A 129,370-nucleotide genomic window follows, 5' to 3' on the forward strand; every position below is an offset into this window, starting at 1 on the left:
GCAGTTGTGCATTTAATATTGTGTCCTCAAGAAATTGCCAGCTTTCCTGAATTACTTTATCCTGTAGATTTTCTTCCCATGGGACCTTACCTACCCATTCTCTGAGTTTGTTAAAGTCTGCTTTTTTTGATGTCTATCATCCTTTTTCTGCAGTGCTCTCTCTCATTCCTTTGCTTAGAATCAAGAAATCTATCATTTCATGTTTACTGTCATCCAAATTGCCTTCCTCCTGCAGATTCACAACCAATTTCTCCCTGTTGTTCAGAATCAAATCTAAACTGGTTTTCCCCCTGGCTACTTCATCCACTCTCAGAAGAAAAAAATTGTCCCCAATACATTCCAAGAACTTATTGGAAAAGTTGTGTTTTGCTGTACTTTTCCAACTGATGTCAGGGTATTTAAAGTCCTCCGTTAGTACCAGGCAACGTGGTTTGGATAGTTCTGTTATTTGTTCTAGAAATGCCTCATCCGTCTTCTCTTCCTGATTTGGCGGTCCATGGGAGACCCTTGATAACAGCCCTATAATTTGTTTCCCTTCCCATAGATACACCTGATGGCGACCACAGAACGGGGAAATCAAACATCCATCTCAGACATCATCCTCCTCGGATTTGGAAATCTTCCAGAACTGCAGATCTGTCTTTTCCTGCTCTTTCTAGTGATCTACATGGTGACCATGGCTGGGAACATCGTCATCGTTATGCTAGTTGTGGCTGATCCGCGCCTTCACACTCCCATGTACTTCTTCCTGGGGAACTTGTCCTGCTTGGAGACCTGCTACTCCTCTGCCATCCTGCCCAGGATGCTGGCCAGTCTTCTGACTGGGGACAGGACCATCTCATTCAGAATGTGCATCATACAATATTATTTCTTTGCTTTTCTGGTTAGTGTTGAGTGTTACCTCTTGTCTGTGATGTCTTACGACCGGTATTTAGCGATATGCAAACCACTGCATTATGCAGCCCTCATAAACGGCAGGTTCTGCTTTCAACTAGCAGCTGGCTCTTGGATCAGCGGGCTTCTGGCTAGTAGCACAATGACGTCCTTGATATCACAGTTATCTTTTTGTGGCCCCAACAAAGTTGACCATTTTTTGTGTGACGTCACCCCAGTAAAAAAGCTGTCCTGCAGTGACACCAGCCTAGTGGACACTGTGACTTTCATTCTGGCTTCAATATTTACCTTGCCCCCATTTCTATTAACGCTGGTGTCCTATGTGTGCATCATTGCCACCATCCTCAGAGTCCCGTCCACCAGTGGGAGGCAGAAAGCATTTTCCACCTGCTCCTCTCACCTCATCGTGGTGACCCTTTTCTATGGGGCCCTGATCATTGTCTACGTGCTGCCAGACACCGACACACTGAGGGTCCTTAACAAAGTGTTCTCTGTCTTCTACACCATTCTCACTCCCATGGTCAACCCCCTCATCTACAGCCTGAGGAACAGAGAGGTCAAGGAGGCCCTAAGAAGAGTTGTCAACTCATTGCTAATTTTCACAAGATTGAGACAGTTCAAACTAAGGGCTTGTGCACCTGGGGAAAAGCCCAGCGTAGTTAGTGCAAATAGTATTAGTGTGCAATGGGGCAATCAGAGCAGAATAGCAATTGCATTTTAAATTCACACCCGAGCTATTTCCTTCTAACTTCCGTGTGAAAAGCCATTTTTGAGCTACTTTCTCACATATTTTAATTCCTTTCCCCAGTGATAAATTGTGAAAAAATCTTTTTATTTTAATATAGTTCTATCTTTCTTTGAAACATGAAAAAGCAAAAGAAAATTTGAAAGTGAGAGAAAATTATACTTTCTACATCCTTCCCCTCTCTGCCTTTAAAAGAACAAGAACTGAAAACTAAGAGAAAGTGTGTGAGAGGGGGAAAGAGGGAGGGATAATTTCCAAAAATTGGGAAAATTAGAATGTGAGAAAGGGGAGAGGAAAGAGGAATTTCTCCAAATTAAAAAAATTTTAAAATGTTTATTTGATCCTAGTCAAAATTTCAGACAAAGTGAGAGCTGGTTGTTTTCTTTTGACAACGATTCACAGGAATTTTCACATTGTTTTTAATATTCTGGTGGCTTCTGTTAAACTTTTAATAGGAAGGAGGCAAAGGTTAAGTGATTTCTGAGACTATGTTGGCAGAAAAAGCACATTCCGAAACCATTCTATGTGTCTTAAACAGCCTACAAAAACTTAAGTGAATTTTCACTACTTCGACTAGCGCTGTCATCTTAAAATATTTTTATTGCAAATTTGATTTAAAATTAAAATAAAAGAATGGTAATTACATTAATATCTATGCTAATTTTTGGTAGATCTGGTCAAAAATGGTCCAGGAAGGTTTGGAAGATTTGTTTTCTTCAAATGTAGATTTTACTGAAAATTTTGTGCCACAAAAATTCAATTTTCAATGAAAGCAATGTGCTCCCAAGCGCCCCAAAACTGCTAAATAGGAAAAGAAGAGTTGACGGGGGTTGAGGGGAGCAAGGGAAAATTCACCTTAAAAGTACTCAGTGTCAGTATGACCAACGCATTTCCCAGCTTTAAGCTGGATCAATTATTGAGCACTCAGCTTTCAACACCTTGGGCCTGATATGTCCGAAACACTGAGCACATGAAGCTCCTGTCAACTTCAATGAGATCATCCTTAGGTACCATTAGTATACTCTCTCATATCTATATGTCTGTCTGTCTGTCTATCTATCTGATGTTGAGGCCATGCAGGTTGGCTTATCATTGAAGGAGAAACTATGAATATTTTCTTCTGCAATTTGTTTGTTTACACTCTATACACCAGTCCTGGAACAGAGGTGGTCACAAATGACACACAGGCAATCCCCCTCTGTTAGAAATCTCAGCCCACACTCCAGTAACTCCACTTCAAGAATTGCCTCTAGTTAAAGAGATTAAAGCAAAGAGCAAACCCTCTTGCTATTTGCAACAGCTCCTTCCAAAAGAACGGCATCATCAAACTAACAACAATAGAGCATTTCTTCAAAGGCTGAACAGTTGCTCACATGTTAAGAAAAAGATCTTGTAAGACTATGAATAATGGTGCCATCTGTTGACTCTAGCCATCACAATGTATTAGAAAAAATGTATTTTGTACGAAGAAAATCAATTCCTGTAAATCTGAAGCAGAATAGATGTTAAAGTTATGAGGCTGAGTGGAATAAATATTTAAGGTGTCCTTGAATTATATATCTATTTGGAGGGTTTTTCCTGCAGAATAATCCTTTCAAAGTGTTCCCAAAATAATCAGTAATACATTACTTCTATTGAAAAGTAGTTACTAATATGTGTGACACTCTGCGTCTGAAAACAACACCTCAGAAACTCCATATGACTCACCAATCTCATGTAATTTTAATATGTTCTGTACAAAGTATGCCTTGTGTGGTATTTTAAACGTCTTGATCTGCTAAACATTCATAGCCTGTTGGATTGTACCTGCTGCTGTAGTACGGGAAGTTATAAAATAATGTTATAAATGCTGTTAGAACATGGCGTGAGATGGGAACCACGTATCCCAGCTTTTTAGATACAACAGTGAAGTGACCAGACTTGCTAAAGACCCATCCAGGAAAGAGTCCACTACCGGGGATTGCTTACAGTAAGGCTTTGCCATAGGTCGCATGTTCACAATGGGATTGCTTGAGCAATGGGAAGCAGCCGCTGCCTCACATGCGTGGACTGTGCTAGCAAACTGCAATGGACTATAAAAGGGGGCGTGAGACATCATGGCTGGGCTCCACTCCCATTCCACTCAACACCTGACGGGTCGTCTGGAAGACAAAAGGACTTTGAAAGGGAGGATGGGAATCCCAGGCAAAGAAGGTTGCCCACCCTACCTTTAAGAAACAGTTTGTACCAGCTAACCAGTGTGAGACATTGCTATGGGCTAGACTACACCTAAAAGAGAGCTTGTGTGGCTGCGTTATGTCAACGTGTAGAGCTCTCCTGCCGACATAATAAAACCACTTCAACGAGTGGTGACAGCCATGTCATCAGGAAAGCATCTCCTGCCAAACAAGCACTGTCCCCTCTAGCGCTTATGACGGCAAAACTTGTGTCGCTCAGGGTGTTTTTTTCACACCCCTGAGCTACAAAGGTTTTGCCAGCATAAGTGCTAGTGTAGACAAGGCCTGAGTTTGTTAGTGTTTATAAGCCCTGGTCTACACTTACCTGGCAATTCGGCGGCATTCGACGGGAGTTACGCAAACTACGCAGAGTAGCCTGCGTAACTCCCGTCGACTGCTGTGCTTCCGTTCTGCACGGTGTCTTTACTGCACTGCACCGATGCAAACTGCGTTCCCACTACGCCACTTCAGGAGGTGGTTTAACTAGATCGATTTCTGGATCGATTGAGTGGGTCTTCACTGACCCCGCTCAATCGATCCAGAAAGGTCGATCTGACTGTAGCGACTTTGCCACCATCGGTATAGACATAACCTGACTTAAACTGAGATTTTATGTTTGTTTCATTTGGTAAATTCTTTTAATCTCTTTACACTTGCCACTGATAATCACTGAACATCTAGTTTTCTATAGTTAATAAACTTGTTTAATGTTTTATCTTCAACCAGTGTGTCTTTGAGTAAAGGGTTTAGCCAAACTACTCAGTAAGAGAAACTGGTGCATATCTTTTCCACTTTGAGAGAAGGGCAGACTGGCTAACAATCTCCACTAGTCAGGCTTTTTGACCAGGCTTGATAGTGTGGTCCTGGGCTCCTGGGCTCTTGATCCAGCTGGAGTTTCTCTGTCCTTGGCTCATGAGCAGCTGGAAAGCATTCATTGAACTGAGCTGGGTGTGGTCCCTGCTTTTGGATGGCTATATAAGTGCAATGCCTGCCAGAGGTTTGTGGTTTTTCACAGCATCACAGTGTGAGAGGGAGCCCAAACTGGTCAGAGGGAGGGCTCAGTGGTACCCCAGCTCCCAGGCAGTAACCCCGGGTTTCTGCATGCTGTCATAACATGTAACAAATTACATTTGATATTATTATTATTAATAATAATTTTATACGAAGCCAGTGCATAGGGTTCCCAGTCATAGATCCAAAAACCGATGTCAAAAACACATAACAAAGCTGCAGTCCCTTCCCCAAAGACCGTACAATCAAAGTGTAAGACACAAGACAGGTGGATACAGAAAACAAAGACAACAATGAGACAGGGCAAGTCATTATGACAAGAACTGAGCAGCACCCACCAGAAGGGCTGGTTGACAAATTTCCTTCCGGTTTTCAACTGAAAATTGCCTTTGTGACTTTTTTTCCCTTTTCTTTTTTTTTTTGTGAAAAGCTTTTCATGGAAAACTTGTTTTTTCATTGAAAATCCCAAAGCAGAACTATTTGGGTTCATAAATTCCTCGGCAGAGCCTCATGGGAGTTGTAGCTCAGAGACCCTCATTGTAGGAGAGCACCATCATCGGCATTTATGGCATATTCTGGGGAAGACCTGTCCCAGTCACACTACTTTGGGTAAAATAATGAATTGTTCACTGGCACAGAGGCTGGAACTTGACTCTGCTATAGTGCAGGGAACTACCCTAACAATAGGGTGACCAGATGGCAAGTGTGAAAAATTGGTACCGGGGTTGGGGGTAACAGGCACTTATATAAGACAAAGCCCCAAATATCAGGACTGTCCCAATAAAATTGGGACATCTGGTCACCCTACCGACCAACCAGGCTATAGCATCACTCTCTTTTTCTTTCGTGTTTAAGTGGCTCATTCTAAGTGGAACAGCTTCAAAAGGAGAGATTCAGACAACTACACCACAGAGCAGCAAATAGCCCATCTCTCAAGCAGATTGGGGATTTGACTCCCGGTCTCCCACATCCCAGGGGCGTGCTCTTACCTCTGAACTATGGGGTGAAAGGGTGACTCTGCCTCCAGCTGTGCTTTGCTCCGGGCCTGACCTGCCAGGCATGCTCTAAGGTGGCCTTAGATGTTTTTGAAAATCCCACTTGGCACCTAAATAGTTTTTAAAATCAGACCCTTGCTGACCCTGTGTTTAGAATTCTAAGCAATTCCAGTCCAAAGAATGAAGGGACCATGAAGACTGAATTCCAGTCTCCATCCCCGAGGATTGAGATTGAGAGTCAGTGGATATTACTGGAGCACCCACCAATTCTGTGCCTGCTTTGTGGATAGACATCTCCAGTCCCCAGGGTCCAAGTGCAGTATGTGTTCTCTAACAGTAATTTAGAGATAACAAACAAGACAAGAAAATTATCTCACTGCTTAGTGATATCCTTAGGGGAAGGGCCAGCTTCTCTCTTTTGCCCATTGGATCTCCAGTGGGTATAAGAAGATTTTAAAAGCTTGCTGATGGTCTTGAAATTTTGAGTGGCAAGTTGAGGGTTTCCACCAAGGATCCATACGTCCATGCTGGTACCAAATTCACTCCCTGCAAATGAGCAGAAAGTTGGAATCAGTGTAATGTTTTGTGATAAGACTTTGGTTTGTCGTACTGTGAGTCAAAAATTCTTGCTATGTTTTATTACCTGCCCATATTTTAAACAAATCCATTGTAACTTTGATAACTGTGTAAAGACCTGGGAACTAGATTATGGGTCTGCAAAGCCTGGGGTGGCTGATAGTCCCACAGTGCCCCCCGAAGGCTATGCAGAGGCACCTCCAAGGAGCACCATGGATAAAAGGTGCTACAGGAAGTACCACCCATGAGATCCTGAGTGACAGTACATTGCAGCCCTCTAATTGGCCAAGTTGCTCCAAGAATTATCTGGGCAACCACACACACCTTGGCCTGCTTCAGTACTAGACTTTACCCGATCTTCAGATCTCCGATCCCAGCCTGACTCCAACCCTGACTCTTGGTTACAGAACCTGACTTTGCGATTCCTCCAACTCTGGTCTGGTGACTCCTGTCCCTGGTGGGCAGACATGAGCCCAGCCGTGACTCCTATGCAAGACCACCTGTGCTCTGGGCTCTTACGCACTGCTGCATATATTTTTTATCTTTTGTAATTTCTTATTGATCTTGAACTTCTACTTAGATTAAATAAAACCTAAACACTTTAAAGAAATTTGGATTGTGTACTTTAAGCTCTCACTGTAAAGGAAATCCGTTAAACACGTGCTTAACTTTAAACTCAGGCTTAATCATAGAATCATAGAAGATTAGGGTTGGAAGAGACCTCAGGAGGACATCTAGTGGACCAACCCCAACTAAACAGGACCAACCTCAACTAAATTATCCCAGCCAATTTAAGTCCCTTTCAGGTTTACATATGTACCCAAGTGCCTGAAGGAGGGTCCAGCTAAGCAACAACAACATTCAAAATTATATGAATAATATTGTATTTCTCCTAATCCTCCCAGGATCTATCTATCCTATCTACTTCAAATATAGTGTCAGATCCTGAGGCTTTTCTGAGTGCTTAATGTACTATCGGGAAGTGCTCAAATACTAAAGTGATGAGTACGGTATAAGAATATATATAGACTACACTTGACTAGTGTTGAATAGGTGCTTATCAAATCCAGGATTGGGTCCCTGGTGTCAAAATACAGATTTCGCCAAGCTACCTTACACTAAGATACATATTTCCTTTTAGGTAACTGATTAAAAGTGAAGGGACAAAAATTACTAAAGAGTTGAATTTAAAATTCATATGTTCATAAGTGTGATACACTAAAAGCTGCATTTAAAAAATAGGTTTCATTTTGGCTGACATTTGAGTTTGGATAACATTTCAGATTCAAATGGAGCTGTCCAGAAAATAAGAGAAGGAAAGAAAGAAAGAAAGAAAGAAAGAATTTACATTATCAGAATATATGCTTTCATTACACGTTTGCTTTATTAAAGTTACGTCACACTGTAAGCTGATGGCACGGTCCGGTGGGGGTGTTGTGACCCTTCCTCGGGTCCAGGCTCTGAGGAAGGCCACAGCACCTTCCTTTAGCAGAATAAACAGTGCCCGTTTACAAGTCTTTAGCCCCGGCTCCCAACAGGGCGGGCTAACAAGTGGACTGGTGCCCCCGGCCCTCAGGCACGGCAGGGCAGGCAAGCAGTTTGCAGTCCCTGGCCCACAAGCCAGGCAGGGCTGATTGGGCAGTCAATAGCCCCCAGCCTTTCCACAGGCGGGGCTAGCAAAGCAGTCTGGAGCCCCCGGCCCTGCAGGAAGGCGGGGCCAGCAGCGCTCAATATCCTCAGTAATGCAAGCTCCGAGGGCATCGGGCACTCCCGGGGTGGCTAGGGAATGCGGGAGGGGGACACAGGCCCACCCGTCTCCACTGCGTCCCAGCCCAGGGCCCTATCAGTGGCAAAGCCATTTGCCAATGAGTCAGTGGGGCTCCAGCCGCAACACGCTGACGGGGTTTAGCCCCTGACTCAGCCACTTGCTAATTGGCTGTCCCTGGGCCACTTCCTCCCACCCTGTCCCCGGGTACCTGCAGGGAGCAGTCTCCTTCCGGGTCGCTGGGATAGAAGGTGAGTGGCAGTCCTACAAGTCCCTCACCCTCGACCGGTGGCAGGTCCGGGAACTCCTCTGTGTCATCAGCGGAGGGCAGCTCCTCCAGTTCCCAGGGCCCCAGGGGTTCCTCTGGTCCACAGGGTTCAGTCAGCTCCCGGGGGCCCCCGGCATCAGACAGCTCCTCCAGGTCAGGGCCGGCCTCAGGGGGTATTTCCCACCCAGGAGTCTTGGGTGGCTCGTTCTAGCTACTAGGGCCTGGCGGCCCCACCCAATCACTAGGGCTCAGCTGCTCTGTCTAATCACTAGGGCCCGGCGGCCCTGTCCAATCACTAGGGCCCGGCAATCCGGGCAGGTTTTGGATGCTCTGCTCAGTGGGGCGGTTGCTGCGAACAGCTGCCAGGTCTGGGTCAGGCCTAGGCCGCAGCCTCTGGAAAAACACGTCTGCCTCCGGCAGCAGCTTCCGCCCTACTAAGCTGCTAGGCTGACCTTTTATAGTTCCCCTTACTGCCTTGGCTCCGCCCCTCTGTTGCCAGGCAGTTTGGCCTGTAGGGCCCTGTTCTGCCCAGAAGGGGCGTTGTGACCCTTCTTTGGGCCCAGGCTCCGAGGAAGGCCACAGCGCCTTGCTACACACACTTTATATTTACAAGAAAGCAAGATGTGGAATAATGTGAACCCTATGTTAGGGCTTCCCTGCCCTGTTCCCTCTCAGTTCCCAGACATAGTTCGCCGGAAAGCAACAGTCCAGAGTCCAATTTGCAAGCACTCCACGACAGATTTATTGGGGTTACACTGACAAGCTTAAAACCAAGAATGTACCTGCAAGCCCTTCACACCAGTCAGGCTTATTTCTCTATACGCCGATAGAGTTCTCTTCCTCCCCAGTTCTAGTTGTATAGGCCCATAGAACTCCCGTTTTCCCTGACCATGGTTTTGCACGCCGACGAAACCCCCTCTCCTCCTCCTCCTTCTTGATAGCCTTAATTATACCTGTAGGCCTCCCGGTACCACCCCTTCCAATATATGGTCATGTTCCATTTTGGGAGGTCTGGGGGCTTTGATATAATCTATTTTGTACCCCATGGGAAGGGTCACATCTTGGCCATGCTCAGTTTATGGCTCCATGTTTATGTTTCTTTTTAACACCTCCCTTTACCTCCATTGTTGTCCCAGTTAGTTGCTTGACCATGCTCTGGTGTTTTTCTTGAAGAGGAGCCAGCACTTTCCCTCATTTGTGCATTCATATATAGCACCTTCACTGTGCCTTGAAACATTTGAACTGCATCCCTTATCTTTTCCACAGTAATAAAGACAACCCATCTAAATGCAGGAAGGCAAAAGGAATACACTATGTCTTTGCTCTTGGCTAACACGTGTATCTCAGATACTTTAGCTTTCAGGCAGGCATACAGGCCCCAAAAGCAGGCCCAGAATACCCTCTCAGGCATAGGCCTAAATATTTATATAAACTTACATTATATACTTTTACCCTAACCCCCTACGTTAAAACATTGCTTTGGTTCTGATATTTCCCTCAAGATGATATTTTTTCCCTCCACTTCTTAAAATATACATAATGGAGTTCAACATGAAAATCAAGCTATATCTTGAGGAATATGAAATGTATCTTTCTGAATATGTCTGAATGAATCTTTTCAGGATGCCAGGTTGTCTAGAATGTGTTTCGAGCAATCTGCAACATAATAATCAATAATACATCCGGTGGACTCTCCAAAGTGTCTAGAATAGATCTTCAGAAATCTAGAACTTCTCTTGAGGAACCAGAAACATATCCTGTGGTTCTGCATTGCCTTTAGAGGAATCTAGAACATTATTTGAGGAATACATAGTAGATTTTGTGGAATCATTTTCTACCGACTAATTTCCATAGGGCAGTTTTCATTTCCTCGTTCCTCAGACTATATATGAAGGGGTTGAACATAGGAGTCACGATGGTGTAAAACAGCGAGAGCAGTTTGTCAGTGTCCATGGAGTCCCTTGACTTGGGTCTCAAATACACAACCATGCCAGACCCATAGAATAGAGCCACCACAGTGAGGTGGGAGGAGCAGGTGGAGAAGGCTTTGCGTCTGCCCTGGACTGACGGCATCTTCAAAATCGTGCGGGCAATTTTAATGTAAGAAATAACTACATATAGAAAGGGGGTCATCATGAAAACCAGGGCTGCTATGAAGATGACTATTTTATTCCTGTAGGTGTCCACGCAGGACAGCTCCAGGAGAGGGGGGATGTCACAGAATAAATGGTTAATTTCATGAGACCCACAGAAGGGCAAAGAAAACACCAAATACGTCTGCCCAAAGTGTACAGGGATGTTGACAAGCCAAGACCCAGCTACCATCTTAACACAGACCTCCCTGGTCATGGTGAGTGTGTAATGCAGTGGGTTACATATGGCTACATAACGGTCATAGGCCATGGCCACCAGAAGGAAACACTCTGTGCCACCTAGTAAAAGGAAGAAATACATCTGGGCGGCACAGCCGGTGAATGAGATATTTTCATCCTCTGCCAGGCAATTGGCCAGCATCTTGGGCAGGGTGACGGAGGTGTAGCAGATCTCCACAAAGGACAGGTTCCTGAGGAAGAAATACATGGGGGTGTGCAGGGCAGAGTCCAGCATCGTGACAAAGACGATGACACCGTTCCCTAGCAGGATCACCATGTAGATGATCAAGAAGATCATGAAGAACAAAACCTGCTGGTTTGTGAGGTTGGAGAATCCTAAGAGGATGAATCCAGGTGTTGTGGTTTGATTTCCACTCGCCATTGGATGGGTACATTGACTCTGCAGAGACAATAAAGGCAGAAGACATGGGTGTATCAGTTACTTAGCATGTTGGCACATAACTTTCTCATGCATCTCATCTGTCAGCTATAGAAACCTGCATAGATTTCCACACCCTTACAACTGGGATAGTCGTATATTCTGGCTAATATGTGTATGGGAGCATGGCAAAATCGCTGTCTGCTCCTGGCTTGTTGTGGCATGGCAGAAACCTTTGCCTCAGTTTCCCCCATTTTCCTTTGGCTTACTCCAGCCCTTAGAGTGTCCTGGCACATCTGGCCAGGCCACTTGGCACAGCAAAGTCCAGCAGAAATGTATTCTAATCAAATATTTATCCAACTGGGCTCAACTGGCAGCCACCTTGTCACAGGTGAGTCTCTGTTGTTCTAGTGTGTCCTCATGTGTAACACAGCCCACGGCTCAAAGCTCCAAAAACTGGAGTCTGGGATTTTGGGCAGAAAGACTGGGATTTTATCTAGGACTGGCTGAAACAACTTTCTTTCAACCAGAATTTGAAATATGGGCTATTCACCAAAAATTCAATGGGAAGAGTTGACATTTTTTTTGTTAAAGTTGAGAGGAAAAAATGTTTCTTGCGAAAACTCTGGGCCTCCCACTGGAAAAGTGTGAAAACCCTTCAAAAAGTAAGAAAAAAGTGTTGCTTTCGCTCCCAATTAAAACCTGAAACAAACTCTGCCCCCTATTTGATGTTGGGTGGAAAACGGTAAATAAAAACAAGAAAGCAAGAGAGCTTTCCCCTTTTTCTCTCGTTTTTCTTCCACTGGGAAAATGTGATTGTTTAAAAACATTGAGTGCCAGAAATTAAAGAGAGGAACATTAGCAGCAAATCCTGGATCACATTTTATGCCTGATGCTCAAGTAATCCCTTTTGGTCTGGTTTGTTAAAGAGATAAAAACTGGCTCAGCCACAACATTTAAACCTGGCTCCAGAACTGTCCAGGACTATCTTCTGACAAGCCCTCAGTCCTTGCACGGCCCTCCCTGCTTCTCTTTACTAACTCCCTGACAGGGGCCATGTTTCCGAAGATTACCCCAACATCAACTGCACCCAACTCCTTCTAACGTGGGGCGAAGGAAATCGAGTACCGTAATGTTGGGAATGAACAAGACAGGAGTAGTTTATTTGATTGAATGGACCTGCTCATGGGAATACCCTGGTGATAAGCATCTGTGGAATCAGGACTTGAAGAGCAGAACTGGATTTTCAAGGGGTCAGATAAGCAACACCTAGTGAAATTCAATTGAATTTGGGAGCCTAACTCCCTTAGAATCTTTTTAAAATCCGAACCCGGATTCTGCCATGCATTCCTACAATGAGTAGCACCTAACTCCAAGAGAAATTCCATTGAACTCAGAGATTAAGATGCTATTCCATGAGTGGGGGAAAGGCAGATTCTGCCCTTGATTAATTTAGAGCAGAAGAGTCTTTACACAAATTAATTAATTGAAGCTGAAAATAAGAGTGAGTTTGAGAAATAAAAATTAAAACGTTATTTAAGTGCTCCAGACAAGCTGGAAATCAGAAAGCAAAGAGATTGCACCCTCAGCAAGTTTGCAGATGACACTAAGGTGGGGGGAGTGGTAGATAGGATGGAGGGTAGGGATAAAATACAGAGTGATTTAGACAAATTGGGCCAAAAGAAATCTGATGATGTTCAACAAGGACAAGTGCAGAGTCCTGCACTTAGGAAGGAAGAATCCCGTGCACTGATACAGACGGGGGACTGACTGGCTAGGCAGCAGTTCTGCAAAAAAGAACCTGGAGGCTACAGTGCACAAGAAGCTTGATACGAGTCAACAGTGTGCCCTTATTGCCCAGAAGATTAGCAGCATATTGGGCTGCATTAATAGGAGCATTGCCAGCAGATCGAGGGAAGTGATTATTCCCATCTATTCTCCACTGATGAGGCCATATTTGGAGTATTGTGCCCAATTTTGGGTCCCCCACTCCAGAAAGGAAGTGGACAAATTGGAGAGAGTCCAGTGGAGGGCAAAGAAAATGATGAGGGGGCTGGAGCACAACACTTATGAGGAGAGGCTGAGGGAACTGGGCTTGTTTAGTCTGCAGAAGAGAAGAATATGGGGGGATTTCATAACAGCCTTCAACTGCTTGAAGGGGGGTTCCAGGGAGGATGGAGCTAGGCTGTTCTCAGTGGTGGCAGATGACAGAACAAATAGCAATGGTCTTCAGGTTTCAGTGGGGAAGGTCTAAGTTGGATATTAAGAAAATCTTCTTCCCTAGGAGAGTGGTGAAGCAGTGGAATGGGTTACCTAGGGAGGTGGTGGAATCTCCATCCTTAGATATTTTTAAGGTGTGGCTTGACATATTCCTGGCTGGGATGATTTAGTTGGGGTTGGTCCTGCTTTGAGCAGGGGGTTGGACTAGATGACCTCCTGAAGTCCCTTCCAGCCCTAATCTTCTATGATTCTATGAGGATGACTGCTAAAGACAAATCCAAATAATGCAGCAAAATTCTGTTGGGAAAAAACAATGAAGGAAAACATAAGATATTTTAATAAATGAATTTTTTAATAGCATATACATTTTTTCTCAGAAATTTTGTAAAAGCATTTTGCTCTTTTTTTTCCCCTGGTTTATAGAATTGTTGATATTTTTAAAAAATGGGAAGTTTTTACCAATGAAGAAAAAAATGGAAGAAAAAAAAGTCCTAACAAATTTTTTCATTTTCACCAATTCCAGATTTTTTAAAAATTGAAGATCGGTTTGGGAAAACAATTTTTTTTTCTTAACACAGGCCCCGTCCAATCCCTGTTGACTCCTGAATTAACAATAACCGCTTGTTTTATAAATACTGGGAAAATGACAGGCTATTGAAATGTGACTTGATTGACTCAGTTATTCTGGTGTAAATCAAAGCTAGCTTCACTCAAAATCAGATTGTCTCATACACTGAATTGGGACAATTTCCATTCCTGGTTTTCTTGTTTCTCTATGTGTAAAATGGAGCCAATGCTCATTTTGGCTGATAGTTTCAAAAGCTCAGACACAAGTGCAGAAACACATTTCTGCACACGCACACACACACAAATATGCAACAGGCAGACATAATGGTACTTGCACAGACACAAAGTTATAAGCACAAATGTGTTTTTACTCCCACAGAAACAAAGCATACATGCTATTTATGAACTTTAAAAACATACATATGCCACAGGCCAGAGCCCACACACGCAAACACACACACACACACACATACACACACGAGAACAATACATAAACACAGTACATACTTCCTTAGAAATCCCTAATAAATATGCACAGACATTGGCACAAACACACAGTTAGAACCCCTGAAACACAATCACGGACACAAAATGCACACCGCTGCAAATGCAACTCTCATTTTTGTGAGCACATATTTGTTATATACTTACATGGGGACCTTTACAAACACACAACGAATATAACAAACACACAGAGTGATTACTGTGAAACACACTGATGGACTCCCCAACAGACACCTGCGCACAAACTCACAATTCAAACACATGCACTTGAAATTACTTTTGTAGAGGAATGTCTTTCATTTCTTTTGTTATAGTTTCTTTTTTTAATAACCTACAATAAAATAAATTATTTAGATGGCTGACCAAGACATTGCCTTGAATGTCCACCACAAACGAGAAATTAATCTGAGATTGCGCTACTCAAGCTAACGGGAAAATCTCCCAAGATTATCTGTTTTTTTTTAATAGCCCTGCCTCTTTTAAAAGTAACTTTTGAAAATTCCCCAAATTAAGAATCTCCATGCCTGCTGCTCTGTCTCTTGCCCCCTCTGTTATGCTAAATGGCAGGTAGGGTGTTGTTGTGCTCTGATAGTCATTCATCGGTTTCAATCCATACATTCCCAGAGGCTAGTGCAAGCTGCACAGGGGCAGAGTTAAGGTTAATTTGCAAGGGTTTAATTTAATTTAATTTAATTCTTGGTTCCCTGCTTTTCAAAGAAGTTCAGCCACTGTCCACATTCTGGAAGGGCGTGAGGCAGGGCTGGGCAACTTGATTCTGCATGAACAAAAGTTCGGGGCTAGGAACCAGGACTAAGGGAAGGGTCTTTGAGAGAATGAGGTGCTCACCGGTTCCCAATGATAGTCAATGGGAGTTGGGTGCCTAACTCCCCTAGGTACCATTTAAAATCCCATCCTAAGAAATAAGTGATAAATAAAGCTGGTCAGAAAATGGGCAAGAAAAAAAAACCTCATGAAATGTTGCACACTAACTTACTAACAAACTAACCAACCACCCCCCACCCCCCCATTTTCTGAGGGAATCTTCAAAAGTTTGTTAGGGATTTAGGAGCACTGTCTTTTCAATCAATTTATGTCCCTAATTCCCTTAGATGCTTTTGAAATTCTCACTCTTCCACAGTATGTTTTACAATTACATTTTCTGAGAGATTCTACTCAGTATTAATATTTTATTTTCATAGATAATATCAGATTTCCTATCTCTCTCTCTCTCTTGATCTCTCTTTCTCATAATCTTCGCTGATAGTAGGGCTGGGTGGCAAACAAGAATTGCATTTTGTGAAAAGTTTCATTGTTTCAAAATGTTGTTACAGGCTGCAATTTTGAAACCTTCCCAGCCATACTTTAGTCAATACTACTAGGTTCCACACAACATTTCCGTTTTGAGGAATTGGCTTTTTCAAACGAAAAAAATGTGCCACCAAAAAATTCCTGAGCACCTCTAGCCCAGGCTTATCCAGTGATCTTATATTTCATGTCCCGACTGCACGAGAAGACGTAACGTTGATATACATGTGTGACCCCATTCACATCAGCTCAACAGAGTCACTCAGATGAGTAAAGAGACTCATGGGCATTGGTTTTGTAGGCTCGGGCCAGAAGAGATGGCTCCTGAGGCTCGGTCAGATATGGCAGGCCCGATGAGTAAGTGCTCACCATATCTGTAGATTGACCGAGGCTGATAATATGCAAGAGACGTTACTGCCCATGCCCCTCAGGTCTTTCAACCTGTTCTTCTGAGACAGCCGGATTGATAGATATTTTTTCCCTTAGCCTAGTGGGGGAAAAGATCAGTGAAATATATGAGAGGGTTTTTACCTGCGTCAGGAGCAAAGATGCAAGAGTGAGGCCGCTTAGTCCACGATCCCAGCAAGAGACATGCTTTGGCTATCCTGCTTGTGCAGTTTTTGGAAGACACTTGACTATCCTCAGCTGAAGGACTTTCCACAAGTCTTTCCTCATGTGGCTATGTACTTGTAGCCAGCAATCTCGAGCGGAGAGGCAGGGCAGGGAGCGTTGGTTATATTGCTCATCACCCATTAGCGGTGTTAGAAACTGACTTGGGATGCTACCAGGGGAGCTGGTCCCATGAGCTGCATCCGAGCAGCATCAGAGACTGTTCCAGTGACGTCAGCGATACACGGGCCAAACTCAGAAGTGAGGAATCTGCGCCCACCACCAGCCCTGACCTCGATGTCCTGAAGGCTGTGCTGTTCATAAGGTTCCATAGGCGCTGATTTTTTGTTTGGCCTACTATACTTCCACTGCCCCACAGGGTTGCACAGGGGAGGAAGGTGGAAGGCTGTGGTGGGACACATGCCTCACCCAAGCAGTCCCGATCCGGCCCCCTGCTGCCTCCAGGACTGCAGAGGGGGGCAGGAGGTAGCAGGCTGAGGCTCGGGGGAGGGGGGGCAGTTTTGCAGCCAGAGGCCCCAAAACTCCCTGCCCCCTCCCCAGCCTTAGCCGAGCTGGGCTCCCTCTGGGACTTACCTGCTGCCTGGCAGCCTGAGGTCAGAGAGACCGTGGCTGGGAGGTGCAGGCACGCACACGCCGTCACTGAGGGAGACACAAATTAATACAGGTAGGGTGGTGGCAGGCGGGGTGGCTCCAGATCCCAGGTGAGCAGCAGGGGCTGGTGGCACCATGTTCTAGTGCCCAGCGCGGCATCCAGCCTAACCCTAATCCCTTAAAAAGTTTTTTTTTTTTTGTTACAGAGGGGAAGGCTTGGCGGGAGAGTCGGGCCCCTGCCTCCCTTCCTGGCTGGGTGCCACCCTGAGGCTACCAGAGGTTGGAACAGAGGCCCCAGCCCCCGGGATCCTAGGCTCAGAATGACTCAGCCCTGCCCTGCATCAGCAAGGAGGCACCGCCCCGGGGGGGGACAACAATTCACAGCTGATTGATTTACTTGACCTGATCAAATCAAACAGCTAATTAGTGGCCAGGCGGGTGGGACAAGACAGACTGCAGCCACAGTTTGTGGGTGAAGTAGCTGATCGGACGACTATGCAAAACAGCTAATCACCCAGACCGTCCCAGTGGGTGTTGAGCACCCACTATTTTTATTTCTGTGGGTGCTGGGCTCCCTAGGCCCCCCCAAAGTTGGCGCCTAAGTAAGGTTCAGACACTGGGTAGAAGGCAAGCGGTGGTTTCATGGAGTTGTGCATGACGGGAAATCTCCTGCCTGTCTGTCTGTGGGTGAGCAGTGGCGTCAGTCAATTCAAGGTAATTACAGGGCAGGTTACACTCATATGGAGGTTTTATGATCCCAATTCAACAAGACACTTAGGTATGAGCTGAACCTTGAGCACATGGATAGTCGCACTGACTTCCAAGAGACTAATACATGCTTAACGTAGGCATATGTTAAATTCTGTGATGAATCGGGGTTGTGAGACAGCAGGGCCCGACGGCAGAAGAAGAGTCATCCTATTTGTCTTCTTGGGGAGGGGGTTCAAAGAGTGAAGAGCCCCTGTGCCGAGTCAGCGCCTGGGGATCCACCCAGCCCCTCCAGTCATAGTCCAGGAGGTCTCCAACTGTGGTGACTTGTGCCAGGACCAACCTCCATCACACCGAGGGGGTCCTCTGCCACCTGCACACGGAGTTGGGGGTTTGTGTAGTAGGGGCTCTGCAAGGGTCGCCAAGAACCTGGAGTCCAAGATCAGTCTCCAGAGCAGGAGAATCCTCCTATTTGTGTTCCCGGAAAGTGGGCAGGTGTGATCCCGCCCACTGCTAAAGGCCCCTCCCCCAGCCTAAGGGGAGGAGTCATTGGACCTGGGACACAACTGATTTTGGGGACAACTAATGACAAAACAGTAATGGGCGTGGGGGTCAAAGGGTCAAACGGAGAGAACCTGAAGAGGACACCGAGCACAGAACTCCAGGCAGTGCCCACTGCTCCTCAAAATTTGTCAAGGAGTCAGTGGACGCGGCCCAGAGGAACTGTGCCCGGATACATGATTGGACAGAGGAATGGAAATAAGCCTCATAGTCTCAGCGCACCTCCTCGGCCAACATCCTCTCCCTGGTGTTGTAGATGGCCCTTGGCCAAGGTGAGGAGGAGGTTGACAAAGAGGTCCCGCAACTTTGTGGGGCCACGGACGGGGTGACCATAGATCAGAAGGTGTGGGGAGAAGTGCAGCCAGGATCAAACGGAGGGAACCGGAAGGGGACACCAATCAGAGAATCCCAGACAAAGCCCACTGCTCCCTAAAGATGTCTAGGGAGCCAGCGGACGCTGCTCAGAGGAACTCTGCCCGGATGCGTGAACGGACGGAGGAATGGAAATGAGCCCCACAGTCGCAGAGCGTCCCCCCAGCCAACCTCCTCTCCCCGGTATTATAGATGGCCACTTTGGCCAGGGTTAGGAGGAGGTTGACAAGGAGGTCCCACAGCTTTTTGGGGTCACAGATGGGGTGTGCATAGAGGAACAAGTGCGGGGAAAAGTGCAGCCAGAACCTCAGCAGGTTCTGGAGGAGCCGGAACAGGGTCTGCAGCCTAGCACACTCAAGGTAGATGTGCGCCAGGGTCTCCCCCACGTCACAGAAGGGGCAGATGTCAGGTCGAGGGGTGAGCCACACCAAGTACATGCCCGTGCTCATGGCTCCAAGAAAGAGCTGCCAGCTAATATCCACTGCAGGCCTTGGAACCAAAGTGGAATAGACACTGGCCCACCGGGGTTTCTCACCCTCGACAGGTGATAAAAGGTCACACCACTTAGTGTCAGGGCGGGAGCGAGGGTGAGGAGATGGAGAGCGCGGAACACCAGCGTCTACAGGTATGCCCGTGAAGTGGTACTATGATGACCCTCCACCGTTCCTTCCATGATAACTTTCTCAAGGTTATTTCCATCCCCACGCCTGATACACTAGTCTCCAATACTATTTCTAACATAGACATTCATATTTTCTTTTCCATCCAGGAAATACACAAGAGCCTTTGCCAGCACCAGCTTTCGAAAGCTTCATTTCTTAGCAGCAGCTTTTCAAAATTAGGCTCTTCACCAGTCACACCTTAGTACATTTCAAGATGCCAGGGGATATGATGCATATAGGATCAGTGCCTTCTTCTCATTAGTAACCACATGCTGCCCTTTGCTGCCACATTAGACAAAATAGCTCATTCTACTTATTCTTCCCAGGCTGTCCCCCTCCTTTTAAAAATCTATTACATTCTGTCTCCATCTAGTGGAAGCTATAGGTTAATACCACACATTTTCTGTTTCTGAACCTTTTCTTTGCTCATTTGGTTTTATCTTCTCTTGACATTACAGACACTATGTAAAACTGTTAGGATCACCCTTAGTTATGTTGCTGATATTTTTGTTTAAAAAAGAAAAGATCCCTGAGGGAGAAATTCTGGGTTAACATCTCCAAAACCAGGAAGAATTTACGTAAATACAGTTTCACCTTATAAAAGAAACAGTGTTTCCTGACTGACAGTTATTACACCTCTTGTCAGATGATCTTAACATTGGTGGCAAAGGGGGCATGACATGAAGAGGGAGTTGAAAGTTTTTGATTAGTAAGTTGCTTCATTGAAAAAGGTTCCATCTCTTTGAATCCCTTCCAAATGGTCAAATTCAAGCTCTTTTCTCCTCAACTTCAAGACTCTGCGCCTCCTTAAATGTCCACTCTTGTATCTTATCATATTTCATCACCATCTGCTTATAACTAGACTGGGAAGGGTTAGATTTTTTTCCAGTAAATGTCAGCAAACGTTGATTTCACCAAACATACACAAACGGTTGAAAACATATTTCCATCGATGATAATCGAAATTGACAGAGAGGCAAAGAAACAAAAATTCTGAATGAAAAGTCACTAGACTTTGACTGAAGTCTATTTACTTTCTATATTTTGATATGTGACATTGACAATTTGTGTTTTAACAGTTATGACACTTTAACTTTTTTGAATTTCGATGTCTGCTGTCATTAAATAATTATGGCCTGCTTGACCCCCCTCATAATTTCCTGTGTCTGTGACCATTTAAATGGTTAACAACCAGGAAAAAAAATTGCTTCAAACCCAAATTCTGTGCAACTGGGGAAAATTAAATAAACAAAAATAGAAAATAATGTTTAAAATAAACATTGATCTTTTCAACCAAAATTATAAAAGAATAAAAATCAAATTCTGCCAAACCTACTGAGATCTTTTACCCCAGTGTTTAGGGAACTCATTCGAAAGCTAGGACTATACAGTCATTCTCATGGTTTCTTTCTGGGTCAATGCATATTCATTGTTTATACACAGTGGAACAGGATCAATGGGAGACAGTGAAAGATGCCCACCTCTGAATAGCTCATTGTGGAAATGAACTACACCGATAGAAGTAACTTTACATCACTATAAGTGCATCCTGTCAGAGCAGATGTGCCTGGTGCCCCCTGGAGGCCTCAGGGCAGCCCCGAACGTAGCCCCTCACCTCAGTTTCCCTTCTTCATTGCCCAAATAAACTGCACACTGTTTTTTTCCAGTCCAGTAACAACAGTTCCCATTTCAATTTCATTAATTAATTTTAAGTTCAAAACTAAACCCAGAAGTCTCTAGCTGCAAACACCCCAAACTCCCCCATCTGGTCTGAGTCCTTCCTGCCTTAGCAGGCTACTCCCACCTCTTCCTAACAGGAGTAATTCCCTGGTCTCAGAGTTTTCCCTCGTTCACTCTCTGAAATCTCATTTCAGTCTCCTGAGCTTGCTCCTTTCTCTAGCTCTCTATGAGAAATTACCTGATTCCCCTCAGCTGCGTCTCCTTCTCTCATCAAGGCTGGCATGGCCCCGGACCTTCTGGTTCAAGGGCACGCGGCCTGGTCATAGTTCGGTATAGGCCGGTATAGTTAATGTAGTACAACTTCTATGTGTAGACAAGCCTTGACCCATTTAGTCCTCACACTGTATTCAAAGGGAATAATAGGAGGTATGACAATAAAGATGACAGAAAGAGAAGACTTAGTTTAGTTCTTTTATTGCACAATGCTTTGGTGACAGAGACAATTCTTAGGGTTTTCTAGAAAATGATAAAACACCAGAAGGAGCTGGTGGAAAACAGCCCCTGAGAGTGGAAGGAATTCTCAGGACATTGGTTTGGCTAGAAATGCCCAGGCTGGGTTTTCCTATAAAAGCCTGATGTTAGGCACCCAAATCCTATGGACAGTGAATGAGAGTTGGGCACCCAACACTCTTAGGCCCCATTGTCAATTACAAACAAGACATGGTGGAGTGGATAGTGCTCTGAACCAGGACTCTGGATGGTTGGTTTCTATGCCTGTCCCTGCCACTAGCCCATGGAGTGACTCTGGGCAGGTAACCTCACCTCTTTCTGCCTTAGTTCCCCCAGCTGTAACATGAGGATAAGGATGTTGGCCTATGGCTGGAGTCACAAAGCTTCCATTTTAGGCACCTGAATCCCAGAATACAGCCTGGGCTACGGGCCCCTGTGTTTCTGCCTCTGGCCCTGCCCTCTGAAGCCTCACACCTGGAAGCTGGGTGCTGAGGCCCCAGAGCAATGCACAAACCTGGGGAAGGGAGGCATTCCCCTACCTGACTTGCTCCTACATATCTTTAAAAAACTGGCCCTAAGTCACTTTTGAAAATGGGCAAGTAAGTGTCCTGCACTGGTGTGGCACCGGTTAGAGGGTTCTTGGTGCTTTTCCATTCTGTTAGAAAGAAGCCAGGAGATTAAATCAATCATGCATTCCATGCGGACGTTGCAATCTTCCATTTTTATCCATGTCGGTGTGGTGTGCATCTGGGTGTCTCTCTCGCCCTACAAGGACTGGAGGCTCAGCACGCCAACCGTGTCTGTTTCACCTGCCCTCTCTCCTTGAGCATCATCTCCCTTCGTTCTCTGTGTTTTGAGTAGCCACCAGTTCAAGTCTCCCACCGGCCCAGTAGTACCCACCTGTGGCGTCTGATATTAGTCCTAAAAAATGGGGTGACAGGTTTTTAAAATGTCTATGCACCTCCATTTCTCCCAGGGCTGTGACTGTAAAAGCAGGAGAGGAAGCCCGTTGAACTGAATGGAAAAGTGACCTTGTACTTTGCTAGGCTTTGATTCTGGCCCTATATCACCCCATGTTATCTATTTCATTTTAACTGCAGGAAACTGATCGGCTAGCATCGTCAAAATCTGCATGTCCTGCAAGCTTTCCTCAGGGCCTGCTTGACCTTTTTGTTTCTCAGGCTGTATACGAGGGGATTGACCAGGGGAGTCAGGACTGTGTAGAGGACAGAGATAACTTTCTTGAAGTCTCTCAGGGGTTTGGTTGTTGGGAACATGTAGGTAATTATTATAGTTCCATAAAAAATGCTCACCACAGTGAGGTGGGAGGAGCAGGTGGAAAAGGCCTTTTGCCTTCCGGTGGTGGAAGGGATTCTCAGGATGGTGGCAATGATGGACATGTAGGACATCACAGTCAGTAGGAATGGGACCAATGAGAAAATCAAGCAGAGTGTGAAAGCCAACGTTTCCATCAGCTGAGGATCATTGCAGGACAGTTTTACAATGGGGTAAAAATCGCAGAAGAAATGGTCAATAACATTGAGACCACAGAAAGTTAACTGTGATATCAACACTGTTGTTATGCTACTACCTAGGAAGCCACCTACCCAAGAGCCCACTGCCAGCTGGAGGCAGGACCTGCCTGTCATACGGGCTGCATAGTGAAGTGGTTTGACTATGGCTAAATACCGATCATAAGACATCACCGATAGGAGGAGGCATTCCGTTCCCGCCAGAGAACCAAAGAAATAATATTGTGTGATGCACGCATTGAATGAAATGGTCCAGTCCTCAGTGAGGAGACTGGCCAGCATCCTGGGCAGGATGGTGGTGGTGTAGCAGGTCTCCAGGCAAGACAAATTCCCCAGGAAGAAGTACATGGGGGTGTGAAGGTGCTGATCAGCCACTACTAGCACCACGATGAGAACATTCCCAGCCATGGTTATGATATATATGATGAAAAACAGCAGGAAAAGAAGGAGGTGCAGTTCTGGGAGAGTGCCAAATCCCCGGAGGACAAATTCTGTGATGGACGTTTGATTTCCCTGTTCTGGGTTCCCCATGGCATGTGTCTGCAAGAAAGAAATTCACTCTGTGATATACATAAACAACATGCACTCAATAAAATGTCAGCATTGGTTTCATTGTTTGCCTCTGCTGACTACCAGAAAAACAGCTGCTTGGAGAATGGAGGCTAGTGGAGGGGAAATGTCATCTCTCTTGATCCCTGGGACAAACTTCATATCTGAGTTGATGGCAGATTAAACAAAATGTTAGCCTCTCTGGAAACACGTGTGGTAACTTGCCAGAGGGCAACAAGCACTCAAATACTGTGGCGATGAGGCTCAGACACAGCAGTGAAGACACACAGAGAAGACAGATTTCATGGATATTGGTTCAAATAGTCACATCTGTCATTGCCTTGTGTCTACAAGCAGAACAATACAGGCTGGAGTTCCATGGCTGAAATGGGTCAAGGATTCATGGTTTAGGGAAAGCCACAACAAAGATAAAAAGCAAACAAATATGGCTAGGAATTACAAAGATGTGGGGGGCAGCCAACTCCTAGTAAATTGCAGGGGAAATGACTGCCTAGTTCTATTGGTGCCCTTTGAAAAATGTATCCTAAACCAACAGGTATGCCTGTCCTTCCTGATGATAATATTTCATAGTCCTGCAGTAGAACATCCCACATACAAAAACCCAGCCAGGTGACCATTTTATGCAGAATGGAATGACATTTGAAAATCCCTGCAGTGAGCATCCAATGGTGGAAATGTTACTACTGGTCACACAGTTACTCAATCTTTTAAAAAACCAAACCAGCGAGTGACCACCAAGTTAGCTAAAAAATTTTGCATGAATTATTTCTGATTGAAATTTGTGAGAAACATTAATTTCCACAATAGAGCAGAGGTAAACCTGAATTTCCATTTCATGGGCATCTCTATGATTTCAAATGTTGGTTTTCATGCCAATTTGGACTTTTTAGAAACCTATTCAGTATTAATTTTATTTCTAAATTATACAAAACCACAGAAGTATCATATTTGTATTATTTTACAATTATTTCAATTTCATAGTCTTTTAATTTTATTTAATTCACTTTATGAAACAATATACACCAAATTTTTTCCCTAAACAAAATGTTGTAGATATAAATTTGTTCTTATGGAACATTTTGATCTGGACAAAATGGCATTTTCTGACAGAAAAATATTCCATCAGTAATTTTTATCAGCTCTACATTTTATTCTATTCTTCTCTATATTTGGTTTAAAACATATTAATTAATCTCTGTTTGTGGCTGTCATATCTTTCATTACTGTCTCTCTTGTCATTATTGATCATTAGAGAGACAAGGTGGATGAGGTAATATCTTTTATTGGATGAATTTTCTACTCCTTATTACCTGCTAAGTAAGGACTTAATCCAGCTCAGAGTTCATTTTACATCCTTGGAACCTGAGCCTTCTCTCATGGATGTCAAAGATAAAATTTCCCTGACTTCAAGAACAGGGCCTTTGATTTCAATGGGGTTTGGAGAGCTAATGCCTGGAGCCTTCTTTGAAATTTAGAGCTCTTCTCTGCAGGATTAGATGTTGTCGGTAAACATCGATGTCCGCTGACACCAGCAACAGAATAGATCAGCAACAGTCAGCGTTAGTGCACCTCAGCCCGCGCCTGGCGCCCGCCGGGATGGTGTCACCGACCCCACGGCCATGCAGGACCCAGTGAGCAGGGCCAGGCTGCAGTCCTGGCGGGTCAGTGCCGAGACCCCTCTGCCTGGGCTGTGAGGAGGAGGATATTGCAAAAAGAAAATCGAATTCTGCCAAGGGTACTGTAGCCAATGTCTCCTCCCTGAGCATTGAACAGAGCAGCAAATGTCAGCTCTGCTGTACCCACAGCCTCTCGCTAACCATCTCAATGCCCCAGTAAGATCAGTGCCAGAACGAAAGTAAACTCTTGCGTGTAGCACAGAGGGAAGATTAAAGTGGAATAAAGGATGCTCCGGCGTTCTAAGAGTTCGCCTGGGAGATGTTGATTCAGTTCTGTCCTTTTTCACAAACTCCTTGTGTGACTTTCAGGCCAGATTATCAATGTTCTGTAGGTACCTAAAAATGTGGCTTGGGGCCAGAGTTGATGCAGTACCTAATGCCCATCGATTTTAAATCCTAGTAGGGCTATCTCTGTCTTTAGGTGCCAAAATGCCTCCCGAAATCTGTCCCTCTGTGTGCCAGGTACCCATCCAAAGCATAGGACTTGGTGGTGATGGGAGACTTCAGCTATGCAGACATCTGTTGGGAAAATAACACAGCAGGGCAGAGATTATCCAACAAGTTCTTGGGATGTATTGGAGGCAGCTTTTTATTTTTATTTAGAGGGTGGAGAAAGCTACTTGGGGAGAGGATGTTCTTGATTTGGTTTTGACAAATAGGGAGGGACTGGTTGAGAATTTGAAAGTGGAAGGCATCTTGGGTGAAAATGATAATGAAATGGTGGAGTTCATGATTTTAAGGAATGGTAGGAGGGAAGGCAGCACAACAAAGATAATGGATTTCAAGAAGGCAGACTTTGGCAAACTCAGGGAGTTGTTAGGTAAGATCCCACGGGAAGCAAGTCTAAGGGGAAAAACAGTTCAAGAGAGTTGGGAGTTTTTCAAAGAGACATTATTATGGGCACAAAAGCAAACTATCCCACTGCACAGGAAAAAATAGGAAGTATGGGAAGAGACCACTCTGGCTTAACCAGGAGATCCTCAATGATCTGAAACTCAAAAGAAGTCCTACAAAAAGTGGAAACTAGGTCACATTTCAAAGGATGAACATAAAAAAATAACACTGGCACATATGGACAAAATTAGAAAGGCCAAGGCAAAAAACAAGATTAAACTAGCTAGAGGCAGAAAGGGTAACAACAAAAAGTCTATAAATACATTAGAAGCAAGAGGAACACCAAGGACAGGGTAGGCTTGTTACTCAACAAGGGGGGAAAAACAGTAGCAGAAAATGTGGAAATGGCAGAAGTGCTAAATTACATTTTTGTTTCAGTTTTCACCAAAACAATTAGTAGCAATTGGACATCTAACATAGTGAATGCCAGTGAAAATGAGGTAGGATCAGAGGCTAAAATAGGGAAAGAACAAATTAAAAATTACTTAGACAAGTTAGATGTCTTCTGGTCACCAGGGCCTGATGAAATGCATCTTAGAATACTCAAGGACCTGACTGAGAAGATATCTGAGCCATTAGTGATTATCTTAAAAAAGTCATGGACGACAGAAGAGATTCCAGAGGCCTGGAAAAGGGCAAATATAGTGCCAAACTATAAAAGGGAAATAAGATCAACCTGGGGAATTACAGACCAGTCAGCTTAACTTCAGTACCTGGAGAGATACTGGAGCAAATAATGAAGCAACCGATTTGCAAACACCTAGAAGATAATAAGTAACAGTCAGCATGGATTTATCAAGAACAAATCATGTCAAACCAACCTAATAACTTTCTCTGACAGGGTGACAAGCTTTGTGGATAGCAGGGAAGCGACAGATGTGGCATATCTTGACTGGAGTCAAGCTCTAGATACTGTCTCGCATGGCCTTCTCATAAACAATCGAGGGAAATACAACCTAGATAGAGCTACTAAAAAGTGGGTGCATAACTTGTTGGAAAACAGTTCCCAGAGAGTAGTTATCAGTGGTTCACAGACAAGTTGGAAGGGCATATCGAGTGCGGTTTGGTTCTGTTTAATATCTTCATCAGTGATTTAGCTAATGGCATAGAGAGTACATTGATAAAGCTTGCGGATGATACCAAACTTGGAGGCGTTGCACGTGCTTTGGAGGATAGAATTAAAATTCAAAATGATCTGGACAAATTGGAGAAATGGTCTGAAGGAAATAGGATGAAATTCAATAATGACAAATGCAAAGTGCTCCACTTAGGAAGGAACCATCAGTTGCACACATACAAAGTGGGAAATGACTGCCTAGGAAAGAGTATTGCAAACAGGGATTTGGGGGTCATGGTGGATCTCAAGTTAATATGAGTCAACAGTGTAACATTGCTGCAAAAAAAGGCAACCTCATTCTGGGATGTATTAGCAGGAGTGTTATAAGCAAGACACAAGAAGTAATTCTTCTGCTCTACTCTGCACTGATATGGCGTCAACTGAAGTATTGTGTCCAGAGGAGAGCAACAAAAATGATTAAATGTCTAGAAAATGTGACCTAGGAGGGAAGATTGAAAAAATTGGGTTTGTTTAGTCTGGAGAAGAGAAGACAGAGGGGGGACATGATAACAATTTTCAAGTACAAAAGAGGTTATTACAAGGAGGAGGATGAAAAATTGTTCTCTTTAACCTCTGAGGAGAGAAAAAGAAGCAATGGGCTAAAATTGCCGCAAGGGAGGTTTAGGTTGGACATCAGGAAAAGGTTCATAACTGTCAGGGTGATTAAGCACTGGAATAAATTGCCTAGGGAGGTTGTGGAATCTCCGTCATTGGAGATTTTTAAGAACAGGTTAGACAAACACCTGTCAGGGTTGGTCTAGATATTACTTAGTCCTGCCATGAGTGCAGGGGACTGGACTAGATGACCTCTCGAGGTCCCTTCCAGTCCTACGATTCTACAATGCCATGATCTGTAAAGCTGGGATAATAGCTTCACACAGGGGTGGTGGTAGGACAGATCATTAAAGGCAGTGAAGTGCCCAAACACCATGGGGATGGGAGCCAGATCAGAAGCAAGGATAGATGTGACTTAAAAGGTCTTTACTTTTTTGAAATTCAGTCCTTTTGTTTTGGGTTGGGAGTTAGAGAGAGATCATCACCAAATTCCCTTTGGATTCCCTTGGGATTAGTTACCTTACAAAATTACATTGCTTCAGAAACCTCAAGCATCAAAGATTGATTTACCTCTAATGAAGGTTTATCACCAGCTGGAGTCTCTGTTCTCACCTCCTCACTCAGGATTTCAGGGACCAGGATCCATGTTATTCAGTCCATGTTCTCTCTCCACTGCGTTCATGTACTTCCATGGGCCCACGAAATAGAAAGTCATAACCCAGAACAGCTACCACTGCTCCCCTTCTCTGTCTTGTAGCGTGCTCTGTCTCCTACCCTCTGCTAAATGGGGAAAGTCTTTTCTCATTCATTATATATCTTTCTGTGGGAAGGTTCGGTCTCCCGAGTCCATCTGCTGAGAGGAATGCAACAGGCAAAGAAAAGTCGGTGTTTGGTTTATTTCTAGACAACATCAGCAGAGTCAATCTTATAATCTCAAAGGGAAAGTCATGGAGAGGGAAGAAATTTTAAATCCTAAAGCACATCTCTCTTTAGTGGGTGAATGCAGCGTGAGCAGTCAAGAAATAATGCATTAACTCTACCAATAAGGTTTACACAGCTGAGCTTTTCTGAGCTGATTAAGTGATTTGGACACTGAGTCCCCACCCAATTCCTTTGGCAGTTTTGAAAATCTCAGCATAGGTCGTTGAACATGCATTTTCTTTAGAAAAATCTCCTGTTGCCCTCTATAGCACGACATACAAGTCCCCTGTCCCTACCCAATAAGCTTCAGTTACATTTCAGGTCAGGTAATATTTTTTAAAGTGTCTAAGTGATTTCGGAGCCTAAATCCCATTTTCAAAATATCTTAGTTACTAAGGTTTAGAAGTCTAAGGCTCACTGAAAGTCAACAGGACTCAGGCTCCTAAGTCACTTTTGAAGTTCACTTAAGTGTTTTTGAAAATGCTACCTGATTTTTGCTCAAAGAAAATGCAAGGACAACAAGGTGGGTTTTTTGCACATTTAGATTGGGATTTTCTGGGGTGGGTGGCAATGTACACAATAAACACCTAACTCCCATGGCATTGCTATGAGAGTTTGGTTCCTAACTTCCTTAGGCTTCTTGGACGAGCCCAGCCCATGGAAGCATGAAGGTCAGAGACCCGAGATTATAAAAGTGCAAATAGTGTCTTCCCAAATCTCTGGAAAGTTTCAGGGTCACGTGGATCTTAAGGAGGATAGCTAATGGACTGGAGGCTAAAGACCAGTTTTTAAAAAAAGGCTTCAGTGGTGTTGCTGGCAATTACAGGCCGGTAAGCCTAACTTCAGCACCAGGCAAATTGGTTGAAACGATAGGAAAGAACAGAGTTATCAGATATATAGATGAACATGATTTGTTGGGGAGGAGTCAACATGGTTTCTGTAAAGGGAAATCACGCCTCACCAATCTATTAGAATTCTTTGAGGGGGTCAACAAGCACATGGATAAGGGTGATCCAGTGGATATAGTGTACTTGGACTTTCAGAAAGCCTTTGACAAGGTCTCTCACCAAAGGCTCTTAAGCAAAGTAAGATGCTTTGGGAAAAGAGGGAAGGTCGTCTCCTGGATCAGTAACTGCTTAAAAGATAGGAAACAAAAGGTAGGAATAAATTGTCAATTTTCAGAATGCAGACCTGGAAGGAGCCAGCCACTTCTTTGGCCAGAGCTGTCTAAGGCACCTGGGGCTGACTAGACAACTTGCACTGAAAACGACCTTCTCCAAGGCAGTTTCAACCACACTTATTGTAGCAGGTCCCTGCCTTTGAATGGCTCTCTGCAATTGGCAGCAGCTGACCTGCTTATGCCAGGTGTGGAGTCCCTTCTTGGTGACCATTTGACAGGCCCTGACCCCAGAACTAGACTTGGTTCTTCACGTGTGCATCTCCTAGCATCCTGCCAAACCCAGCTAGGTCAAGACCATCACTGTTGAGCTGGGCTTTGAGTCGGCTTCTTTGTGGTTGCCCAACCTCCCTGCACCCAGGGTCCTGGTGAACCTGGTGCTGTTAATTTGTCACAGCTGGTCACAGCTGAGCTTAGCCCAGGTCAGAGCCAGAAAGCTGTTCCTGGTGACGTGTCCAGAGGTCACTCCTGGTGCCCGGTTGTTTGCATCCAGCCCGTCTGTGAGTGCAATGGAGGTAGCTGGTTTGCAGGGGAGATATGGTGGAGATGTCAGCGGGCACAATTTCAGGGCTGGCAGGTTTTCCAAGCTTACGTCCCCAGACAGGCTGCAGCCACTATAGTTATTGTCCAGACATTTATTTTGATAAAAAATGGTCTTTTTCCAGAAATAAAGAATTGGCACTGCAGAGACTGACTCTGTTGGGTAATCTTTACTTGTGTCCATTATCCTGTTGCCTTCAATGGAACAATTGCACATGTAACTATGGCTAAGGCCCGCTGGATTGGGTGTCGAAGCCATACAATGTAACAAACATTCAGGAAGCTGGATGCAAAGTGAATTTAATGCCTAGTTTGCAGTTGAAAGATTTGGATGAAAGGAAATCTCTCTCTCTCTCTCTCTCTCTCACACACACACACACACAGACATACATGCAAACCCAATGGGAATGTTTTTCTTCCAAAGAACTTGGATGTGATTAGTAATTACTAATGATTAGATATTTATTTATTTAACAACCTTTTCTCCGTTCTGCTGAGCAGGAGTGGAATTCAGGGCCTTGCAAATTGGTTTCCCTTGAGAGAAGACTCCAATGAGGTGGAGTTTGAGTAATTTCTTTGTGTAACTGATATATTTACACTATGTGCACGAGTCCTGGAACAGAGATGGTCACAAAACCCATGCAGAGAATCCTTGTTTTTCAGGGATCTCAGCAACTATGCCAGGAGCAGGGCTGTCATGCAGCGACATTCCCTACATAATAATTTCAACCCGGGACAATGATGGAGCAAGTCCTCAAGGAATCCATTTTGAAGCACTTGGAAGAAAGGAAGGTGATCAGGAACAGTCAAAGTGGATTCACCGAGGGCAAGTCATGCCTGACCAACCTGATTGCCTTCTAAAATGAGGCAATGTGGATGTGGGGAAAGTGGTGGACATGATATATCTTGACTTTAGCAAAGCTTTTGATACGGTCTCCCACAGTATTCTTCCCAGAAAGTTAAAGACGTATTGGTTGGATGAATGGGCTATAAGGTGGATAGAAAGCTGGCTATATCATGCGGCTCAGTGGGTAGTGATCAATGGCTCAATATCTAGTTTGCAGGCAGTATCAAGCGGAGTGCCCCAGGGGTTGGTGGTGGGTCCCGTTTTAATCAACATCTTCACACCCTCAGCACCCTCAGTAAGTTTGCAGATGACACTAAGCTGTGGGGAGTGGTAGATATGCTGCAAGGTAGGGATAGGATACAGAGTGACCTAAACAAACTGGAAGATTGGGCCAAAATAAATCTGCTGAGGGTCAAGAAGGACAAATGCAGAGTCCTGCACTTAGGATGGAAGAATCCCATGCACAGCTACAGACTGGGGACCGACTGGCTAGGCAGCAGTTCTGCAGAGTAGGACCTAGGGTTTACAGCAGACAGGAAACTGCATAGGAATCAATGGTGTGCCTTTGTTGTCAAGAAGGCTGATAACACATTGGGCTGCATTAGCAGGAGCATTGCCAGCAGAACAAGGGGAGTGATTATTCCTCTCTATTCAGCACTGGTGAGTCTTCGTTTGGAGTATTGTGTCTAATTTTGGGCCTCTCAATACTGAAAGGATGTTAACAAATTGGAGAGAGTCCATCGGAGGGCAATGAAAGTTATTAGGGAGCTGGAGCACATGACTTATTAGGAAAGGAGGGAACTGGATTTGTTTAGTCTGCAGAAAAGAATCATAGGAGATTAGGATTGAAAGGAACCTCAGGAGGTCATCTAGTCCAACTCCCTGCTCAAAGCAAGACCAACCCCAACTAAATCATCCCAGCCAGGGCTTTGTCAAGCTGTACCTAAAAAATGACTAAGGATGGAGATTCCACCACCTCCCTAGGTAACCCATTCCACGGCTTCACCACTTTCCTGGTGATAAAGTTTTTCCTAATATCCAACCTAGACCTCCCTCACTGCATTTTAAACATCATGAAAGAGCATATTTGTGCCAGAGAATTTGAGAACCAGGGGAAAATGTTGACTGTTTTAAAAGGGTTCAGCGTACATTGGCTGCAAACTGTGATTTTGGGAATGCAAAAGATTAAAATATCAGAAACTGGCTGGTATTTGGGTTAATGGATAAAAACCTTCCACAGCAGCTAGAAGTGAAGACAGACTTAAGCCTAGGCACAGTTATACATAAAGCAAAAGCAGTCTGAACTTATCAAACAGCAACAAAAGGCAGGATCAATTTGAAAAACCTGAACATAGCTTAGAAACTTAAAGCAGGCGTTTGAATGCTGAACGTCACTATTATAAAACCCTTGAGGTAAGGAAAGAGAGCTCCCAGGCCAACAGGGATGAATTTCAGCCTACATGAACAAGGGGTGGAAAAAGTCATATCAAGAGTTGATGCGTCTCCAGCCAGAGGCGCACAGTGTAATAAATACATGAAATATGGACCTTTTGCAGCTGTTTGCCTCACCAAAGGAGTCAGGGAGCTGACTTGTATCACACATCATCACAAGCCATTGTTTCTGGGATCTGTCACCTGTGATGACGCCGAGTCTGCCTGGATACTGAAACTGAATATTCATGGTGAGACCATTGATTTTAAAACTGACTCAGGGGCTGGCATCACAGTCATCGCAGAAGGGACTTACAATCACCTTCAACCCCTCACAGAGCTCAGGTCACCTGACCCAACTCTGACTAGCCCTGGTGGTTTTCTGAACTGCATGGGCAAGTTCACCACAGACACAACTTATGAAGACAAAATCTGTGCCTTCTGAGTGTATATGATCAAATGAGCAAAGACCAACAACTTTCTCAGTTGCAGCGTGGCAGCATTGATGATCCCAGTGAGATACGTGGAAGAAGATCCAGTACAAATCAACTTATGAGACCATGCTGAACCATACAGTATACAACTACCTCTACCAGAGAGATCTTGGAATGAACTAACTGCAGCTTAATGTGTATTCAGAGGAAATCATTACCTGGTCATAGTGGACTATTTTTCCAGGTATATAGAAATAATGCACTTGAAAGATGTCACAAGCCACAGTGTTATCGAGAAACTAAAGTGCACATTTGCTCACTTCTGTATCCCAGAACGACAAGTGATGGACAATGGACTACAATTCACTGCTGCAGACTTTAAGTCGTTCTGAACAATATAGGATCATGATCATATTACTAGCAGCCCACATTACTCACAAGTGAATGGTGTGGAGGGAAAAGAAGATGGAGTCTCTGTTTCTTATGAGAACTGATCTATGAGAATGGCTGCAAAAGCCTGAGATGGAATGTGCCTTTCTAGCAGATGTTTAGTCTCAGAAACTTTAGCAGTAACAAGATAGTTATGAGGCCTGGGTGCTGGCAGGGACGGAATGCGGAGGAAGACATTGCAACTTAGACAGGGACAGTTGAAAAGTACTAGGCCAAAATATTCCTAGATAAGTAGTTTTTAGTATGTATTGCCATGGAAACTGTGACATGAATGGACTTGTTTGTGTAAGGCTATAAAAGCTTTTAGAAATGTATGTTTAAGGTCGCCCCTTGCATAAAGGGACCACCTTCTTTACGTAAAGAATAAACTCTTGGCTTTGCTAAACTGCTGTCTGGTTAATTTGGACCATCCGCTGGGCAACAGACGTGTGAGTAAGGACCCCTGAGTTTGGGTTCTTCGACAATGGGGAGGTTGAGAGAGCTGTACAGACAGCCAAGAAAATCCTACAGCAGAAAGCTTTGCTCTTCTGAGCTAGGGATCAGCACGAATAGTGGCTACTGGATATAGTCCAGCACAATTCATGATGGGAAGACAACTCAGGACTACTGTGCCAACTTTGGAAAATACTTTATTTTCAAAGTGGCCAGACATGAAGATGGTATCCAAATCAGATTTAAAAAAAAACAATAAAAGATCTTAAGAACACTTTTTCAGCAGACATCATTGTTGAGTCTAGAACCTGCTGACCTTGTTCATGTCACAGTGGAGAGTTCAGCAGAAGCCGTTGACATCGGCAGCCTGTCCTTCAGAAGGAACAATCAACAGGGCAAAAGGTACAGCTGGCAGAGGCGGAACAAGAAGAAAACTCAAGGATTCAAAACTAGCTACAGCCAGGTGTTGCAACTAACGGACAGCCAGATGACCAAGTTGTTACATGTTCGGGATGTGTATCAAGAAAACCAGTATGATTCAGAGACACTTAACAGATTGATATGTGCTGAACTCCAAAGAGAGCATGACAGCTTCCAGCTATTATCAGGCTGATGCTGGGCAATTCAGAGGAGGATCCTGGCTGGCCCGTGTTCAGCTCTCACTCACTGGGGATGACCGAGCGTTCACCATTAGTGTCCTGTGCTAAAATTATTGTGTGGGGGACCCTCCTTTCATGATAGTCCTGATCCTGGCATAGTGGCTGAGATCCCTGAAAGATGGGCATCCCCTGCCTGGTGTCTGTGACTATCTCTGCTCCAGGACTGGTGCACATAGTGTAAATAAACAAGTTACACCAAAAATTACACATATTCCATGTCACTCAATTCTCCTCTCATGGGCAAACCAATTTGCAAGGCCCTGATTTCAACTTCCACTCAGAAGAAGGGAGATAATGTTGTTAAATAAATGAATAATCATTAGTAATGTCGAATCACATTCAAGATCCGTGGGAGAAAAAATCATGTTGGGTTTGTGTGTAAGTTGGTGTGTGACAGAGAGGGATAAATAAATTTTCTTCCATCCAAATCATTCAGTTGCACACTACAGATTACAGTCACTTTGCATTCAGTTTCCTGAGTGTTTGTTAACCTGGAATGCTAAACTGTGTGGCTTCAACACACAATCTGGCAGGCCTGACTCTTCTTAGCTATTGTTATGCATGCAATCCTCCCATTGAAAGCAATGGGACGACTAACACAAGTAAGACTACCCAGCAGAGACAATCTGCTGTGTTACATTTCAGCCGTGCAGAGCAGTGATCGCACGCAGCAGGGAGCAGGAAGGCTATTCCTCTGGGCGTGGGAGGTTGGTAGCATCAGGACATTTGTTTGTACTGTCTACACAGAAAGTACAGCGCTAACTCCCCTGCCGCAGCCACTTCAGAGATGGACTCGAGGGAGACGCAGCCTTCTGTGGAGAAGTATACAAGTGTGAGGCGAGCTCTGCACTGTGTAAACAGAGCTGGGAGAGCATGTTCCCAGACAGATTGTGGCAGCTGCTCATGCATTCATGGAGGGGCAGGTCTCTGTACTCAGAAATTCCAGTTTCTGCCAAATGACGAGAGACAAGAAGTGGAACCTGCGTTCTGGCGGCCAAACTCTGAGACATAAGACCTCATCACATCAAGCTTGTCCTCTGCTTACAGGTGAGCTCCATTTTCCTCACATTTTCTATGCCACCTTCCCAACAGGTTTGGGAATGTGCTCACTGAATATCAGAGAGACAAGGTCGGGGAGGGAATAGCTTTTATTGGACCGATTTTGGGTGGGGAGAGAGACCAGCTTTTGGGCCACACAGAGATCTTCTTCAGGTCTGTTAACTCAAACACTTTGCGTCTCTGATATCTTAGGACCGACACAGCTAGATCAACATTGCTTCCAAGTGGAGCTATGGATCCTTGACACCGACTGGGGATCTGGCCCCGGGTGAGTCCCCCATGGGTGGGGGCGAGTGGTGATAACCAGCCCAGGTTACAGGGTAGCTCATTGCCAGATAATTTCTGAGTTGAGGGGTGGGATCTTTCTTCCCCAGTGCCCTTCTCCTTTCCGTGTTATCAGCCCACCATCGTTATGGGGTGCAGATGGTCACTCTGCATTAGGGGTGCCCTTCAGCCTGGCTCTGCCCTTTCCTAAAATCCACCCTGAAGAGAGCTCTATGTTATTATAGCTTCAATGCTGGCACAGGGAACTCAAGTCTGAAACAGAAAAGGGATTGCCCATCCCTCAACATGTCTTCTTCCTCCTCCTCCACATATTTATCATTAATACATGAACTAAGCAAGAACTGACTCCACTTTATAATTTGTGACATAAACTGATCTCTTGTGGGTGGGGGGAATAATTATTTCTTTTCCTATCAGACACTAAAATGCTCAATACATCAAGATCTATTCTTAGATTAACACCCATAAATTCCAAAGGAAGGTCGGTGCCTGAGGACACTAGACAGCATGGAAAACCTCAGTCCAAGATTTGAGTTACTGAGTTTTTTGATTTTGACTCCTTTGAAGGCATGCCTTGGTTGTGGCCATGGCCAGAAGGTAAAAGTTGAATGCTATCAGTGCTTTAAGTATGACTTGTTAAGCTCCAGTGTGTCACTAAATGGGTGTCACTAAACTTTCCTCTGGTGTCTACATTCAGCCTTAAAATTTCAGCTGGTAGCCAGGAGAGGAAGGAGAGTTCTTGGAATGAATTCATGACACTTGATTAACTTTTAACTCTATGTTCTTCCAGTTCACTTGCACAGTTTGTTTCCTTGTTCCTTCACTCAACCCATGGCAGACACAGACTGGGGAAACCAAACGGCCGTCATGGAATTCATCCTCCAGGGATTCGGGGATCTGCCTGACCTGAAAATTCTTCTCTTTGTGCTGTTTCTTGTGATTTACATCGCAACTGTGGCTGGGAACAGCCTCGTCATGGCGCTAATTGTGGCTGATCAGCACCTTCACACCCCCATGTACTTCTTCTTGGGCAACTTGTCCTGCCTGGAGATCTGCTACACCTCCACCATCCTGCCCAGGATGCTGGCCAGTCTCCTGACTGGGGACAGAACCATCTCAGTCAGTGGCTGCATCACACAAATGTATTTCTTTGGGTCTCTGGCAGCTACCGAATGCTATCTCCTAGCAGTCATGTCTTATGATCGGTATTTAGCGATATGTAAACCCCTGCACTATTCAACACTTATGAATACCAGGTTTTGTCTCCAGTTGGCTGCCGGGACATGGTTAAATGGTTGTTTGGCTGTTACCATGTTCATATTATTCATGTCCCAGTTCATATTCTGTGGCCCAAATGAAATTGACCATTTCTATTGTGATCCCGTCCCATTGTTAAAACTCTCCTGCGGGGACAAACGCCCGATCATGGTGTTTCATTTTTTGGTATCCTGCATATTCACTCTACCTCCATTCCTACTAACCCTGATGTCCTATGTGTATATCATTGGTAACATCCTGAGAATCCCTTCAGCCACCGGGAGGCAAAAGGCCTTTTCCACTTGCTCCTCTCACCTCATCGTGGTGACAATTTTCTACCTGACCCTAATGAGTGTCTCCATGCTACCAACACTCGATACACTGGGAGTGCTAAAGAAAGTACTCTCGCTTTGCTACACGGTCCTGACTCCCTTGGTTAACCCCCTCATCTACAGTCTGAGAAATAGAGAGGTCAAGGAAGCCTTGAGCAAAGCACTCAATCAATATGTGGCTGTGACACTAAGACAGAAAGGTCTAAGCCACTAGCAGGCTAAAGTTCCCAAGTTCAACCTTTGAAGTCATGTTAGAAAAATATTGTAATGGTAATAAAGCCATTCCTTGCAGATAATTAGCCAAACCAGAAGAGTAGACCCGAGTTTTTTAAATGTAGACTTACGTTGTTAAAGGATTCGAAGTAAATATGAATTACATTGATCTGAGTTAATCTATAATATTGCTCCTGTCGGTCACTATACTCTATTGATTCAGAGATCCAAAGGGGATATTAACCTTTAGATGTAACACATGGTATAATAATATCATTTTCTTTATTCCTCTTTGAAGTTTGTAGTCAACTATCTTTACATGAATAGTCACCTTATGCTAACCAATGCAGCTGGTTACCTGTGTCTGTATGAGATATGAGCGGTTTTACTACAAAGGACAACGTGCATTATCATTCTCCACCCATGGAAGACAAGTTGTCAGGAGGCCATCGATAAACCTGCCAGAGATCTCCCGAGACTAGCGCCCTGGTCCTGCATCTCAGATCTACTTAAACTTTGCTAGAGAAAGCTTGAATGGCAAGCCGGAGGTCCCAACTCCAGTCTGGATTTTTACCCTGCTATTTCTCATGGAAGAAGTTGGCAGACTCTACACATGAGCAGCCTCTTGGGTTATAACCTATGAACTGATTCTGGAAAGACCTTTTTGCAACTCAGCTGCTCACCATCTCTACTATGGAACTGACCTAAGAACTTTATTTATGTCCATATGTATAATGGTCTTTTCACCAATGCTTGTCTTTTCTTTTAATAAATCTTAGTATAGTTCAGAAGAATTGGCTGTAAATGTGTATCTGGTTAAGACCTGAAATATTCATTGAGCTGGTGGGTAATGTGTCTGGTCCTTTGTCGAACTTTATATATGATGAACAAGATTTTCGGTAATCCTCATCATATTGGACTTGGCTGTCTGGGTGGGAGCTCAGGGCTGGGTTGCTTTGAGGGAACAGTGTTTTTGTCTTCTGGGTAATTGGTAAGGTATATAGAAGTTGTTTTGTTGGTGGGTTGGGGAGTCTAAATATCAAAATAACCACCAGTTTTGGGGATCACGTGCCCCAGTCTTTGCAATTTGCCCGGTGGCTTTCACAAAAACAAGAAGAGAATCCCAGATCATTACCAAGGCTGAGATTTTCAAAGCTGCCTCAGTGATTTAAGCAAATAGCCCTCAGTGAAATTAAGTTGAAAATGGCCATTGAATTTGTCAGCACTGATATGAAAAAGACACGGAGATGACCTGCATGAGATACTGAGGCAGAGTGGATATGTTACCGCGCTGTGTCCTTGTCACACGGCACACTGGAATGTGGTGCTGGTGGCAGTTCAATCAAAGGCTCATATCCAGCGGTGCAGCACTGATACATGGGGGATGATGGTGTTTTTCTCCGTGGTGTTGGCTAAACATTCACCTTATGTGAGGAGGGTGCATCACATCTGATAATGCACGGAGCTGCTCCACTAAATATCAAAGCAAATCCCTGTGCACAGCCCCGTTGATCATTGTTTCTCTATTTTGGACAATAAAATCTGGTAATCAAATCCCGACAGCCTAATATAAATAAAGCAAAGTAGGTGAGTGTTACCTAGCAGCTCTGTGTTCTTGGGGAACCAGGGTGCAAAACCCCAATTGCTCACCTGAATACCCCCCCACCACCACCACCTGGCAGGCTGCTTGAACCAGAAATCAAAGACATTTTCAATATGAAAAGGCAGGAGACACAACTGAAACCCTCCCATCAAGGGTGAGACAACTCCCCATGCCTCATAAGCATCTCAGTTAACACATGAATGGAGAACAGAAGCTTCATCTACATCGAAGATGGAACACGCACGGAATTCTGGGATTGGTACAGCAAGGAACGCACTGAACTCTGGGATTGCTGAAGCAGGGAAGCACTGCATGTTGGGAAATCCCTGCTCTTGATGTAAATGAACTAACACCTGTACACATCCAGCTCCGCAGTTATCAGACCATTCTAGGTATTGATATGCAAAACACTATATCCTGGTTGCATTGTGAGCTCTTTCTGAAGGAAGGATGCCCTTCCAAGAATGATCAGCTCCTTTTGTCCAGACATTGTTTATCCATAAACAAACCTGGCATCTACAAATCCCCTATCAAAGCTCAAACCTCTGTTCTGATGCTGGGATCCAAACTCTGCATCAGTTCCACTGTAACCTGTCTTCTCTTCCTGACTGATCATGTTGGGGGCTCTGCCAGACTCAAAGCACTCCAGACCCTGAACTGACAAGCCTGTTCCTGGGAAACTCTGAACTGCATGGAGTGGTGAGATCAACCCCCTCTTCCTTCCCCCAACACAACTGATCTCGCTCTCTCTCTCTCTCTTAGTCCAGGTATAACTTTCTACTTTTGTAATCAAACCTGGGATAGCTTTCTCCAATACCCCAATTGTAATTGTGTAGTATTGTAAGTGTTTGATTGTTTTTCTCTCCTTGTATGGTATTACTATTAGTATCATAAGTTTTATATACCTAGCAATAAAATAACTGTTATAATCAAGCTGGTTGACACTTTCTCTCTCTCTCTCTCCAAACTTTATGTTCTTCCTTTGTGTCCTTGGTCCCTATCTTGCTCTGTAGCAACACTTCTCTTACCTAAGCCAAAGATCCCTGGAGTGCCCAAAAATCCTATGGGGTTTGCTCATCAAGGGGGTTATTGCTAGAACAATTGTGGTGTAAAGGGGCATATGAAGGGGACAGCCAGGAAGTGCTACTCTGCCTAGCCTATGGGGTCCAGGGGCAAATGAGGGTGCAGCTCAAGTGCTGTTTGACCCAGCCTGATTGATTCCAAGGGGCAATTAAGGGCACCTGCTCTATTCTGGTGTGTTGCACAGGGGCATCTAAGGGTAGCCACTGAGAGTGTGGTGTCACCCAGCCTGCTGAGTTCAGGGACATATAAGGGGTCAACTGAGAGTGCTGATAGCCCGGTCTGCTCAGACGCACTAAGTTGAACTGAACTGTGTATGTGTGTGTGTGCGTATCTGTGGGGGATTGTGCTGGAGGAACCCAGCCCTGAAAACCTTAGGTCCTGCAGGATACCTCCATTGGGAGGGGGCTTGTAGCCCTATGAACACACAAGTAACACAAGCAGTACATTAGTAGAATCACACCCCTAGAATCACACCCCCCTTCCAGGAAGGTAACCCTAATAAATGAGCATACCCCAAGGTGAAGGGCAAATCTGGTAACAGTGAGAGTATATTATGTTTATTGCGCCCAATCATTTTCTGTGCCCCCAGGGACACAACAGAGAATCCATCCAGAGCTCAGGTCAATGTTGTCCAAATAAGTGGAAGGACCCGGGAGTGAGTTGGCAATAACCATGTTCCCATCATGGAGCTTTTAATTAGCCACAGGTTGGTGCGGAGGCAACTTTTTCACCAATTTCTTTTTCCCATAAAAAGGTCAATTTTGATCAATCTATGCATTTTTGATCAATCTGTGCATTTCCTTTGGAAACAGACCCCACATCAGCAGCAATCTGCTGGAGTGATGGGAAACCCGGATTAATCTCTGTCATAGCTGCAGTTGTAGCCACCAATGTTGTGATCATGATGTTGTGTGATTTGGTTCCCAGTAGCTTTAATTTGGCACAGTGCACACCCAGCAGTGGGTAAGAAATGAGGAAAGATGCAATTGTGCTGTCTAGGGCCACTAGAGAGCAGAGAATGGGACAGGTGTGGGGGTGCTGCCCAATGGCCAATGGATAACTGCTGATACGTAAGAAAGGAGGAGTTATGCTTCCAAATGACCAACAGAGGGTGTGGAAAGGGAGGTGAGGCTGTGGAACAGTGTATACATGGTGAGGAAAGGACCCTGAAGAGAAAAGGACCGCTACACTATGTAATGAACTGTGGATAGCAGCAGCTGTTGAGGCAGGAGAAATGGGATGTTATACTGAATAATGGACTCCCGGTGGCACAAGCGAGTCAGGAATTGGAAAGAAGCAGCTCCAGCAAGAATCAGAAGAAGACTCCACTTGTGGAAAGCAGAGGGTAAAACGAGAGTCACAGGCCATCGTGCTGTGAAATCGACGCTAGAGTGTGGAGGAAATGAAAAGAAGTCTGCTACACTGAATAGTGATCAACGGCTTTCAGTAGCCAATAAAATATCAGGAAAAAGGTTGTGCTGCTGTAAAATGTTCACTAGGTGGCAGCATAGTGTAAGAATGAGATATGGGTAGCTATTTTCTGGCCACTAGGTGGTGGCTTATATTGACTCTTAATTGGGGGCAGTGCAAATACATTATAACAGACCATTCCATGGAACAGTTATCTCTCCAAAAATGTAAGCTGGTGTTTAATCATGATCTAAAATATTTTCCCCATACGATCATTAGACTTAACGAAAAAGATGCAATTATGTAAGGAGCACTGTATGCAAGTCCCGATGGGCATTGTCACCTCCAAAGCTTTGGAGACACAGAATTAACCAACTGGGAGAGAGGCTGAGGTGGGACGGTAGTAAAAAGCATGAAGCATCAGAGGATACAAAGATGAGGAAGCATTTACGCTTTGTAAGTCGAGGGGGAAGACTTTGTTGCAAAGTATGATCGCAATGGCTACTCATCCGTTCGGGTAGATAACAGGTCTCTTTGCTAAGAAAATCCAGAGTCTGCAAAAGCTGAAAGGCAAGAACGTCACTGGAACCTGAGTCCTGTCCCCCAAGCCCTGAGAAATAGGAGCTCATCAACTGAAGCTTGAGTTGTCCTGTGGCTAGAGGTAAGCATCCACTCCAAAACGGCAACTACTTTGCATTTATATACCAACTTCCAAAGAGGGGAATCAAAATGCTTTGGAAGTGCAGGTTTAGCACCTGAAGCCAAAAGGTAGCTAAGAGTTAAATACGGCAGGAACACAAAACCGGGGGGTATAGACAGAACTCGATGGCCTAGTCCTCAAAGGGAAAACTCCTAAAATCCTGTGTGTGGAAAGCCCCTCTGACAGTCTCTGGAGAAACCCAGGAGCCAGTGAAGTCGGAGTCAGGTGTCGTTCTCGAACACTCAGGGGACCTTTGGGCAAGAACTCTGATCTAAGGGACTCTGGAGTGGATAAACATCTCGTGGCTGAAAAGGTCAATGTGACGTCTGGATATATAAATAGGGTAATGAGCAGTGGTTCACAGCCCGTGGCCCATGGGCCAAAAGTGGCCAGCAGGGCCTTTCAAAGTGGCCTGCTGCTCCCCTCCCGCTGGCTGCATAAGGAGCCGCTGCCTAAGGACCGGGTGGAGCGTGGTGCTAAAAGACCGGTGCAGGCTCTTTGCTGCCGCCAAGGAGATGGGAGATCAGTGCTCACCTCCCCCCGCCTGTAGCAGGGAGCAAGGCAAAGTGCTCCACCTGGCTCCATAGGCGCTGGGGTCCCTGCCGGAGCCGGAGGGAGGGGAGCACTGATCTCTCATCCTCCTTGGCTGCAGAAGGGAGCCACTGCTTAGGACCCAGGTGGAATGCATGGGGGGACAGGACAGGTGGGGTTTCCCTATTTCAGCCAGGGGGACAGGTGATCAGTGAAGAGGGAGGCAGCCTCCTCATTGAACTCCTTCCATCTGGCTGCAGTGGGATGGGGGGCTGCTGGTGGAAAATGGTGGCCCTTCAGGTTTGTAAAAATGATCTCTGTGGCCCTCGAGCCAAAAAGTTTGGGGACCACTGGAATAGAGAGATTATTTTACCTCTCTATTTGGTGCTGGTGCAACCATTGCTGGAATCCTGTGTCCAGTTCTGGTGCCCACAGTTCATGAAGGACATCATAAATTGATGAGGGTTCAGTGAAAAGCCACGAGGTTGATTAAAGAATTAGAAACCATGCCTTATCATGTGAGACCCCAGGAGCTCAATCTATTTAGCTTAACAAGGAAAGGTTAAGGAGTGAATTGATCACTGGAGTACCTATGTGGGGAACAGAAATGTGCTAATGGAGGGCTCTTCAGTCTACCAGAGAAAGATCTAACAAGATCCAATGCCTGAAAGTTGAAGCTAGAGAAAGTGATACTGTAAATAAAGCACAGGTTTTTCTCAGTCAGGGTAATTAATCATTGGAACAATTTACCAAAGGGTAAGGATAGATGCTCCATCACTGGCAATTTTTAAATCAAGGTTTGATATTCTTTTCTAAAGGGTATGTTGTAATTCAAACAGGAATTAATACAGGGAGGTCTCATGGCCTTTGTTACACAGTGGTTCAGACTAGATCAGTGGTTCTTAACCTTTCCAAACTACTGTATCCCTGAAGCCTGAGTCCCACCCCCACGGGGCTGAGGCATGTAACTTAGTTTCATGGCGCCCCTGTGGCTCCAGGCAATTGCCTTTCTTGCCACCCACAATACCAGCTCTGCACTTGCGACCCCTCTAAAACCCCAGGTTGAGAAACACTGGACTAGATCATCACAGGGGCCCTTCCGGCCTTGGAATAAAAGGGGAGAGATTTTAACTGGGGTGTCAGAGTGTCCAAGAGATCATGATTGCATGGACAACCTGTCTCATTGTACTTGGGGAGTGCCTGGGCTAAGTGGAACCTGGTTAAACTGGAACTGAAAGGTCATTAGAGAGACAAGGTGGGTGAAGTAACCGACCTCTCTGTGGCTCAAAAGCTCGTCTCTCTCACTAACAGAAGCTGATCGAATAAAAGATATTATCTCACCCATCTTGTCTCTCCAATACCCTGTACCAACACAAATACCACTACTCTGCATACAATGAAAGTTTATATCTAGGTAGGATAATAGGCACATTGGATTTTATGGTTTTAACCCTGTTTCCCTCTGCTAGTTACACTTCTGTGGACCAATCAACCATAACATCTCAATATTGGTTGAGATTTACAAATTGCCTTAATGGATTTAGGAGCCTACTTGTCAAGAGGTGCCTAACTCCTTTAGAGTACTATTAAAGTTTCAGCGTCCACAGTCTAAGAATTCATGTTCCAGGCCGTGAATTCCCAGCACAGCTTTTATAGATTCATAGACTCATAGTCTTTAAGGTCAGAAGGGACCATTATGATCATCTAGTCTGACCTGCACAACACAAGCCACAGACCCTCACCCACCCACACCTTTAAAGCTTCCACAGCTTATATATTGAGAAGGGTTTTCAACACATGCATATTTGATAAAGGTGGTAAATATAACTATATCTGTTGGGAATATTTGATATTCTGGAATTGTGTAATTGTGTGAAAGAACCATAATTGTACGATTATAGATTTATAGATTGGAAGGCCTCCAAGACTAGATTTGTCGATTGATTGTTATGGCTTGTAAAAAAATATCAGTTTTTTCTCAGTAATATTAGCACACATTTGGACAAATTTTGTCAAGAGACGCGATGAGATGACAAAACTGAACTCTGTCTGTCTAAATGGCTCCAATTACAGTGGTCTCTCAGACCCTTAAACACGGTACCTGGACTGATTTGAGAGATGTTGACGTTTTGTTAAATCTGCTTCATAAAACATATCCATAATATATCTAAAGACTCAACATACAAGCCAGCTCTATTCCTTTAACTCCATTGTGGAACCGTGAGATTCCTTATCCCCAGATATATGGAATTCTTTGCCGGATTAGAACGTTAGTCTGTTTTCTCCAATCATCTGCAAGACGTATTTTTCTCATCTATGGCTTTTATTCTTCCTAGATACACTCCATGGCAAACAGAGATAGGGGAAATCAAACGTCCATCACAGAATTCATCCTCCTGGGATTCAGGACTCTCCCAGAGCTGGAAATCCTTCTCTTCCTGCTGTTTCTAGTGATCTACATTGTGACCCTGACCGGGAACATCCTCATCGTTGCGCTAGCTGTTGCTGATCGGCACCTTCACACCCCCATGTACTTCTTCCTGGGGAACTTGTCCTGCTTGGAGACCTGCTTCACCTCCACCATTCTGCCCAGGGTGCTGGCCAGTCTCCTGACGGGGGACAGAACCATTTCTATCAATGGTTGTATGACACAGTATTATTTTATTGGTTCCTTTGCCGGTGTAGAATGCTGTCTCCTAGCAACGATGTCTTATGATCGGTACTTGGCTATATGCAAACCTCTGCATTACGCAGTCCGCATGAATGGCAAGGTCTGCCTTCAGCTAGCAGCCGGGTCTTGGATAAGTGGATTTCTGGCTATGAGCATAGTAATTGTTCTTATGTTGCAATCACTTTTCTGTGGTCCCAATGAGATTGATCATTTCTACTGTGAATCCACAGACATACTAAATCTCAGCTGCAGTGACACCAACCAGGTAGATCTTGTCATCACCATCCTGGCTGGTGTATTCACTCTGCCCCCATTTGTGTTAACTGTTGCATCCTATGTGTGTATCATCATCACAATCTTGAGGATCCCTTCCAACACCGGGAGGCAAAAGGCCTTTTCCACCTGCTCCTCTCACCTCATCGTGGTGACGATTTTTTATGGGACCATAATGATTCTATACATGCTACCGAAAACCAACACACTGAGGGACCTGAACAAAGTATTCTCTGTCTTCTACATGTTTCTGACGCCTATGGTCAATCCCTTCATATACAGCCTGAGAAACAGAGAGGTGAAGGAGATTATAGGAAAAATGGTCCGTAAAAGTCTAGATTTTACAAGAAATCAGAAATCATAAGGTTTTTTTGTACTGTATTCAGAGAAAATGGTGATACACAGAGTTGATTCATTGTTTTATAGAGACAGATCCTGTATAGTCTGTCCTTCTGGCTCTTTGCAAATTTGCTGCTATAGTATTTTAGGATATTCAATGATCTGAAATGGTAGGATCAATGCCAGGATCTTTATTTTCAGAATAAAACTGAAGTGTATTTGATCTGTTTTGAATTAGGAATTCCATACACTGAGCCCAAGTAAGACTATAAGGGAAAAAAAGAATTTATGCTCGGACTTTCAAAGGATTCAAAGGATTAGGTGTCCAGCCTTCAGTGGAACTTTGTCAACTTATGTCCCTGAAGATCCCAGCTGAATGACAAAATATTTGAAAGCATGCATGAACTTTCCCAGCCTTTTTACATTGGAGCTCACAATACATACTAGTCACCACAGGCCCCCCAGTAGAGTATCTTGTAGTTCTGCAGCTAGCTCACTCTTCTAAGACCCGAGTTTGAATCAGGTAGAGGGTGAAATGAACATCAGTCTCCCACATCTCAGATGAGTTCCTTATCCATGGTGTGGAAAAGTGCCACAAAAAATACAACTCTTTGTTTTGGGTTGAATGAAATATCTGGTTGATTTTTAAATTTGCCTAAACGTTGGACAGAATTGCCAGTGTATTGAAAAATCAGCTATGCACCTATTTGTATTTATTACCCCTTTGTCCTTTCATGATGTTTCCTTTTGTCTTTCATTGTCACCCTCATTTCCTTCTTAATCTCATCCCTTCCTTTCCAGGAACAAATCATTGCTTATCCTTATCTGCTGTGCCCTGATTTTCTGTAACGTCCTACATGTCACAAGGGATGTGTATTAGTTTATGTACCCAGCCACTAGGTGGATGTCTCAGGCACGGATAACTCAAGCCCAAGCCAGTAAAGAGGGAAGAATACGGAGCCCAACACCCTTTTGGGATCAGGTTGGCCTCCGAAAGGCTACATTTTAATTTAGTCAAAACCTTTATTTTCCATTTTAAAAAGTCTTCAGCCTGTCCTAATCATGAATAAAATTATCTTTGTACTTCCTCCAGTTTTTGGTCAATGGCTTCTCTGGAATTTCTAATGATTTACATATTTGTAAAAGAGGAAACTCCAGCATTACACTTGGTTTGAGCCCAGGACCTGAGCTGGCAGAAATCATTGTAGCTTCATTGGAGTCAATAGTTCAGATCCCCAGATGGTCTAAATCCGCCAGAGCTCCCCTCGAGTCATTGGGCGTGAGGCCAGCTGGTGTCAATTAGTGTGGCTCCATTGAAGTGACTGAAGTGAGATCAACATGCACCAGCTGAAGATCTGAGTCAGAATATTCAAACATGCCTCTCCTACAACCTCCGCCCCCATCTTCGTCACTGATGGAAGAAGCAAAGAAAGCATATCTAGAGAAAGAGAGGGCGGGAAAGAGTCCCCTTCTCAAAATGGCATCATCACAGCAAACCAAACTGTTCTCAGATCCAGCAGTAACTCCATTTGCTTCAGTAATGAGGTGTGGTTGAGACCAAGTTTCCCTACCACTCTTAGGGCAAGATTGTAGCCCATCGACTCGCTGAATCAGGTGTTCCTGTGATGTAAATCAGGGTAGCCCCAGTTAAGTCAGTGTAAACATGTTGATTTCCACTAATGGTCTGGATCATTGGCGCTTAATGTGGAGTATGGGGCCAGCCATTCTGAACAGAGCCAGTTGGGGAATTTTTTTTTCCTGTGCTTAACTTTGACAAAACCAAAAAGTATTTGTTTTCAACATTTTTTTCAACAAATGTCCCCAAGGTCTTTGGCCAAAATGTATTGGTTTTTGGGCTTTACAGTTCTTTTTCTTCCCCCCCCCCAATCACTGAGAACAGATATTTTGCTCAGAAATTTCTATTTTAACTAAAAACCATTTTTCATCTGTAACCATTCTGCCAATTGGTGTCAGCTGCAACAAGGGTTGGTTTCAATATCTAGGGGTTCCTTGTCAACAATACAACAAAAATGGTCTTGAGCCCCCGCCCAATGACTTGAGACAATTACACATCACTCCTTGGGCACCTCTAGAGTCAATACTCCCCTCTCGCAAGTGCAAAGTCACCGCCGTCACCACCATCAGATTGATTTATCTGGATTGACTGAGTGGTCAGTGAAGATCCGCTCAGTCAATCCAGAAATCGACGCAGTTAAACTACCCCCGCAAGTGGCATAGCACTGCATTGATGGGAATGCGGTTCCCGTAGGCACAGTGCAGTGAAGATGGCACACAGAAGAGAAGCATAGAAGTCAACGGGAGTTACATAAGTTTTTTACATACTTTGCGTAACTCCTGTTGACTGCCGCTGAATCGCCAAGGTAAGTGTAGACCAAGCCTAAGTGTATCAAAGACACTTTGAATAAAAATGGGGAAAGTAACATGACATTAGCTTTGAAAACACTGCAAGTAGGATTCATGACATAAAACCATGAGCAAAACACCCAACCCAGAGTACACTGAACAGTGTCTTTTTTGCCTCAGGTTCTTAAGTCCAGCAATCACATTTCCTTCATTGTGCCCCTCCTTTTGCCGCACATCACTCACAGTTATTGTCCTGGGTCAGTGAAGACTCAGAGTTCAGAGGTGCATCTGCTGAATTCACCTCCCACCCTGGCAAGGAGCAGGGGCACACCTTGTTCGCTCCACCATCCGTTCTGCCAGCAGCTCGCCATGCCAGCCACTTGGGTCTATGCCCGCTGGGATGTTGTGAGCTCCCCCTACTTAACACAGCTCTCAGTGACTTCAGCTCTTACTGCGGGGAGGACCCCACTGCTTGTGCTGCCTGGGTAGTCTCTTGTATCAGAGACACTGTCGCAAAGCAGGTCTAATGTTTAGGCCTGGTTATCAGCGATACCAGCTCTATTAGCCTGCAACAACACTCTCAATTAAATCTTAATCAATTCTGTTATTACACAGCGGAGAGAGGAAGGGTCAAATGGTGTCTAGAACCTAATGGTAGGGCCCAGACAACCAGGTTCAAGTACCTGTCCCCACCCTCGCTCAACTCCACTGGGTGTTGGCACACCTGTCCCCTACTCATCTGAGGGTGAGTCTCTCAATCTGGTTATGCCAAGTTCTACTCCCCTTGATCCACACAAGGATAATGACCCTTTAGTACCCCTGCCCCCAGCAACAAAGGGACTTGTGTTCCAACAATAGCCAAAAATTATCATTTGGGCAAAGCCGATGCCTCATGCTGAGCACCTTGGCAGGGTGGGTGTGCCAATGCAAATAAGGTTGGCTCCTGAAGTTCTTTTACCCAGCTCATCACTGGATATCAGGGGAGAGCTCATTCAGACCCTGCTTACACATCTAGCAAAAGATCTCCACCAACTGTCAGTGCCAATAATGGTTGAAAAATGGCCAATACGGACCCCATCAGCTTTACACTCATCTACACTCATGGACTTTAAGGTCAGAAGGGACCATTATGATAATCTCGTCTGATCTCCTATACCACACAGGCCATAGAACCTCACCCACACCCTCCTGTAACAGACTCCTAACCTATGACTGAGTTACTGAAGTCCTCAAATAATGGTTTAAAAACTTCAAGGTACAGAGAATCTACCAGCAAGTGACCCCATGCCCCATGCTGCAGAAGAAAACAAAAAACCTCCATGGCCTCTGCCAATGTGCCCTGGGGGAAAGTTCCTTCCCGACCCCAAATACGGTGATCAGCTAAACTCTGAGAATGTGGGCAAGACTCATTTATTTTACTGGAATAACTCCTTATTTATTTCAGTGATGACAGAACCTGCCTGGTGCAATGTAGAGGCAAAATGAGTCCTCTCACTCTCTTTCCACAGGTGTGAGTGGCTGTATGAGGCACACTTTGCATGGACTGGGGTTGGAGGAAGTGACTCTGCATCTCCCACTTTGCCCATGTGGAAAGTGGAGATTCAGTTCAATATGCAAGATGGCTCCTGCCTCCAGAGGTCAAATGAATGCCTGGGTTACCTCATTCCCTATAAACCTCTCAGGTTTTGACTAGAAAAGCTATATGCCAGTTTCATGTGGTTTGCTACCTTTCTGGTGCTAAACAAGATAGATAGATAGATAGATTCCGCCTTCTTTATAACATACCAAGAAGCACACCCATGCCATTGTGTATTCTGTGCTTGGTTCATAGTTTGAAGTTGTGACAAGGTCCAAGTGGCCATGGAAGAGAATTTAAAAATGTTCTGTTCACTCACATGTAGCACAGAGAGAGATCCTGGAGCAAAGAACCTGGAGTAAGGCCTGAACCAAAGTCAGCAAAAGCTGTGCTATAAACCGTAACCCGGCTTATCATAAAGCAAACACCTGCTTACAGGTTCACTGCCTGGTACACGAACTTGGCAAGAACATAGCTGGCATTGCTAAAGCATGGCCTACGATTGCTTTGCTTTTTTGCTGACTAAACTTTGGCCTATACGTTCCAGCTAAATTAACACAAGACCGACAAGCCTGATGTTGCCTCTTTTGCTCAGATGAAGTCGTATTTTACTCTGTGAGTAGACCTATTGAATTCAGGGGGACTAGTCACAAGGTAAGATAATACTCCATGTGAGTAAGAAAGGAAGAACTGGGCCTTTAAATTCCCGGAGGCTGGAGTGCTTAATAAAGGCCGAACTGTGACTCCTTCACTCATATTGGTAAACAGTCACTGTCACTAATGGCTCCCTTGACTTCAGTGGGACTGTTTGAGTGTGTAACTGTTCACTAATGTGACCAAGAGGCTTGTAAACTGGCCCTCAGTTGGTACCCTGAACTGGTCACTAGCACCCAGAACTGGTCACTAGCACGCTAGGTGGCAGATTGTAACTGGCGTGACATGGACTTAAAACGCAATCTGCATCCCCATTCCCTGAGCCGAGCAGGACTTAATTGTTCTGACGGTTCTGCTAACAGCACGTGGACCAAATTTACCCATGGTGTAATCCCACTGCCTAGAGTGGAGTTACTCCCAGAACAAATCTGATGTTTACACAGAACTGGCTGGATTCCTCTTGATGCCCTTCGGAGCTAATAGCTGTTTTGTCTCTACTGAGGAAGCATAGCTTGGGCCACAAAAACATTTCCACCGCTTGCTACTCTGGGACCCAGTGGGAGTGTGCTTTGGGGATATTCCTCTCATGAGAATGAAGTCATCCATCAATTCAGCTACACATCATGGAATCAGAGTCTCAGCCGGTGAAAATCAACCGAGCTCCATTGACTTGCATGGGGCAATGTCAGTTTACACCAGCTGAGGATCTGGCCTGGCAAGTTTTGTTCCTCCTGTTTGGTCAATCCCATGAGATCTCATTTATCTGCTTTAATTTTACATTACTTGTATTTTAGCCTTAAGCATGACTGAGAAGTCTGTAAGCACCTCCTGCCTCTAGGCGTTTAGTGCAATGGGCCAGATTCATCCCAAATGTAACGTTGTACACTCCAGTGGTGCTATACCAATCAATGAATTTTAACAATGCCTTTTGAAACCTGGGTAGAGTTGGAACACTTTTTCATGATCATTGCAAAGAATTTTTAATAATGCTCAGTGGGACCAATTAATCTTAATGGCCTTTCACAGTTAGCTGATCAGCAGAGCTTAATTTTGAAGGGATAAATAGATAAAACTTACAGATCAATAATGTTGTTATAATAAAAGACCATATGGGCACTAGATCAGGTAGCTATAAAGGTGCTGATACCAACGTATTGGGCATCTGAGATACATCTAAAATGAATATATATGGATTTTTTTACCCAATATGTTGATGCCAGTTTCAAGCTGACTGAAAAGCTAAATTTGATATCTTAAATTCTTGTTTGCATTGTTATTGTAGCCATATTTTCCCCAAGATATAAGACAGACAAAATGGGTGAGGTAATATTTTGTGTTGTCCCATTGATTTTTCCTTGGCAAGATAGGTGGATTGGCTGGGGATGGGCAAGTCTGCCTTGAATGCCTCCGATTGGTACATAGCAAGGTGGTAGTTGCTGGAGAAAGAAAGAAAGAAAGAAAGAAGCTGCTTGGCTTTAGTTTTCAGACAGGTGCTCCTATGACAGAATGATAGAAATAAGAGGGCAGAAAAGCTACTGTAGGAAACAATCAGGAACTGGACTGGATTAGAGGACTGTCATGACCTCTCTGACCTTACAACCAAGAGATTTTCCTAGGACACAGTGAGTCCATGTTGGAGCCAGAAACTGAATCTCCCTTACATTTAATGTGAAAACCCAGGCAGAAGAAAGCGTTTGGTCATTTCACTTTATTTTTATAAAAAGTCCTTATTTGAAATGGACAGCCCCAAAGGTTTTAAATCATTCATGAAAACCTTTTCCTCCCCCTCAGTCTCCTAAGAGCAGCCTTCACCTCCTGGTTCCGCAGGCTGTAGATCACGGGGTTTAACGTAGGGGTGACGATGGTATAAAACAGGGCCATCACTCTGTCCACATTGCCAACGTGGCTGGACTTGGGCCGCAGGTACATGGCGCAGGCCGAGCCGTAGAACAAGATGACCACGGTGAGGTGGGAGGAGCAGGTGGAGAAAGCTTTGTGTCTTCCCTCGGCAGAAGTGGTCTTCAGGACGGTGGAGAGGATGCAGGCGTAGGACGCCAGCACCAGCGCGAAAGGGATGATGATGATGATCAAGCTGATAAGTAAAATGAAAACCTCGCTCCTGGAGGTGTCCCCACAGGCCAGCTTCAGCACGGGGTGGATGTCACAGAAGAAGTGGTTGATCTCGTTGGGCCCGCAGTAGGGCATGGAGAAGATCCAAATTACTTTGCCCATGGGCATGAGGATTCCACAGAGCCAGCAGGCAGCAGCCATCTTGGCACAGGCCCTTGGGTTCATAATGACGGGGTAGTGCAGTGGGGAACAGATGGCTCTGTAGCGGTCGTAAGCCATGGCGGCCAGCAGGTAGCACTCTGCTGTGCCCAGGGAAAGGAGGAAATGCATCTGGATGGCACAACCGGTAAAGGAGATGGTCCTCTCCTTCGAGACAAAGTTGGCCAGCATCTTGGGGATGGTGACGGAGATATAGCAGCTCTCCAGGAAGGACAGGTTCCAGAGGAAGAAATACATGGGGGTATGGAGGGCTGAGTCCAGAGCTGTGATGAGGACAATTATGCCATTTCCCATCAGGGAGATGGCATAGATAATGGAGAAACCTACACAAAGTATTGCTCGTATCACTGGATCCTGGGAGAAGCCAAGGAAAATGAACTGGGTTACTGTGCTGTGATTCCCCTGCACAGTTTCATTGGCATAGCTCATCTGTGGAAGGACAAGGAAAAAATATTTGGCACGTGGACATTTTGGGTCACCTATTAGAGACAAAGGACTGGAAGGCACCTCCTGGGTCATTCAGTACAGTCCAATCCACTCCCCGCTGCTTTAGGCAGCCCTGTCATATCATCTTATTTATATACTGACCCAGCTCGTAAAGTTGTCTGACTCCTCCTCCCCCACTCCTCCAAAGGGGAAGCTGTTCCCGCTTATGTGTTCTAGTGGTGTCTTTGTTCTTTAGCTTCAATAGCTCTTCTCCCTCCCTGGAGTTCTGGAGCTGGGCCAATTAGTATCAACATCTATCTATCTATCGATCTATCGATCTATCTATCCCTACACACACCCGTCATCCATCTATCTAATCTATCTATCTGAGAAAATACAAACACAGCATTGTGACTCACACTGTCCCTGTGTGAATCTGGAGTAAGACATTTGACTTGAGCAGCATTTCCCGATGATTGCCTTTGATTAACTAAGACCCAGATCGGAGCTTTTGCATTTGACTAAGGTTTGTTTCGAAGGATATCCTCCTATCAGTTCCACGGTTGAATAGCAAAATGCTACCGAAGCTGAACAGCTGTAACCAGGAGCAAAACTGATCCCTGGCATATAAAACAAATTCAAACAACAACAGTCTTACCTTTGTAGCAAGCCAGTGTGCCCATGTGCGCACTGGATGTTGTGGAGTAGGAGTATTTCACCTGCCTTCGGAGCCTCCCGGGACACAATCCCTGAGGTTCTCTGGGTTTAATTAGGAATCCCTTGAAGGTAGATTCCAATGTGTCCCCTGGTTTTACAATTAAACATAATAGAGGCACTGTTCTGTCCTGGAGTGGCCAAGGAAATGGGTCCACAACTCCCATTAGCCGCAGTGGGCATGTAGGGTACCCAGCACTACTCCAGGTCAGGCCATTCAGCTATAAACTCCTGTGCTTGTCCTCATTGTCCCTGCTGGAGTTGCCCACATGAAGACCTCTCTGTCTCTCATCTGAGTGTTTCCTTATTGGTATCTCTCTGATTTCCCCCGCACTTTCTCCATCACACACACCACACACACACACAAACAGATACAGCAATCAAATATCCACAGAACCTAAGAATGTGCCTTTTCCTCCAGCAGAGTGGCACACACGCGTGCACACACTCACACAGAGTAGTCCTCATTCTCTCCAGAAGGTGGCAAAAGACACACACACACTTCTTTGTATTATGATAGCAGTGAGTGGCACCACAATGGCACCAAGTTTAATACCACATGGCCTGAATAGACCAGACAGACAATAACATATGGGGGAAAGGCAGAATCATTATCCCTGGTATACAGATGGCAACTGAGCTGTAGAGGGCCAGATTGTTAAAGGTATTTAATTGCCTAATCGTACAGAAAAGCACCAAGTGGGATCTTCCAAAATGGTGCCCATTTTGAGTTAGGGTGTATAATCTGCTATGACATTTAAAAATTGCAGTAGAATCCAACTTGCATCTTTTAGTGCCTACATAAATAGGCCTTTATTGATAAAGTCAAAGATAGATAAATAGGCCTTTAGTGACAGATAATATGATAGATAAATAGGCCTTTAGTGATAAACTAATGTTTGCAACAATGTTCTTTGTATCTGTTGGGAGATGAACTGGAGGCCCATAATCCTTTGTAGATGAACCAAAGCGCTTATAATGTTCTGTATCTATAATCCTTTGTACTCAGGTTGAAGCGTTGAGTGTTGGCGAATGATGGATTATGTGGGTATCCTCTTGCTTTGGTCCGCTGAACCTTAAGAAATGTGTCCAGATGTCTAGGAGACCAAGACCAGGAATGCTTGTTATTGCATATCTCTTCTGTGATTGATGAAACTGTGGAAGTTTGCAGCAGTAACTTCTTTAGGATTAACTCTGGAATGTCAATCTGGAATTTTCAAAGGTGGCTAAGGGAGGTAGGGATTACCCAGCTCCCATTAAATTGCAGTGAGAATTGGGCAGCTAACTCCTTTGACAATCATCCTTCATCTTTTTTGTTTTTAGTGTTTCTGGCCCAAATTCTACATTAAATAGAAGAATGACCATTGGTAACTTGGAAGATTGTCCAGTGGCTTGATTACTAGTCTCGGCAGCAGGAGACCTACGTTCAGTTCAAACACTGTACCCAAAAAATTATTAACAATGGTTCATTGTCATACTGGGAGCACCCAGTGGGATTCATCAGGATCTGTTCTGGGTCCTGTAAAACTCAATATTTTCAGTAATGACAAGGTGGATAGTAGAGAATATACTTATAACATTTGTAGCTGAATGTGTCCCTACAACTTTGCGGGACAGGATTAGAAGTCAAAATGATCTTGATAAACTGGAGAGTTGGTCAGGAACCAACAGAATGAAATTCAACATAAACAAGTGCAAAGTCCTGCAATCAGAAGGGGAAAAGCAAATGCAACAATACAAAGTGGAGAAAGAACAGCTAAGCAGCAGTCCTGCAATAACCAGGTGTTATAATATATCACAAATTGAATAAGAACCAACAATGAAATGCAATGCTGGGGAAAGGCTGATATGCTGGGGTGTAATAACAGAATCACTGTAAGCCATGAAGAGTAATTGTTCTACTCTACTGTGTCTTTCTGCATCAGAAATCCTTCCCTTGAGTGTGACTGGAACTGTGCAGTGGAGACCCAACATCTCTCTTGTGAAGCACAGCAGCAGGTAGCAGGTGGCCATGGAAGCTTCAATAATAGTGATGTGTGTCAAGCTATCAGTGAGAACTCTTGGCACACCTGTACATATACCTTCCTGCATTGAGTCATTTCAGGTGACAGAAACTGAGGCATGCGAATTAGCAGGAGAGGAAGAGTGAGGATTGATTCAGTTACCTCTTATGTCACCAGGATGCCACTTAAGAGTCACCTAAGCTACTGACATGACCACGTGCAAATCAGAAATCACTTAATGTCAATGGCAGAGGGCACAGGGGTATATAGGTTTACAGGGATCACCTGGGTTAACCAAAAAGGGGTCAGGTAAAGTCTCTACTGAAAGCCTGTGTCACAATGGTCTTCATCATCACTGCAAGAAGTGTGTACAGATACTATGCAAGGAGTTACATATCTGTACTGAAAACTATGAGCTTATCTTAAGATATATAAGTTCAGACAGGACATGAGACATTGATAGACATTCTCGGCAGATATGGGGTGGTAATCGTGTATTTTAAGGTCCAGCTTGACAAAGCTCTGGCTGGGAAGATTAAGTTGGGTTTGGTCCTGCTTTGAGCAGGGGTTGGACTAGATGACTTCTTGTGGTCCCTTCCACCCCGCATCTTCTATAATTCTGAGTCTATGCCTCCAAATCAACTCAATCAGCATAAAAGCAATTGACATACTTGGCGCCCCAAGATAAACCTCCAAAGAGAGGACTCCTGAGATAGGGGACCATATTCTGTAACTGCATGAAAAAGTGGAGAGGGGACAAGATTTCATCCTTCACATAGGAAGTAAACTGACAGTTAGTTTGCTTCTTGAAAAATGGGTCTCAACCAAGCTTGGCTGAAATCACTGGCAGGAACTTGGGGTGAGAGAAACTACTCTAGACAGGAGGATAATTTAATAGTTCAGTTTAGGCTCTAAAATGAGTGTTATAACTTTGTTTTATAGCTAAGCATTTGTTCGCATCTTGCACACTTTGTTTCTGTTTGAATCTCTGTTCTTGCTGAAATAAATTTCCTTTTGTTTTTACAGTTGAGCCCAAGTGCTGTGTGTGTTACAGGTAATACAGGGTATGCTGATCCTTTTGGAACAGAGGATCTGATGTTTCTGTGGAAATCCGGTGATCAGGAGTGGACTGGTTGGTTGTGTAGGGAGCTAACACACGCCTGGCACAGGAAAGAGTCACCTATGCTGGAGACAAGGGCTAACAAGATGACTCGCAGCCCATGAAGCCCTGAGAAGCGTCACACTATGTCTATTCCCATAATGAACACACACAATGCTTCTTAGCAACTTTGATTAATTAAAACAACTTTTTCTTGCAAATGTAGCCTACACAGATATTTTAAAAGAGTTTTAATAACACTGACAATGGGACGAGTCTGTCTTTTTCCACTTTTAAGATCACTTGGGACAGGGCAAAGAAGAAACAATAAATGTTAAATTTCTGAAAGGGCACATTTTTAATTATTTTATTCTCATAAACTAAGTAAGATATTTATTTGCAACTTCTTGGAAAATTCATCCACACTCACAAGTTTGGAGCAAATCCACTGTGTTCTTCATGCATTGAAGTGGAGCTTTTTCAATATGTGCTCCCCAAGACATCAGCAATTTGCTGAATATGGTCACCTGATGTAAATATGTACCATTTTATACACACAAGATCCTGTTAGATGGAGCAACTAGAGCAGAGTGTCGCTAATTCACACGCAAAGATGTTATTCCTTTAGTTAGAGGCCTATGTTTTTGTCAGAGGTGATTCTGGATGCAATATATTTTGTAGATAGTTAGGAGGGTGGTGAAGCACTGGAATGGGTTACCTAGGGACATGGTGGAATCTCCATCTTTAGAGGTTTTTAAATTGCGGCTTGACAAAGCCCTGGCTGGGATGATATAGCTGAGGTTAGTCCTGCTTTGAGCAGGGGTTGGACTAGATGACCTCCTGAGGTCCCTTCCAACTCTAATAGCTTACTATCTACCCCCCCACACCCACCAAACACATCTGTCTTATATGCTCCTGGTTGTAAAATTTGCAAATGACACCAAACTGAAGGGGGTTGAAAGCGCTTGGGAGGATGTCAAAGCTTGACAAAACTGGAGAACTGATGTGCAATCAACAAGATGAAATTCAGAAATTCCTTTGGAAGGAAAAATCAAATGAACACCACCAAAAAAATGTCCTGCAGTGACTGGGTGTTATAGGGGATCACAAATTGAATATGAGCCAACAATGTGATGTGGTTGCAGAAAAGGCTAATGTCATTCTAACAGGAGTGTCGTATGGAAGATCACAGGAAGTAATTGTTCTGCTCTATTCAGCACTAGTGAAAACTCAACTGCAGTATTCTGTCCAGTTCTGAGTACCACACTTTAAAAAGGACGTGGACAAATTTGGCAGGCTGTGGCCAGGAAGGATCAGGTAATGGTAGAATGTTAGCGACCTGGCCAGTGGCAAATTACTACTGCCAGGGAGCAAGTGAGGAAGCAGGTAATCAAACTTCAGTATGCAAATACTCAGGAGAGGAAGAGTGCACATTGGTTGAGTCACCATGGCCCCACTGAAGAGTGACTTGAGCTGCTGACGTGGCCGTGTGTACAATTGATTCCTAATTTAATAATTAGACACAATTTTCTTAACAATTTAGCTTCATTGAAACCCAGTGACTTCAACCGGTGCCCACACATATTTCAAATGAGTTATAACATTGTAGAAAGTGTGAAGAGTACATTTTATTCCAGTTTTAAGATTGCTTGGGACAAAGCAAGGAGAGATGACAAACGTTAAGTTTATTAAAGGGCACCTTTTTTAATTATTTTAGTCTCATGATCTAATTAAGATATTTACTTGCAAACTCAGAGAATACGTAATACAGCCATACTCAGAGAATAAGTCATCATAGTTCAGAGAGGATATGCGTTATTCTTCAGACAATAGACTGGGATTGAGGTGCAGGGAATGTCTCAGGATTTGGCTTCTTGTCCTACTTTCCCCCCACATTTTGTCACATGGCCAGAAGTAGGCAACACCCGGACTTCCCCCTTGGATTCAAGAAGTCCTCATCCTGATAGTCATGAGTTCAACAGGCAGATACAGATGAGTATGGTGGCAATGATACAAACATAGGATGCTAATGTTAATAGAAATGGAGGCAAAGTGAATATGGAGCAGAGTATCAAAGCAGCAACGTCCACCGAGTGGGTGTCACTGCAGGCCAATTTTATTTTTGGGTTTAAATCACAAAAGATATGGTCAAGTTCATTGGCGCCACAGAAAGTGAGTTGTAACATCAGTAACATGGTTGACAAAGGAGCCAGAAATCCACTTACCCAAGAACAAGTTGTCAGGTGGAGGCAGATCACGCCTTTCCTAAGGGCTGCGTAAGGCAGAGATTTGCATATCGCTAAATACCGACCATAAAACATCACAGATCAGAGAGAACATTCAGTGGTTGCGAGGGAACTGAAGAAATAAAATTATGTGATTCAGCCACTAAATGAAATGATTCTGTTCCCAGTCAGGAGACTGGCCAGCATCCTGGGCAGGAGGGTGGAGGTGTAGCAGGTCTCTAGGCAGGAGAAGTTCCCCAGGAAGAAGTACATGGGGGTGTGTGAAGGTGCTGATTATCCACGATTAGCGCAACAATGAGGATGTTCCCAGCCACGGCCACAATGTAGATCACTAGGAAAAGCAGGGTGTGTAGTTAAGGGAGATCCCCGAATTCCAAGAGGATAAATTCTCTGATGATTGTTTGATTTCCCTGGTGTTTATTTGCTGCAGGATTCATCTATGGGAAACAAAACAGATTCTGCAATTTATAGTCTAACATCCTTTTCAAAACAGTCAACATTTTAGTTCTGGCTTTCCCCTACTGGTTACCATCTGAATGTTTGAGTCAAGACTCCAGGTGACGGAGGTATTCTGGTTTAAATGTTCAAAAGTGCCTAAATTAAATCACATTGGAAATGTTTCTAATGTCTGGTATCTGTATGGCTGAACTCATCTCACCTTCAGCCTTCTGAGCATTCCTGTATATTACTTTAGCCACAATGTCTGCGATTATCAGTGGAGTTTAAGGGAATTAAATGCCACTTTCTTGTGCTCATATGAAAATACAAGTCATATCTCATGACTGAGATAATACCTCATTTACCCATATTTACACAGCAGATTCCAGTGGAGTAGATGTTATAATCTGATTGCAGAGAATTGGGATCTCCTATCTCCTCCACTGTTTGGCCACGGGCTTGTTCCTTTTTTCCTCCATGCCCCTGTTCCCTCCTCTATGAAATCGTTGATGATGATCCCATTGATCTTTTCTTCATGTGATTTAAAATGTATGAAACAAGAGCTCCCTACACATGCTCAGTTGCTGTTGTGTAAAATGGAGAAAATAATACGTGAGACACTTTGCAAAATTCTTTAACATCTATGATAACGAGTGCTTTATAACAACTAAGTGTTATCATTCTGGTAGGAGACCATGCATAACATTAATACAATGCGGGAAGAGAAACTAAGAATACCTCACAGTCACTTTAAACTTTTAAATTTACACCTCAGTTCCTGCAATTATGGCCTCAAATGTGTGCTTTACACATATCATTTTTAAAGATCTCCTTCCTCCCCCAACATTTATCTATATATATTTTCAAATCTTTCTCTAAAAGGAATCTCACGGTATGTTCATTTCTCGACAAGGGTATGCCCCGTTCTTTCTGATAGCCAGACAACACTAAGATTTCATGAGTAACATTTTCAGAAATGCCCAACAGCCAGATTTTGAAAAGCATTCATGCACCTAAACTTGCGGATAGGCCTTCTGACCATCTTAAATATGTTAAAGAAGAACAGATGGATAGCTAAATTAATGCCTCCTTGGCTAAATTTGATGTTGCAGTTTAGCGATGGTGTCTTTGTGCAGTTGTTTATGCCATTTGGTTTTATGAATGCTATTTCTAATTGCAAACATTGCTCTGGATGAGATCACCTCTTTTGTAGCAGGAAACATGTGAACAAGTCCTGGGGAAGTAATGCCCGACAAGCAGTGTCAATGTCATCAAGAGTAATCAGAACTGAATGGCTGACCCCAGGTGAAACAATGGGAGTGTTGAGAGACCCACATCCAGGAACAGTGACCAGTCAACACCAGTTCAAGAGATGGGACTTAGAAATCTGCAGGTGCTGGAAGAGCTGAGGAGCAGTCACTTGGTTGTCATACAAAACACAATATGACTGGGGGACACCTAGCCATTCCTTTGTGGTGACTGTGCTGTAGAACGGTGCTATACTGCTGTCATGCGATGTTGACACGCCAATTCAGCTGCAGGATGGAGACATTCAAAAAGTAGCTAGCCCGGTGCACAGTGGTTAAAGATGACCCTCCATCACCCTCTTTTCATACCAGGGAGCAGATCCATTCTTGCTGTGTTTCCAATATCTTTGATGATGTTAGACTGTCAATACCTCTTGTCACTTACTTCCCTTTGTCAGCATTTTAGGATCTCCCTCAGTCTTCCCACAGGTGGAAAGGAAGGGAAATGTTTGCTTTATCTTTTCTTCCTCCAGAATGCTGAGTGTCTTCTTTCCTTCTTCATGTCCCAGCCCCTCCTGGAGTTCAATCCTCCCACCACAGTGCATGGATACTTGAAATCATGTTGTCCAACGAGGCACAAAGAAGAACCAGGCCCCTGGGTAGAGTTGTTCTCTTTCCCCAGCACCCCGTGTCCTTTCCCATGTATCACACTCAACGATAGGGGGGCTGCGCCTCTCACCACCCAGCCATGGCTCTGCCTCAGTTCTGCAATAACCTGGAAGGAGCCTTTCCAATACATGATCTCTAGGATAATCAGTTGTATGTAAGGGGGCCGTTGGCCCCTTCCTGAAACTCAGTGTTTTCCATAGAATCATAGAATCGTAGAAGATTAGAGTTGGAAGGGACCTTAGGAGGTCATCTAGTCCAACCTCCTGCTCAAATCAGGACTAACCTCAGCTAAATCATCCCAGCCAGGGCTTTGTCAAGCCACACCTTAAAAACCTCTAAAGATGGAGATTCCACCACCTCCCTAGGTAACACATTCCAATGCTTCACCACCCTCCTAGTGAAAAACATTTTCCTAATATTCAACCTAGACCTCCCCAACTGCAACTTATGACCATTACACCTAGTTCTGTCATTTACTACCATTGAGAACAGCCTAGCTCCATCCTCCCTGGAGCCGCCTTTCAGGAAGTTAAAGGTAGCTATCAAATCCCCCCTCATTCTTCTCTTTTGCAGACTAAACAAGCCTAGTTCCCTCAGTCTCTCCTCGTAAGTCATGTGCTCCAGCCTCCTAATAATTTTTGTTGCCCTCTGCTGGCCTCTCTTCAACTTGTTCACACCCTTATTGTAGTGGAGGTGGGGTTCTTTGGTTGTGTATATCCCAATAATTTTTACTTGTACTTTTTTCCAATACATTTTACTTAGCAATAACATAAGGAACCTACTAGCCTATATCCTGTAAACAATTGGCTTATGCAGGTTAGCATAAGCGAAGCATAGGTTTATGACCCTTAATGTAGGTAAAATCGCTTGATGGTTACCCTAGATTTTGGGGAACTGGGAATATCTTGCTTAAGAAGTGAGTTTGTACATAACGGTACCAGGTAACTGCAGCATTACTAAACTGATACTAGGCTTGGATATTTTAGGATAAGGTCGTTGGCAGACATTTAACTGCAAATTCGCTTTAGCAAAAGTTGGCCTATATGGTAATGAGCTAAAAGGTATTAATGGGTTATACTAGAGGATAACGGTGCACTGGTGTGCTTAGGGTGAGGAGTTAGCTATGGACATGGCAGGATGAGTATTAGAATCCATATTCATGACAGTCTCCAAACCTTATAATTTGCCAGGCCACCAAGTAGGAGTGAGAGAGCTTTCATCATTAGACCCTTCATTGTCATTGTTTATTAACGACTTTCAAGCTTTGGAGTCTGGCCAACTGGACTCATGCCGGAGATAAGGCTAATCCTTTGTCTCTTAACACCATATCACTAAGGAAGGCTGTGATTATATAAGTATATGAGCATATGCAGGGAATGATACTAAGGAGATCCCTAATGTTATATTACTGCTATTTGTGTATGTGGTTTGGAGCTTTCTTGTCTCTATTGATTGTTCCAGTAAATGTGGCTAAGGCTTATCAGCGATGTCATCACAACTGTCAGGTCCTGGGAAGGAGGCCTAGGATGAGTACGGAATAGGCTGTTATTCCCAGAGTGCATTCTAGAGAGTATTGTTTCTGGTGTTTCCCGTGCCTGTCATGTGAGGTTCCTTGATCCTTGAACACTCTCCATTTTCTCCATCTTTTCTTATAGTTGCTGTATAATAAATTCTATGTGGTTTAAACTCAATCTAGTGATCACTGCATCAGGGAAGTGGCTGGAAAGGAGGTGGGTGAGCGATCCAAAATGAGACTGGTGGCTAAGCGGTCTGAGAATCCTTGTCTCAGCCTTATTGGGGTTAAGAAGAGGAAGGGGAGCTCTTGAGGTCAGGCAGTAAAGGGAGTTGGGTCAGGGACTCAGATACTTTCACCATCCAAGTCCACCAGAAGCAGGAAAATTCCCCATGACAGAAGGATCACTTCCCTGCTTACATATGAGGACCCCCCCATATCCTAATAGAACTCAGTGCCCAACATTCAGGGACTTACTGCATTCTTACCCAGGCAAACTTCCATTGATGTGCATGAGGTTACTCATATGAGTCAGAAGCAAGCTCAAAGGTTTACACGCAACAGAATTTTGATCTCATGTCCTAGTCCATTGTCCCTCAAACCTAATGGAGGACATAACTGTTCCAGGTCTGACATAATTCAGCTTGTCCCATGGACAAGTGAAATTGGAAATGCCAGGCATTCTCCAACCATGCTGGCTTTCATCTCTCCACCTTGGTGGATCAGGAGGACCTCAGGCAGTTTGGTACCTGTTGTCTCCTAGTGTAAATAAGCACAATTTATGTGCTCAAGATCTCTTCTCCTTCTTGTGTCTTTGACCCAGCAACTATAGCAGCCTGCCACTGACTCACATACAAAGATTTTATTCCTTTTGGTCAACTAGTAGAGGCCTAAGTTTTGCAACAGGTGATTCGGGGGTCAATGCCATTTGTAGATAGCTAGCTAGATAGATAGATAGATAGAAAGAACATTTGCAGGTGACAACAAGCAGGAAGAGGACGTCAGGATTAGAATCCCAAAGAAACTGCAAAAATTGGGGGCTGGAGCACATGACTTAAGAGGAGAGGCTGAGAGAACTGGGCTTGTTTAGTCTGCAGAAGAGAAGAGTGAGGGGGGATTTGATAGCGACCTTCAACTACTTGAAGGGGAGTTCCAGGGAGCATGAAACTAGGCTGGTCTCAGTGGTGATAGATGACAGAACAAGGAGCAATGGTCTCAAGTTGCAGTGGGGGAGGTCTAGGTTGGACATTAGGAAAAAGCTTTTCACTAGGAGGGTGGTGAAGCACTGGAATGGGTGACCCAGGGAGGTGGTGGAATCTCCATCTTTAGAGGTTTTTAAGGCTCCACTTGAGTAAGCCCTGGCTGGGATGATTTAGTTGGGGTTGATCCTGCTTTGAGCAGGGGGTTGGGCTAGATGAGCTCCTGAGGTCCCTTTAACCCTAATCTTCTATGATTCTATGATTCCTAAAGGGAAGAACTGTGGTACCCAAACCAGATGAACCTACTTGGTAAGCATAGTAGATAATCAGGGCCTGGTCTAAGCATGGGATGATTGCATGATTGAATCCCAGGCGAGGTAAGAGTACAAGGTCTGACACCTGTTGCGGTGCACGCAGAGAAACCAGGAGGGGAAGGAATGTAGCTAGCCGTGGAACCGTGAGAGTCAGTTATATCTGTGCCACTCGTTACACTTCCATAATTCAGTTAAGTCTTTCAGTCAAAGAATGATTAGGGGAAAACTTTCAAAAGTGGCTTGTGGTTTTGGCTGCTTCAATTTTTGACACTTTAAAAAAGCCCAGTTCTCAAAAAGTTCTGGGTGCCCGCCCTCTGAGAATCAGAGCCATTTAAGGTGTCCTGCACTGGACACGCTAAAATTAAGGCACTTGAAATTGATAGACACTTTTGAAAATTGCTGCCCGAGTGCTTCTCTTAACAAAATCAAATTTAACAGGAGGTGTTGGGCTATACTATTAAAGGTGTTCTCTGCATGGTGTTGAAGTCTCTCAACACAGGAAAGTCTTTTGAACTTCTTCACCATGTCAGATAGTTTCTCCCTCAGCTTACCTGAGAATCCTTCAGTATCTTATGGATTAGAAGAATGCACAAGAATGTCTTGAAAAAACTCTATCTGAGCATAACCAAGGGAAGGGGAGGAATGGAAGACTTAGTGAAGTCTACTAGTGTGCTTTTTATGCCAATCTGTTTCCCTGGGAGGTTCTCAGATAATATCATGGTGGGGACCAGTACAAATGGATAGATAGATTGATGGATAGACAGATAGATGACGAAGTCAGTGTAAGATGCAATGTTGCATGTAAGCAGATGGAGAGTTGTTCTCTCTACAGAAGGAAAATATTCCCATTGGGGAGACTAATCTCATTTTATTTGTGGCTCCAGTTTTCTCCAAGTAATTCCCTGTAATAATCCAGGCCGTGTGTTAACTAGAGAAAGTACATTAAATATAAACAGGCTGTCGTACGAATGAGAGCACTCCGGGAAGATCAGCAGCATGGTGATGGATGCTTCAGTTATGAAGAAGGCTGAAGGCGATAGGCAGGTCTGTTTCTTTTACACAGTCATTTATTAAAAAAAGACTGGGATGGGGGGATGTTGAGGTGGGAAATGTTGAACAGCTGGGAAGGTTAATTATATACAAGACTCATTCAGCTCAAAGGTAAAGTGTTTCATTCAACGCAAAGTCCCTTTGGCATTTGCCAGTACCTAAATCCTGGGAAGTTCATAAACATTTTGCTCACTCAACCTTTTCCGTCACTGTGTAGAGATCTGGGACCATATTGACCTCCATAATAAGTGGGTTCCATGGTCATTGACATGAATAGAAAATGCATTAATTACCAGCGGACCAAATTTGGCACTGGTATTTCCAAAAATCAATCAATCAATCTATCTATCTATCTATCTATCTATCTATCTATCTATATAATCACTTTCCCACCCCATGGTCTGATAGTTTTAAAAGAAAATGGCATTTTTGTTAATACATTTTTGTCCCATTCTGTATATTTTTTTTATGAATTTACATTGCCAGAGCTAGTTTACCCGGCACAGTAGGATGGTGCTGTAAGAATGAATCAGGGCTGTATAGTAAATGTGGCTGTTTGTAGAATTCCCATCTCATCTTCTCTAGAAGTTGGAAGGCGTGTAATAGATAGCAGCAATATGTGCATAAGTATATTAAAAATATACAAGCATGGCTATGATCAGGACCGTAATTTAGAAGAGGAGAGTTTAGCTTTTATACCAGTTAAATCTTTGCTCACCATGACTTGAGTTACAATTGTTGCTTTTTTATTTTATTTTATTTTATTTTATTTTCTGTCTAGTTGGAGCCCGTTGCCAGCATTGCAAAGAAAAATCTAAGTGCCACCACAGAATTCATCCTGCTTGGGTTTGGAAACCTCCATGAACTGCAGCTCCTACCATTCGTGATATTTTTATTTACCTACATGATCGCTGTCTCTGGGAACTTGCTTGTTGTTGTCATTATATTGGCTGATCGCAGCCTTCACACCCCTATGTACTTCTTCTTGGGCAACTTATCTTTCCTAGAGATCTGCTATATCTCCACCATTGTCCCCAAGATGCTGCGAACCTTCCTTACAGAGCATGAAGTGATTTCACTCGTGGGATGCATCACTCAGTTGTATGTGTTTGGTTCCCTAGCTATTACTGAGTGTTTGCTCTTATCAGTCATGGCCTTTGACCGGTATTTAGCCATCTGCCATCCATTAAATTATTCCACAATTATGAACTTCAGGGCTTACCTTCAGCTAGCAGCTGGTTCTTGGGCTGCTGGGTTGGTGGTCCCTGTGATAACCATAGTTGTGTTATTCAAGTTGCCTGTCTTTATTTCCAATGAAATAGACCATTTCTTCTGTGATTTAATGCCTATCATAAAATTGTTGTACATTGATGCTCATAAGGTTGAGGTTCTGGCTTTCTCCGTGGGTGCCTTTGTGGCTGTGATCCCCTTTCTACTAACCCTGGTTTCCTATTATAGGATCATCTTGACCATCTGTAGGATCCCTTCCACCACAGGGAAGAAAAAAGCCTTCTCCATCTGCTCCTCGCACCTCCTTGTTGTCAGTATTTTCTATGGGACCATCATCATTGTCTACTGCATCCCAATAGGAAATCAGTTCCCAAGTCTAAACAGAGTCTTCTCCGTGCTTTATGTTGTCCTGACTCCCATGGTCAACCCCCTCATATACAGTCTGAGAAACAAGGACGTCAAGATTTCTCTGAGAAGGGTTGCAATGAAGATAATCACTTTCCGAAATTAATCGTTATCCCTGATGTAGGATGATAGGCATCAATTGCAGTTTTTGAATTTTTTGCTCATTTCTCTCTATGTAGACAGTTTCCAAGTTAAAAAACCAGGCCACATGTGGGGCTGAGAGGGAACAGGACGTCTCTTTCCATAGCATAGACGGTTTCTCTCTCCTTTTGGTTGTTTTGAAAATCTCAGGCATAGTCACGTGCTATTGGATGGCTGTAAAAAAATTAGTTTAAGATAAAGACTATTTTGATGAAATAATGTTACTGATTACTTCTGATGTCTCTTCCATTTCTGGGGAGGGAAGGTCCCTAAACCCCAAAAGCCCCTAAGAATTTTGTTTGCTGTAATTTCTGGGTGGGCAATTTGCGACACCTTAGAGAAGTATGAGTCCCAGAAAATGCTCAGTACCCAATCTTTGGAAATCAGAAATAATTTAAAGTGTCTCAGATTAAATAATTTTTGGCTGGCATTTCCAAGGGATTTAGACACCCAAATCTCACCGATATTCAATGAGATTTGGTCTTTCAGGGGTTACTTTACAATTCTTTTATGTATACATTTCCAGCAACTCCCCATAGAGCCTTATTTGGTTACATTGACACATATACAATGAATATTAACAACTACATAATGAATATAATTATACCTGCCCCTGTTTGTTGTTTACAGGATTACCATGCAGAGGTCAGGCACATCACCTTAAAACCTATAAATTTTACACTAACATTTTTTAAAGTAAAGGCATGCCAGAGGGAGAAGGAAGATAACACTTTTTTCCCACCATAAAACCTTGCACAGACATAGAAATAGTCTCATCCCCTACACAGATGAACAGAAAAGGGAGGAGAAGAAGAGAAATAACGGACTCTAACTAAACATTCACACCAATTTAAGAGAAACAAGTTTTGCCTTTGCCATGACCCCGTTCCCTGTAATTTAGGCCTGACCACTTGTCCAGATTTTAACTCTTCACTCTATCTATCATCTGTTGGTGATTCTTCTTAGCGTATGCACAATGTGCCTTGGGTAGCAGAGGATCAGGATTCATCACTGAATTGGGTCCACTGGTTAGATGACAAGCTTCCCTCGCTGATCTATGCCTCCACTGTTTGTGTTAAATACATGAGAACAATTCACCATTATCACTTAATTATCAATATTTTATCTATAGATTCTTGAATTTTGCCTTGTTTCCCCACTTTGATCTTTTATATAAATATATCACAATATACCACAGGTACTAGAACTAGGTGGCTAATTGATTTGGCCACTGAACAAAAAATCCCTCCAGGCTGAGCTGAAATGACAAAAAAAAAAAATTGTTGCCGAAATGAAATGAAATGAAAAACTGAAACAAAACATTTCATTTTGTTTCTGATGGTTTTACTCTTTCTGTTTTGTTTTTTCTCTGTTAAATATATCTAAATTCAAAATGAAACATCATTTTGAATGAAAATTTGAAAGGTTTTGTTTGGAAATTCTTTTTTTTTTTCTGAAACAATTTTCTTAATTGAATGTTGTGACACACTGCACCTGCATGTATACACTTTTAGTGTAATTGTGTACTGTTTAATGCAAAGTATGTCATGTAAGGTGTTTCTGGAATGGTCGTGGCATACTGAACATTATTGTTACAGTATTATGTTTTTTGCAATGTCATGTGTATGGTTATGAGGGTTTGCTATGTAATATTCCCAAATATGTGTCTCATGGCTTGAGACAGGTCTAGGCAAAACTCTCCAAGAGCAGTGAGGCAATTCGCACCTCATTAAGGCTTGCAAAGAAGGAACCAAGAAACATTACAGGGACAAAGGACTGGCTCCGATGTCAACAAACAGATCCACAAGATACCTCAGTGACTCAGGACATGGAGGGAGCCATACATAGATATTGTTTGTCACCTGACCCTGAAGGAGGTGTGGGGTCCGGTGGGAGTGGGGGGTAAAGGAACATGTTAAAAAGAAGATACATTTTTCTGTTGTCTCTCTCTTCCACCTCTATCTACAAACACCAAAAAGCAATTGAGCTGCTGACCCAGGGGAAAGCCTGGTTAGGCGCACACCAGCTGGCCTGTGGTGAAAATCATCTAAGACTGGAAGGTTGCTGAAAGTGTTAAGCTTAGTTTAGAATGTGATTTGCCTTTTATTTACTTTTGATCAAATCTGACCTGCTTTCCTCTGATTTATAATCACTTAAAATCTTTCTGTACTTAATAAGTTTGTTAGTTTGTTTTATCTAAAGCAGTGCATGTTGTTGAAGGTGTGTATAGACTCCATTTGAAGTAAAAGCCAGGTGCATACCAATTTCTTTGATAAATTGATGAACCAATGAGCGTGCAGTGTGCATATGGCAGTTCCTAAGGTTGCATCTGGGACTGGGGGTGTGGGCTGGGGTCCTACCATTGCATAATTCCATGAGTGGCTGGCTAGAGGCACTCACTCACTGGGTTAGGATCAGCTTTCTTGCCGTAGGCTGACCCAGAAGTGGGTGTTCAAACAGTGGATCAAGTGCAAGACGGGCTTCAGGAGTGAGGGATTGGGATGAAACAGCAATCCAGACTGCAGAAGAGGGCATTAAAGCATGTGATTGACATTGATCATGTGGTTAAATCTAGTTTGCTTCAACGCATCAGGAATATCCCGTTCCCACAAATGCTCCCACTGAGTTAATAAATGGTCTCATTAACATTACCCATGTGCTTCAGTGTTCACAAGATAAGGTGAAGACCTATAGTTTAAATATTTCTTATAGCTATGCTAAAAGAATTGTCAAGCAAGATTCCAATTTAGCTTTGTGAGTAATGGTAAGTAAAAAAGCAATGGAAATTTACTAAAATTAGCAGATACCTTGTTTTTAAAGAACACGAAGTATAACATGCTTCACCTTCTATTTTTAAAGAAGCTTTCTGCTGTACTAAGCTGTAACTAAAATCATAAGAAAGGGTACACAGGATTAAGATAGTTGAGGGCAAGCATAACCCAATGCACAGATGTATAAAAAATTGTTTTTGCTTTTCCTGAAGTTTCATTGTAAGTAGTTTAACATTATTTTAATGGAAATGTAGACATACTGGAATACATTACCCTAAACAACACGATGACATCTAGTGGTAATTGGTTAATGTTAAACTGTGCAAGCTAACTGTAAATTATAAAATGGGAAAAACAAGGGAGAAAGTGTCCATATAAACCCTCAGAGTCACAGCTGACTTTGGGACAGGTGAACAGCGGACTGGACCCCAAAATGGAGTCCCATGTCCTCTTTTCTCTTTGTGCTATTTGATCTTAGATGCCTTATCTTTGATAAGTGACCTTTACCTTGTACTGGATGGTTCAGCCAAAACATCTCTATCCATCATATTGTCATTCTGAGGGCTCAGTGAGACCTCGTTATCTTTGGGGTAGTGGGATGTTCTGGCACTTTTCCAGAATGTGCTTGCATGAGTGCTCTGTACCTAGTGCTTCTATAAGAATGTGTGTACCAGCTCTGTTACTGTGAGCCAGTCAGCATTCATAGCATCACATCTGCTAACTTTGCTTTATAAGAGAAGTGCTTGACTATTACTTTAATTCAGGCCTCAGGCCAGACCTATAACCTGGCCTGTTAGACTAAGCCTCATGTCTCAGGCTCTCACTTTCTACTGCACCCCCAAATACTCATTTCCTTTTAGGTAATCCTGATTCAAAGTTAGGGGATAAAAGAAATTAACCCCAAGTTTGTAATCCTAGTGATCTGAATTTAAAATTCATATTTTATTTAGTGTGATATAATGAAATCTGCCTTTAAAATATATTTAACATTGGCTTGTATTTGAAGTTACATATTGTTTCAGAGTTTAATGCAGTTCTCCAGAAACTAAAAGCAAGCAGGAAAATTTAGGTTATCAGAATACATTTTCTTTACAATTTTGCTTGCTTTATCAAATCTACTTAAGTTGCAATTGTCACATTTTATTAAGAAAACAGATGAAGACCTCACGAGAACCCAATATTAAGGACCTGTTTTCTACATGCTATTTCCCTCAAGAAAATATTTTCTTCTCTGTTCTTTCCAATACACATGATGGAGTTGAACATGGAAATCAAATCAAATCTTGAGTAGTAAGGAATGTATCTTGCTGAATATGTCTGTCAGTTTGTCAGGGTGTCTTGAGTCTTGTGTAATCGGGAATGCATAATAATAAGTAATGTGTCTGATGGACTCTCCAAGGGACTAGAATAGTTCTTCAGAAATCTAGAACTTCTTTTGAGAAATCAAAACTATATCTTAGGGATTCTGCATTGCCTTGAAAGGAATTTAAAGTAATCTGGAATATCATTTGAGGAATACATGGTGTATTTTGTGGAATCATTTCCCACCTAATATTTTCCTTAGGGCAAATTTGACTTCCTTGTTCCTCAAACTATATATAAAGGGGTTAAACATTGGAGTCACGATGGTGTAAAACAGAGAGAGAAGTTTGTCTGTGTCCACTGAGTCCCCTGCCTTGGATTTTAAATACGCAGTCATGGCAGAGCCATAGAATAGAGTAACCACAGTGAGGTGGGAGGAGCAGGTGGAGAAAGCCTTTTGTTTGCTCTGGACTGATGGCATCTTCAGAATCATGCTGGTGATTTTAATATAAGAAATAAGAATTAAAAAAAAGGGGGTGATTAGGAATAGAAGAGCTGCCATAAACACAGTTATTTTATTCCAGTAGGTGTCCACACAGGACAGCTCCAGGAGAGGGGGGATGTCACAGAAGAAATGGTTAATTTCATGAGAACCACAGAAGGGCAAAGAAAATACGAAATATGCCTGCCCAAAATGTACTGGGATGTTGACAAGCCAAGACCCAGCTACCATCTTAGTACAGACGTCCCTGGTCATGGTGAGTGTGTAACACAGGGGGTTACATATGGCCACGTAACGGTCATAGGCCATGGCCGCCAGAAGGAAACACTCTGTGCCACCTAGTAAAAGCGAGAAATACATCTGGGCAGCACAGCCGGTGAATGAGATACTTCCATCCTCTGCCAGGCAATTGGCCAGCATCTTGGGCAGGGTGACTGAAGTGTAGCAGATTTCCACAAATGACAGGTTCCTGAGGAAGATATACATGGGGGTATGGAGGGCAGAGTCCAACACCGTGACAAAGACAATGATACCGTTCCCTAGCAAGATAACCATGTAGATGATCAAGAAGACAACGAAGAGCAAACCCTGCCGGTTTGTGAGGTTGGAGAATCCCAAGAGGATGAATCCAGGTGTTGTGGTTTGATTTCCACTCACCATTGGATGGCTATATTGAATCTGCAGAGACAATAAAGACAAAGGACATGAATATGTCACTTGAGGAGATTATCAGCATAGAAATCTTTCTCACAGATGTGAAATCACAACTCTCTGATGTAATGGATAGAAACCTACATAAACGTACATCGTTATGACTTGATAGTCATATATTCTGGCTAACTGGTGTACAGAAGTAAATTCAGAACTGCTTAAATTTTTGTCAAAAGCCTAATACTGATGACAGGTAACCCAGATTCTCTCTGAGCTCCGGTGACTGGGTCCTGTGATTTTGGAGCAGAAAGATGGGGTTTCAACTACAGCTGGCTGACTTTATTTCCACCAAAAAAAAAAAAAAAAAAAAAACAAAAAACCTTGAAAAAAAGTGAAAGAAAAAAAATTGGGAGCAAAACCACCTTATTGTAGTTGAAAACCTTCCCCCCCAATGGAAAAGTCTGAAAAGGATTTAAAGAATGATAATTGTTACTTTCTATCACATTTAATATCTTAAAAAGCTTTTCCCTTTTTTTGATATTTGGGGGAAAAAGGGAAATCTGTAAAAATGTGAAAGTTAGTTTTCCCCATTTCCTTTAATCTTTTTCTCTCTTTTTCTTTCACTTAAGAACCTTTATTGCTCCACAGAGTCTGTGTCTATGTCCAGGTTTATCACTTCAGAAGCACTTATCCCTTTCCTTAACCTCCTACTTCTCTTTACCAAATCCTCGACATGTTCCATGTCTACGGGGAATATCCCAATGTCACCTGCACCGAAATCTCTCTAACATTAGGAGGATCCCAAGTAAGGGAAATGTTGCCCATGAATAGTCTACAGCCACGAGTAGCTAATTTGACTACTTGTCCATCGAGCAAAGAAAGGTCTACCATGATCCAATGGCTGGAAATTGAAAGGGACTGGAAATAAGGTGTACATTTGTAACGGTGAGAGTAATAAGCATTGCATCAATTTACCAAGGGCCGTGGGGCAGCTTCTCCATCACTGACAATTTTTAAATCAAGATTGGACATTCTTCTACAAGATCTGGTCAAGGATTGTTTATGGGGAGCTTTAGGCCTGTATTGTACAGGAGGTCAGACTAAATGGCCACAATGATTCCTTCTGGCCTTGGAATCTATGATTGAATTGAACTGTTCATGGCAGTAAGCACTATATTCTGGTATAAACGCTTCTGGAATAAAGTTCTGAACAGGAAAGCTGGATTTTCATAAAGGCCTGCAGGAGTTTGGTGGGTAACAACAATTTGGGTGCCTAACCGTCTTAGTATCCTTTAAAATTCCCAACCTGGATCCTGCCACTCACTCCTACAATGAGTTGGTAGGCCTGAAGCAGTTTTAAGCTAATCCGAAACCCATAGTACCTAACAGGCAGGCATACCAGAGCCCCAAGGACAATGGGAAATGTAAATAACTGATATAACTCAGAAGGCCAGATGTCCACTCAGTGATTCTGCCTCACAATGAGAACAGCATATTCTTTACACCCTTCTTTGTCATGTACCCTCCTATCTGTAAAAATTCTTCTTCTCCATCCACTTCCCCCCACCCCAAGTGTAATCAGAGATCCTTTGGTGTAATTAGAGTGTCTCTGCACGTATGTTCTGTATCTGTCATTATTACTCCAGTTCTTTGTGGGTGGAACAATGTCTGTATTCATAAGCGAATAGATAGAAGAAATGCAAATAGCTTGTTTAAGTGTCTCCTGTAACAACATGAATTTGAAGCTGTTTATCAGTCATCCCGGTTCCGTGAATAAACCTCTTCAGTATTATTTGTGCTGCCTGATTCTTGGGGAAAGGATCCTTTTTGCTTCACAGAGTAATAGCTAACTCCATGTGTTCCACTGAACTGATAGCTCTACTCAGATGTTAAGGTACCACTACATGAGAGAGAAAATGGCAGACTCTTATCCTTGAAGAATTTAAAGTAGAACACCCTTTAGAAAGTAATGAATTGAAGCTGAAAATAAAAATTAAATGTTAAGAGCGTCAGTGAAATTGGGAATCAGAAAGAGACAGTACATGATGAAGGCCGCAAAAGAAGGGGGCAAAATTCTACCAGGGGCAAAAATCAATGAAGGAAAATATTAGGTCTTCAAAAAGACAGAAATAATTTTTTTTCTCAGAAATTTTGTAAATGTGTTTAATTGAATGGTTGACATTTTTCAAAATTTGAAATTTTGAACAATAAAGAAAGAAATGAAAAAATTTCCAAATAAATTTTTGTATTTTTCATTTATTCCAGGAAAAAATATTTTAAAAAATTAACACTGGTATAGGAAAACAAATCTTTTTTTTTTTTTTTTTTTTTAAATATATCCTGTTTCCCCTGTCTGGTTTCACTGCTTTTTTGTGAACACTAACACAGATGACTAATATTATTCCCTAAAGTATAGAATAGAATCATAGAATATTAGAGTTGGAAAGGACCACAGGAGGTCATCTAGTCCAACACACTGCTCAAAGCAGGACTAACCTCAGCTAAATCATCCCAGCCAGGGCTTTGTCAAGCCGCAGTTTAAAAACCTCTAAAGATGGAGATTCCACCACCTCTCTAGGTAACCCATTTCAGTGCTTCACCACCCTCCTAGTGAAAAACTTTTCCTAATATTCAACCTAGACCTCCCCCACTGCAACTTGAGACCATTGTTCCTTGTTCTGTCATCTATCACCACTGAGAACAGCCTAGCTCCATCCTCTCTGGAACCCCTTTTCAGATAGTTAAAGGCTGCTATCAAATCCCCAATCAAATCATTTTACTTCTGAGGTATCAATAAACACTTGGGTTTTGCTGTGTTATGAGTAAAAGGCAAAAGACCTTCCATTGAAAGGTAACGGGACAAAGCATGTTTTCAGTTATTTTGGTGTGAATCTAAGCCAGCTTCTCTAAAAATGAGGTTGGCCCATGGCTAGTATATCAAATGGAGTGCCTCAGCAGACAAGTTGTGTTCCTAGTTCTCTGTTTCTCTCTCTCTCAAAGGGAGTTATTATTAATTTTGACTGATATTTTTGACACCTCAGACACAAATGAACATCTGTGTGCACACATGACTATACATAGAAAGCACACTGACAGACAGGAAGATATAAGCAAAAATGTATTCCTATTCACATACAAACAACGCAAACATGCAAGTTATGAACACTGAGAAAGCATCCATGTACATGGGGTCAGAAACACTACAGAGACACACACACAAAGACCAATCCATTTACAATGGACAAGTTTACTAACATATGTGCAAAGACACTATTACAGACCCTGTAACATAATCACAAGCAGACTCACAAGAGCTCACACACTATTGCAAATGCACTCTCATTTTTCTAAAAACAACGAGAGTCCTGTAGCACCATAAAGACTAACAAATTTCTGCGGGCATAGTCTTTCGTGGGCTGCAACCCACGTCGTCAGATGCATGAAGTGGAAACCACAGATATGAGGTATATATCCAAGAGTGAGAAACATAACAATGGGGAGGGTAAGTGCTAACAAAGTCAGTTCAGTTAGGGTAGATGAGGCCTATTCACAACCATTGACTAGAAGGTGAGAATGTGTGAACAGTGACAATTACTTCTTGTACTGAGAGAACCATTCCAAGTCCCTATTTAGACCCAGTCTGATTGTGTCAAGTTTGCAGATGAGTTTCAGCTCTGCAGTTTCTTGCTGAAGTCTGTTTTTGAAGTTGTTTTTCACCCTTGGATGGATATATATACCTCCTATCTGTGGTTTCCACTTCATGCAGTCCGCGAAAGCTTATGCTTATGCTTATGCCCGCAGAAATTTGATAGTCTTTAAGGTGCTACAGGACTCCTGTTGTTTTTATGGTATACAGACTAACACGGCTAGCCCTCTGGATCTCAGTTTTTCTCTAACACACATTGGTTATACACATACAGAGGGTCTTTCAAAAACACATAAAGCTTACGACAAGCACACAGAGCAATTACAATGAAATACACCCATGGGCTCACCCATTGACATATTCAAACACATTGAATTAATTTTTTTAGTGAGCTAAAATAAAATTGAACATCACTGACCGGGACATGGCCTTCAGCATATACGGCCTCTACAGAAGGGAAATGAGTTTATATTTATTTGGGGTTGATCCGGCTTTCAGCAGGGGGTGGACTAGATGACCTCCTGAGGTCCCTTGCAATACTAATATTCTATGAGTCTATCAAACTGTTGAAAGATCATGCTAGTCAAGCTAGAGGAAGAGCTCTGAGATTTTCTGTCAGATTTTTTTTTGTTATAAGTAATGTGTGCAAGTTTCCACAGTTAAGAATCACCAAGCCAGTGTCTCTGTCTCTGGTCCCCTTACCATTTGGTTCTGGTCACTTTAGAATTCAGGCTGGGTGTCGTTTAACTGCTCTGATAGCTATTCATCATGTTAAATCAAGCAGTAGAAGTGGCTACTGAAAGTCCCAAGAGGGGCAGAGTAAAGGTTGCCTTGAGGGAGTGGGCTGGACCTTAACTCTTCATTTCCTGCTTTTCTGAGGTTGAAATGGAGCCATTCTCCACATTCTGGAGGGGCATGAAGTTGTAATGGCCTTAATGAAGGTTTGGGGCAGGTAATATGGACTACAGGTAGGATTTTCAAAACTGCGCAAAAGAGTTAGGCAATCATGAAAATTTGCTGAACAACAACAAAAGAGGTTCCTGTATTCTGGGGGGAGCTTTCCATCATGCATAAGGGAGTTAGGAACATTAACTTTTCAGGAGATATATACTCCTAATTGCCTTAGGTCTTTTAGAAATTCTTTCCCTTCTTCAAGGACTTTTGTCATTAAAATTGTCGAAAAAGCTCTATTCAGCATTAATATTTTATTGCTTTCCTATCTATCTATAAAGAAGGAGAAATCTATCTATCTATCTATCTATCTATGTATCTAATCATGTCCAAACTAGGTATATGAAAACCCTCACTGGGATTATTTAGCTGAGGTTAGTCCTGCTTTGAGCAGAGGGTTGGACTAGATGACCTCCTGAGGTCCCTTCCAACTCTAATATTCTATGATTCTATAACAAACAGGGGCAGGTATGCCTCCAATAACCATTAATATTAATTTTATTCATTAATATTCATTTTATAACCATTTATACCACCAAATAAGGATTTTATGGGGCGCTGTAGAAGTGTATGTATTTACATATTATTTTAGATAAAAAGTTGTAAAGTAGTAAACTCGGGGCTCACTTTGTTGGTCGTGAGGCAAAGGAAACGAATGGACTAGAATCTGTAACCGAATAAACGCTCTTTATCACTCCACCTGGCTCAATCTCTCTCTTCAACCGACTCTGCAACAGTTTTGAAATTTGGTTTCAGGCTGCATTTTTCCAAAAAACTTCTGACAAACGTGTAATCAGCACATTTTTGTGAATGTTTTCGTTTCAACCAATCAGAATTTTCTCATGAAAGAAACATTAAAGCCATGTTTAGTTTTAGCCCATACTTACCTATCAATCTTGAATTGCATGTAACAGCTTCATGAGAGGTTGTAAAGTTAATAAACATGTGTATCCCCATTCACATGATGTCAGCAGGATTACTTGCATGAATGAAGTTACTCATGGGCACTGATTTTGTAGGCTCAGGTCATGAAAGATACCTACTTTCAGATCGGTCAAATATGTAACTGGTTGATGGGACTTTAGAAGGACCAAGGATGAGAATATGAAAGTTACTGCACAGGCCAGGCAGGGTCTCTCAGCCTTTTCTTTTCACACAGCCAGAATTATAAAAAATGATATCTTTTTTTTAGAGCTAACAGGGAAAATATCTCAGGAAAAAAAATAAGAGTTTTACCTTTTTCAGGAGCAAAGACACAACAGGCCTGTTAGTCCACAATTCTAGTAAGACAAATTTTTCTACTCTACACACTCTGACCTTCTCCCTCCTTTTACATCTTTTGGAAAACACTTGGATGTCTTTAGAAGAACTTTCCGTCAGTTGCTTCCCACTTGCCTGTATACTTGTAGTCAGGCAGAGCAGAGAGCATTGGTTAGATTGCTCCTCACTCATTTCCCAAGGGCAACGTTAGTGGTGTTAGAAACTGACTGAGGATGCTACCAGGGGAGTTAGTCTCATAAGCTGCATCTGAGAAACACTGGAAATAGTTGTAGGAACTTTACTGTTCCCCTGGCTGAATTCAGCTCCTGTCTGTCTGTGGGTGAGTAATGGTGCTGGTCAATTCAAGGTCATTACAGGGCAAGTAACACACTGTTCACACTGGCCTGCAGATTTTACAGTCCTGATTCAAGAAAACACTCAAATATATACTGAACCTTTAGCACGTGAATAGTGCCACTGACCTCAATTAGACTAATTACATGCTTTATATAGGCACAAGTTTAAAATCTGTGATGGATCAGGGTCTATACTGGTTCTTTCTTTCTTTGTTTTATTTCCTCCAAAAGAATTATCAATGGATTGAAAGTGTATGGTCGGCTCTTGTTGTAGGGAAAAAACATCCTAATTTCACAGCTGTCCTTTAACTCTGTGTTGGGAGAAAATGAAATTTTCTATTCAGTGGTCCTCAATATTTGGGGATAGCTCTCCAAATCCACACTGCACTGTTCTGGCTAAAATATAGAACTGTTTTGAACCCTGTTCACTTTGGAAAATTTTGACAACACTTTTTCCATAAATTTTTCAGCAGAACATGTTGGGCTTTTTTGTCAGAAACACAAAAAACTTGAAAAGATAGATAGATGGATAGATTTAGTTTGATTTAGTTGGAGTTGGTCCTGCTTTGAGCAGGGGGTTGAACTAGATGACTTCCAGAGGTCCCTTCCAACTCTAATCTTCTATGATAGGTAGATAGATAGATAGATAGATAGATAGATAGATAGATAGATATGCTGATTTTTTTCTGTAAAAATAAAATTTCCTGTTGAAACACCTCAAGGCAACTTTGAAAATCTCAGCTTATGCATCTCAGGGCATGTCTAGACGTGTCTTTAGTTCACAGCAAGATGGAGTGTAAATCTACTCTGCACTAGCCTGATACACAGTAAGTGTCCATGTGCAACCTTCTGGGGTGCACTAAAAGTTCACTGGTGTGCTTCAATTTATTCCCGTTTCAAAGCAGAGAGAATGAGTGAATGAAAATGCACCAAAAAAGAGTTTGACAGCTTCATTCCACTACTTCCCCTTAAAAAAGAAAAGGGAGAGGGATGGGGTGAACGAAGAGAGAAAAAGAGAAGAAAAGAAGAGAAGAAAAAAAGAAAAGAAAGAACATAATGGAAAAGATAGAAAGAGGGGGGGAATAGAAATTTTAAAAAGGTCAAAGAAAAGGTCAGAAAGTAGAGGGAAAAATTGTCAGTTCTCTGAGTGCACCGTCTCCATGTGTCAGGGCTTGACCCTTTCTGGGATGTACTCCTGTGATTCCCCCAGTCTACAACACCCAGGATTCTGTATCAACCATGATTACTCAGCAGGTCCGACTGACCTCGATACCAGCACGTGTCTTCTCATTGGTCTTCTCATTGGTGGCTCATTGGTGGCTTTTCCTAGGCAGGGCAGGGAAGTCCAGAGAGCAGCTAGTAAGGAAATATAATCCAGGAATCTACCGCTTGTGATGTTTTCTTTACTAGAACGAATCGATCAGTGGCACTACCCCAGTGGGGAATCTGGCCCCGCTTGTTCCAAGAACCTCTCCATTTCCTCTCCCTAAAATGTCCAGAATTAAACAGAATGAATAATGAAATCTGTTTAGTAGTTTGTGAGTGACCCACACAAATCACAGAACCATAGAAGTGTAGGACTGAAAGGAAACTCAGTAGGTCATCCGGTCAAGTGCCCTACACTCATAGAATCATAGAAGATTAAGTTTCAAAGGGACTTCAGGAGGTCATCTAGTCCAACCCCCCGCTCATAGCAGGACCAACCCCGACTAAATCATTCCAAGCTATGTCTAGACTGATGGCGGCAAATTCGCTGCCATCAGATAGATTTATCCAGATCGATTGAATGGAAGTGGAGACCCATTCAATCAACCCAGAAATCGATGCGATTAATCCACCTCCACCAGGTGGAGTAACGCTGTGTCGACGGGGCGCATTTCCCTTCAGCGCAGCAAACTGAAGACACCGTGTTAAGTGGGAAATAGGAAGTCAATGGGAGATATGCAAGCTACTCTACGACGCTTGCGTATCTCCCGTCGACTGCCACCAAATTTGGGCTTTTTCAAGCCAGTCCTTCAAAACCTCTAAGGTTGGAGTTTCCACCACCTCCCTAGGTAACCCATTCCAGTGCTTCACCACCCTCCTGCTGAAAAAGTTTTTTCTTAATATCCAACCTAGACCTCCCCCACTGCAACTTGAGACCATTGTTCCTCGTTCAGTCATGTGCCACCACTGAGAACAGCCTAGCTTCATCCTCCCTGGAACCCCCCTTCATAAACAAATTTGTTGTTTATGGTAAATCTGCAGTTCATAGAGTCATACAGTTATGTTAGACCTTTGCCAAGGAGTTGGGAGACAACCAATTAATTTCCCCTCTCTGTGCAATATAGAGAATGGTCTTGATCAGGCATCTCCTTCCACTCAGGTGTGTGCCTTAACCAGAGATCTGTAAAGTCATTCTAGCTTTTGGTCGGGCCCAATGAGTATTTAATTATTTATAAACAGTAGAGGAGAGGAGAGATTAAGAAACATCCACATCAGCATATCCCATAGCCCGGTAGTTAGGGCACAGACTTCCCCAGCTCATTTACTTGGATGATGCACCCCCATTTGCAGTACAGCTGCTTGTCTATATATTCCTTCTGTTTCACTTGGCCTTATCTAGTCTGCTCTTCCTCTTGAGTTGGAACCCTTGCCCCATTTCCTTGCTAATTTACTGGAGTGCTGGATTCTGCAAACTCTGCAACCTGATGAGCCCTGACCCTCTGCAAAGCAGTGCTGATCATCAGGTCCTCTCCAGGCTGGTTAGTCCATTTTGAATCAGTTCCAAATCTTGGGGGGGTGGGATTTCATTCCTTCATGATTTTATCAAGAGAGCTCCCTTTTGACTGCCATGGGCAAGCTAAGATAATTCCCCTTTCATCATTCCCTGCTTGATGCAGGATTTTACCCTTCAGTCTGAGAACCTACTTCAAAACAAGGTGGGGCGGTTTAGTGAGATAATGTTGATGAAGTGCTTTGGTAATGACAACTGTGGGATTTTCAAGGTGCAGGATATCGGTGAGAAAGGTAAAGCCCGCTTCACTGTGATGTGAAACATTTCCCCCCCTCAGAGATTCATTCAGCTGTTTCACTAACTGCCATTACATGTGGGGGGAAAACTGGAAGTCACACCGGGAACTGCTCAGCACAAAGCTTTGGAGACACAAAAATGTCAACATTGGTGACAGGCTGATGTTAAAAGATCTGGGACTTGATTGTACTTATCAAATCTTTGAATTGGACATGGAATAACAATCTCCAACAAGGTTTTGCAGTAAGAAAGAAGTGGGTAGTGTGGCAAGGTGGGCTTGTTTTGCCCCGTGGGTCTGCGCTCCTTATGGCTATGCCGGTGGTGCGGCTGGGTGGGAGCGGGGGGGGGGGGGGGGGGGGGGCCGTCCCGCCCTCTACCCCGGGCCCCGACCCAGGGACCCTGCGAGGAGTAGCCTTAAACAGCTTAGTCCAAGGGGCTACTACCTTTCCTGGGTCGCTCTTCTGTAGCCCCACTGGCTTGTGGCTCTCCTTCAGGCTCTCCTCCGGTCTCCATACCTTGCAGCAGCAGCTCAGCTCCGCTCCGCTCCTCTCCTCTCCTCTTACTGACTCCACACCTTGTAGCAGCTCTACTCAACTCCCTCTCAGCTGCCCCCATCTGCCTGACTGGGAGGCTTTTAACTGCTGGGGCAAGTTCCTTGATTGTCCCCAGATGGCCTGATTGGCCTAATTGTCCTTGATTGGCCCCAGCTGGCCTGATTGGCCTAATTGCCCTGGAGTGGCCACAGCTGGATCACCCAGGGAACAAAGATTTGCTAAGCCTGGGGCTGATATATATGCCTTCCAGCACCCTCCTGTAGCCATCAGGGCTGGCCCCGTCACAGTAGACTTATTCTTCCCTCAAAACAGCAGAATAATTCAGGTCAGTGTAGGACAGCTTTCCTCAGAACACTTACTGATGGAAATGCTTTCTTCTAAGAACCAGATGTGGACAATGTACTGTGATGCATAAACTCAATGGTTATATAGACTAAGCCAGAATGTTTACGTTGATGTGTGTACACACATAAATATGCATGTGTATTCATTTTCACAAAGCACTGTCCTCTTCTACCTGGTTTCAGTTGTTGTGAAGTTTGTGCTTTTTTACACATTGGAGAACAGATTTTCTTGAGGTCAAGTGATGGCCAGGGCTTCCAAAGCCAAAATAGACTTAGCATCCAGCAACCAGAAAGGCTGATATGCCAATGGAAGAGAAGAGAATTAAGCATCCAAATTGCAGTTGAATGTGAGTGCCTAACTCACTTAGGCTCCTTTAAAAATCTCAGCCAGATTTCATGTTTGGTCAAGGATTAGTTTCAATATTAGAACCTCAGCTATACAGTGTCATGATATATTGGAATGAGAAGAGGAACTCACTTCAAAGACGTCTTCACAGCTGCTTCACCCTCCCTCCAACCTCGAATGCTTGGTCATGCAGAAAGTGTTTTCTGACTGTTCTGCTTTTTTGGGAGGGTCTTTGTGCAGATAAAGTGATGGGAAAGAGCTGTTGTTGTGTGCGTGGAGGAAAGACAGAGGGAAATAGAAGCCCTTAGAAACATCTAAGGCACCAACATTTAGTGTCTACCTTTAATTTTGCAGCCATGCCAAGACAGCAGGACCATAAGGGCCCCACCAATAAATCTCCCTTCTCAAACTTACTGCCTATAACTATATAACATTTTTTCATATCCAGAGTTAGGAAATCCTGGGTGACGCAGGAGAAGAAGAAACACCAAGTCAAACAGATAGTGAATAAGTCCAATTAAGATTGCAGGCTATCTTCATAAATCTGTTGAGATCTGAGCTAGGTTTTTCAAAGTAGCCTAAAGAAATTAGGCACCAGTCTGCCAATGGCAGTTGGGTGCCAAAATACCATAGGCTGTTCTGACAAAGACAGCCTAATTCATTCCGAAATTCTGCAGTATGACTTTCCTGAAGGCCTCCTTCACCTCTTTGTTCCTCAGACTGTAGATGATGGGGTTGAACATTGGGGTGATGATCGTGTACATGAGGGACAGAGCTTTGTGCAAGGATGGTGACCATTGCGCCGACGGCAACACATACATGGTAATGATGGTCCCATAATACAGACTCACCACCAGCAGGTGAGAAGTACAGGTGGAAAAGGCCTTCTGCCTCCCGGAGGAGGAAGCAATTCGTAGGATGGCCAAGAGGATAAAAATGTAAGACATAACGATGAAGAAGAAAGGAACCAGGGACACGAGGGAGCAGGAGACCAGAACAATCATTTCTGCCAAGGAACTTTTTGTGCAGGACAATTTGAGCAGCTCCTCCATGTCACAGAAGAAATTATTAATTTCATCGGGGCCACAGAAATTTAGCTGGGGCACCATCCCTACTACTAACGCATTGGCTGAGAAACCAGTTATCCACGAAGCTGATACCAGCTGAAGGCAGACCCTGAAGTTCATCATAAGCATGTAGTTGAGTGGGTTACATATGGCTAAGTAACGGTCATAAGCCATGACTGCAAGAAGGAAGCATTCTATGCAAGCCAAAGCACCGAAGAAAAATAACTGTGTGATACAGTCCCTGAAGGAAATTGTCCTATCTTCTACCAGGAATCCAACCAGCAATCGGGGGGCAGTGACTGAGGTGTAGCAGATCTCCAGGAAAGACAAGTTTCCCAGGAAGAAGTACATGGGTGTGTGAAGGTGTTGATCAGCCGCAACTAGCACGACAATGAGAAGGTTCCCAGCCATGGTCAGAATGTAGATCACAAGAAAGAGCAGAAAAAGCAGAATTTGAACTTTGTTGAGGTTCCCGAATCCCAGAAGGAGGAACTTGGTGATGGATGTTTCATTTTTCCATTGTGTGTGTGTCATCTGCTCTCTGGAAGGGAAGGAAGGAAGAAAGGAAGAAAGATTAACCAAACCAGAATGATCTCCTTTCCCCAAATCTGCAACTATTTCCTTGTTATTCCATCCCTTTTAACTTTATTCAGTGTTTGCTTAGGGCCAGATTGTCCGAAGCATTGAAGGGCCTTAAGATTCAGTTATTCTTCTAGTGGGATTTTAAAGAACCTTACGACCTAAAACCCCTTCGTTTCAATGGATGTTTGGTGCCTGGATGCTTTTGAAAGTTCCACCAGGCACCTAAATACCTGTATAAATCTCACCCGTAATCTGTTTAAGTACCTAAATACATCCAACTAAGCACCTATTTAATCTATCGGCACATTAATAACTTTCAAAACCTGTCCCTTAGAGTATAATATTTTTTTACCTGGCCTGAGGTAATACAGCAGTTGTTACGACAGCTACAAATACATCCATTAATATGAACCCAGAACATCACAGAAGGGTGCTTTTCACTTCACACTATAAAGGGAAGAACTACAATGGAGGCATTGTGTAAGGAAACCCCAGAGTGACCTACTTAATATTTCTTCAGCAACAAACCAATGCCAGGTGCTTCAGAGAGAATAAACATAGCAGGGAATCCTTTAGTGAGTCATCCCCTGTCGTCCACTCCCAGTTTCTAGCAAACAGAGGCTAGGGACACTCAAAGCATGGGGTTACATCCCTGCCCATTTTGGCTAATAGCCATTGATGGACCAATCCTCCATAATCTTATCTAGTTCTTTCTTTTAACCCTGTTATAGTTTTGGCCTTCACAACATCCCCTGACAGAGAGTAAAGATTTTACAGACATCTACCATACCCCCCCTTAGTCGTCTCTTTTCCAAGATGAATAGTCCCAGTCTTTTAATCTCTCCTCATACAGAAGCTGTTCCATACTCTCATCATTTTCGTTGCCCTTCTCTGTACCTTTTCCAATTCCATTGTATCTTTTTTGAGATGGGATGACCAGATCTGCACACAGTATTTAAGATGTGGGTGTATCATTAATTTATATAGAGGCATTTTGATATTTTCTGTCTTCTTATCTATCTCTTTCCTAATGGTTTCTACTATTCTGTTACCTTTTTTGCCTGTCACTGCAGATGTTCTCAAAGAATTACCCCAATGTCTCCAAGAGCTCTTTCTTCAGTGGTAACATTTAATTTAGAACCCATCGTTTTGCATGTATGGTTAGGATTATGTTTTCCAATGTGCATTGAATTCATCTGCCATTTTGTTGCCCAGTCATCCAGTTTTTCTGAGGTCTCTCTAACTCTTCAGTTTGCTTTGGACTTAACTATCTTGAGTGATTTTGTATTATCTGCAAATTTTGCCACCTCACTGTTGACATCTTTTTCTAGATTATTTATGAATATGTTGAACAGTACTGGTCCCAGTACAGACCACTGGGGAACACCATTATTTACTTTTCTCTATTCTGAAATCTGACCATTTATTCCCACCCAATGTTTCCTGTCTTTAACTAGTTACTGATTCATGAGGGGACCCCCTTACCCCATTACTGCTTATTTTTCTTAAGAGCCTTTGATGAGGGATGTTGTCCAAGGCTTTCTGAAAGTCCAAGAACATTATATCCACTGGATCACACTTGACCACATGTTGCTGACCCACTCAAAGAATTCTAATAGATTGGTGGAGCATGATTTCCCTTTGCAAAAACCATGCTGACTCTTATCCAATAAATTGTGTTCATCTATGTGTCTGAAAAGTCTTTTTTCTCCTATAGTATCAATCAGTTTGCATTATATGGAAGTTAGGCTTCTCTGCCTGTAATTTGCCGGGATTGCCTCTGGAGCCTTTTTTAAAAATTGGTTTCATATTAGCTATACCACAGTCATCAGGTACAGAAGCTGATTTAAATGATAGGTGACATATCACAGATAGTAGTTCTTCAATTTCACATTTGAGTTCCTTCAGAACTCTTGGGTGGATACCATCTGGTCCTGGTGGCTTATTACTGTTTAATTTATCAATTTGTTACAAAACTACAGACCAGTCAGCCTCACCTCAGTTCCTGGAAGAATCATGGAACAGGTCCTCAACTAATCCTTTTTGAGGCACTTGGAAAAGAGGACAATGATCAGGAACAGTCAGCATGGATTCACCAAGGACAAGTCATGTCTGACCAAACTGATTGCCTCCTATGATGAAGTGACTGGCTCTGTGGATGTGGGGAAAGCGGTGCACATGATATACCTTGCCTTTAGCAAGCTTTTGATACAGTCTCCCACAGTATTCTTATCAGCAAGTTAAAGTATGGGTTGGATGAATGGACTTTAAAATGGATAGAAAGCTGGTTAGATCATCAGGCTCAGTGTGTAGTGATCAAAGGCTTGATGTCTAGTTGGCAGAGGATAATGAGCGGGCTGCCCCAAGGGTCAGTGCTGGGGCTAGTTTTGTTCAACATCTTCTTTTATGATCTGGAGCTTGGCGTGGATTGCACTCTCAGCAAGTTTTCAGATGACACTAAGTTGGGGAGGGTGGTAGATACACTGGAGGGCAGGGATAGGATAAAGAGTGACCTAGTAAAATTAGAGGATTGGGCCAAAAGAAATCTGATGAGGTTCAACAAGGACAAGTTCAGAGTCCTGCACTTAAGACGGAAGAATCCTATACACTGCTACAGACTGGGGACCGACGAGCTAGGCAGCAGTTCTGCAGAAAAGCACATGGGGTTTACAGTTGACGAGAAGCTGGATATGAGTCGACAGTGTGCCCTTATTGCCAAGAAAGCTAATGGCATATTGGGTTGCAATAACAGAAGCATTGCCAGCATATCGAAGAAGTCATTATTCCCCTCTATTCATCACTGGTGAGGCCTCACTTGGAGTATTGTGTCCAGTTTTTGGCCCACCACTACAGGAAGGATGTGGACAAATTGGGGAGAATCTAGCAGAGGACAACAAACATAATTAGGGGGCTCGAGAACATGACGTATGAGGAGAGGCTGAGGTAACTAGGCTTGTATAGTCTTTAGAAGAGAAGAATGAGGGGGCGATTTGATAGCAGCCTTCAACTACCTGGAAGGGAGGTTCCAGGGAGGATGGATCTAGGCTGTTCTCATTGGTGGCAGAAAACAGAACTAGGATCAATTTTCTCAAGTTACAGTGGAGGAGGTCTAGGTTGGATAATTGGAAAAAGTTTTTCACTAGGAGAGTGGTGAAGCACTGGAATGGGTTACCTAGGGAGGTGGTGGAATCTCCATCCTTAGCGGTTTTTAAGGCCCGGCTTGACAAAGCCCTGGCTGGGATGGTTTAGTTGGGGTTGGTCCTGGTTTGAGTCAGGGATTAGACTAGATGACCTACTGAGTTCCCTTGCAAGCCTTATCTTCTATGATCATAAATCCTCCTGTAATGACACCTCACACTGGGACAGTTCCTCAGATTTGTCACATAAAAAGTATGGCTCATATGCGTTAATCTCCCTCACATCCTTTGCACTGCAGACTGATGCAATAATTCATTTATTTTCTCAGTTGCCTTATCTTCCTTGAGTGCTCCTTTCACATCTCAATAATCCAGCAGCCCCACTGATTGTTTAGTAAGATTCCTGCTTTTGATGTATTTAAACAGTTTTGCTGTTACTTTCTGAGTCTTTGGCTAGTTGCTCTTCAAATTTTTTTTGTTCTACTTAATAATACTTTTACATTTGACTTGCCAGAGTTTATGCTCCTTTCTCTTTTTCTTTTCTCTTTTCCTCAAGGGGATGTAACTTCCAGTTTTTAAAGCATACCGTATTGCCTCTAACAAATTCTTTTATTTTGTTGTTTAATCACCATGGCACTTTTTTGGCCCCCTTACTTTGTTTTTTAGTATGGGGTATACCTTTAAATTGAGCCTCTATTATGGTATTTTAAAAAGTTTCCATGCAGCTTGCAGAGATTTCAATTTTGGGACTATGCCTTGTAATTTCTGTTTAACTAGTTTCCTCATTTTTGTTTAGTTCCCCTTTCTCATGTTAAATGCTACAGCAGTGAGGGCTGTTTTGGTGTTTTACCCCTCACCAGGATGATTAAATTTAATTATATTATGGTTGCTATTACCGAGTGGTTCAGCTATAATGATCTCTTGGACCAGTTCCTGTGCACCATTTAGGACTAAATAAAAAATTGTCACTCCTCTTATGGGCTAGCTGCTCCAAAAAATTTACCATTTATGCTGTCAAGAAACTATCTCTGCATCCTGTGCCGAGATGCCAAGTACCCAGTCAATATGGGGATAATTTAAATCCCCCATTATTATTGAGTTATTTCTTTTTATAGCCTCTCTAATCTCCCTGACCATTTCACAGTCACCATCACCATCCTGGCCAGGTAGGCAGTAGTAGATCCCTACTGCTATATTCTTATTAATCAAGCATGGAATTAGTCTTCATACAGATTCTATGGTGCAGTCTGCTTCATTTATGATTTTTACTATATTTGACTCTATGCTTTCTTTCACGTATAGTGCCATGCCTCCACCAGCATTACCTGTTCTGTCCTTCCCATATATCTTGTACCCTGGTATTATCGTGTCTCGTTGATTATCATCATTCCACCAAGTTTCTGGGTTGCCTAGTATATCAATATTCTCATGTAATACCAGGCCCTCAAGTTCACCTATCTTAGCATTTAGAGTTCAAGTATTTGTATGTAAAACACTTACAAAATGTGCTACTATTTAGCTCTCTGCCATTATGTGATGTAACTGAGAATGTTTTGTTAAAATGCTACCTATATTGATACTGCAATATAGGAAGGACTTTGGTGCAGCTGTTAATATCAATAATGTGTAATGTAAAGAGCCGATAAGAAAGTTTCAGAAATATAAATATTGTCAAGGACTGTGTAATGTTAATTACTATTATAATTGAATATAAAAGGAGTATCCTTGCTAAATTGTAGAGATCTGCAGTTGACATCCAAAAGCTACCATCACTGTGTTCTCAGTGGACAGATCAGTCTTTGATACTCGGTTCCATCTCTGAGTGTAAGTATAAAGGGGGTATTGTGTCAGTGGTAATTGCACGCCTGTTTGCTTTACTAATCGTTTTTCATTTTTAATAAAGTGTTGCCTAGAGGTCCTGTGCTATATAAATTTTCTGTCACTGAACTAGAGGCTCGAACCTGAAAACTAAGTTGGGTTTTATTGCACCCTTATCTTTAACTGCTTAATATTAATTTAAAAAATTTAACATAAAGGCTACAACATGCATAATTAATCATGTGGACAACCGAGGAATCTAGTGGATACTCCATCACTGGGAGTCTTTAAATCAAGACTGACTTTTTCTTCCTAAAAGAGAGATACTAGCTCAACCACAAGATATGGGCTTGATGCCATAATTATTCGGTGACATTCTCAATGTCTGTGTTATGCAGGAGCTCAGACTAGATGGTTATAATTGTCCCTTCTAGCTATGAAATCTATAAATCTGTATCCTAATGTGTCTTTTCTACCCCTAACATTAATTATCCTAGGATAGTTTCCTGACAGTCAGTACGTTGCAGGGGATTGATCACTGCTCTGAAATTCTGTCAGGTAGGGCTCCCTTCCTGGCCTTGCCACTGACCAGCTTCATTGTCCTGAGGATGTCACTTCCTCTGTGCTGTCTCAGTTTCCCCAGTTCTATACTGGAAGCTTTTACTTTCTGACTTACGAAGGAAGGGAGAGACTTTGAAAGGCACAAAAAAGGACGTAGCATAGGTGCCTAATCCTGTTCTTTGCATTTGAAACTCTTCCCCAAAGAGCTCAACAGAAAAGCTAAGTGTTATTATTGCATACAGGAAAACCAATATTTCATGTGTGACTACTAGCTCTACTGGCAACATTTATCTGCCCTTAGCCTTGTCCGTCTTGTGGTTCAGGCCTAACTGCACCTTTGACATCTCCGAATGCATATGAGAGGCCTTGAAACTTTACCTCTGTGGGATGGAAACCCACATTTCTCCCACTCTTTAGACACAGTCCCTGAGTTGAAACAGCTGTTTACCAGCTGGGAGTGCTTAGCAAGCCTGACTAGGTTCATCTGCCCTTGCAAGCCTTCCCCACGAGGAGCTGTGATTGGGTGAACAGAGAGACCCAAACCAGCCGTAGTGAAACCCAGCCCCGTTTAATGTGAACAGCGGGAATCAAAGCACAAGAAGACACAGGTGCTTTGTTTGTAAAACGAGCATTCTACGTGCATCTGTCTGGCTTAAAGCTCAGGTAGGCTTAGCTCATCCAGACTGCAGGTTCTGGGGGAGACGTTCTGTACCCGGGCACCCTCTGTGTCCCACTCTTCTAAACTCCGGTTTTCAACCACTCCCAAAGCTCCTTGTTTCAGTTTTTTCACTTGTTGGTCCTCTCATCTGCTGTTACCAGCCCAGTGCTGAACTCAGCCGGGTGGATATAACATTTCACAGGCATTGACACCAGCACTATCCTTAAAATACCAGAAAAGAGAGGTCTACCAGATTTTGTCTGCTTCCCCATCTACATGGTACTGGTCCTACTGCAGTTAATATCTGGCACATCTAGCAAGCCACACAGTACCGATCAAACACAGAGAACATATAATATTCATAAGATAGTACAGGCAACTCACGTGTCCCCGACACTCCTCTCCAGATGTTCGTTCTAATGCTGAGAGGTTGGGACTTGGCTGTCGACTTGCAATGCCTTTTCGATGATACCGCAACCTAGTTATATGACTTTTTCCAATTAACTATAGCTAACATGAGTGCGATGCTTTTCTTACTGAGCCTTCTGTGGATTGTTTTGACTTCCTCAGGGAAAAGAAATAACAACTCCCTCAGCTACTCTTTGGGAATGTCTGGTGCAGAAACCAAATTAACATGTGCACCTCAAGCGGGTTAGTAGTTTGGTAAAGTTTTAATGGCAAAAAGGCTCCAGGGAAAAGTTTCTTTCTTTCTTTCCTACTTTCTTAGATTTATTTTTTATTGATTTTCCGAAGGAAACACACAATGAAAGTACAAAAAGGTAACTGCGATGTGCAATGTGTAAACCTTTCCAAATACCACACGCTACCCAGGGTCTCCTATATAGAGGTCTGCTCACACCTCATTTTAAATTTAAATTCCCACTTGACTAGAGCACAGTCAATCTGACCCTGACTCCAGCCTGTGTTTTTCGAGTTGTTTTCAGACCTGAGCCGACCCAAACCCAGCACTTGTTGTCTGATACTGTTGGGTTCAGGCTGCCTTGAACGGCATGCTGAGGAGTCTGGTGTGCAGAGGGTGCTCAGGCAGTGCCTGGGACGCTGGCAGAGGTGCATAAGGAGGGGGCAGTAGAGAAGGTCCCAACTTTGGCCTGAGAGACACACGGCAGGCTGAGGAAGCAACAGGGTCAGGGAAACTGTGGAGGTGTGTTGTCCCTCCTTCCCCACCCTGGCTACCCACAACAGCTGCCTGCCCACTTCCCTGTCACCCACTCCAGCTATTGCTTGTGCACAGCCAGCAGTAGCTTCTGCCCTGGAGGGAATACAGTCATCCTACCCATACCCACAATGGCATGGCTCTGTCCAGCCTCCATCACCTCCCCCATGTCCAGCCCCTGCCTCGGTGTGCCCCATCTCCCCGGATCCAAGGGGGCCGAGCTGGAGGAAGAGTGGGGTCTGGGTTGCACTTTCTCACAGTGTGAATTTTCAGACCCAACCCAACCCTGACATTTGTAATGCGGTCCTGAACCCCCTACCCAATCCGATCCCAACACTTGTGGTTGGGTCCCATTGGGTTTGGGTTGGGTTGATTGGCTCTAGAACTGAACCTTCAGAACATTACAGGTCCTCCTTCCTCTCTGACTCCAGTGACTTGGGTCACCTTATGGGAAACTGCCTTTCTTTAGGAAAGTCACCGCTTTGCTTCTGACTCTTTCCAGGTATCTTTGGCCTTCTTATTTCTCAGGCTGTAGATGAGGGGATTGACAATGGGAGATAATGCTGTCTGGAGCCGGAAGAAGACCTTGTTTAAATCCGGTGACTAGTTTCCTACAAAGGCCACAGACACAATAATGATGGCAAATAGACACGACTTGGAGGTGTGAGAAGCAGGTAGAGTTGGCTTTTTTCTTGTCTGAGTTGGAAGGGATCCTTTGGATCAAGATCATCCTATAGTAGGAAGCCAGGGTGAGTAGAAATGGGGCCACACCCACAAAGGCCGACACTATGGAAGACAGAAATTCAACCAGGTGGATGGAAGTACAGGTGAGTTTTAACAGAGCTAGAAAATCACAAAAGAAATGGCCAACCTCTTGGAAGCAAAGAAAGGTACTGTGAAGGTCAAAACCAGCATTACTACCGGAGCCAATTATCTAACAGGCGGTGGCTAGCAGAAGGCCAGCCAATGGGCCAGAGCCCCGGAGTGAGAATGATTCTGTCTCCCAGTGGTTAGGCCACTCCCGGCGGAGGTGGGAGGCCCCACTTCCTGCTCCAGTCGCTATTTTATTTAATTATTCATAGAAAGATCTGGAGAATGTTACTGGAAAACACCTAGAGCGACCACCAATGGTGGTTGACACGGTATTTATCCTTTGCAGCTGCTTTTGACTCAGTGCATTGATCAGCACTGTGGATACTGCAACACCAGTATGGGAACCATAAGGCTTAGTGTGCGTCATGTAGGAACTGTATTACAGCACCTTGATTTGTGTGAGTGTCATAGGCCGTGTTGCAGACTGGTTTCCTGTCAAGTCAGGAGTACAGTCCTTCTCTCATTTATATCATGTAGTGTTCTAATACGCTGTCTGATGACGGGGAGGATGGAGGCCCATGTAGGAGGGATGAAATTTAAAAATTCAACACTGCAGAAACTATGTTGATACAACCAAAGCTGTGCATGTTCCTAGAAAACAGAAACAAATGACTTGCTGATGCTGCATTTGGATGGCATTCACAGTAAATAGGTGAATAGTTTTAGCTCTGTAGGTTGGTAAAGTTGGTTGACAGCTCGTGGTTCTATAACCGAAGAAGTCACACATCTGATTGGTCTTGCCTCTACGGTATTTCAGCATCTTCAAAGACTCCTGTTGTTAGCCTTGATTTGTTTGAAAACTAAGAACTGAGTGGTCAATGTCATTGTGATGTCAACTGTATGATGGGGGGCAGAAACATATCCATTAAAAACAGGTGAGGAGAGGAAATTAAACATTTTTTCAGTGTCAAAATTTAGGGCATAATGATTATGGCACCAAGACGGCTGCCGTGGCAGGGGTAACATCCAATGTGCAGAAGAACACAAAATGGATTTTTCATCGAAATTGGGGAAACCCAAACCTTTTTTGTCCTTCTGACGACTGAGAACACGACAATTTTAGCTAAAAGCTGTTGAAAACTGAAAACAAAATATATATTGAGGATAGCAGAGCCTTTCCATGAACACGTATTCAACTAAAAACCCAATTTTCCTTTGCAATAGTTAAAGCAAAAAATGTCTGACCACATCTAATTGGAAACTTAACTTGGCTCAAGGGTGCGGAAAATTAATATTTTCTATTAATATTACCATTTCAACGCCCATTCCCTCTGTTCCATCCTCTGGTATTTCGGCTACAAAGGGGTAGTTGCAGGATGGTTAAGCTGAATGAGAAGCAAAGTTGATAGCCAGAATGTATTTTAAATACTAACACCTTGAAGCTAAAACGAAGAGCGTTGAAGCTCCCAGCCAAAACCTTTCCATCTTGGTGATGTCGTAGGACATATACACTGTATCCTCTGTTCCACACTGCTGCCAGCTAAATGGCAATGCTTCCGAGACCTATACAGAACAGACACAAGGTAAGACACTGTCCGTCCTCCCAACAGCTTCCAGTCCTTGTAGACAAGACGGAGAAAGGGTGCAAAGGGAAACAGAGGCACAGGGAAGCAAGGTCACATAGCAGGTCAGTGGCAGAGCCAAGAACAGAACCCAGGTCTCCTGACTGCCACTTACCCGCACTACACAGACATAAAGTCTCAGAGGCAAATGGTACAACACAGCAGAAACGGAGAGATGCTGCTAGCCCATCATTATGCAGAGATAGAAATGCAGTGGGATTTGGAACCTTAAATAACAAGTATATAAGAATGACACACTGGCTCAGACCAATGGTCCATCCAGCCCAGTGTCCTGTCTGTGACAGTGGCTGTTGCGTGATGCTTCATAGGGAATGAACAGAACAGAGCAATTATCAAGTGATTCATCTCCTGTCGTCCAATCCCAGCTTCTGGCAGTCAGAGGTTTAGGAATACCTGGAGCACAGCGTTGCATCCCTGACCATCTTGGCTAACAGCCATTGAAGGACCTGTCCTCCAGGAATTGATCTATTTTTTTTTAACCCAGTTATACTTTTGGCCTTCACAAAATCCCCTGGAAATGCGTTCCACAGGTTGATGTTGCATTGTGTGAAGAACTTTTTGTTTGTTTTAAACCTCCTTTCTATTAATTTCATTGGGTGACCCCTAGTTCTTGTGTTATGTGAAGGGGTAAATAACACTTTTTTATTCACTCTCTCCGCAACGTTCATGATTTTATAGACGTTTATCATATTCCCCCCTTGTCATCTCTTTTCTAAGCTGAACGATACCAATTTTTTTCTCTCTCCTCATATGGAAGCTGTTCCATACCCCTAATCATTTTTGTTGCTCTTCTCTGTACCTTTTCCAATTTTAATATATCTTTTTTTTGGAAATGGGGTGACCAGATCTGCACCCAGTTTTCAAGGTGTGGGAATACAATGGATTTACATACTAGCATTATGGTATTTTCTGTTTTATTATCTAGTCCTTTCCGAGTGGTTCCAAACATCCTGTTAGCTATTTTCACTGCTACTGCACACTGAACAGATGTTTTCAGAGAACTACCCACAATAACTCCAAGACCTCTTTCTTGAGTAGTAATAGCAAAACTGGACCCCATTATTAACCCCATTATTTTGTATGTATAATTGGGATTATATTTTCCAGTGTGCATTATTTTGCATTTATCAGCATTAAATTCCAGCTGCCATTAAGTTGCCCAGTCACCCAATTTTGTGACATCTCTTTTTGATGCTTCTTTGTCAGCTTTAGACTTAACAATCCTGAGTAATTTTGTATGTAAATGAATAAGAAGAATTCACCATTATCTCTTAATTATCAACATTTTGTTTATAGATTTATGAATTTTACATTCTTTCCCCCTTTTGACCTTTTATATAAATATACCACAATATACTACAGGTACTAGAATTAGGTGGCTAATTGATTTGGCCACTGAACAAAAAAATCCATCCAGGCTAACCTGAAATGACAGGATTTTTAAAATTTTTGGTTGTCAAAATGTTTTTTCTCTGTAAAATATAGCTAAATTCTAAAATGAAACATCATTTTAAATGAAAATTTGAAATGTTTGGCACTGAATCTATCTATCTATCTATCTATCTATCTATCTATCTATCTATCATTTTTTCTGTATTTCCCCCCACCATCACACTATCTGAGCACCTTCCACCTAAAATAAATAGCCATAATCAAGTTTCCAGTGGACTTGATGAGGTCTCTGACCCTTTTCCTCTTTTGGGGTAAAGTCTCTGCTCAGGGTATCATGGCGTTTGGTTAATTGTTTGCTTGTGTGACGGAGTGGGGTGTGATCATGTCACTTTGTTGTAGTATGTGTTGAAATATTGGCACAGCAACTGCACAAATTTGGCCTAGCTCAATGACAGCCCAATGTGCTGTGTTCCAGACAGCTAACATCAGGGAAGGACCAACATTGAAAGCCCATGAAGAATAGAGTCTGGGGCTATTGATTTTTATTGGGTCTCAGCTATTTGCCCACCACCTGGGAAAAATTATTTTTATATACCGGGGGTCCCAGGCATGAATGTCAGAGATGGAACTCACAGTTTGAACCTATGGCCAAGAGACTGCGACCTACCTACCAGTGCGATTCCACTGTTGGGGCTTCGTGGGGCCAACCATGGCCAGATGTAGAAAAGGCTTTCAGGAGCAAGATGGCAGGAGGGACTCTGCCTAGAAGAACCTTGGACTCACAGAAACAGTGAGTTCAGTCCAGGAGAGGGGGTGTCTCAGAACTGTCTTGTTTTAAAGACCTGTATCTGTCGAGGGCTGACTGCATAAAGATTCCCTTTGCTACACCCATGTTCCTTGCCTTCCTGCCAAGTTCTTCTTAAAGAGGTTCAGCTAGAAGCCAAAAGTGAGCACATCCTTGGTGAAGCTTTAGCAAAGCATTTGTAAGTGGCTGGTGCACGGGAGAACTCGGACACTGGTTTTTAGATCTAAGGCAGCTGGAGAATGTCCTCAAATGGCCAAAGGAAGAGCGTCTGAGCTGAGGAGTGCTTCCTGGAGCTAGAAGCAATGATGAGACTCTACCCAGATGGGACTCTACCCAGATGCAGTTATCTTGGAAGTACTAGGCCCCCAGTGATTGGGTCCTCTTGCAAGAGACAGGTGACTGTACAGCAGGATAAAGGGCCACATTATAACACTTTGTTTATCTTCCCTGTGTTTTGTTTTGTTTTATTAGTTGGTCAATTTGGTTTTACCTCTTCTTTTCTATTTTGGGGAGGGGAGGGAAATGTTTGTTACGTGGGGGCGTCAATCGTTTGTCTTGTGTTTGGGAAGCCAAAGTGTCAACTCCTCGATGTGTTTTTCTAAATGAGCTGAAGGTTTGTTTCCACAATGGAAAGGAATTTCTGTAGCTCTCTGGATGGCTGAGTTCCTGTTGCAAGAATTATTTTGATGCTCTTGGAATTTTATTGTATTACTAATGACATGTTAGGGGACCTCGAGCCTTGGAAAGGCGTCTTTTAATTATTTTAAACCTAACATAAAACTACAGCCACAGTCTAATGTATTGATTTAAATGGAATAAATGGGCTAAAGGTGTTAACATAACCCAGTCACTGTCCTACAATAAACAGTCTTAAAGAAGGTCTGGAACTTGGGGTACAGAGATCTCAGCCTGCTTCACACCATGGCAAACACACAATTAAAATCCTTTTAACCTTGTATTAAAGATACAGAAAAGAAGGAAAACCAGTTAAAGCATTTTTAAAGTAAAGTATTAAATAAGACTCTTGTTTTAACAACACCCCTTGTTCCCGTTTCTTTTAGCTGAAGGCAGGTTTTAGAAGGACTGTGTTTGAAAGTCTATTAGAGGCATCAAAGAGGGTAATAACTATCGTTTTGGGGAAAAGAGAAGAAGGTAGCTGAGATGCGCAGGAAACGTTTCTGCTGTTCTTGTTACTGCCCAGTCTTAGAAGCAAAAGCCGCTTTGCTTGGCAGTCTCTTAACTGGTATCAAAGATGGAAATAACTGTTATCTCAGGTGGTGGTTGGGGGTCAGCTGTAGCTGGTAGGGGTGGCAATGTCATCTGGGTCCCTCTCTCTTTTCCAGGGGCAGGATGATGAAGGCCTGTGGTCCCAGGAGATGGTGGGGACAGTAGCTGTGATGGTGTAGCTCGCTCCAGAAGACTCCAGCTGTTCTCCTTTTCCACACTATCCCCAGAATGAGCCGGGACCCTCTCTCCATTCACAGAACAGACCAAGTGTGCACTTCAACAATCCTCCACCGACTCCGGATCCACATCGGGTCAGGTAAAGATGACCCATGCGCAGTGATGACCAACAAGTTGTTTGTGGGCCACCTGCTCTACACCGAGCTCTCAGTGAAGTGTCTAGAATGCATTACGTGGGGTGAAATATTACCCTCCCCAGAGTGCCAGCATTAGGCCTACACGACATATCAGCCATGTTTTGAGGACTTAGCTGGCAATCAAGTGGTGGACAGGGCTCGTATTGATCTTCTGAACAGATGTGAGTTTCACCATTTTAGAACTCAGGGCCTGCTCAAAAGCTCACGGACTTTATCGTGAGTCTCTCCTTTGACTTTGGCTCCTTCCCTAACAGGATTGAGAGACTCAGGAGTTGGCCAAAGGTTCTGTGTGAAAATTCTCTTTTGTAATGTACCTAAAATGGAGAAATTGGAGAATGACCCATCAACTGGCCTACTTTATATGGACCAGTTCTAGGAAGAAGAGGGAAGTATGAATGTCCTCTGCCTTGCAACTTGTGCGATTGTTTACCCCTCTGAATGAGAAAATAAATGCTCAGAACCTGTTTTTCCTCTGAATTATGTCAGTGCAGTTGCTTCTGATTTACATCAGTCTCAGTCAGAGAAGAATCAAGCCCTATCATTTTGCTCTGGTAGCATTTTACATCAGCTTAGTAATTGCTTTGGACAATTGTAATCAACAACAGAAGCAGTAAGACCATGGAGTATCATGCCATCATACTCCATAGTTTCTTTCAAACCTTAAACAAAGAGGAATGGATGAAAATTCAGAGGAACTTTCCTCACATACAGACACCTGTCCCATGAAGGAATGACTGAATCACCAGCTTACCTTGCCATAGTCAAACAAATAGTCATGATTAAATTAATAGCATTTGGTCAACATTGACCTTAATGGTTCAATACACCTAGAGGTGATGTGGTCCATATCCACTTCGAATATCCATGAAAGCCCTTCCCAATATGCTTTCCATTTTTCATTGCCATTGTGAGTTGAAATGAAAACAATTAAAGCATATTTATATTAAATGCAGATGATTTGTGTGTGTGTGTGATTTTTTCAGTGTTTCAATCAGTTACAGAGATGATCATCATTTCTAAAACATGGAAGCCTTTCTGGGGGCCAAAATTTCTATGCACACAAAGAATTGACAGAATGTTAACATTAATTTGACAGAACATTAACATTTTTATATGTTTCTTTTTGGAGTTTCTGGACATTAGCTCAACTAAAGCACTGAATGCCATTGACTTAAAAGGAGCTACTCCAGATTTGCACAGTGTTGTAACTTATAGAAGAACAAAGAAGTGTACCCGAATTACTTTCTATGAGAAAATATTTTTCTCTTTATCATGTCCGCCACAATCTCCTCGCTGCCTCTTTCACCTCCTTGTTCCTCAAGCTGTAGATAAAGGGATTCAAGGTGGGTGTGATGGTTGTGTATATCAGAGATAGCATTTTGTTGCTGTCTGGTAAATTAATGGAGTTGGGTCTTAAATATATCAGACTGCTGCTCCCATAATACAGTGTCACCACAATGAGGTGTGAGGAGCAGGTGGAGAAGGTTTTGTGTCTGCCTTCAGCTGTTGTCATCTTTAAGATGGTGGAGATAATAAAGATGTAGGACACAAGGATGAGTGTAAATGGAGTGAAGATGACCATTACAGTAGCTGCAAACAACTGCATTTCATACAGAGAGGTGTCGATGCAAGAAAGCTTAATCAAGGGGGGAATGTCACAGAAGAAATAGTTAATCTGATTGGACCCACAGAATGGCAAGGTGAAAACCCAGGTTGTCTGTACTAGGGACAACACGATACCACCAAGCCATGAGAGAACTGCCAGTGAAAGGCAGACCCTCCTATTCATGATAACCATGTACCTCATTGGGTTGCATATGGCCACGTAGCGGTCATATGCCATGGCGGCAAGAAGGAAGCACTCTGATGCCCCAAGGAAGAGCAGGAAGTACATTTGGGCAATGCAACCCAAGTAGGAAATGCTCTTGTCCTCTGACAGGAAGTTCACCAGCATCTTGGGAACGGTGACCGAGGTGTAGCAGAGGTCCAGGAAGGATAAGACCCGGAGAAAGAAATACATGGGGGTATGAAGGGCTGGGTCCATGGTGATGATGATGAGAAGACTATTCCCTATCAGGGTAATGGCATAAATTAACATATAGATGAAGAACAGAGGCACCTCCAGCTCGTGGTGGTTGGGCAATCCCAGGAGAATGAATTCAGTCACCACAGTGAGGTTCACTCTTCTTGATTCTTCTGCATCTTTCATCTGTGGCGGGACAATAAATATCTAGATAACATGTGAAGGAATGATCCACGGCAGGAAATAAGGGGGAGATCTTCAAAGGCACCCATGGAAGTCATAGGCGCAATTCATGGGACATGAATGGACATTCAATAGGAGTTGTGGCCCACATCCCCAAAGGAACGTGGCTAACTCCCATTGATTTCTATGGGGGTTGGGCACCTAAATAAATTTTAAAATGTCTGGGAGTTTGAGTGCCACATGTGCCTTTGGAAATCTTCTTCAAAAGTCATAGGGGCAAATTCTTTATTCATGTCACCCAGTTCAAATCTCTCTGAGGCTCCTTCCAAAATCTTTGTGTGCAGGGCTTCAATCTTATACTGTATTTCCCGGAGTACTCCTTCCCCGACATGCTATAAAAACCCCAGGGGGTTGAAAATATTTACTGGGGCTCCACTCCGACTGAATTTAAGTCCTTCCTATGTGGATTGATTGGCATTTCTGAATTCTAGGTATGGCCAGAAAATGGGAGAAAATGTCTCAAGAGAAAGAATCACCCCCCAAAAGTTCATAATTTCTGTATAAATAGTCAGGACTGCCTGAAAAGGGCCCCTCAGTTAAACAGACAGACTTACAGATAGACCAATAGAAAGACAGCTAGACCAATAGATAGATAGATCACTGGAGCAATGTATAGGTGGATAGATTTCACTTGGACCCAAATTATGGTTTAAATTCTATCCTCTTTCACAGTCCTTTAACCATCCCACCTTCCCTCCTGTCCCAATAAGGATGCACAGTTTCTGACTTTGGTACTTCACAAGGAACAGCATGACTACACTATGTTCTAAATAGCACACTGCACAGACCCCCCGGTGGTGCAGATCACCAAAACTCCTTTGAAGTAGAGGGTGTTATACTGATTTGCACCAGTATTTTACCCCTAGAATTCCAGCAGATCAGCACAGAGTTTTCTGCCATGCTTGGTGAATCTAAAATATGAAGAAATTACCAGACATCTGGAGTACATGACAATAGGACTAGAGGGAAATATAACAACAAAAAATAGAGCTGGTTGAAAATTTTCAGATGAATGTTTTCCCCACATAAGAAAATAAGATTCAACAAATCTAAATGTTTAGCAAGAATGTAATGGTTTCATTAAAATTTTCTGTGGGAAATCGATCAGGTTGAAACATTTGTTTTGTCTATATTATTTCAATTACACTATAATATAATATACTATACTATACTATAATATAATATAATATAAAAGTTCAAATGAAATATACTATAATATGATAAAATGATAAAGTACAAATAAAATGTTTTACCCTTATTAAAAACTCAACATTTTTCCTTATTGTTATGTAATGTTTCAGAATATTTTGTTTTGTGAAAAAATCTGAGATTTTGAATTTTTGGTATTAGTTGGGAGGAAAACAAATTTTGAAATCGATGTGTATTTTGTGGGATGGAAATTCCATTTTTAAAACAGCTCTGAAAAAGAGGTAAAATGTTACTCTTATTTGTAATAAAATAATAATAATAATAATAATAATAATAATAATAAATAATTAGCCAGTTTTTTGAGCCTGTTATGCTGTATTTACTGATTATTATTTCAATTGTTCCTTGAGCAATTCCACAAAAACCATTGTGATAATTTATGGAACAAGGCCCCTTCCATACAAATGTATCGCAATCTGTCACCTGTCATTTATATAGCATCTTCCATCGGAGGACCTCTGAACAATTAAATCAGTTGTGTCAATCTCACAACCCCTGGCTGAGGCAGGTCGGTATTTACCCCATTTCTGTAGTTGGGGAAACTGAGGCACAGAGTGGCAAGACATGATTGTCTTCCAAGGTCACACACAAGTGGGAGTGGCAGGAAGAGATTCCAGATCTCATGAGTCACCCTGGCCTAAACACAGAACTATTCCTGAATATTCCCTATACCCATGGTCAGCGGTCACTAATAGCCAAAGACTCTGATCTAGCAAACAGCCACATGATTAATCTCATTCACATGTGTACTTGCGAAACTGAGCCCTGGATAAAGCAGACAATTTTATCCGATTACTAAACATCTCTAATGTTACAGAATTAGGAAGTTCTGTGTTTATCATGTGACCAGGCAAAATTAAATATAAATCAGAGCCTGAGATCTCTGGAAATCACGGTCTGCTTAGTTAAACAGGGAATTAAAAAATACATAAATAAAATGAGAACACATACTTCATCTTTAGTGTTAATTCTACACAATCCCTTTCTGCAAATATCATAATCAAACTCGATGCAAACTCCTGTTAACCTTCAACTTAATTATAAGAGACAGATTTAGGTCTTTGCAACTGCCAGAATCTGCCAGATACAGAACCATCTCTGCCTGGTTTAGTTGTATGTTCAGGTCTGCATTGTTTGTTGGATGAATTTTTCTTTCTTTCTTTCTTTCTTTCTTTCTTTCTTTCTTTCTTTCCTTGAATTGCCTTAATAACTAGGAGCACCAGTCATGACTCTGGATCCCATTGAGCTACGTGCTGAACGAACCCAGAACAAAAAAACAGCCCTGGCCTCAAAGAACTTTCAGTCTAATTACATCAATTCACAGTATACCTTATGTAAAATTTTATATTACACTATGGAGTCCTGGAAATGGCTTATGCTAATAATTTCCAAAGATGGGGATGTACTCAATTGCAGTTTTCAATGTCTTGAGAAAAGCTAGAAAAAGAAACATTAAGGGGCTGAGCCTTAGCTGGTGAAAACACTTTGAGAATCTGTTCTGGGTTTCTATCCTGAGGTTGTTAAGTCACAAGAGCAAAAGCCACATGCCCTCAGCTATGTTTTCAGTCCACGCAATTGTGAACGTTAACTGAAATGTAGTTAGATCCCAAATAAGCTCCTCCTACCTCCAGTTCCTTCTGCTCATCTTTCTGCAGGATGAATGTGCTGGCTTCTGTCGTCTATTTCACTCCCTTTACATGACCCTGGGGGTGGGATTGTGCCGGCGCTGCTACACCCAACACACTGGGGGATTTTACACCCATGTATTCCTGCTGCTGCTCTCTGATTGGGCCATAAAAATCTGCAGCAGTAGGATTTTCAGTGTAAACTTTTCTCTTTTTTGGCTTGAGAGTCCCCAGGCCTGATGCCCATTCACATTAAAGCCACTTCACTTGGCTCTGGCAATGTAACAGAGCTCTGTGATGGGAGCTCGTGTAATTTATGTCCCTTTTCAAGCACTTTTTATACTGCTAGAGATGTACAAAGTAGCCTGTGCATCAATGAGATTCAGGTCAACTAACCCGATAGGGTAGCTCATTAATGGTCATAGATTCAGAGACTCCAAGGCCAGAATGGGCCATTGTGATTGTTTAATCTGATCTGCTGTATGACCCAGGCCAGAGGATTTCCCCCCAATAATTCTTTTTTGAACTAGAATATACCTCAAAACAAAACAGAACAACGCATCTAAACTTGTTTTAAGAATCCCCAGTGATGGAGAAGCCACCAAAACCTTTGGAAAATTATTCCATGTCATGCGAATACTTTCTGCCAAACTTTGGCCTCATTATAGCAAAGCACATAAGCACATTTTAAGCCTGAAAAATAGTTGCTTTAATATCAATGGGACTTTAATACATGCTCAAATAATCCTATTTAAGCATCCTTTAAAGTCTCATTGACTTTAGTGAGACTACTTATGCTTAAAGCTAAGCACCTGGTTTAATGAATCTTGGTAGTACATCTAAGTATGTCTGTGGCCCTCATTGTAATATGAGCTCCTTAACAATAATAAATAGTCTTTATTCTAACACCATCACTGTAAGGGCAATCAGTAGTATGCCCAGACAGCTGGGGAAACCAAAACACAGGTGTTGCAATACACAGTTTTCCCAACAGAGGGCACTAGAGGATAGTATGCTTATGTTCAGTGCGCTCTCTTCTTATGCATCAACACTGAACAATGAGGAAAATTAAGTGATTCACCCAATGTCACTCAGGGAATCTGTGGCCGAGCCAGGAACGTAACCAGGTCTTCCAAATTCCACATCAGTGTCTTCTCCGTGAGTTGGTCCAAAACCGAGCGCTTTCCACCATAATTTACCAAATGAAGTATGAGGGCAAATATGACAATTTTCACTGTTTTCCAACTGGAGAAAAGTTAGAAAACAATGTGGAAGTGTGGGGAAAGTTACTTTTCACACCCTTTTTACTATTTAAGGCAGTAAAGGCCTGTGATGAACATATTGCCACTGAAATGCAATGGGATTTGGGCACCTAACATTCTCAGTTTCCTTTGAAAATCCCAAAGAGAGCAATCGTATCTCCCCTCCACCTTCTTTGGGTCAGGCTAAACAAGCCACACTCTTTGAGTCTCCTCTCAGAGGGCAGGTTTTCCATTCTGCAGATCATCCTAGTAGCCCTTCTTTGCAACTGTTCCAGTTCGAATTAATCCTTCTTAAACATGGGGGACCAGAACTGCATACATTATTCCAGATGAGGTATCACCAGTGCCTTGTATAATGCTACTAACACCTCGCTATCTCTACTGGAAATACCTCGCCTGATGCATCCAAGGACCAAATTAGCTTTTTTCATGGCCACATCAAGGTGAAGTAAGCCGTTAACACACCATGTCGGACATTACTTAATTCTTTATTAGTACTCAAAGAATCGCCTCAGATTTTTAAAGATATTTACAGTTCTCCACTTCATGTGGCAGAGCCAACGCCCAGACACACAGCAGGATTTTGGAGCCTAACTCCCATAGGCATCTAAATACCTTTAAAATCTGGGCTTATGTGACTCAGATGACTAAGGCCAATTGTGAAAAAATGACTCAGGGCCAGATTTCTAAAGGTATCAAGGTGTCTAAAAGAGCAGCTGGGTGCCAGGTGGGATATTCAGAAGTGCCCAAGCCCCTAACTCCCATTGGCATTTGAATGCTTTTAAAAACTGGGCCTTATGCTCCTAAATCACATAGGTGCTTCCGTAAACTGTACTGGTTAGCCTCACGTTTCCCAAGCCCTGATAAAGTCCTTGGGGGTGAATAGAGCCGTACGTGCTACCCTGATACAAACAATAAACAATCATAATACATATTTTGCTTGGCTCAGACTTCCACAATCACAGTGATTTTCCCGGTGACCATTCCCATCCAGCACATCTCAGCTGCTAGTTTCATTACAGAACTTCCCCAGGAGCTTTCCTAGCCCTTGTGAACACTGAAGACTCTGTGAATTAGTCTCGGATCACAGGGGATGCACAGGGGGACGGAGGTTTCACACTTAATTCAATTACAAGCTCTGGCCAGGGATGTGGGACCCACAGTGAAAGGATGATTAGAGGTGAAATGGCAAGCAACGGGAGTATCAGTCATTGCGGTTACAGTCACATCAAAGATGCCGCCAGCTTTGCCTCTAAGATGCCCAGCTGGCAAGAACCCCATTCCACTAATCTAATGAGATCCCTCAGGACATGCAGAGCTACACCGCTTCCTTGCCACAGCTTCCTACCTTAATTAGCAGGGATGCAATTACTAGCCAGACTCTACCGAGTCCCTGTAGACCCAACAAGTTGACTGGACTTTGGGCCAGGAATAGCCTTCACATAGTTAAACATCCAGAAAAAAAAAAGTTGGCTTCCAATTTTATTGTTTCACAGCTTGCTTCCCAACTAACAGAAGACTGCAGAGAAACAAAACTCTATTAGGACACCTGCATAATACACTGGGTGACAGTAAGGAGAATAATCACAATACAAATGCAGATTTATTGTTATTATTACTAATAAACTGGTCACATATTACAATAGTCTGGTGTTTTTAGTCTGATAGTTGCACAGCGTATGAGTATTGATGATGATTGCTCTGAGAAAGTTGGGCAATCAGCCAGTTATCTCAAGTGCCTATACACAAATGCAAGAAGCTTGGGAAACAAGCAGGAGGAATTAGAAGTCCTGGCACAGTCAAGGAACTATGACATGATTGGAATAACTGAGACTTGGTGGGAGAACTCAAACGACTGGAGAACTGTCATGGATGGGTATAAACTGTTCGGGAAGGACAGGCAGGGGTGAAAGGGTGGAGGAGTTGCACTGTATGTAACAGAGCACTGATTGCTCTGAGCTCCAGTATGAAACAGGAGATAAGCCAGTTAAGAGTCTCTGGGTTAAGCTTAGAAGCAAGAACAATAAGGGTGATGTCGTGGTGGGTGTCTGTTATAGACCACTAGCCCAGGAGGATGAGGTAGATGAGGCTTTCTTCAGTCAACTAAGGAAAGTTTCCACTTCACAGGACCTGGTTCTCCTGGGGGACTTCAATCATCCTGACATCTGATGGAAGAGCAATACAGCAGAGCACAAACAATCCAGGAAGATTTTGGAGAGTGTTGCAGAAAATTTCTTGGTGCAACCAACTAGGGGCTGAGCTCCTCTTGACCTGCTGCTCACAGACAGAGAAGATTTGGTAGGGGAAGTAGAAGTGGGTGGCAACCTAGGCAGCAGTGACCATGAGATGGTCGAGTCCAGGATCCTGACAAAAGGAAGAAAGGAGAACAGCAGGATACGGACCATGGACTTCAGAAAAGCAGACTTTGACTCCCTCAGGGAGCTGATGGACAGGATCCACTGGGAGGCTAATATGAGGGGGAAAGGAATCCAAGAGAGCTGGCTGTATTTTAAAGAAACCTTACTGAAGGCGCAGGAACAAACCATCCCGATGTGCAGAAAGAATAGCAAATATGGTAGGCGTCCAGCTTGGCTTAACAAAGAAGTCTTTGGCGAACTTAAACACAAAAAAGAAGCTTACAAGAAGTGGAAGTTTGGTCAGATGACTAGGGAGGATTATAAAAATACTGCTCAAACATGCACTTTGCTACTATGCTGCACCAACGGGAAATGCCTTCCCGCCGACACAGCGTTAATCTGTGAGGGTGGATTAACGCCATCAGCTTCCGGATTGATTGAGTCTGTCTTCACTGCTGCTCAATTGTTCCTGCAGAATCGAGTCGGCGGCACCCACAGTGCCGCCATGCGTGAAGACAGTCCCTGACATACCTCTGAGTCGGACAGGCAGTTACTCTTCTTTTTTCTTTTTACTAAAGATCAGCACATTTCTAACCCCCACTCCTCCCACACACACACACACAGTCATTCAAACTGAAAACCAGGAGTTTTTTTTTCTTCATTTGAAAAATGTCAGAACGTCCCATTTTGACAATTACAAAATTTTTTCTCAAAAAATTTCAAAACGGAAAATTCCTCAAACTGAACTCCCTTTCCCACAAATGGTTCTGGTTTCAACCAATCAACATTTTTTGATGAAAAATAAACATTGGGGACTCTACCAGTGGCAATGCAGAAACCTATAGAATTAGATGGCAGCTGAGTAGGAGTTTTGAGGGTCTGGGTGGTGCATACATGCTGGATTTAGGCAACAAAATTGTTGGTTAGGCACCTAAGTCCATTTGTGGATCTAATCCTGGGTGTCTAACTCCCTTAGTCTCCTTTGAAATTCCCAGCTGCATGCTTCAGGAGAATGAGAGGCATGACATGGAGGTGGATGGATGGATGGGGAGGGGTTTTCCCCGGAGTTTTGTGTTCCTGCATTGGCTATCGATGAAGAAAAGGCTGACTTCGCTTTCTGTTTGATTGCATTTTGAGTCCATAACAGTTTTCTACAGCTCATCGGAACATACCAAACATTTTAAAAGAGAGGATGCCAGCAGGGGAAAATAAGGCGAGGTAGCATGGCAGAGGCGGTCTGAGGCCATGTATACACTACAGAGGCTTTGAGGAACAGCTATGGCACCATAGTTGTGCCAGCATAACACCAGAGTGTGGACACATGGGAGTGGGTTTTCCATCGATGCAGGGACATCACCTCCCCGAGTGAGGAAAATGGAAGCTTTCTGCAATGGTGTAGTTGCATCTACACCGGGGGATAAGTTGGCTCGGCTACACCCCTCAGAGGGGTGGACTTTTCACACCCCTGAGCAACATATCTGTGTCCACCTAAATTTGAAGTGTAGGCCAGGCCTGTGCCTTGCGTTACCAGAAGGATGCATACTATTATGACAGAAAGTGGTCATGGCTGTCATCAAGTGGGTCTTCGATCCAAAGACAGTCACAGACCAGGCGGAAGCCAACGATTGTGCTTGTTTCATGGACCCTGAAGGCCCTTCATGTAGTGAAACAGCTAGAAACAAGGGAGGCAATTGGACTTTGGCATAGTTGGGCCTAACCCCAAGGCTTCCTCAGTCAACGTGTATTACACCGGCAACTCGACCACCCTGACTGAGAGATTTTGTCCATAACCTTTCAAAGATTTCAGTATGTATCTGAGGGATTAATATTATTGCCTGTCACCATAGTATTTGGGCAACTTCAATATAAAATCAACAGGAATAGCAAAGTCCCTTGTAGATTTACTGGAGTCTCTGGCTCGTCTCCTTTTGGACGTAAATAACAAGAGTCACAACGAAACCCTCTGCTTTGGGATAGGGTTTCTGGGTTCGATTTAGTCGATTGTGTTCATTTCATTGTTTCCAGGGTGGGGATTTGGCTGGGGGTTGGGGATAGAAGAGGGGAGTCGATTTATATTGTTAAATAATACCCACGTCAAGGCCTGCAGAATTAATCAAAAGCACAAGAATTGTTATTTGACTCTTATAATTCCTTAAGGCCTGAAATGGAGTCCTCCTTGCACATACACACACACAGGGAGAGAATGTCCCAGCCCCATAAAATTTACAATTGAAATAGACAAAATGGGAGTTGGGAAAAAAGAGGCCAGTGGCTTTGCTAAGACCCCATGTGGGGTCAGAATAAATAACAGAACAAACAGGTTCTCTGATTCAAGGGCAATGCCTAATGCACTGGAACACTGTACAAGATAATGTGGCATCACATAGTGTCTCCATAGCTCAAGCATTCGAGTGCTGGCTTGTCAGCCCAGGGTATCTCAGCCATTCATAGAATCACAAAAGATGAGGGTTGGAAGGGACCTGAGGAGGTCATCTAGTCCAACCCCCTGCTTAAAGCAGGACCAACCCCAACTAAATCATCCCAGCCAGGGCTTTGTTGAGCTGGGCCTGAAAAATCTGTAAGCATGGAGATTTCACCAACTCCCTAGGTAACCCATTCCAGTGCTTCACCTCCCTCCTAGTGAAAAAGTTTTTCCTAATATCCATGCTAGACCTCCCGCACTGCAGCTTGTTCCATCATCTGCCACCACTGAGAACAGCCTAGCTCCATCCTCCCTGGAACTCCCCATTCAGGTAGTTGAAGGCTGTTATCAAATCGCCCTCACTCTTCTCTTCTGGAGACTCAACTGGCCCAATTCCCTCTGCCTCTCCTCCTAAGTCTTGTGCTCCAGCCTCTAATCATTTTTCTTGCCTTCCACTGGACTATCTCCAATTTGTCCACATCCTTTATGTGGGGGGCCCAAAACTGGACACAGTACTCCAAATGTGGCCTCACCAGTGATGAATTTGGGGTATTTTCCAAAGATTAATGATGAATCCAATAAACACAGTCCACAGGATATCACAAATGGAACAGACTTCTGGCAATGTCAAAAGATTTAGGAATATGATTTAAAAAAATTTAAAAATGAGCAAAACCGAAAAAAGTGAAAAACAATGCACATTATATTTAATGTAATACATAACCATCTTTTGACTGAGCTGGTTGGTCACTGGTTAGCTGGCTTGATTTTCTGGAAGAAAAGTGAATTTCTGAAGAACTTACACATAGTGGATGTGTAATCAGAACCAGAGCCCATTTAAAAGCAATATTTTTCAGATTGAGCATTTTTAGTTTTTTGAACATATACTGATTTTAAAGAAAAAGTTTAGAAATTTTCTATAGAAAAAAAATAAAAATCATCCACCACTTAGGAAATGTAGGAACCAAATCCCAGTGACTTTCAGTGAGGGTTGGAGGCTAACTGCCCTCCCCTCCCTTTCAATATTCCTTGCATTCAGACTATATACTTGCCCCACGCTTCCTATTTCTCACTGCAATAGAAGAACCCCTGCCAGTCAGTGTAACAGAGATTGAAATAATACTGGAAACCAAAATAAAGGATGTTTTAATTTCCCATCATGCACTGAACTGTGTTTTTCATTTTAGCCAAGATGGCTGAAGCTCAGGATGGAATTTTTTGAAACATACTTTGAGGAAGATCGTGGTCTGGTTCCAATTGCAGCTCTGAAATCAATGAACCTACAGAAATTTATACTAGCTGAGGATCTGCCATTATTTACCTAAATAAATATGAGTGAGTGGGAGATACAGCTCTAAAAATATCCTCAGGATCTTCTTCCGATAACGCAGGATGCTTTGACTGCTCAGAATATGGACCACCTAGAAGGATCCTTTCTGACTCATGAATTCGTTTATTTCCATCAATTTCTCTGAAATCCTGGGAACCTCCTATATTTCTTCAGAGCTCTCCTCATGGCCTCCTTGACCTCCTTGTTTCTCAGGCTGTATATAAGGGGGTTGATCAGGGGTGTCAATACAGTGTAGAAGACAGAAAACACTTTGTTGGGGGCTCTCAGGGCACCGGTGTTTGGTAACAAGTAGACAGTTATGAGGGTCCCATAGAAAAGTGTAACCACGATAAGATGAGAAGAGCAGGTGGAAAAGGCCTTTTGCTTCCCTGCAGTGGAAGGGATTCTCAGGATGGTAGAGATAATATAAAAATAAGATATCAAGGTCAAGAGAAACGGGGGAACCGTGTCTATGGAAGAGAATATGAGAGTCACAAGGCTAACCAGACAAGTGTCACTGCAGGAGAGTTTAATCACCGGAGCAAGATCACAAAAAAAATGGTCAATTTCATTAGGGCCACAGAAGGCTAACTGTGACATAAAAGATATTAGTGTGGTGAGAATTATGAATGAACTTAGCCAAGATCCGGCTACCAGCTGCATACAGAACCTGCCGTTCATATGTGTTGTGTAATGCAGCGGTTTACATATGGCTAAGTATCGATCATAAGACATCACAGCTAGCAGAGAACACTCAGCTGTCACTACGAAACCAAACCAATAAAACTGCACAAGGCAGCCGGTAACGGAAATGGTCTTGTCCCCAGTCTGGAGACTGGCCAGCATCCGGGGCAGAATGGCCGAGGTGCAACAGATCTCCAAGCAGGACAAGTTCCCCAGGAAGAAGTACATGGGGGTGTGAAGGTGCTGATCAGCCCTAACTAGTACAACAATGAAGGTGTTCGCAGCCATGGTGACAATGTAGATCAGTAGAAAAAGGAGGAAGAAAAGAATTTTCAGGTCAGGGAGATTCCCGAATCCCAGCAGGATGAATTCTGTGATCAACGTTTGATTTTCCCCTTCTCCTTCCTCCATGACCTGTATGTCAGTTTCACTTTCACCACTCTCCCTGTGATGTATCTGGTGATTGAGAAAAAGGAATCATCATTGAAGAAGCATGCTAAACAATTAAACTCAGTACTTCTCCATCCATTTAGTTCCCTCAAAATTGAGATTGCAGACTTTGATCAAAGTTTATATCCTTTCTCAACCGAGGAACTGCTTCATACACACATTGCATAGTGTATTGGGATAGAGATTCCTCACAAGCCCACCCAAAAAGCAGCAACACTGTTAATTTATCACTTTTCTACACCTGCTCCCACCATTTTTTTTTTCATTCAGAGATTCATCTGTTTAAAGGCCAAAAGGAACTAAAAGGTTGTTACAAGAAGGAGGGAGAAAAATTGTTCTTAGTCTCTGAGGACAGGACAAGAAGCAACGTGCTTAAATTGCAGCAAGGGTGGTTTAAGTTGGACATTAGGAAAAGCTTTCTACCTGGCATAAATTGCCTAGGGAATTTGTGGAATCTCCATCACTGGAGATTTTTAAGAGCAGGTGAGACAAACACCTGTCAGGGATGATCTAGATAATACATAGTCCAGCCATGAGTGAAGGGGACTGGACTAGAGGACCTCTCGAGGTCCCTTCCAGTCCTACGATTCTATGATTACCTAGTCTGACCTATTCTATGATACACACCAAAGACTTTCCCAGCTACCTCTGCAATAAGCTCAATTAATTGTTTTTGGCTAAAACAAATTTTCCAGAAAAGCGTCCAGAGCCAGATTTTTAAAGGCATTTAGGCACCCAGTGGGATTTTCAAAAGCATCCAGGCAACTAAAACTCATTGACTTAGATGGTTTTTAGGCAGCTACGTGCTTTGGAAAATCCCACTGAACATCTAAAGTCTGAGATAGAGCAGATAGAAACCAAGAGAGATATAGAGAGGGATAGGTTAAGAAGCTCAGTATAGGGATATATATTTGTGTAGGAAATAGCTAAATAAAAGGCTGTGTAAGGAACTCAGTAGAGGGATAGATAGATGGGTAAGGGTATAGCTAGTGAAATAGATGGTTGTGTAAGGGCTCGATAAAGAGATAGATAGGTAGATGTCTGTGTGGATAATAAAGATTCCACTGTCCAAAAGGACCATCTGACAAATTAAGGCTGAGTCTGAGGAAGAATCATAGAACCATAGAAGATGAGGGTTGGAAGGGACCTAAGGAGGTATCTAGTCCTTTGCCAAGCCTCACCTTAAAAACCTGTAATGATGGAGATTCCACCACCTCCCTTGGTAACCCATTCCAGTGCTTCACCACCCCCTTGGTGAAAAAGAGACCTCCCCCACTGCAACTTGAGACCATTGCTCCTATTGAGGCTCCATCCTTTGCCCCGAGACTGGTAACACTGACCTTTAATTCTCATCACACAGCAGCAACATCTCCATCAACGGTGAATGGATCTGGCTTCATGGTCAGTCTTGTCCTCCATGTTCCTGGGGAGACACCTATATGTGAGAAGGCTCTCTTGTGCTGCTTGCTTGTTTCCATCATGCAAAGCCTTGTTTGGCTCCTGATCTGGTTTCACACAGGGTTTATCAGGGAGCGCAGCCATCCCCCTACCCATTCTGCTGCTGGGAACTCCCCTGGGTCCTGCTGTCGGCAAGCACTTAGAATTACCTTCAGCAGGGAATTAATGCTGTGTTATTTGTTACACCAGTGTAACACCATGCTCTGTGCATGTGCCAAGAGAGCCCAAGAGAATGGAAATACGTTTCCATGCCTTTAATAACAATATCTAGCTCTACCAGACCATTTTCCATCCATAGATCTTAAATGGCACAAAATGGCAAGGATCATTATCCCCATTTTACAGATGAGGAAACTGAGGTACGGAGAAGGGAAATGATTCCCAAATCATCATAAAACAGAGCATTGGCTTAGCTAGGACTAGCCCCCAGGCTTTCTCAGTAGCATCCTGGCTGTTGGACTACACAGATTGAGACACTTTGTCTGTTAACTTTCAAATATTTCAGTTGATAGCCCAGGGATTTCTAGTACGTCACCATGGTGTCTGGACAGCTTAAACATAAAACCTTAAAAAATAGGAAGGTCCCTTATACATTTAATGAAGTCTCTGGCTCTTCTCCCTTTTGGGGGTAGAAAAATCCTTCTGCTTTCGGGTGGGGATATTGTTTTTGACTCTTTTAGATTGGATTTGTTCCTTTTTTCAAGGTGGGATTTGGTTGGGGCGCTTGGGATAGAAGGTGCAGTAAGTTAGTACTGTTAAATAATAACCAGGTCAGCACCAGCAGAAATGGCAAAAAGCAGAAAGGTTCCTCTTGGTTGTCTTTGATGACTCCATAAGGCCACAAAAGCTCTAGGAATTAGTTGGAGAAAGTTCTATGTCCTGCTCTATGCAGAAGGTCGGACGAGACAGTGACAATTGCCCCTTTCTGCCTTTGGCAGAGCTCCTGCCTGCCTCTCCTGCCTGCCTCTGCTACTTTCTTGGAGATGACATACACACCTGGGTGTTCTGCACTTACAGTTAAGATATCCAGGAAACAGCTGCTGTCTGGGATCAGAAGAAATTCTTCTCTCTCCGGTAGCGTACTCCATAGCACCCATCACGGCAGTGCCAAAGTCATTTTCATGTCTGATACAAGATGCATCTGAATTATGGACTCTACTTGTATGCTAAAGGGTAGACGGAAGGGGACTGGATGATCTGATAGGATAGTCTTTCCCAACCCACATTATTGTCATCCAGTTTTCATATCTCAGGCTCCCTCAAACCCTTCTATCAAGCATCAGTTCTCAACGTAAGAAACTAACAATATCCCAATAGAACAAGCAACATCTCTTCCCACTAAAAAAAGGATGTGGACAAGTTGGAGAAAGTCCAGCGGAGGGCAACAGAAATGATTAGGGGGCTGGAGCACAAGAGTTATGAGGCAAGGCTAAAAGAACAAGGTTTGTTTAGTCTGCAAAAGAGAAGAATGAGGGGGATTTGATAGCAGCCTTTAACCACCTGAAAGGGGGTTCCAGGGAGGATGGAGCTAGGCTGTTCTCAATGATAGTAGATGACAGAACAAGGAGCAATGGTCTCAAGTTGCAGTGGGAGAGGTTTAGGTTGGATATTAGGAAAAACATTTTCACTAGGAGGGAGGTGAAGCACTGGAATGGGTTACCTAGAGAGGTGGTGGAATCTCCATCCTTAGAGGTTTTTAAGCTGCGGCTTGACAAAGCCCTGGCTGGGGTGATTTAGCTGAGGTTAGTCCTGCTTTGAGCAGGGGGTTGGACTAGATACCTCCTGAGGTCTCTTCCAAGTCTAATATTCTATGACTCTATGATTCTATGATCTCAGCCCTGCCCTCTCAATGCTCCTCAAAGAGCTGGCTAACCAAATTGGCCTTTCAGTATGCACTAGAAGTTGATATATCATAGGGGCTATTTTAGACCTTGTGGAGAACCTTGTGGAGAACCCCCCTCCAGCCACCTCCATCCTGCTATTCTCGGGGATATCTAGCATACAAATTTCTGTTGCTCACATCTATTGCAGTGGGTCACTGGGGGAGAGGTAGTCTCTCAGATAGGCGGATTCTGGGCCACATAGTGTTGAAGAGGGTCAAAAGCAGTACCCTTACAATGCAACCTGGTGGCATGTGGTGTCTACCGGGCACAACGATTATTGAGTTGGCGGCCACCTTCCGCACCAGTTTCCAGCTTCCAACGGACGCTAAGAGGAGGCCCTATGTGGAGTGCATTGCAATAATCTGGTCTTTGATTTTCAAGGAGGCCCAAGGTGCCCAAATCCCAATGAATTTCAGTGCCTTTGCCTAAAAATAATTAAAATAGAATTCCAGTAAGGACCAGCAAAAGGTGATGGAGGGGAAAAGGTTTATTGTCAGTGCAAATACCCTGGGATGTGAAGGGATGAAGAGAGAAATGTACAGGTTTTAAACTCTTTCCATTGACTTCATTGTTGAGCTTTTGGGGGGAAGGGGGAAATGTATATTTCCACAGAAAATGTTGAGTTGCACCACAGTGCCCCCTTCGGGTGGAGAGAGGTGATGCATGGTGGCAGTTGCATGGTGGCAATGCATCATGGGAAATGGTGTCCCGCTGAGGAGTCCGGCGCATAGAGGGGTTGAGGAGCATGAGGTTACCGAGCTACAACTCCTATGAGGCACCACAGCAGCCTTTCAACATCAACAGGTTTCAGTTTTTGGCCCCAAATGGCTTTCTGTTTGTTTTGTTTTCAGGTGTTCAGTTTTTTGATGTAAAATTAAAATTTTCCGTGGGAACCAGACACTTTTCATGAACAAAATTTTATTCAGACAAAAATCGAATTTTCTGTCAAAAAACAGTACAGTGGGAAAATTTTCGACCACTCCGACTTCAGTGATCTTTGGATCAGGCCCCAGTGGCCATGAAGCCAAGCCCTCTTGGGCTCCTTGGAAAAACCCAGTGATAGTGACTTGCCAGAAATCACACAGGAAGTCTGTGGCAGAGGAAGGAAATGAGCAAAGGTCCTTGTCTCCCACAGGCTCCTTTGGAAATTCCAGACCTAGCCTCCAAATAACAAGGGCATGGATTCCTAGATTTTAAGGCCAGAAAGAAACTTGATATAATCTCACCTTGGATAACACCAGTCCAGAGAGGTTCCCCTAGGTATCCTTGTATTGAGCCCAATAACTTGTGTTTGAGCCGGAAACATATCCAGTCTGGGTTTGAAGACACAGAGATGGGGGAATCTACCATTTTCCTTGGGAGTTTGTTCCAATGATTAATCAACCTCACCATTAAAAAAAAAATTGTGCCTAATTTGATTCTTGTTCTGACTTTCTCTACTAGATTAAAGAGCCCTTTTGTATCTGGAATTTGACCCCAGAACGGTATGGGTAGCAGGATATGCATTTGGAAGATAAGTCTATCCCTTCTGGGCTGGTGTAGATGGATAATATATTTTCCTGACCACTGTGGCTTTATCATCTTCAAAACGCAGCTGTTGGTCTTGTTATGCTCCCAAGTAATACACACAGGGACCTGATGTGTACTCCATGAGGTCATGAGGATAATCACTAATGGTTCAGATATTGCTGGGGCCGGTTCCTTAAGTGTGTTAGGGTGACTTTCATCAGCCCTGGCCAAATTAAACACTTCTACTGTATCTAAATGCTAGTAGCCGAAAGCCTTTTCTGTAAGAACCCTGGCAGCTCGGTCAAGTAATCTGCCATCTGCACAGTCTTCCTCACACAACCCATGAAATTGCTACCTGCAAATTAGCTGCAAAGTAAGGTGGTAATTGGTCGAGGTACCCATGATATCACAGTTGTCTTAGACTCTTGGCATGGCATAGATATCTGCCTTACTATAGCAGAAAGCCTTTGCTGTCACAATTGTGTTGTTCGTAAATGGCTAAGAACTTAAAAATGGCATGGTAACAGACCGCAAATCCCACTGATGATTGAACTTGCTTCACACTGACCCCTCACACTGTTTCAGATTGTCTGGAATCTTAACATATAGATTCTTTACTCTTTTTTTCCCCTCTTTTGGCCCACAATCCTTCCACCTTGGTGTAAATATTAATTGCAGGAAAAGGTGAAGGCAGTGGTGTAGTGGTAAAAAAAGAAGTAGGTAAACTACCCTAAACTCCATATTCCCCAAATGAAAAGTGGGTAAACTCTGTTTACCCATGACAACACAACTGGTTTTATTTTGTTAGTTTAAATGTGTTATTACTTATTAATATGGAATTAGATATATTCATGAGCTGTAACTCAGTTTGTTGACAAATTTGAGTAATTGAAAGAATATTAAAAGGAGAGAGATAAAGACTACAAGGTTTAGAGATGGTCAAAATGTTCTGTTTGGTTTATTTTCACTGAAAAATTGCCTTTCTACCAAAAAAACCCTCATTAACATAGCATTAACAGGTAGGTCTACACTGCAATTCAACTCCAATGGCTGGCCCGTGTCAGCTGACTGGGGCTCATAGGGATCAGGCTGTGGGACTACAAATCTGGACCCAGGTCCTGGGATCCAGCGTGAACCCAAACATCTTCACTGCAAGCCAAGTCCTGTGAGCTGAGTCAGCTGATACAAGCCAGCTGTGGGTGTTGAATTGCAGTGTAGACCTACCCCACATTACCTGGTGGTATCTTGTGCCCTTCTGGAATGTCGAGTTCAGCAAAACTCAAACATGTGAAAACCAGGACATGAAGAGCTAAGGTGCATGCCTATGTAACCTTAACTCTGCCCTTTTTAAGCACTGCCCCAGGATGCCCCATAAGACATACTCGCACTCTGTCCTTGCCCTGTCCTGAACAAGAGCTGCCTACATCTTACCCTCCACTGAATCTCTAACCCTGCTCTACAGAAAGAACACCACATCAACTCAGTTTTACAACCCCTTCATCCTTATGCACACAATGACATCTAACACTTTAACACCTCTTTAGCCTGCATTACATTCACAGACCACATTCATCTCTCACCCAACTTCTGACAATCCCCATGACAAGGAAGAACTTTGTGCCCTGCTCTTGATACACCCAACACAACTCAGCACTGAAATGAGGCCTACTGGGTCTCTCAAGGCACTTGGGCATCTCTTTATTCTGATCACACATTGGGACCATGGAGAGGAACCCAGGCCCCCAGGTCACCTCATATCACAGTTACAGCTCTTCCAAGCCATTCAATACACCTGCACCTAAAACAGTGAAAACTGGGGAAGTTGGGGGTAAATGGGTGTTGGGTGAGGGTATCTGGGGATAATTCCCAGTGGCTATTGCGATTTCCAGACAGGAAGATTAAGGTTCTGTGGACATGTATATTAACTCTGTATTTCCTGATTCTCAGGAAATATTTCAGACGTTTGTGGATGAAATACCTTAGCTCTTCAAGTCCTGGTTATCACATGTTTGAGTTTTGTTGAACTTGATGTTCTGGAAGGGCGAGCGGTACCACCAGGAAACCTCCACTCTGTATTCACAAAGTTTTTGGTCAGTGAATTTCCTAGGTTTCCCCCCCCAACAGAAAGAGTCATTTCATTTACAGGAGTTAGTGGACACACAGGCAGTTGTATTATCATGCAGCTTTGTAGTTGAGATGCTTCTTTGAATGGGTAACATACCTGACAGTTTTAAACAGTATCACTCAAGGATGGAAACATAATTATCCCCATTGTATAAATGGGGAAACTGAGGCATAGAGTAGTCAAGTGACTTGGCCTAAGTCATCCAGCAGACCAGTGACGAAGCTTGGAATACAGCCCAGTTTTTCTGCATCTCAGTCCACTGTTCTGTCCATTAGGCAACAGGGTTGCTATGTGTCTCCAAAGTGTCTCTAACAGCGACGGTGAGAGAAATAAAGCTCAGCGATGAGCTATGTCATAAGAACTTGATAGTTTTATCACCTGGTGGTTACAGTAACTTAAAGCATTTGAGAGAAGACTGGTGTGTCTCTCTGCTCCCCCTCCCCTTCCACAACTTATTGCCCCCCCCCCCCACATTCCCTGCCACCATGTTTGACCAGCCCTAGTTATTAATGTATTCTTCTTTGACATTCCACAACAGAAAGATTCCCAGTCCACCCAATTAGTTATGAGGGAGGGGAAACTGAGGCACGATGGCACCTGGATCTTAGGATGAGATAATCAACTTTGTCGTACATGCACATACAACAGGCCAATCCCATCTGTGCACAATGTCTGATTTGCTTTATCCTGCCAAAGATGCCACCCCCAGTTCTCTACCTTAGGGCCATGTTGTATTTCAGGTAGCCAGTTCCTCACCCAGCCTTATTCCACTTCCCCAAGACATCACTAGCTACGTCCCTAACACAGAGTACAGCAGTAGGTACGAACCACCTGTAGGGAGATGACATACCTAACTCTGAGCTGGGCTGTTCTCCTAGCATTATCCCGCTTAAGTCATTGGGAGTACGGATATAGTCTGGCACTACTCAGTGTGTGATGATTATCAACACCTGACCCTCATCTAATAATATCGTGAGGAACATGTAAGTAGATAAGTACCTAGGATAGATAGATAGATAGATGGGGTGTATGGGGATAGATAGATAGATGGATAGATAGATAGATAGATTATTCTCTTGTCTTATATTTCGAAGTCGCCTACTTGAGTTGCACCGCCATTGACATTTGATTTCATTCCAAATGACATTCAATAATGAACATATACATGTAATGAAAGGCGCCAAGAACATGGCCTGGGAGCATCTCTTCTCCCCGTCTCCTAATACAAGAACAAAGGGATAGTCAGTGGAATAAAGAAGGAACAAACTGAAATTGCTAAAAGGAAATACTTTTTCACACCCCCTGAATACTCTCAGCTGCCCCTAGACACCCATACCCAGTCCCTGTTACCCTTCAAATTCCCAGCTAGCCCCCAACATTCCCACCAAGTACCCAGTTACCCCCAAACATTGACAGCTTCCCTGAGACACCACTACCCATAACCCAATTATCCCAAACACTTCCAGCTACTCCCAGACACCCCCACCCAACACCCAGCTCCCCGCACATCTCCCTGTTTCCCTCCTCCCCACAGCTACACCTACCCAACACCAGCTTCCAATCTTTGTGCCAGGTTCTGTACAAACATGGAAGGAGACAACCCTGGCCTTCAAGCTGTGCATGGCTCACAGTTAGAGTGATTAACCACTGCAGCAATTTACCAAGAGTCGTGGTGGATTCTCCCTCACTGACAATTTTAAAGTCAAGATTGGATGCTTTTCTTAAAAGATCTGCTCTGGGAATAATTGGCGGGAGTCTCTGGCCTGTATTAATCGGGAGCTCAGACGAGATAATCACAGTGGTTCTTTCTAGCGTTGGAATCTATGAATCTTTACAAAGCTTCTTAGAATCTAATGGTGCAAAAAGATGAAGATGTGGGATAGAGATTCGGGCTGGTAGAAATATTTCGGTGGGTGGGGTTGTGTCACCAGCGGTCAACAAGGGAAACGGATTGGGGCTGAGTTCTCTCCACGCTTAGATCCAGCACAGGTCACCAATGTTGCTTCTCGTTCAGCCAACAGGATGAGGGGGCGATGCTGACAGAGGCTGCTCAAGACAACCGGCTCTTCGTAGGCCTAGAGTGGCAAATTTGGCCCAGCTGCCCACTTTGTCAGAAAACAAAAACTGCTAAAACTTGTGTGTGTGTTGTTTTGGGAAGAAAATATTTCAGTTTTCTGTGACAAAATTTTCGGGTTTTGGCAGTTTGTGGGGTTTTTTTGTTTTGTTTTTGTTTTCAAGTTTTGGATGAAAACCCAACGTTTTCCATTAAAAAAGTGGATGAAAACTAACAAGACTAGTAAAACGAATGTTTAGGGGGTGATTAATAATGGGATACAAAAAAGAATGAGATAAGTTCATGGAGGAGAGGTCCATCAATGGCTATTAGCCAGGATGGGCAGGAATTGCTGTTTGGTTAAGACTGGGAATGGCCCATGGGATGGATCACTTGATGATTACCTGGTTTGTTAATTCCCTCTGAAGCACTTGGCTTTGGCCACTGGCTGAGGTTGAGGTGCTTACCTGCCTTAAACTGCTTTGAAAATCCCACCCTAAGGTTACGCCTACATGGCACTGGGAGCTGGGGTCAGCTGATTCAGTCTCACAGGGCTTGGGTTGAAGGGCTAAAAAGGGCGATATAAAAATTCAGACTTGGGCTGAAGCCCATGTTCTGATACTCGCCCCTCTTCATGGGGTTTCTGATTCCAGGGTCTGGCCCAATATTGCATGTCTACATTGCCATTTTTAGCCCCACAGCAGAAATCCCACCAGATCATGTCTGTTGAACTGGACCAGCCACCGCTATGCTGCTGGTCTTTCATTGCCATGTAGATGGACCCTAAGTGACCTCCCAAAGATCGAAGTGTGGAATACAGTGCTCCTAACACCCAGAGGTTCCTTTTAAAATCTCAGCCCTCTTTTACAACCCCAAAAGGTCATTTTTTCTCAGAATTAGCTGAAGGGCCAGAGGTGTGGGTGTTCCAGAATCTACTTCTTTGGGTCACCAGATCAGTTAATCCCCATCTCGTTGCGTTTTACAGCCTGAAGCCTTGCAAAAGCCAGAAACTTCCTGAGAGCTTTTCTCAAGGCCTCCTTGACCTCTTTGTTTCTTAGGCTGTAGATAAGGGGGTTAACCAGGGGGGTCAGGACTGTGTAGAAGACAGAGAACACCTTGTGTAAGTCCTTTGAAGGGTGGGTGGTTGGAACCATGTAGACAATCATCAGAGTTCCATAAAAGATAGTGACAATGACAAGGTGAGAGGAGCAGGTGGAAAATGCCTTTTGCCTCATGGTGGTGGAGGGGATTCTCAGGATGGTGACGATGATACACACGTAGGATGCCAGGGTTAATAGAAATGGGATCACTGACCCGACGGAAGACACTGTGAAAGTCATTAGTTCTAGAAGCTGGGTGTCGCTACAGGAGAGTTGTATGATGGGTGAGAAATCACAAAAGAAATGGTCAATTTCGTTGGAGCTGCAAAACGTCAGTTTAGACATTAAAATGAGTACTGTGGTACTGCCTAGAAAGGCACTTGTCCAGGAACAAGCCACTAGCTGGAAACAAACCCTGCCATTCATAAGAGTGGCATAATGGAGTGGATCACATATTGCTAAATATCGATCATAAGACATCGCTGCTAACAGATAGCACTCTGTAGCTGCTAGGATAGCAAAACAATAAAATTGTGTCATGCAGCTGGTCACAGAAATGGTTCTGTCCCCAGTCAGGAGACTGGCCAACATCCTGGGCAGGATGGTGGAGGAGTAGCAGATCTCCAAGCTGGACAAGTTCCCCAGGAAGAAGTACATGGGGGTGTGAAAGTGCTGATCCACCACAACTAGTGAGACGATGAGGATGTTCCCAGCCATGGTGATAATGTAGATCACTAGAAACAGGAGGAAGAGGAAGCTCTGCAGTTCAGGGACATGCCCAAATCCTAGAAGGATGAATTCTGCAACGGAGGTTTGATTTCTACGATCGGTGTTGGCCATGGGATGTATCTAGGGGAAGTAAAGCAAATTCATCAATATAATTTGAAGAAGATAAACTCAGCTTTTCATTCCAATTCATTGTGGAGCTAGAGGAAAACTAACCACCTCTGCAAAGCAAGTTGAGGAACACAGTGCAGAACTGAAATTTCATCAGGTTAATTACAGCCATATCCGAAAACCCACTCCTCCTTTTCATGGAATCCCCATCACTGGAGAGTGTTAAGAACAGGTTAGACAAACGCTTCTCAGAAGTGGTCTAGGGTATATTTGTTCCTGTCTCAGCGTGATGGGGACAGACTCATTCTTCTCTTGTGGTCACATTTCATGATTCTATATTATTTGTTCATTCCTGAGACCAGATGTCCAGGTTGCTTGGTTCCGTGATATGTTACTTCAGATGTGGGTATTTCCCTTCTCCAACAACAAAGTAAACAATTGCTGTATCTATCTGGAACCTCCCTCCCCAAAAACACTTCCCCTATGAAAGATCAGTCCACTGCTCCATTTGTCTTTTGATTAGGGATGATTAAAAAAATTATGAAACCTTGGGGTTTGAATTAAATGAAAGTTTTCATGGAAACTATATGCTTTACAAAAAAATATCAGTTTTCATCTGAAATCTGAAAACACAAAACTTTTATATTTGATCTGAACATGTTCTAGTTTCTAGAAGGTTTAGTCCCTCGATGAAAATGTTTGTATTCAGGTGCTGAAAATCCAAAAAACAAACATAAAAACAATCCCCCACTCCCTAAAAAAATTAGTTTTCAGGTTTTTGCTTTTTTGAAGATCATAGAAATTTGCTAAACTTTCTAAAACTGAGACACAGTGTTAGCTCCGATCAGGATACCTTATATTAACACCATGAAGCAAAATATATATTTGGTTATAGAATCATAGAATCATAGAAGATTAGAGTTATAAGGGACCTCAGGAGGTTGTCTAGTCCAACCCCCTGCTCAAAGCAGGACTAACCTCAGCTAAATCATCTCAGCTAGGGCTTTGTCAAGCCACAGTTTAAAAACCTCTAAAGATGGTAACACATTCTAGTGGTTCATCACCCTGCTACTGAAAAACCTTTTCCTAATATTCAACCTAGATCTCTCCCACTGCAGGTAGATACCCTGGAAGATAGTGATAGGATACAGAAGGACCTAAACAAACTGGAGGATTGGGGCAGAAGAAATCTGATGAGGTTAAACAAGGACAAGTGCAGAGTTCTGCACCTAGGATGGAAGAATCTCATGCACAGCTACAGACTGGGGACTGATGAGCTAGGCAGCAGCTCTGCAGAAAAGGACCTGAGGTTTACAGTGGATAAAAAGCTGGATATGAGTCAGCAGTGTGCCCTGGTTGCCAAGAAGGCTAATAGCATATTGGGCTGCATTAGTAGGAGCATTGCCAGCAGATAGAGAGAAGTGATCATTCCCCTCTATTCGGCATGGGTGAGTCCGCATTTGGAGTACTGTGTCCAGTTTTGGGCCCCCCCACTACAACAAGGATGTGAAGAAGTTACAGAGAGTCCAGCGGAGGACAAAAAAAAATGATGAGGCGGCTGGAGCACAAGACTTATGAGGAGAGGCTGAGGGAACTAGGCTTGTTTAGTCTGCAGAAGGGAAGAATGAGGGGGGATTTGATAGCAGCCTTTAACTACCTGAAAGGGGGTTCCAGGGAGGATGGAGCTAGGCTGTTCTCGGTGGCGGCAGATGCCAGACCCACGAGCAATGGTCTCAAGTTGCAGGGGGGAGGTCTAGGTTGGACATTAGGAAAATATTTTTCACTAGGAGGGTGGTGAAGCACTGGAATGGGTTACCTAGGGAGGTGGTGGAATCTCCATCTTTAGAGGTTTTTAAGCTGCGGCTTGACAAAACCCTCGCTGGGATTATTTAGCTGAGGTTAGTCCTGCTCTGACCAGGGGGTTGAACTAGATACCTCCTGAGGTCTCTTCCAACTCTATGATTCTATGATTCTAACTTGAGACCATTGCTCTTTGTTCTGTCATCCACTACCATTGAGAACAGCCTAGCTCCATCCTCCCTGGAACCTTCTTTTAGGTAGTTAAAGGCTGCTATCAAATCCCCCCTCATTCTTCTCTTTTGCGGACTAAACAAGCCTAGTTCCCTCAGCCTCTCCTCCTAAGTCATGTACTCCAGCCCCCTAATCATTTTTGTTGCCCTCTGCTGAACTCTCTCCTACTTGTCCACATCCTTTTTGTAGTGGGGGGGCCCAAAACTGGACACAATACTCCAAATGGAGCCTCACCAGTGCCGAATTGAGGGGAATAATCACTTCCCTCCATCTGCTGGCAATGCTCCTACTAATGCAACCCAATATGCTATTAGTCTTCTTGGCAACCAGGGCACACTGCTGACTCACATTGCACTGGTGGGGAAAAAATGTACTTTGTTTTCTTCATTGTCTTAACTTAACTTAGTCTTGTGAATTTAAAAAAGTTTAAAATTGGTTATCTAACTATCTAGCTATCTAATCACATTTGTAATTTTCTCAGCATTTTATTACCCCTTTATATCATATGGGCCACAACTGTTTGCTGCCTGGGCCGCAGGTTGAGAACCACTGACTTTAGCATATGTTTAAAGTTAAGCACATCCTTAAATTCTGTCCTGAATTGGAGCCATAGAGCAATCAATTTTTTTTCAAAAATGGTTTATTAAGATCGATATTTCATTCATTTTCTCAGCAATCATGGGATATACTTGTTATTGTTGCACACAAACAAAGGGGAAACCCAAAACTGAAACGTCCTGAAACAATATTTTTTGCTAAAAATATTGGGGGGAAAAATTGAACACAATTGTTAATGATGTTTTCATTTTGGGGAAGAAAAAAAATTAATTTTGAATGAAAAATGTCGACCAAATGTATTAAAAGTTCCTAGAAAGGCACTGTAAATTGACAAATGGACCTTTAATGTACCTAGTGTGCTTTTCAGAATCACCTAGGCACCTGCAACTAGGCAACTAGAAACTGTTGAAAATCTCATTAGGTCCCCAAACATGTCTTAAAATTTGACCCAAAATGATCTAATGTAGTTATCTATTTCCATCTCCAAATCTGATGAATAGACCTTAACTTTAAAAAGTGACAAAGATGTATTTACCTCTAAGACAGGCTAGCTCACTGTGGAAGCTTGAATTTCAGATGTTACCTTTTGACTCTGGATTCTATGCACCAGGATATGATACTGCAGACTATTTTTTATTCTGATTCCTTTATATACCTCAGATCTTTATGGTGGGAGACCAGCATATTCCTAGTTCTACTGCCCTGTTTGTATCATTTTGCATTGCATCCTCTCCCACAGGGTTCACAACTGTTCTGATGTATTGTTTATCCCCTATGCGAGAAGGTTACTTATCCCTTGATGGATGTTTGAAATGACTGGGAAAGGAAAGGGACTAGTTCATTAATTTTCTAGACGGTATAAACATCAGTGTCCCTGCGATAAAAATGCTACTCTCCATGGTGGCATTCTCAATAGAGCAGCAACTGAGAAAGAAAAACATCTAACCTCAAAGGAAAAGTAGTGGGAAGACACATATTTTGAATCTCAAAGGAAAAGAAATGAAGAGAAGGAAACTTCTGGCCTCAAAGAAAATGTTTTCTGGTATTAGACAAAATGCTATTCTGAGAGGATCAATTTTCCATGAGCCATGTTGAATGGCATTAATTATATTACACTCCTTTAACATTTTTTTTTAAATCAAGTCGCTTGTCAGCCTCTCCATTAACTTGCCTGGGATTGATGTCAGACAGACAAGCCTATAATTAGCTTGGTCATACTGTTTACACTTTTATAATATTGGCACAACATTAGCTTTCTGCCTGCCTTCTGCAACTTCTCCGAGACTTATTGAAAATCAGCACAAATGGTCTAGCTAACTTCTATGCCAACTCTTTTAAAACTCTTGGATACAAGTTATCCAGACCTGCTGATTTAAAAATGTCTGACTTTAGTAGCTGCTATTTATCCTCCTCCTGACATACCAGCTGAATGCAAAAAGTGTTATCATATGTCATGACTACATCATCTGTTTTCCCCCAGCACAGAACAGAAATCTTTATTGAACATTTCTGCCTTTTCTTCATTATTGTTCATAATTCTACCATTTCCATCTAGAAATGTTCCAATACTATTGTCAGAATTCTTTTTGTTCTTAATATACTTAAAAAGTTGCTTTTTATTATTCCTAAAGCTGCTGGCCATAGAGTTCTCCTTCTTTCCCTTTGCTTCCCTTATCATTTTTCTACAATTCCTAGCTTCTGATTAATATTCATTACTATCAACTTCCCTTTTCTTTTATTATAGATAGAGATATTGATATAGATATATAGCTCACTTCGTTTCTAAACCAAGTCAGTTTTTTAACACATAGAGTCTTCTTCCTCAATTGTTGGATTGTAGAATTTTGGGCATCTCGCAAAGTGCTCTTAAACAATTCACAATGATCATTCACATTTTTCTATAGAGCTTTTCACCCCCTTTCAGGTAGTTAAAGGCAGCTATCAAATCCCACCTGACTCTTCTCTTCTGCAGACTAAACAAGCCCAGTTCCCTCAGCCTCTCCTCATAAGTCTTGTGTTCCAACCACCTCATCATTTTTGTTGCCCTCCTCTGGACTTTTTCCAATTTGTCCATATTCTTTCTGTAGTGTGGGGCCCACAACTAGATACAGTACTCCAAATGTGGCATCACCAATGTCGAATAGAGAGGAATAATCACTTCCTTCGACCTGCTGGCAATGGTTCTACTAATGTAGCCCAATATGCTATTAGCCTTCTTGGCAACCAGGGCACACTGATGACTCATCTCCAGCTTCTTCTCCACTGTAACCCCCAGGTCCTTTTCTGCAGAACTGCTGCTTAGCCCGTTGCTCCCTAGACTGTAGCAGCACATGGGATTCTTCCGTCCTCAGTGCAGGACTCTGCACTTGTCCTTACTGAACCTCATCAGATTTCTCTTCGCCCAATCCTCTAATGTCTAGATCACTCTGTATCCTATCCCTGCCCTCCAGCGTATCTACCACTCCCCTCGGCTTAGTGTTCTCCACGAACTTGCTGAGGGTGCAATCCACCCCATCCTCCAAAATGCTCATGAAGATGTTGAACAGAACCATCCTCAGCACTCACCCCTGGGGCACTCCGCTTGTTACGGGCTGTCAAATGGACATCGAGCCATTGATCACTACCCATTGAGCTCAATGATCTAGCCAGCTTCCTATCCATCTTATAGTCCATTCATCCAACTTATATTTCTTGGGTTTTGGACTTGTTTTCTTATGATTTACGCGCATGGGGCTTTGATAAGAAATGAATCCCATATTTGTGCGTGGGAAAATGGGCTATTTCTGGGAACTGTCAAAGCCGAAATTAAGGCGGGTGCTCTGAGCTGCCTCATCCTCTGTTATGATGAAAAGCAACCATTCCGGCAAAGAACTGGACATGTTGCCTGGTCTGGTTCAATCAAACTTTCTGCATTTTCTATGCAACGCACTGTGTCCGGACCTCGTTTTTGAGCTGCTGTTCTAATTTAGCTGACATATTACTAGTTTTTCTTTCCTGGCATTTATTGTTTCAGGCTCTCTTCAGACCCAGGAAGACAACACTGCATCACTGTATGGTTTTGGGGTTTCTCTTTGCTCCCACAATGGATACAAAAAATATTCCTGCCCATGAAATCTCAGATTCTGGAGCACGACTGTGCAATGAAGTGTGTATTCTGTAGAAAGC

At 43.2% G+C, this 129,370-nt stretch overlaps 11 protein-coding genes and 1 pseudogene across 11 annotated transcripts; 4 read left to right on the forward strand and 8 right to left on the reverse strand.

The window, feature by feature from the left end:
• The first annotated feature begins 550 nt into the window (after positions 1-550).
• LOC137144864 (olfactory receptor 6B1-like) lies at positions 551-1,615 on the forward strand. Its single transcript, XM_067535350.1, has one exon. It carries the CDS (start codon positions 554-556, stop codon positions 1,613-1,615), a length of 1,062 nt encoding a protein of 353 aa, XP_067391451.1. The 5' UTR covers positions 551-553.
• Positions 1,616-10,297: 8,682 nt separating this feature from the next.
• LOC137144892 (olfactory receptor 10AG1-like) lies at positions 10,298-11,224 on the reverse strand. Its single transcript, XM_067535378.1, has one exon. The coding sequence runs from the start codon at positions 11,222-11,224 to the stop codon at positions 10,298-10,300; it is 927 nt and encodes a 308-aa protein (XP_067391479.1).
• Positions 11,225-22,652: 11,428 nt separating this feature from the next.
• On the reverse strand, positions 22,653-23,594 carry LOC137144829 (olfactory receptor 6F1-like). The gene has a single exon (XM_067535314.1). It carries the CDS (start codon positions 23,592-23,594, stop codon positions 22,653-22,655), a length of 942 nt encoding a protein of 313 aa, XP_067391415.1.
• A 13,294-nt stretch (positions 23,595-36,888) lies between these two features.
• Positions 36,889-39,084, forward strand: LOC137144865 (olfactory receptor 10A5-like; annotated as a pseudogene).
• A 6,497-nt stretch (positions 39,085-45,581) lies between these two features.
• On the forward strand, positions 45,582-46,547 carry LOC137144836 (olfactory receptor 5AP2-like). Its single transcript, XM_067535322.1, has one exon. The coding sequence runs from the start codon at positions 45,585-45,587 to the stop codon at positions 46,545-46,547; it is 963 nt and encodes a 320-aa protein (XP_067391423.1). The 5' UTR covers positions 45,582-45,584.
• A 6,333-nt stretch (positions 46,548-52,880) lies between these two features.
• Positions 52,881-53,834, reverse strand: LOC137144824 (olfactory receptor 10C1-like). Its single transcript, XM_067535310.1, has one exon. The coding sequence runs from the start codon at positions 53,832-53,834 to the stop codon at positions 52,881-52,883; it is 954 nt and encodes a 317-aa protein (XP_067391411.1).
• A 12,435-nt stretch (positions 53,835-66,269) lies between these two features.
• LOC137144866 (olfactory receptor 10A7-like) lies at positions 66,270-68,064 on the forward strand. Its single transcript, XM_067535352.1, has 2 exons — positions 66,270-66,317; positions 67,105-68,064. The coding sequence occupies exons 1-2, from the start codon at positions 66,270-66,272 to the stop codon at positions 68,062-68,064; spliced, it is 1,008 nt and encodes a 335-aa protein (XP_067391453.1).
• A 4,343-nt stretch (positions 68,065-72,407) lies between these two features.
• Positions 72,408-73,334, reverse strand: LOC137144826 (olfactory receptor 10AG1-like). The gene has a single exon (XM_067535311.1). It carries the CDS (start codon positions 73,332-73,334, stop codon positions 72,408-72,410), a length of 927 nt encoding a protein of 308 aa, XP_067391412.1.
• An 11,114-nt stretch (positions 73,335-84,448) lies between these two features.
• On the reverse strand, positions 84,449-85,396 carry LOC137144867 (olfactory receptor 11L1-like). The gene has a single exon (XM_067535353.1). The coding sequence runs from the start codon at positions 85,394-85,396 to the stop codon at positions 84,449-84,451; it is 948 nt and encodes a 315-aa protein (XP_067391454.1).
• Positions 85,397-94,256: 8,860 nt separating this feature from the next.
• LOC137144813 (olfactory receptor 10A7-like) lies at positions 94,257-101,255 on the reverse strand. The gene is made up of 2 exons (XM_067535298.1): positions 100,330-101,255; positions 94,257-94,287 (listed from the first exon to the last, which is right to left on the reverse strand). Exons 1-2 carry the CDS (start codon positions 101,253-101,255, stop codon positions 94,257-94,259), a joined length of 957 nt encoding a protein of 318 aa, XP_067391399.1.
• A 10,394-nt stretch (positions 101,256-111,649) lies between these two features.
• LOC137144868 (olfactory receptor 5B21-like) lies at positions 111,650-112,615 on the reverse strand. The gene has a single exon (XM_067535354.1). It carries the CDS (start codon positions 112,610-112,612, stop codon positions 111,650-111,652), a length of 963 nt encoding a protein of 320 aa, XP_067391455.1. The 5' UTR covers positions 112,613-112,615.
• Positions 112,616-122,632: 10,017 nt separating this feature from the next.
• LOC137144869 (olfactory receptor 6C4-like) lies at positions 122,633-123,619 on the reverse strand. The gene has a single exon (XM_067535355.1). The coding sequence runs from the start codon at positions 123,617-123,619 to the stop codon at positions 122,633-122,635; it is 987 nt and encodes a 328-aa protein (XP_067391456.1).
• Between the last annotated feature and the right edge of the window lie 5,751 nt (positions 123,620-129,370).

The sequence above is a fragment of the Emydura macquarii genome, unplaced genomic scaffold, assembly GCF_026122565.2.
Source record: "Emydura macquarii macquarii isolate MOO-44397 ecotype Brisbane River unplaced genomic scaffold, CSIRO-AGI_Emac_v2 contig_3487, whole genome shotgun sequence".
Lineage (NCBI taxonomy): Eukaryota > Metazoa > Chordata > Testudines > Chelidae > Emydura > Emydura macquarii.

What these genes read in the sequence shown, in the direction of transcription:
- LOC137144813 (XM_067535298.1), bottom strand. Translation starts at nt 101,255, where the DNA reads ATGAAAGATGCAGAAGAATCAAGAAGAGTGAACCTCACTGTGGTGACT. An exon ending in AAAGAGGCAGCGAGGAGATT is followed by an intron (nt 94,288 to 100,329) that starts GTGGCGGACATG and finishes ATCCAAATGCAG; the next exon opens with CATCAGCAAGTCATTTGTTT.
- LOC137144866 (XM_067535352.1), top strand. Translation starts at nt 66,270, where the DNA reads ATGGTGATGGATGCTTCAGTTATGAAGAAGGCTGAAGGCGATAGGCAG. An exon ending in AGGCTGAAGGCGATAGGCAG is followed by an intron (nt 66,318 to 67,104) that starts GTCTGTTTCTTT and finishes TTTTCTGTCTAG; the next exon opens with TTGGAGCCCGTTGCCAGCAT.
- LOC137144836 (XM_067535322.1), top strand. Translation starts at nt 45,585, where the DNA reads ATGGCAAACAGAGATAGGGGAAATCAAACGTCCATCACAGAATTCATC.
- LOC137144892 (XM_067535378.1), bottom strand. Translation starts at nt 11,224, where the DNA reads ATGGCGAGTGGAAATCAAACCACAACACCTGGATTCATCCTCTTAGGA.
- LOC137144824 (XM_067535310.1), bottom strand. Translation starts at nt 53,834, where the DNA reads ATGAGCTATGCCAATGAAACTGTGCAGGGGAATCACAGCACAGTAACC.
- LOC137144867 (XM_067535353.1), bottom strand. Translation starts at nt 85,396, where the DNA reads ATGACACACACACAATGGAAAAATGAAACATCCATCACCAAGTTCCTC.
- LOC137144829 (XM_067535314.1), bottom strand. Translation starts at nt 23,594, where the DNA reads ATGGGGAACCCAGAACAGGGAAATCAAACGTCCATCACAGAATTTGTC.
- LOC137144868 (XM_067535354.1), bottom strand. Translation starts at nt 112,612, where the DNA reads ATGGAGGAAGGAGAAGGGGAAAATCAAACGTTGATCACAGAATTCATC.
- LOC137144869 (XM_067535355.1), bottom strand. Translation starts at nt 123,619, where the DNA reads ATGGCCAACACCGATCGTAGAAATCAAACCTCCGTTGCAGAATTCATC.
- LOC137144826 (XM_067535311.1), bottom strand. Translation starts at nt 73,334, where the DNA reads ATGGTGAGTGGAAATCAAACCACAACACCTGGATTCATCCTCTTGGGA.
- LOC137144864 (XM_067535350.1), top strand. Translation starts at nt 554, where the DNA reads ATGGCGACCACAGAACGGGGAAATCAAACATCCATCTCAGACATCATC.